Here is a 130,241-nt window from a genome sequence, read left to right on the forward strand (position 1 = left end):
AAAAGAACGGGGGTAGGACACGGAGCCCCTATAGGCAGTTCATCTGTCTCTAAAAGCATCACTCAACTTTATGTTCACCTCTGGTTCCCCGAGCCTAGCTGTGTTTCTTACATTAGTATATGCTCATAAAATCCACCGGAGTTATAAAGATGTACAACAGACAACTGCATGATAGTCATACAGCCTTACATGGTAATCAGGTGTTTCTTTGTACCTATAGGCCCTCATATAGCTAAAGCAGTAGCACAATAAAGTTTAAGGTGTAAAATACTCATAACAGGAACATAATTCATCTCGGTTTGTCAAAACATATTTATTAGCAGAGAAGCACTCACAGTTGGGCAGTACAAGAAAATCTCATCATTCATTCACAATGTGGTAATATTAACTAAGGACGTTTGTTAATATAAAAAAAAGATGTGATTTACATTTTTTTTTCTTTATACAATTCAGCAGGTAACATAAACAATACATTTTGCATGTGATTTTGGAGGCTCGCAGGATATTGTTGGTATAAGTCAATGGACCTTTGTTCAGAGACCCGAGTTGGACTCCAGCGCGAGACCCCAGCTCTGCTTTGTTGCTCCTTCTTCCCCAGGGCCACTTTTAAATAACCCCATATACTATAATAAAAGCCAAAAAACTGCTTTATATTATTTATGAATTAAATATATTCCTATGTCAGGCTGCTGGTTATTCATAAACCATTTTAAGATGTCATGTCTTCTTTGAAAAATGTTACCGCTCATGTTCAGGATTTTATTTTACAGACCAAATGATTGGTCAATTTATCACAAAAAAAGGAGACGGATTATCAATGAATGTGAAAATATGCAATTATTACCCTAGACCACAAAACTAAGAAAAAATTAAAATTAAATTAGGTTGATCCTATCAATTCTCTAGGTGTACAATATTAGTGGAACCTGTGTGTTCCACTAATATTGCTTATTTATTTTTATTTTATTTATTTATTTGCACATAAAAAAAAAAAAAATACAACCGCCAAAAATTCAGACAAACAGTATTTAGAAAAAAAAGGAAAAAAAAAAAAAAAAGAATACAATGTAACAGAAAAAATTTGCAGGAGGAACCAAAAAAACCCTTAAGGGCTTGTCGAGTGGTCCTCCTATAATGAAACAAACAATATTTACAGAGATATGTAGACAACTAAGGAGAATAAGCTAAATTACTAGAAAAACAGGAATCTGATGAGATACTATACATATATTTTCTTTAAGTCATTACTAATTAAAACAAAAACAAACTAACTATGCAATGACTAGTAGTTCAAGCAGAAAAAGTTGCTTTCAATCCCAGAAAAAGTAAATCAATTAGATGTTATAATGGGTTAAGGGTCATTTTGAGGACAGTTGTAATCAGAAATGATCCTGTTTACCCCCCGAAGAGCGACTGAGAGGGCACTGAGTGACGCAGGTGAGACCCCCCCACCCCCCGCTAGACCGCACCTCTCTTATCTGTCAGTGGAACGGAGGAGGAAGAAGTGACAAAGGCCAGAACTTGGGGCGTGATAAGGCCTGGCCGGGGCGAGCAGCGTGGCTGTTCTCTGCGAGAGGCCATCCAAGGGCCAGGTGTCGACCACGAGGACACTCTGACCGCGCACTCTCACATACACGGAAAAAACTGCCGTGCACTTACGTCCAGTAGCTTTGGGCCGCTGAATGAGAGGAAGAACGAGGTATGCAGACAGAGAAAGGGGGGGTCAAGTGGAGTTCAGGGCAGATTTTTTTTGCCAGTTGTATCAGACTGCAGGAAAGCCAAATTGCTTCCGGATCTGGGTATCCACCCCTGCATAGTTCAGCATTCTTACCCGTCCCACCTCCTTGCTGCCCTCCCTCTTTCCTGCCATTCAACCTCCCATCTTTTTCACTCCACTTCTGCTCTTATCTCACTCGTTGTCCTGTATCTGGCTCTCTGGTGAACGATCCTGCTGGGTGGCATGGCTAAGGGTGACGATATCAGTAGGGAAGCAGTCTTTAAGTAGGATGCCTCTGTCTCTCTGGCAGTCCAGCTCTCCTATGAAACCGTACCAGTAGATCACAAGGCCTGGACCAAACCTGCAGCACAAAAACAAAAAAACAAACAGTGTTTTGTTACTACATCTTTAAGAGTTTTTAAGTATCTCAAAATGAGCTACACAGATGCATCTGAATCCATATCTGCAACATGTTTCAGCGACCGGCTTTGCAAATGGTAGCTTAACCCCCCCCCCGCCAAAAAAAAAGCCGGAACAAGGATTGAAAGATGGGCCGTCAGTGAGGTGGATCTGCAGGAGATAGGAGGGTTAGGTATGTTCCTTTGATCACCGTCCAGGAAAGTTCTATGGAATCAAACAAGAACACCTGCTGGAAGATATCGATCTTTATCACGCAATCACATTACACTGGCAGTGAAATAACAATCACCTACAAAAATAAAGTGCTGCACCAAGACCCCTGCATCCTGTCATCAGAAGCCTTTGGCACATAGCGGGGCATGCAGAGGTCGACACAAAGTCTGACGCTCAAACATTCTGCATCTGGTGGTTAAGGTGCCCCAATCCGGCCGTGTCCAGCTGTTTTATTCACGCAGACTTTTAAAGTAAAAGTGGCTTCTTCTTAAGCTGATCAACACTGCAGCTTCTGAATGCTTACTTGCCGACTTGCCCAGCATTTGAGAATTCAAATTCATGTTTTTTCCTCCTCAGTTTGTTGTGACATTATCTTTTTTTCAGCTACTGCGTGTTTTGAACACCGTCGGTACTGTATACCTTAAGGTTTGCAGGGGTCTTGGATCTTTGCTGGGAATATGCAACACTATTTAACTACTTTTTCTTTACAGAGGAAATAAATCATCTGTCAAGCTATTTATTAAGCCCCAAAGAGCTACCCGTGGCCCTTCTCTGCCTCATATACATCATACGTATTCTTTGAACATTAGCTGCCATGCATAAAGACGTGTCACAGCTGAACTCTGACTGTAGAGCACCTTCACTCCCATATGCACAACCTGGTTCAGAGGGCCAAAAACTTCTACGGTCCAAGATACTCTATCTTCAGACGGTTAACAATGTTGGGAGGCCTCTGGAGAACTAGACAGGAAGCTAGCCGAAGGCCCACGGAGAGCCGCGCAAGTTAAGTTTCAAGGTAAAGTACATAAAACCTTGAAGCTGTTATTAATCATTTTGTATTAAAATTTTGACTCAAACACATTCAGATACTTTTCTGACAGTTATTTTTGAAAATGCATGTGCTTAAATGATAAGACATTGCTATTAATTCTTAGGTGGTTAATTTTTCACTTTGACAACAAATTACAATTGTTAATACGAGACTGATGTGCCATCGCCAGATATGCGTTTGATGCACAGTGTTGACTGGGCCTTGAGGCGGTGGATGTTTTACATAAAACACTTCTATAGAGACAGGCACACATGCAAAAAGAAACGTGTGCTTCTACACAGACATCCCTCCCTCCCTCCAAGAGGCCCTTGCAGCAGTACATGATTCTGTACTTCATCCCTGCATTTTACGTTTCACAGAGTGTGATTTACGGCGCTGTATCTATGAGCAAACAGGCCAAAGCTAACAGCCCTCCAGAAAGTCTGCAGATGAACGCTGTGAGTTCACCACAGTGTCACACACTGAGCTCTGCTTCTCGCTGCTGCACACAACCCCAGTCCCAAAACTCTCATTTCCATGGTCCACTGCTGCATATGGCCACCAACTCTTAATTTGGACATGTTGTGGAGACGCAACCTAAACATTTACATTAGACGACTTCGGAACAGGGTTTATGCTCTTTTTTCCTTTTTGTTCGTTTAGCCGCCATGCTGTGTGTATTTCCTGTGCTGTGGATGGGGAGGTGAGGCTAAATGGAGTAGAAAAGGGTGATGATTCTGCAGAGAGTAGGGAAGGGGCAATCCTCTGAAAAGGTTAAAACTGTACATCAACAGATAAGGCAGCAGTGCACGATACATCATGTCCCAGGTCTGTCAGGGGAGGCCAAGTACAAATTGAAACTAGCTAAATTATAAACACTGGGGAGCCATGTCACCAAGGCCTCCCCGTATCGTAAAGAAAATAAACAGACTTTGAGACTACTCAGAAGTAATACAAGTCAGAAATTCAGGGACCCTGAGGTAGAAATGAGATTGAGAATGGGAAAACAAAACAAAAAGGAAAAAAAAGGAGCAAAAACTAAAAGAGGTAGGATCAGGGGCCAAGACCAAGTCTGATGGCCGATTCGGGGAGAAGTTCTATGCAACCCCGAAACACTGCAGAAAGCTATTATATTTTTAAAGCACAATACTTAAACATTTACAGGGCATATTTTGTAACTTCAGTAGACCTATATACTGTGAATAAAAAAAAACCTTACAAAATAAAAAAGGACCCTTAAAAATGTTCACCAATAACCGTCTAGGGTTAAAATTTGAACAATTCAAGTACCTTATTGACTGCCCAATAAAAGGGATAATGTGAAAATAATTGATTAATCAGGGTGATTTTTTTTTTTTTAAATATTTAAAAAATTGCAATGATTAAATGCATTGTATGTCCTTTAAGCGAGTGCCGTCCAAGGGGCCACAGTGGATCTTTAACATGGCAGTAGAAGAGAAAACCCTGCTTTGCCCCACGAATAGAACATTTTATGCTGAAGACAGTATCTTTGGATACACACAGTTTGGGGATAATAGCAAAAGCATTGAGAAAAATATTCACAAGTTAGTATTTCTTTTAGGTTGAATTCTTATTATTTCTTGACACACCACATGTTCTAGCGCCGTCACTCCACTGGTATTTGTTTAAACGTGATCTGGAAAATTCCTATTAGCACCATAATTTCCCCACTCCAACTTGAATATAATTATACACCCATGTAAAATGGATTACATGTTTCCTTGTAATTTTGTTGTTTGCATCCAATCCAAGAGCCCTCTTTACCTGTACGTGTATTTTGTGTGAAAATGGAAGCTAATAGCAAGCAAGAGTGGCTGCCTTGAGCAGACAATAACAACCCCAAGCCAGGTAAAAAAAAAAACGGTAAAGAAAATGGTATCTCAAAGTATTTGGTTCTATATAAAGTTTCCATGATACAGATAACAATCAGAAATGCTCTCACATACTGTCTGTACGTCTGTTAACTTTCACTGTTCAATTGAACATCTGGAGCCGCAGTAGTTTCCTAAGTTGGAAATACAACTTTGATAGAGTTCTATATTTAATATTCATTCTTTATCTGGTTTTAATTCAGCAAAAAAAAAAAAAAGAATATAAACTCTAAGCACGAGCATTGTTATCAGAAAGAAAAATTGGTATTGATACATCTATATCTCTATTCCATTGACGTGGTCTCCACACAACTTTCTGCTGGAAGCAAAAAAGGATGGGGGACTGTTAAGCGAATGCATACATTTCCCACTTTAAACATAAGGTAATGACCTAATCCAGCTAATAGCAGTAGTGTATGCAATTTTCATCTCGACTCACATCAAAGCCACAACATTGGATCAGAGTACCATTTGTATTTAAATAAATTAAGGTAATCATAGTAATCACGTGGCTCCTAAAATTTCTATGAAATTGATTTTCGAGAGGAACAAAAGATGGAATTGATGACATTGTAACATACCATTTAAAACTACACCTTATGATGGTTTGTCTTAGCAAATTCTAAAATCAATTTAAGAATAAGTCTAAATATAAATGATAAAATTTAAAAGGGACACAAATGATCATTATTATGCCAAGGAAAACCTGAGAGAGATTAAGTAGTACTAGTTTCATGGATTTGCTTATCTTGCAAAATCAAATTTAAGTGAAATATTTTGAATATTTCAATTGCAAAAAAAAAAAACCCAATGTGATGAATTTAGCTAAATTAATGACAATGTAGTTAATAGGAATGATTTTAAACACTTGAGAGCCTATCTTCACTTTCTTATATGTATTCAAATTTAATTTTGTGTGTTGTAAAGTTGTAAAGGAAGCAAAAGGAGGTTGGGTTTAAATTTGTAACCAACAGTCTATTACACAGGTTGTCACATCTTAAACTGCCGTGTGCTTATTCTTCACAGCACCACTAAATCAGACTGAATCATTTCCCAACAAACACCTAACTATGTAACAAGGTAGTAAAACAGATTTTAAAACGCAGTAATTTCAGCAAGAGAGCCACTTGACAAGCCTGGGCGTGGACGGCGGCTGCCACCCATGCTTTGGTTAGTGTTAATGAGCGGCTGATGGTCACATTTTAAGCAGGTGCCAGGCGGCTTATTACAGCAGCCTAATGAGAGCAAACCACTCAGGAACAGAAACCCTTAGATGGAGACGAGGGAGCGTTACTATCCGTTAGTGTACACCAAGTGAGATGTGAACCCAAGTCTCTCACGGAGGTTTGCACTGAATTATATCTTTGTATCTTGAATGTTAAAACCATATATTTAAAAAAAAAAAAAAAAAAAAAAAAAAAAAAAAGTTCATGAAAACTTCTATTGCTGCATGAAGAGTAAACAGAAATGGGAAGCAACAATATAATTAGATTTTACAATTTTTTTCAACTGTGATGCATCACCTCTTATGTCAATAACACTAAGTGGTTAGGAATCAAGAAGACCAGTATTTTAGTTTAAAGACGGATTCTCATTTCTCATCCCCGCTGGTTTGGGAAATACGTTTGGAATAGTTTTAATAGATCAGGACTGCAGGCAGGCCAGGGTAAAAATGACCCTTACTACAGTAAAAATTATTTAGTAATTAGAGGAAAAAGTGGATTGACATTATATTTCTGAAATAACCAAGGCTATTTCTTAAAAGAAGGCAGCGTCATGATGGCTGCATGTGTGGCCTTAGAACCTACATTTTATCTTCTCACATGCAATTGTTATCCACTCTTCTGCAACAAAAACCCCTCTAAACTGGACGGTTCTCCAGCTTCACCCAGAGGTTCAGTCTTACACGATTTCTAATAAGAATTAAAAAATTGGGATTCATCAGAACACAGGTGAGTTTTTAAGTTTCTTCTTAGCTTCAAAGAAATGTTCTTTCTGGGTTCTTTGTTTCAAAATATTAACAACTGGAATTATTTTCCTTTGAAATGAATACTAAGACATTTTAAAATCACAGCATTCTATAATTTTTTTTTACTAAAAAGCATGTAAACATCTAATACAATGTAAATCCCTTTCTCATTTTCTGAGAAGTCCAAGGTTGCTGAAGGTCAGACAGCACACTCGCCAGAGAACCCTCTTTGATCTGTCGAATCCGGTGAGAAAAAGCCTTTCTATAGTGGAAATTATCAACTTCTGCCAAAATACATTAAACGACAGCATGAATTATCAATAAAATCAAGATGAATTTTTGGGCGACTGAACAACACACTTACTTCATTCTAAATACCTAACAGAGCCATTTTAAACAAAGCCTCCAGCGATGATTTAGAGACAGTGCAAGCCTCAACCTGAGGGTGAACCCTGCCTCTCCGAGGTCTCTCCATAAAGCCCTCTTTGTTTTCAGCATCCATACATCAGGTCACAAGGTAGAGCCACTAAAGCACTGCTAAACATTAGCTTTAGGCAGTCTTTTCTCTGCTCTCGATAAGTCTGGAGCCTCCTCAACTTCTCTGAAAACACACAGCGTTGACACAAACCAGGGAATAGTGTAGATGAATAAGAAAAGAAAAGTCACTGTGTTCAAGAAATGAAAACGGTGTACACAGAAATAGATGGAGAACGTGTCGGAGTGACAAATGCCTATTTGTTTTCTTTTGTCAGAACACAAGTCAGGCAATGAAAATGTATTTCCAGGGTCAGGTGACAGTTGCTGAGACCTGTTGCTTGTGCCTTTATGAGTGTTCATCGGGTCCTCAAGTTTACCCCTACAGTCCAAACACATGCACGTTAGGTTGACTGGTGATTGTAAATTGTCTGCAGGTGTGATTTTGAGCATGCATTGCTTTTTGACCCGTTTGTCTCCGTGTTGGCATGTGATGGACAGTTGGTGCAGGCTTATTCTACCTCCTGCCTGTTGACAGCAGGGTTAGGCTGCAGAACCCCCGTGACCCTGACCACGATGAGGTGGGTATAGAAAGTAGAAGATTAGATGAGAAGAATAGATGATTTGTTTGTAGACATGGCATTTTAAAGGGTGGCTGTGACCCTTGGGCTTGCAACCCCGATGATATTGTTCTGTGTTCTGCTGAAAACTGTAAATCCAGTGGCTGTGTATTTAATGTCAGCTGCAGCAGCTGTTTGTAGGAAGTCTGCCAGTGAGATGACGATGATAACACCCCTGATAAGTAAAGCTTCTGTTCACAAATCAAATATCCAAAGACCGACTCTGCCCGGAGGGGCATCCTGGAACAGGTAGGTAAATAATCCCTTTGTGCAAACTAAACAGCCTACTCACCATAAATAACAGGAATTGAAAAGAAGATTTAACCTCCCACAGACAAGTTATTAACATCTCTAGAGCCAAGAATAGACCACTTTCAGTTTTCCTCTCCACCCCTTGCTTTGTCTTTAAAACAGAGTTCACCTGAGCTCAGGTATGTAAACCACAAACAAAAGGCAATGGTAATACATAAATTAAATGTTGCCACTGCAGGAACCTATAACAAGCACCTCACTAAGTTGAAAAGAGGGCAAAGTGTTGCCAATAGTTGTCATTAGCGGCAGTGGGTAGCACTTGAAGTACTTTTGCACTTAAAGCATACAAAATGTATTATTAGTATATACTTTTAACAGTACTACTGTTATAGAATTAAGTACTAACACATGTTTGAGTAGTGTAGTACTTAACACAGAGGTCTGGGAATATCAGTGTGTTGCCAATTATGTGTTGGAGTAGGAACAAAGTTACTGCATGCTCATTAATGTGAGATACCAGAGCAGAGACATTTACCTGAAAACCACAACAACTCTGGACATAGGTTTCATGGTTTTTTTTTTTTCACACAAAAATTTTTCCTGTGAAACAGGCTTGTGTTTTTCTTGTTGTATTAGATATGGCTTTGCACCCTCAATGAAGCAATGTGTGAGCTAAGACTGCTGGTACCTTTAACAAGCCCATCAGCTCGGAGAATTAAAATGAACTATGACTGTGCATCAGTCAGCGAGTCTTTACTACAGAACATGTGGCAACACTGTCTGTTACCATGTTGTGTGAGTGATCTGGTTTGAAAGTTCAGAATGTAGTCTTTCTTCAAACCGCACTGACATTTATGAGATTTGACTTGTTTTAAACATTCACTCTTCTAAAGGCCTCTAGTCTCCATAGCCGTTAGCTTAGCCCCCCGTCAGAATCTCTCCCAATCTAAGAGTGCTGTAAACACTGTAAACTGCAGGTAAGACACCACTGTTAGTACCTCACACAACCCTTCTTGGGGGAAAAAAGAAACAAAAGAATAATTCACCTTTAATTGAATTTATGACTATTGTAAACTTATCTACAATTAAATTTCTAAACTTAAACAGATGCAGATAATATGGGTGTGCTTTTACTTTTTTCTCTTTTTCTATGGAGAACATTTCTGAACTACCCCAATAATTCTGTCAACACTACTTATAAGCATGATGCTCAAGTGAGTACATTTACAAAGGATATAGCTTTTAGCTTGGAAAACCTTCAATTTTAGAAAGCATTTTGAAATTGTGCCTTAGATCTAAATGGATGAAGACAAACTATGACTTTTCAGTGTGAAATTAACTTCTGAGGATTTAGTTGAGTTGCCTTTTTCCCAATGCTGAAACAGCAATGTGATACATAAACATAAAGAACTGAAGCTTTATGAACTTTTTATGAATATTACAATAGTATTTAAGATAATTGGCACACCACATTAGAACAAACGTTTGATCTGTTTTTTTTTTCTTTCTTCAAGTGTAAGTTGACTAAATCATCAATAATAATCATTTTACCAATGACAAAGAACTCTAAGTTTTGTTGTAGGTAATCAGGCTTAAAACAACAAGCATTAACTTTAGCATTATACAGATTTAGGATCAACAGTTAACATGTAACCCCCCTCCCAACACACACACACACACACACAGACCCCTCAGCCTCCATCTCCTGCCAATACGCCAAGCAAAGGCTTATCACCTTACACACTCACACACATCCTCCAGCAGCAGGGAGGAGCCCTAATCAGTGTTTGGAACTCGTTAAGTCTCTTAACTGAGCATGCCGCCTTACACATTAGCAACATTTATCTCAGGGGCATGTGTGCTCAGGTTCTTATGTGTGCTGGTTCCATGTCAGATCCGTAGCGTCATGGTGAAACATGCTTTGACATACTCTGGCCTCCTTTGGATGTGGAGTGAAACCAAACAACATGTGGTCTTGCTTTGACTTTGTCAAGTGTTCCAAAGGCGGCCAGAACGGTACAAACTATTACTTTTGCTATGCGATTGTAGTGATAAGAATGCTGCACTTGAATAAGGGTTAACATTTGGAGAGACTCTTTGCTCTTTTCTCGGATATCGACTCTGCACTCCCTGTAACGACCCTTTACATCATGAAAATGGCCTGATCTCTTCGGTTACGACACACTGATTGGGTATTCATTAACACTCACTGGTGATATTATTAAATTACATTACAGTGATGGCTGTAAATGCCATCTCCTCTACAAAAATGGTGAAGAACTTTACTGAAATGATCATTGGACACAACCGCAGTATTTGTGAGCTGAAATTAGTTGAAATTAAGCTGAAATTAGTAAATATATTAAAATGTTATTTCAGCAAAGGATTGAGAAGACGTTTATTATTTTCCATAAAGTAACAGTGAAAAAAGGATGACTTTAATGTATTCAGATGAGATTTAAAGCGTTATAATTTGTTATATACATTTGTTATAATCTGCTCAAATGTCCCACTGGCCTTTGATGCGTCTCCACGTCTGTGTGTTCTGAATAAAGACAGGAAGTTCCCCACGGTGGCGGGCTAGCGGGCTGGGGGGGCTGTGCAGACACAGACGAGCACATCATCAGGGGGATACATGCTCCTTTAACCTGTTATTGTGAACTCCCAGCAGCCCTGGCCGATAATTGCCACCTGTCTCTTGGGAAACGCAGTCAAAGGAAGGCAGAGGGTCAGCCATTTTGTATCTTCCGCGGCTCTGCGGCTCCTCGCCCCCGCGCAATCCTGGTCCTAATCCTGCTCTTAACCCTGGCGGCTAATGTGTTTTCAATTTAGGATGATCCCCCACTACAGGCATGGCCCTAATCAACAACAGTTTTTACTGTAACCCTATCTGGCCCTGCTGGGGCAGCGTCAGCCTGACCGGGCGCCTGCAAATCTGATGTGTCCAGCAGAGCAGAGTGCGTATATGTATACATATCATGTTTATACGTGAGGTCATGGGATGTGTGCCTTAAAATTGGCGTACATCTTCCACACGGGCTGCTTAAATACACATTTGCATACATTCAGAAGACGCATTTCTTCTCCTTTCCCAGTTAGAAGACATTAGTGAAACTGTGTAATTTAAGATAACATGTTTTTTTAAATCCTCACCGTTTAATTAATGCTTTTAAATACTCTTTGTTTATGTTTTTTTTGCCACTCTGTTCATCCTTTAATAAAACACATTCCACCGGCTCCATCGCTCAGAGGTTCAAGGAGTAAGTCTCACATTGTAAATTCTGCCATCTCAGAGAAGGCCGAATCAAAAGTCATGGAGGGGCAGGTGTGAATGTTTGTTGTGTAAGCCTCCTGACCCCGGCATCCATGAGAACGACTCTGCCCCAAAATTAGAGTCCTGTCTCTGATGTCTCCCTGAGAGAAAAAGAGGCCTGGCTTTCGTCCAAGTCAGCACCTTTGGAAGTGCAGTCGTGTTACCACCACTAAATCAACATGTCAGCACCCAGCCCGGTGAACTTCTTCACCCAGACTCCACTGCTTGCAGCTACCCCGTGCACGTAATGAAATGGTGTGAATGTCAAATCTGTCTGCTTTAACAAAAACGGGGAAAGGAGATATAAAAAGAAAGTAAAACAAAAGAAAAAGAAAAAACGTTTCTTGTTCAGCAGTTACGGAGAACCCTCTCAACTCCAACACGACGCTTAACTTCATCAGACATGGTATATTAGTCATGTTCCATGTAGAATAATGTATAACCAGTGCAGCAACTGAGCCAGAGTCAGATTAAGCTGTGCTCGCCATCAGCCCTCGGTCTCCGCGTCCAAAATGGAACTGCCTCGGTTTAGGGGGTGAATTTGGAGGCGGACAGAGGCGAAAGGTACGCAGAAATGTGCATGCTTACTCGGCAGTCTGTTTACATTCCTGAGGGTAATTTTAGCCCCCCGGGGGGGAGAACGCAAGGGGGGGGCTAACATGTCGTTGGGGCTTGTCAGTGTTCGACGAGCTAGCAGGCACAGTGGCGGCACCTGGACATCTGGGTGGTACGTAAATACACACATACAGACACACACCAACATAAACCTCCTGGGCGAAAAGAAAAAAAAAAAAAAAAAAAAAAAAAAATCCCCACTGGAACTCACGGGTGATCTGGATTTACATCACTTCGGTTTTAGGTCAGGTTTAGTATTACAAAATATAAAACATCTTTTCCAGGTAGATATTATATTGATCACTACCTTGTGAATGAAAAGGTAAATGGACAAATGCAGATAGTGGCCAAGAGAAGTAAAGACGTAGTCTAGCTAACGGACCCACCGCAGAGCGCCAGGCTCTTTGGACAACGCAGGATATCCCCAATGTTTTCACTGGCAATCTGGGGTGCAAATCTAATTTCATTGTATTTTTTTTTAAAATTTGCTAAGTAAACGAAAACAATAATCCTCGCTCAGGAAGAGCTAAGGGTTTACGTACGCGTGTTGGGATTTATCTTCTTATTACTCCCAGCCCCGGGTGTCGCTTCAAAGGGCAAGGAAGCATAATGTCCGCCGTGTTTGCAGTGTTCGTGTATGAACACACGTGGAACAGAAAAGGAGAGGGAGACGCAGACAAGAAGAGAGGAAGAACGCGACTCAGAGCTTATCGAAACTAATTAGGGGAGGGATCAGGATGAAAGTTAAATACTGGGATACATGTAATGAAAGAAGCAGGGAAGGGGACATCTAGGGGTCAGGCCCACACCAAACAGTGGTCCTCAGGCAATCTGGTATTGATTTTTACTCGTTTGTGGATGAAGGTGGATGGGAGGCAGGGAGCCACGGAGAGGCAGTCGGGTAGTCTAAGGGTCTCGAGAGTTGTCAACTTGACAGTTTAACCCCTTTTGGAGTAGAACAAACAAACAGAGGGATCTCCTGGGCTGACAGCGTTGATCTGTCACAGCGATGACACTGCAAAGCCCTGCACAATGCCCACACAGGAGAAGTGAGTGGGGAGGGGGTAAAAGCAGGGGGTTGAGCTGATACAGATATGCTCAGGCACATTCCTTAAGACTAAAATATAGGACTGTGCCCTGTTCACTTTTAAATATTCTAGAGGACTAAAAGAGGCATTCAGTTACAATTTTGGTCCGAATGTCTCTCAGCAAAATGAGACAAAATATCAATACAAAATATACCTTGAATTAGGGCTGTTCGATTAATCGATTTTAAATCGTAATCGCGATTATGTAATTAGAACGATGTTAAAATGTGAAAATCGTAAAATCGATTTTTTTTTTTTTTTTAACCTCGTCTGCACACATATTAATGATTGATGGAAATACCTCTCAATACCTGCGACAAGTGCCCCATCGGAGAGGCTCTTTAGTGTAGGAGGGGGCGTTGTAACATGCCACCGGGCATCCCTCAAGCCAGATGCGGTAGACCGGCTCGTGTTCCTTGCAAAAAACTTGCGAATGTGAATAGCAAATGTAATGACTGACATTACACACCTCTACCTCCTTCATGGGTTGCATTATTATTTGGCATGCAAAGACCCAGTTTAGTTTAATTAGAAAATGTCTTGTTTTATTTAATTGGAAATATAACTTACTGTATGTTTGCAAGTGCTGATTTGCTGATTTTTTTTTTCAGAGATAAAACTTTATATTTTATTATATTTTTGAACTTATTTTACAGAGTTTTGCACTTTATTCATTCATTTTTGGTTTAATAAGAGCAAAGTTTGCACTTAAAGCCCAATGGGGCAAATGTTCAATAAAAAAAACAGCATATTTGAAATCATTTCTTTGCCTTTTGTCAATTCACAAAATAATCGTAATCGTAATCGAAAATCGGATTTTGAGAGAAAAAAAATCGAGATTTTATTTTTGGGCAAAATCGAACAGCCCTACCTTGAATGCATAATTATAATGGTCTTATGTAAATGTAGTGATAGAACCTATATTCCTACATCCAAAATTCTGCTTACACTTTGGTCTTTCATTGGTCATGAAGTAAATGCATCAATGCTGAACAGAACTGTGATTGGCCACAAACCCACACAGACACACAGATGTCAGTACTCTTCTCTTGTCACTCAGTTTGTGAAAGCCATCACCCTGAGCACCTTCACTCTTGTGGCTATAAACACTTGAAAACCCTTTTCACTCTTCCCCTAAGACTGCCTCATCATTTTGTCACATTGCCAAGGGGTCACCATTAGCCCGGCCAGCTCTCATTTGTACTATAGAGACACACACACACAGAAACACACACACACACACACACACACAGCTGATGAAGCGTAGACTGTCCACATGAAACCAGACTAGCCCTCATCCTCCCCATCATGGTCTGGGGATGCTCCATCATGACAAATGCTACGGGGTCCCTCACTTGTCAGAAGTTGTCAGACAGATAGGTATCCTGGATACGCACAGCTGACAGGTAATCTTAATGTCTTCAATTAGCCCAATTAGGCCTGTCATAAACAATCTGATAGGTGTTCAACCAACACAAACAGATAAACACACACACACAGGCACACACCCAACACCAAGGTCTGCAGGGTATTAATGAGAAAGGTAATGGGTATATCAGCGGACGGTTGACTTGTTTTTCATACTGAGGAGGGGTGTGTCCCCATCCCTTGCTCTCAGCTGTGCACTGCTGGCTGCAACCTGGTCAGTTCAAATTGTACCATCTCCTTTCATTAGCGCATTGCTGGCTGAGAATCTGAAAGGCCATGACAAAATTCATTTGAGATGAGGGGGAGCAGATTGCCTGAAGCAGGTGCTAAAAGGGAGATAAAACAAAGAAGCACCTTTGTGAAGTTCTGAGTGTGCATGGATGCAAGCGGGTCCTATTTGTGTGTTGTTACATGAGAGATGCTTTTCTCTAGTCTTCACATTCTCGCCCTTTTGTTGCTTTGGTTAATAAGTAATGACACTAAAATGTTTTGGAAAAAAATGAAAGAAAGTGGGAAAGGAATAAGCCACGTGTATACTTGAGTATTCACTGTGGTGAAATACCAATATTATTTTCAGAGTGACTAGATAGCTCAGGACCTTTATACTTTATACAACCTTTACACTGCAAAGCAAAAGGTGGCACCTACACTACATCCTCAGCTTTTGTTCTCCAAACAGTTCTTTATAGTCATCTATTTGCATGTTGAGTTTATTAACTCCTGTGATGCAGAATACCGTTGAATTTTTTAGTTTCTCATATTATCCCAAATCTTCAGCTTGGCTGCCTCCCTCATCCAAGTTACCCAACACTGGGTTCAAGAATCCGTGCCATGGCAGGTATCAATGGTCTTGTAGCCACAGCTATGGGTGGCTGTCATGACAACGGAGGCATATATCATGGCCCATTTAGTTGACATCCATTTCTTCGTGAGAGGTGGGAGTTAAAGATTCTTCTGACTGGTTCCTCTGCCAGATTGTTTGGGCATACTGGGTCTATATGGTATCCTTCACTACCATCATATCTAACTTACCACCAGATTGTAAGTTAACTGACTGGTCTCTTAATTGTATTTCCTTCAGCACATTCTTCTTCATACAAATTTCCAAAACATGCTGCCACATATCCAATGATACAGCGATTATCAAACTGAACTGTGATGCAACATGTACTTCTGGATACCCTTATGGTCCAACAGGGTATATGCTCTGGACAAGCAAGTGACTAGTACATAATTCCAGTAAAATACCACAACACAGATTAAAAACAGAAAGGCTTTACTTTAGGTAGCACTGTTACTACCCACCTAATCACTGAAGCCCTCTGAACAATGGAGTCCCACTTACAGTAAGAGCAGCCTCAAGCGATTCAGTCAAAGGCATCCAAAAAGTAGAGTACACAAGCAGAAATGACAGAACCTGTGTCCTGACTTGAAGGTGGAGAGAGGTGAGTTTCTCATCTACTGCCTCTAGAACCTCTCTCAAGGAGATTGGTTGCAGAGCTCACACTATGTGGTGAGGCGAGTCTGACTTAATCTAGCTTGTACCTCTCATCTCTACGTATATGGTCATAATTCCATGTCTCATTGGGCCAGTTTTGGTAACCAAGAGTTGGGAAACCAAGACCCATGCTGAGGCTGCTACTTCTGCTGCTGCTTTTGTTTCTCAGCACCCCAAGCATATGGCCCGTCTTGGAGGCACTGAGCCTATAGGAGGCAAATACAAATTGTCTGTTTAAGCTGATTCCAGTACGGGTTTATGGGTGAAAGCCTGGTCATCAAGTGCTTGCTATCAAACCATCCCTACGGTTTGGCTCCAGGGAAGCGCGCAGGGGACGCACATTCAGGCAAGGGACATTGTGCTCTTTGATGATGTTTGCCCATAAAGAGTGGAATGTATGTGGAATGTGGAAATTTGAGAATAAAAAAATAGCTAAAATCAGCATAGAATCTCTGGGCCACGAGTCAAAAGGTGACAAGAAGACAAACCATCTACAATCATCATGATCTGTGATGGACCTCTAACTCTACTTCTGATCCTCACCTCAAGTGACAGCGGAAAAACCATCATGAGTAGAGAAAGAAAAAAAAAAAGACGGGAGCAAAGAGAAAAGCCGTCACAGGGAAGTTGTAATAGGAAATTGCTCCTGGCAACTATTTGTTCAAGCACCAGATTTTTTTTCGTCTTTATGCCAAGCCAGTGAGCCCCCATTGGAAAACAGGGCAGGTCCCTCTAATGAGTAATCTATTTCAAAGCAGTCGTGTCTGGGCATGACAGTTTACTGAGAGGCTTGAAGAACTGGTAATTACCAGTGTTACGGGGCAATTAATGAATATTACACTGCGGCACTCATGGCGGTGACTGTCAGCTCCCCAATAAAAATGAGCACTCTTCAGCTAAAGGGTGACATTAATTGGGCCCTTAATGACTATGCAGAGGAACCAAGCCAAATAGGAACAAAACAGGGGACTCGCTCTGACACTAGCAGAGGGCTGGAAATTGGACTAAAAATGAGATTAATTGCTGTTTAGAAAAAAAAAAAGACATGCAATGTGGTGTGGGGATGAGGGGGGAGGGGGGGAAGGGTGGAATTATAGGGTGCAGAGAGCAAGAACTGTTCATACAGACGACAATTCAATTAATTGTTTTATACTGTATTTTCTTTACCTTTTTGAAGAGTAGACAGGCATCAGGCCCATTTTGTAGCTGTCTTGATATGTAGCTCATTGCATGAACAGCTACACATATTTCCCAAAGCGCCTAGAAAAATTGTTGTATAACCCCAACATAATAAGCAAAGTCTAAAAGTTTAACTAAATGAAAGAAAAAAATACTTTAAATTAAACTTGTAGATGTTTTTACATTCATTGTTCATTATACTGATACATAATGGATGGCAAATCACTTGTGTGTATAAATAAATGTTTCAAATATTAATGCCTTGAAGTCACTCTTCCATAATAATGTAATAAAATAATGTGAATAATGAAGCATCAAACATTTCTTGATTTCCTATAAAACCATGTGCCTTTATGTTTTTCCACTTGAAATGTAAATAAACATTAAGAAATGTTTTCATTAAAATTTACCACACTGCAGGCCTTTCACCTCCAGGAATGTTTTTAGATGAAGATCAAGGATTTGCAGCTGAAGACATGAAGTTATTCTGATTAATGTAGCTGCAGCTAGTCACATATGGAGCACCACCTGAATATGCAAGCTCCAAATAGTAAAAATATCAGCATGCAAAACATGCCCTCATTTGCATACATTTTTGATTCTGGATTTCCTTGCTATTTAAATATGCAGTTAGAAATAGTCCAGCCCTGCCTATTGCGCTGTCACGCTGCACACTCACGCTGTCATTGGTCCTGATAGAACTCTTCCGCTTCAAAGGGAGCTTTGCAATGGAGAAGAGAATGAGCAAATATTTGAATTGCAAAAACACATCATTTTCTGAGGGGAGAAAATTCAAGACAACTTTTTAGAGGCAAACACTCTCTCAACCCCGAGCAAGCTAACTCCCTACATGTAGAAGAAAAAAAGAATGTCAGCATATTCATAGCCTAAGCACTCTCCTTGCTAATTTACCATATCCAAATTTGTGTAATGGGATATGACATATTTTAGAGGGGATTGCGGGGAGGGGGAAAAAAACTTTAATTTGAGGAGAGAACCATAAAATGTTTAAGCTGCTGCTGTATTGAAGTGAAATCCACCATACAAATCCAGGTTCTCAGAGAACCTGACATGGGTTTGATTATAGACTGAAGTGTAATTAGCTACTTAAGCTATCCTCTGGAAGGTTAACTTGAGCAACCCCACCAGTCCTGCTAGATATTTCAGCAACTACAAAAACCTTTATTTTCTGCAAGAGTATCTTTCTCCCCAGAATTCAGCAAAGCCAGTATCTATGCATTTACATGCAAGCACTTCAGGAGAATATTTGCCCGCTTCGAACGCTTGCAGAAGTTCAAAGTGCAGCAAAAAAATTATCATGGCAAACTGACTACATGACTCAGAGAATATCTGAAAGAATGAGGTCCCTGCTTTGATGCCAAAACAGAAAAAAACATCTAAGCGAAAACTTACCAGTCTAGCTATGAAGGCCATAAAAATCATTATCAGCACTAAATATCCATCTTCAGTCATCTGAGAAAACACCCTTGCAAAGGGAGGAAAAAACCCACCCATCTCCTGTCTGTCCAATTTCAAAATTTATTTACCAAAGGCTGAGAACCACTTTGAATTTTAAATTGGAGTTTAAACACGTACCACAAAAACAAACGGCACAGAAATGACAGTCAGCAAATGGTGGAAATTTTTGTATTTAAAAAAAAAAAAAAAAGGGCTGTACTTTTTGTTTTGTTTTGTTTTTTTTTTTTTTTGTTTTCCTTACTGGGGTATTATGTCTGTTTAGTGTGTCCTGCTGAGTTGTGTTCTCCCATTAAAATGTTCAATTTTGGGGAGGAAAAAAAAAAAAAAAAAGTGGTTCTATAAAAGTGCTGAACTGATATACTTGTAATGCTGTCAGAACCTCAATAAAGAGAAGTTTGGAGAAAAAAAACAAAAAAAAAGGGCTGTATTTAATTGGACTGCACTGAACTTGTTTACTTTTTACGTAAAGTGCAACGAGTTGTCTTTTGTTGTGAACTGTCACGATAAAAACACATTAAATTGAATTGAAACTTGACTTTTAAATTATACATACATTTTATCCTTAAATAAGAGTCAAAGCAAAATATCTTTTTTAAATGTCTTTCAACATCTACACACAGGGGGAATTACCCAGAGCTCCTTAATCCCACTACGCCTCAACCCCAATAGCTCAGCCCTCCCAGGGCCTCCCTCTGGGTTGCCAGCCTTTGTGTAGACAACCTGGAGACAGGTCTAAGCAGAAATCAAACCTGAATGATGGATAGCTTTACTACACAATGACCTCTGTCACTGGGCTCTTGCCCTAAATCAATGCTGGCGATAAGGGGCCTAAGCCAGTGCTCACCTTGGTATGTTCACCAGCAGACCTTATCTATGCCAAGAGGAAGTATGAGTAATAACTAAAGACAAGCTACAACAAAACTACCAACCCCACCTTGTCAAACATAATTTACAACGTGTATCCCTTTACTCCCTCCCCTGCTGCTGTTAAACAGTAATTATGAGAACGCAAGAGAACTGAGACTCTAAGTTTGGAAGATTAACCTGTTACATGACGGCGGGAGATCTTTGCTAATATCTGCAGTCGTAATAGAGATCATATTTCTTAAAGAATAATAAGAAGAAGATGAGGACAAAATACTGATAAGAGTCCTTTTTCATGCTTTGCTGGCATATCCACTGCATAGCAAAATTATGAATAGGATACTTAAATTTCTGTGCTGCTCAGTATGTGTGGAGCCGCCAAACTTTCAGAGATGCACACAGAGAGAGGTGAGAGGTTGGAGTTGAAACGGAGGGCTGGCAGGAAGTAAAGGCAAATACTTTATGAAGATTATGGAGGACTGAGAACTGCAGACTTTTTAGTAGTTTTTCATTTGAGTGGGGGCGTGACATGAAGAAAGATATAGAGAGTGGAGCGAGAGAGAGAAAGAGAGAGCATGCGTCTAAGCAGTCAAGACGGGGAGAGGGAGACCAAACATGACATCAAGCATTGCAATTAGCTGACCCTGTTCTCTCGGAGTCAAGCTCTGAAAAGACCTGCCTTTAAAACTCTGATTAAAATATGTTTGCTTTCTCATTCAAATATGACACTTGACAAGGTTAGTGATATTTCAACTAACTGAAAAAACATTCCTGTCGACATAATCTTTTTTTCCAGCACTTTCGAGGGGAGCAGGTAACCTCAGAGAGAGTTTCCCATGAACTCAGAGCTATGATTTGAAAACAAAATGACTGGGGAGATGGAAGAAGAAAAAAAAGAAACAGAGGGAATAGTTCAAAGTTTTACTCAAGTGTGTTTTCTTTCACCCGGGCAGTGGAAGCTAAATGTTTTCTGATCATTATTCAGAGCATTTATCCACTTTCTAATTCGAGCCACAACGGATATCTAAAACAGAGCCAGTAGTCTTTGCTCTAACCACCATCTTTAGCAGGGACTGTAGGAGGCAGAGGCTGTCATCACCTCTGAGGATGAAGTTAATCAAATTCTTAAATTCGCTCATCACCAAATTAGGAGGGTCCATCCAATGGAAAAATAATATAAAAGGTACAGCAAGAAGAAAATTAATAGTGCATGACAGCCTGAATAGATGCAATATTTCTTTTGGAAGGGTATACTGTCATCAAAACTTTGACTTGCAATCAATTTGAAGTCCAAGTCTTTGAAAGAAGAAGACGAGAAGTCAAAAAACAAAATAATGCACAGTGCGACTGAGACAGTTGTCCGTTCTGATAAAACAATCTTTAAAAAAAGAGGAAGGGAGTACAAGTGGTCAAGCCAAAACTCTGTCTGAAGTTAATATCATTTTCACATCCATTCGGGTGGCAGGAGAAGAGAATGTGAAGTGTCGGGTCGGACAATGAGCCAGGCCAGGCTTGGCTGCAGCTGCGCCCAAATAGAAGTGGCACTTTCTATCAGAGGCCTTTCACCAGACAGCTCTGTCCTGCCCATTCCCTCCTAACCCATGACACACAGACACCCGTTACAACCCCCCCCCCCCCTCCACAAAACAAATAAGAGTGGTCATTTAAAGTACAGACCCGTCACTTAAGAGACATGTTCTTAGTTTTACATGGAGGAGGGTTCCCGCGTAAATGTGCCAGCTGATGGAGATATCGCTCAAAATGAGAGATACGATTTTTCGGACATTTCTGTGGCGACCGTTCAAAGGGGCCGGGTCACAGCCCCAAAGTCTGAAGAGTTTATATTTCACTCGCTCAGAGATGTCTGCTCCTGTTATCTTGCATCAGTCCAAAGGAAAGGGATTGGGTTGCGTCCGTTTCAACTTCCCGCTTATGATGAAACATTACATCGACATCAGACAATGTTGGAATTTGGATCATACGATGAGTTTGTTAACTCCTTCGGCCCTCAAAGTTTGCTTCTCGAAACTCATTAAACTATTATGCAGAAAATGACTAAGCTGGACAAAGACGGTGTTATTTTAGGAATTCTTTATTGGACTCTACCCGCCCGGTGCATTTTTCTTCTAATGGTCTGTAGATCTGACAGAGTTCGCAGAGACAAATCTGTTGACTTAATGGAAAGTGTACATTCCCTTTAGAACCGGTGAGCAAAATCAGAAGGTCAGTACTTAGATATGGGCTCCTCATGTGTCTTTGATTACACACTTCCATTAAAGGAGAAGCAGGCAGAGATATATAAGATATCAGGCAATCAGACCACCGAGAGATGTGAAACTCATACCAGAGACGGGAGAGGTAGAGGAGTGCCTGGGAACAAAGATGGGAAAAGAAGGATGAATGAATGAAATAAACGTGTGTATATGCCAGTCTAATCTGCGTTTTCATTCACTGTGTATGTGGGTTTACATGCAGGCAAATAAAATTATAACCAGCCAGTTTATTCTGATTGAAATGACCAAACATGTAAATGCAAAACAAAAGTCTGAAAGCAACAACAACAAGCTAAAAGTCATCGAAGGGAAAAGGAAGTAAAAATGAGTCGAGTAGGAAAAGGACAAGCTAAAAAAAAAAAAAAAAAAAAGGTTATGTGAGGGACAGTGGACCTATAAAAAGAAGCCTACCGTCTAGGTTATCTGTAAGGAACCACTTATCACAAGCAACCAGCTTCACACAGTGACTGATGGGCCTCCACAGACCGCGAGTACCAGCACATTATCTGGTACACACAGAGCTGCTCTTTAAACACAAAGCCAGAAATATGAAGCATTGTTTCCTTGGTTGCCCTTGTTTAAAAATATTCTTTTTATTTTTGCTCTGTTTACTGTTTTTGTGCCTACAAACACAGATGCATTGCAGACCAACATCTAAATCAAAGCTTCCCATAAATTGTGTACAAAGATCCAATGAACTGTGGCATATAAAAATCTTCACATTTGAAATAGCTTGAACAAAAATAGAATATAATCAAGGACAAGCCAAAGTAATTAATAAATAAATGAATAAAAAAAAAGGCAACTCTCACCCCAAAAAGCTGTTAAAAACTTCCCATGCTTTCATTTCCCTATCTATGTTTAACAGAAAAGAAAGAAATGCTTTCTTTTTCCATTTTCTCGCCATTTCATTCACTTACTTTTCTCAGCAGTTTTTATTCACCTCTGACATCCCCACATCATTTTTGTCGGAAGCTTCCCTTCAGAGCACATCGGAAGTCTTGTCTTGTGATTCTTGGCTTCCTCCCTATTTGTTTATATAACTATTCATGAAAAGGAAATGCACGAGGACAGCATTTGTATATAAATGATTACAAGTCCATTATGCTGTTAAATTTCTACAGCTGTGACTATGTTCAGAAGGAGAAGTGGGCATTGCCTTTCTGTGATGCACAGCCCCGACTCCAAAATACCACTGTGCAGCTTAATGTCAGACTGAGGTTAATGTAAACCAGAATACCTTTTAGAAGTCAGAGTTTTTTTTAATTTTTAATTGACCTCAAGACGAAGACTTTCAATTCCATTCCTGGTTCTTGCCATGCGTTTGATAAATGCTGCCTACTTCTCCCTGAAATAAAACCCAGAAGGTCAATGTAGAGGAAAAAGAGGAAGAAAAGGGAGTAAGAGTGAGAAAATGAGTGGAGGTGGGGGGGGGGGGGGGTGTCTCTGCAACTCTGATGACATACATCCTGAAAGCTGACAAAAAAATGTATGCTCATCTTTAAAAAGTTCCATAGCAAAACAGGAATTCATGGAGTAGACATGCTTGCACCTCATTTTACTTGAGGCTTTCCTCTCCATCTCACAGTGTCACGGGCAGCAGAAAGACAGGAGGAGGGGTATGTATGGCGGAGGTGCCGCTGTCTGTCCCGCTCCTCGTTTATACACACACAGCGGCCACGTCAAAGCTGCTCTTACACTCAATGGTAAATGACAAATTTGGATGAGGCACGCATACAATCGGACTAATATAAATAGGAGACATGGAGGCTTAACCTGAGCTAAATCCTGAGGCTGCTGCAGACCTGAGAGTGCGGATTACACCCCAGACGCCTTAAACAATGCGCACAAATGTGCATCCTTAAAAGCATGAAATCCTTGAAGCATCAGCGCCAGCTTGTCATTTGCTATTAATATTCCAAGTTGCTCGTGCTTTGGGGGCCAGCTTTGCACTTCTGTGTGCCGCTGTGCCCTAAAACAAACACTCGCAAAACCCTAAAGGAGCCACCACTGTGCATAGCTGTTTTTCTAGCTGTGGAATATTCTATGGGAAGATGTCACAACAAAGGAAACAATAAAAAAAGAGGCCACACTCCTGTGCCGCATGGGGCATCTATTACTATATATAATAGAAGGGCGATGTCAGAGGCAGCTTCATAAGCAAAACTCAATATTATTGCTTTGGGGAAAAACTAAAACTAATAAAATTTGAATTTACATTAGGTACATAAAACTTAAAAACAAAGAAATAATGTTAACCCCCTCATCAAGATTACTAACCAACAACTACTGCTGGAAGGTGAACAGACAACTTTGGGGTTCCCTTCATTTTAGTGAGTATTCTATAAAAGAGATACACTGTTACGGACATGTATTTATTTATCTATTTTTTCCTAGTCTCTCCTTTGCATATCTTTGATAAGAACCTGAGTAATGTGTGACAGGGCACAGGTCCTAGAGGTGTTACATTGTCACCGAGAGGCGCCAGTACCTGTCCTCGGGGATGGCCCTGTAATGTCCAGCCACATTGTATCAGCGGAGGCTGCAGCCTGTGGGCACCCTCTCTCAGATGACACCCCCGATCTACTTTAGCTCTGTGATGTCCTCGCTACTAAGGCTTTTAATACTCTTACCCTGCCACCGCATGACACAGGAGCATACAAGCTGACAAATTGTAGGCACAAGATTCATGTGCAAAGATTTGTAACCCCTCTTTTAATTCGTAATTTTGTGTAAAAGCTTAATAAAAATTCAGTTTCTTTTTTTAACTGTAGTTTTTTCATTACAATGAATCCTCTTACACATGTGGGCAATGATAAAAGCACCCCCATTAATAGCTTGTAGCGTCCCGTTTATCAGCAACAACCTGAAGAAGTCGTTTCCTGTGTGACTTTATACATTTCTTATTAGAGGAATGTTGGCTTGTTCTTCTGTTTGACATTACTTCGGTCCATTGAGGTCTTGTCGTGCCAAATTGTTCTGAGTGCACTAGAATAACACTATATAAACGCAGCCCATTTTTAACCACTCCAGTTTGATGAGTAGCAACAACTGGTTCTTCAAGACAGCAGCTTAGGCATTTTCTTCTCATCATTATGTCAACATTCGCATGAACGCTCCAAACCAGCAAACTGCAGACAGTTTATAAAATCACAGTTTGCTATAAAAATCAAACTGTTAGGTTTTAGAGGTCTCCACATCTGCTGAAGATCAGTTCATGAAAAGCTCATGATTATCAGCAACTTACCCTTGTAAATTCAATAAAAGCAGTGTGTCCCTATAGCTTTTTTAAAGCTAAAGGCACAATCGGATAAATTTAAGAAGGGCCGTCTACAACACCTTATGATTAAAGTCCTCTAATTAAGCATTCTTGTCATGACTGCGTTGGAAGGTTCCACAAAAATGATGGACATATCCATTAAAAAAAAGACAGCAATGCAGAATGTCATGAATCAAAAAAAATTAACTTGATGTCAGAAAACTGATGGACTATTAGACAATTATTCTGAAATATCATAAGAACGTACAGCACGATGTTCTAGACATAATTGGAAAAGTTCACAAAGAACTGAATCTGTCTAATTGCAGTTGTGTTAACTAATACAAAACATCACACAAAATTACTTCTGTCCATCTATTGGAGTGTTTAGAGCTGATTAGTGATGATGTAGACGCAGTGTAACGAGTCTTCAAAACTTTTGGAGAGGATTCTGGTGCATTAAAAAAAAAATGTAACAAAAGGGACAGTGAAAGATTTGAATTCAGATCAATACTACTCATGCTTCTGGAGCATGAGAGTTGTCTCGCAGTAATTACAGGAGGTTATAAATTTACACAACAACAAGCAGTGCCTTTAAAATTTACAAAAAAACAAACAAGAAACATAATACACATGCTTGCGTTCAAGTCACAACAAATTTCTAAGTGGTCATGTATAATGGCAAAGCAAAAAGCCTTAACCCCCATTTCAGAGAAATGAGGCATACTGTCCCATTATTTAGCTATAAATCATGTTTTGTGCATTGGCTGACAGCTTTTTATCAGATCTAACCTTTTCAAGCCTCCATTAAGAGTGCTAACATTTTCAACTCTGACACATTTGCAGTTTATGAATTGCACAGCTGATTTACTTTGGGAGGGGTTGAGCTGGCATCCAGGCTCATTTGAACAAAAGTCTGCACGTTGCGTCTGGTTGGGGGGAGGAAAATAAGGAAATGCAACAAGGTTTCAATCCACTTGTATTACTTCAAACGTTTATTTTGATATAATAATTATAATTATGGGTGTCAAATTAGCGAGTCGATTGCGATTAATTAATTACAGGCATATTTAGCGCGTTTTTTTTTTTTTTTTTTAAATCGTTAAATCTATTTTTTAATCTCCAACTTTACTTTTTCTGTTTGCAAGTTGCCTTTATTTTGAAATCTGTGTTTATGCTTGAGTTGTTGGGGGCGGAAAGTGGACATTGATTGGCTGTTCCTGTGTGTGGGCGTGTTTAACAACGCTGGTAGGGGGAGGAACGGTGAGTAGCGAGAAGAGAGGTGAAAATGGAGAAGGATGTGAAAGTTGTCGGCCCAGTGAAAGGGGAATATACATTTTCTAAAACCCCCCGATGGCACCGTTGATAAAGGTAGAGTGATATGTCTTTGTGGAAAGGACTTTGCTGACCACCAAAGCATCTGAGGTTTAGTCACATAAACGCAAAACACCCGGTCGCGAGCGCAGCCACAGCTAACTTTAGCAGCAACGATGTTGCCACAGCAACGCTCTTCCCAAACTAGACTAGAGGGGGAGCACAGCGCATGCGCACGTCTCCGACCGAGAAACTGGCGAATGTTCTTGCCAAGTGGATGTAAATGGCTAGGATTGCATCTGTTCAAGTCTGATTCATTAATTAGAAATCTTAATTAATTAATCGATCAATTTAGTTTTTTTTTAATCGCTTGACAGGGATAGTTATATCATTATGTCATGTGAGGTTAAAAAAAACAACCAAAAACTTAATACATTTTATAGTTACCCTTTAGTTCAATAAACAATTGAACGTGTAACGTGTCCTTATGGGAATGTGTGAATGTGGTTGTGAGCCCTGTCCAAGAGGAATTTCTGTCACCATTGGGACAGAAAATAAAGTATTCTATTCTATTCTAAACAATGCCAGGTAATTTAACATTGCAAAAATCTCTTTTAAATGTGGCTTATTAATATTGGGGGGATGGCAAAGGAAAACAAAAAGTGAGACTGTGAAAAAAGCTTAGACTAAACAAAAGGAATAGAAAATGCTTTTATTAATCAAAGAGGAAGCATCACAGTTATATTTTGCTTGTGAAAGCTCAGCCACACCCAAAACCATGAATATAACCAACAGCCTGACAATGATATTTCAAAGCAAGCAATGTTTTTTTTTTTTTCCCCTTTTTTCTAATTTTGTTCCAGAGTGAAGTTTAAAGTTTTAAACAAATAACTATTGTGCATTTGGTACTTATCGAGTTCCACTCCACCACCAGTAGGAAGCATCACGATGCGGCACACACCTGGCCACACAGCCTTTTGGGCTGCAGGGATTTACATATGTAGTTATTCCTGTACTGCTACTGGTTAAGTGCACCAGTGTACGTCAGTGGCTGGCAGCGTGGTACCATTTAGTAGCATTTAACATTAACCGGTTTCACAATTTTCAAATTAAATTTATTGTACACTTACATATTACAACAGAAAGTTCAAGTAACATTCAGTTATTGGTTTAAAATCTTGTATGGACGGATTGCCACATACACTGTCTTGTAACTGCAAAAAAGTATATATACTTGTTCCGTCTCTTCTCCCTGTAAACTGCACTTCATTCAATTTAATCCTCATCCTACCCCACAGATTCAAATTCAGATTAAATAAAAAAAGAAATACTTATTCATCCCCAAAGGGAAATTAATTTAATTAATTAATTCAAATTCAGATATCACTATGGAAAACATCTCACCTCTATACAGCAGGACTAGCACTAAGAGTAATCCTGCAGAAATTGTTTCTACTTGTACCATCTTTTTTACTTTTAGTAGAATGTGATTTTTTTACATTTGCAACAACTTTGATGTCTTAAGATCTTTACAGGTCATACTGATGCCTAAAGAAACAGACCTACTTACTCACTCTTCCTTTTGGCTTTTTCAGATTTTTTAGATGCAGCACCCGTATAAACTATAAAAATCTGGACGTATACAACTGACCAATTCAACACCAAAGGCCCCAGGACAGCAGGTATTCCGATTATACCTGCTGTCCCGTTACTGACAATGAGAAAGCTGACGATGAGCTTAGCATTATGCATTCATTTTTACTTATCGGTTTGTTTGTCAGCTTTTATCACTGAAAGAATTTAATGAATGCCTATTTTCTTTGGTTAAATAATCAGGAAATCAACACGCATGTACCCCGGACTAAAAGACAGACAGAAAAGTACAGGAGGAGAACCTCATCTGCTGCCAACAGAGCTATGGAAGAAACCTTGCCAACCATAAATGATTTAAGTACACCATAATCAAGGAGGGACTGTTAAGGTTATACCACACAGGAGTCCATATTTCATTACATGCTGTGTTTAACCTTACCCACTTCTCCTAAAACACACAAGAGGCTCATTATGTGTTTAATATTCACAACCAGGTGAATAATTTTTATGCAACTCTGATAGTTGGGTGAGATGGATCACTCAATTATCTGAACATCCGTCAGAGCAGAGGGCTGGCTGGCTCTGGAACGTCACCTTCTAAGATTGATGGCTGGAAGACACCAATAGCTGCTGCCTCACAATCTCATCCAGGCACTGGGCCTGAACGTGCCGTCTGATTCTGCACAAGATTGTTTTCTCTCCATTTTTTTTCCATCCTCTCTCTTTTTTTCTTGAGAGCATTTTTAGGTGAAGCGTCATTACCCCTCACTCCACCGAAGAGGGGTTCATTATGGGGTTAGTGTGTTGGCAAGACTATTGTTTGGATGATAAATGCAGTTAGTGAGGGCTTTGGAGGGAAAATTAGTTATGTTTCTTTCTTTCCGTCTACAAAAACATGTCCTTACTCCGCAGTGCTTGAGGGCAACTGAAGAACAATTAACACAAGCAATGGGTGAAGCGGCTCAGTTAAAGCAAAGAGGGAATTCATGAAAAATAAGCAAATCACTGGAAATGTCAATCAGGGGCAATGAGGTAATTACAAAGACTCGGGTGCTATTCCAAGGGCAATCAAAGAGAAAACCGAAGAGTTTCAAGTCAAGGACTGAAATTTGACTTTGAGGAATGAAACAATGAACAAAAACACCAAAAAATTGGGCCTCCAGGGCCAGTCTCATGAACTAAAACAAACTCAAAATTGAGAAGAAAGTAATAACAACACTCCAACAATTTCTTGTCATATTTCTATTAGTTTTTCTGATACAAATGCATTGTTCATTGATTCACAATCTTTTACAAATACACACAAACATGCATATGTTATTATTATTTTAATGTATTACATGCGTTTATATCCAAAACTAAATTGAACCTACTAGAATCACATGTGTGTGCCACACTGATTGATAAACTTTTACCAATTATGAATACAACTCAGTGGAATATTAATTAATACGATTTGTAACCATTTACCAGTCTTTATTATATATCAACTATAAGATAAATAAGTTGTGGGTAGTCTAAAATACAAACAGGTGCGAACAGAGGACGCCATTAAAGCATTTAATTGTGTGTGCGTGTGTATATGTATGTACTGTTATTACAGAAACTACACAGAAACTATTCATCATAGTAAAACTCCAGCAGGAACTGAAAGATGATTATTAATTATTGGAGAAGGGGTAGGGTTAAATATGCTGTGCTTCTCCTTACTCCTTTCTGAACAGCTTGTCATTGTTATCAATATTATCTTTCTCATTATTATTATTTTTTGCTCAAAATAAAGAATGAATTCATTCACTTACAAATGTGCACAAACTTTAATTAGAGAGTAGTGCACAAGGTCTGAAAAACAGGACACTTTTAAATATTAGTATTACATTTTAAACTAACCTTTACAGGAGGTGCTGGAAAAAGCTTGGTCAGCAGTTGTTGTTTTTTTTTTTTGACATGCAGTGTTTGTCTCGTCTGACATGATGTGATCTACTTTGTCAGTTACTTGAAAGGAAATTGACAATAAATGCCCAAAAGCAAATATCTAAGGGTTTCACTAATGCCAAACATTCAATTATGTTGTAAGTAAACTAATAGGTGCAAGATGACCATTGATTATAGATCAGTTATTTTATCTTCATCCAAAACCAAAGACGACAGGGGTCAATTCTAAAATACTAGTGGAAGAATTCAACCTTCATGTACTAATTTTAACCATATGAGCATACAGTTCAGCACAAGTTGGAGGAGTTGATGAGCTCATTCTGACATCAATGATTGAATCAATAGTTTTGTAAGAAGAAAAAAAAGTTTATAATTATATATATATATATATATATATATATATATATATTTTTTTTTTTTTTTTTTTTTTTTTTTTTAAACAAAACCGAGCTTTCCAGCCGTAAGTACGCCTTTTCCAAAACTATGGCAGTCAAAGAATATAACACAAAATGTAACTTTGGTCATTTCCAAAAGGAAAATGTCTGAAATAAGTGTTTAGCAGTCTTATTTGTTACAAGCCTAGAGTGAATTTAATGTATCAGGTTTAGAGACAGCTGCACATATGAAAACACATTTAATGTAAAAAGCTTCTCTTGCACTCTTTTGGACTCAACTGATCCAGAAATGTGATCCTAGTTAATTACTGGAGCAAAAACAAATACTCAGAATATAAAAACAACTCCACTCTGCCAGGTTTCTGGACACGGCATCAAGGACTGGAACCAACTGGGGCTCTAGATCCATCTCACACCATGCCAGCTGGCCACCTCAGCCGCTGGGGATCTGGGCAGTGTTAAGGTACTGGGACCCAGTATCAAGGGAGGCAGGGACGCGGGGAACATGTGTAAGCAACCACCAACCCCCTCTCTCAATATCTGTGTGTGGTTGTGTGTGACAGCAGAGAGCTGACAGATTACCTCAGTCTGGAATGAAGCCTTCACTGAGTCTAGGATTTCTTCTTTCTCTCCATTGTGATAGATGACACTTTTCAACAGAGATTTTAGTTGGAATTTAAGCCAAATGTATCACTTTTGATCAAAAAATTCCAAATAAATGTTAACATTCACATTTTTAAAGCTGACTGTAGAAAAACAGTGGAAAAGAAACTGATCATCTTATTTTCTGCTCTTCATTCACAAACGTGTGTCAGTAAGCACACAAGCACATCGCCGTCTCACCAGAAAGGCCTGTTCCTGTCCAAAGGTTCTCATGAAGGCATAAGCAATTCATTAATCACTCCTTTTCCAGCTTCCCTTCCAACACAATGTGTGTATTTTACAAAGCTGTCAAGCTCACAGGCTTTCCATTCAGGCTCTGAAGGGCTTCAATAGCGCGAGTGAATGTGGAAGTAGTGTAATGCACAGCTGTTCCATGTGGACTTCCGCGGTTAAAGCAGCCTGTATCATGCAGGAAGTCGTAAGAGCTGGACAGAGATACGAGTTGCTTTTGTAATACTGACAAAAAGTTGATGGTGGCTTTTAGTCCACAAAAGAAAAGTTCAACTGATGAAATTAATCACTTCTGGTTCAGATAAAAGGCATTAAATCAGAAATGAAAGAGAACACTGACCTGTTCCAGTAGCTCCAGAACTGTTCATTGAGGTAAGTTCGATGGCTGTGGTCATCTCCGAAAGAGGCTTTGCTCTCTATCCAGTGCACAATGTGTCCCTCCACAGCTTTTTTATAAAACAAAAACGTTCAAAAAACTTGTATCAATCAATCTGCACAAATAAGTCCAGGAGGAGGAGAGTATGCACAAATGCACACAAAATAAATGAATCTAATTATTTTTATTTCCATGTATTTATTCAAAAACTACAGCATTATCACAGAAGCCCCCTTTTCTCCTTTTTAGTGAAAAAAAAAATAACAAAAAAAAACCCCATTTAGTTAGAAAATGTAGTACGAACCAACTGGAACTTTTTTTTTTTTAAGTTTGTTTTGTATTTGTTTTTTGTTATTACATTTATCTATTCATTTGTTGTTGTTATGTATTGGTGTTTTTTTGTTAAAATATCATATACATGCACCATGTTGTTTTTTCAGAAAAAGGAAAAAAAGAAATAAAAATTTGTTCACAAAAAAGAAAATGTCAAGTACTAACCAACTGGAACTTCTAGGATGATATCAGGCGTTTTGTCGTAGCCCATATTTCTCAGCTGGTTTTCATCTATGAGACAAAGCGCAGATTGTCAACATCTACTTGAAATACACTTTTTCTATTGACACAATTACAGACGTACAGGAAGTGCAGTAAAACAATCGACCACATCTTCCACATCCAGTATTTACTATTATAGCACGAAAACCTGCAGCAGAGGGACAGAGCTCCGTTCCAGGTTGCAGTTTTGGCAACCCTTTATAAAAATTACAGCGAGAGGACAAGGTTGGCGTTATAGCCTCCGTAAGCTTGACCCCTGCCTGTGCAGGCTGCAGCCATTGTCCTTGACTTCTGGCCATTATCCCTACAACACCTGATTTCTCCATTAAATCTCAGGCTGACCAGGTCATTCTAGTTCCAAGGGCCTGCCTCTTTGTCTCCAGCCAAGCTCAACTAATGGGGCATGGAAGGGAATTGAAGGGAGATGGAGGGTGGCGGTGTCAGTGGAGGTGAGGCGGTAACATCAGCCAAGGATGAAGAAAGAGAGCTGAGTGATGTCAGTAAGGCTGCCAGTGGCCTGTGGTACAGAGGGGCATCCTAGCTGTGGTAATGCGGGTGTAGATGTGTGTGGCAGCATGGAAACCTCTGTTCACACCCACTGGGCTGTTGACATTCTCATGTGGCTCTGATCGCCTTTTTACATCAGCTTTGATTAAAATTAATGGCCCATCCCTGCTGTTGGGTAGCTTATTTCCAATCCATTTATCAGATGGGGTGAGGCCGCTTCAGTGGCCCTCGTGCTCCTTGAACTCTGACAGTTTTAGAACAGTCCTCTGTATAGCCCTGAAGAAAGGTCAGCACTCCATGTCCAAATAAATGATATGGTCTTAACGATGGAGGGAATGACTTTTATCAGTCATCATTCATCTGACCTTGGAAAGTGATGGGGTGAGGTGACGGGAGAAAGGATGGTTTAAAAATTCCATCCCACAATTTGATACCTGGAAAACATACCTCGACTTAATTTAGTTGGAACAACAAAACCATATCAGATATCCAGATGATGTTGAGAGAACATCACAAAAATATACAGTAACTGGTTCAATTTAGATATGATAGTTTTGCAGACAGCAACCCTCAAGGAACTAATGAAGGAGCAAATAAAATATTCATGTTAATGTTCTAAACTACGCACATTACAGGCAGTGAACACTCTAACCTTGTTATTTCTATTTACAGTTTGAAATCCAAATCCTATCAATTTTAATGCTTCTAGTAAGTTCCAGGTAACACATTTGTGTGTGGAGGTGAGCAGTCATAAGAAACTCCCAGACAAACAGGCGTTTCAATAGACATTGAGAAACAAAAACGGTTAATACATAAATAAATCCTCAAGTTTTATTGACAGGCTCTTTATTAGGTACACCTGTCCAACTGCTCGTTAACGCAAATCAGCCAACCACATGGCAGCAACTCAATGCATTCAGGCATGTAGACATGATCAGGATGATCTGCTGCAGTTCAAACCAGCATCAAAACGGGGAAGAAAGGGGATTTAAGTGACTTTGAACGTGGCATTGTTGTTGGTGCCAGACGGGCTGGTCTGAGTATTTCAGAAACTGCTAATCTACTGGGATTTTCACCCACAACCATCTCTAGGGTTTACAGAGAACAGTCTGAAATAGAGAAAATATCCAGTGAGCAGCAGTTCTGTAGGTGCAAATGCCTCGTTGATGCCAGAGGTCAGAGGAGACTGGACGGACTGGTTTGAGCTGACAGAAAGACAACAGAAAACTCAAATAACCACTTGTTACAACCGAGGTGTGCAGAAAATCATCTTTGAACGCACAACAGATCCAACTTTGAGGCGGATGGGCTACAGCAGGCTCACCAAAACTGGACAACAGAAGAAGGAAAAACGTTGCCTGGTCTGATGAGTCTCCATTTCTGCTGCGACATTCGGATGGTCGGGTCAGAATTTGGTGTCAACAACATGAAAGCATGGATCCATCCTGCCTTGTATCAACGGTTCAGGTTGGTGGTGGTGGTGTAATGGTGGAGGGGGTATTTTCCTGGCACACTTTGGGCCCATTAGTACCAAGTGAGCATCACCACAGCCCACCTGAGTATTGTTGCTGACCATGTCCATCCCTTTATGACCACAGTGTACCATCTTCTGATGACTACTTCCAGCAGGATAACGTGCCATGTCATTAAGCGCAAATCCTCAGACAGGTTTCTTGAACATGAAAATGAGTTCACTGTGCTCAAACGGCCTCCACAGTCACCAGATCTCAATCCAATAGAGGATGTGGTGGAACGGGAGATTCGCATCATGGATGTGCAGCCGACAAATCTGCAGCAACTGTGTGATGCAATCATGTTAATATGGACCAAAGTTTCTGAAGAATGTTTCCAGAACCTTGTTGAATATATGGCAAAGGATTAAGGCAGTTCTGAAGGCAAAGAAGGTCAACTGTCCATGAGTCAGCTTGGTTTGAAGGTAGAACATTTTTTCTGAAAGCACATTCTGAAAGCACAGAGCCATTTGCTGAAAGGTGTTTTTTGTTAAGTGGCACAAGCCTCTTTTTACTTGGTGCATAATCTTTTTACAAGACAATTCTCCTCTACAAGAATTATCCCAACTCTAAGGCTACAACTCCAGTTCAAATTTGGGTTACTGAAAATAAGTGCATCTAAATTTGTCACTGAATATTTTTCAATATCGTATTTAAATGTTAATTTAGTTGCCTAGTGGCTTCCATGCTAATAGGAAAACGATACACATTTCTCACATTTCTCTTTTGTTCAAAATGTTTTCGAATCCGAAGTTCTGAATGTCGGACAGACTTATAGAACTGCATTTGTTCAACAAAATGAATAGAAAAGGATTACACTTAAATAATCACAGTGTAGAAAGAGACCTCTAGAAATTTGATATTCAAACAGAGAAGGCCATAAAATTAAGTGATTAATAAAAATTAAGTGATTAATAATTAAGACAGCCTAGGTTCTGAGGTTCTACATTTTATGGAATGAATGAAAGATGATCTTTAATAAATCAATGTTTTGGCAAGTGCTCACTAAACTTTATCAAAAGACAACATTTTCATGATATTATGGTGAGAAAATGAAGAGACAGCTTACCCAGAAAGGAAAGGTTCCTCTCCTTTAGTTTATCACAAAGGAGTACCTCGTGCTCTTGGCCAATCGCGCTGGTTAAAGAAGTCAAGGATTTCAACGTGCAGCTACAGAAACTATTAATGTCTCCTGAAACGCTGGAGTTTCATTAGAAGGCTATAGCACACAAATGTGAAAAACAATCAAAGCTGCATTTCACAAGAAAACTAAGACACGTTCCCAGGGTGTGGAAGAGAAAACAATGCCAGTTTGACAAAATATAGTGTATTTACTTATGCAGCTTTTTCATCAACTCCTTTAAAAATGCTTCTTGATCAATGGTGCAGACGACTTTGCACTTAAAGACGGATCTAATTCTTGCCATTCTAGAGTCATCAAGATTTGAAGTGGATCAAAACTTTCCATCAAAGTTGTCCTCAGACGAGGATGGATGTTGTTCAAATATGTAAACATGTCATGGGTCCACTTCGCATGTTGACTACTCTAGTTTTTGGCCAATGAAACCAAAACATTCTCATGGCATTACATTGATAGATAGATCTGATAGATGCATCCACACTATTAGTAGTATATGGAAAAAAAACTACTCTTCTCATGTGTGGATGCACTTCTTTAAAAGCGAAACGCGGTGGGGCGGCAATAATGAACTCTCTGGTGGAGTAGCTGGCTTTCTGTTGACACAAAGAGCTGCAACAAAATAGTGTGGCTGGGGGGGTTAAAGAAGGAGGGCAGAGTGAGACAGGGCTGACTGGCTATGAACAGAAAACACAGAATCAACACACTCAAGAAAGCCTGGACAGGCATACACATTTAAAATCAATTAAATTAGTCTCCTCCCCCAGGAAGTAGTTGGTGTTCTACTCAGCTGGTTGTCCCTAAATAGCTCAGACTCCCATTTGGCCCCTGCAGTTAGACCCTAACCACCGGCCATTTTTGCAGTGACGGGGCAGAAGCTTTACAATAGTCCTTTCATCAAATTATGAAGAACTTGTTCTAAAAGTTGAGTTGGAGTGATCTACCCAGAAGTCTGTGGTGCTGAACAGCATAAAATTATTGAGAAGTCAACACAATTAAATGTATAAGGTTTCAATAAAATGGAAATGAGAATATTTGGCATCTTTCTTCCACAAGGATTTTAAACAATTATTTTTTGTATCATAGAAGATTGGGTTTGATCCACTGAATGTGCACTGATGCATTTATATCAGCCTATCCTCTCCTCCTGCTTTTCCCTCCACCGCCTTCGAGCCTCTGCATCAGTATTAGTGGGACAGGATGAAACACTTCCTCTGTGAAGCAGAACTTTTATGTCAGGTGAAGCCAGACACATCTCATCCCCTTCAATGGCTCCTCGTCAATTTCAGGCTTAAAATTTTATGGGATAGGATACTGTTTGATGCAGTCTACCAGTGGTCCATAACAGCAGTCATTTATTGTGCACTGAAAAAGAGGAGAAAGAAATATTATAGCGCAACAAAAAAAAAAGGGAGGTAGGTGTAAAGGAGGTGAGGGAATACCATGTAGTTCTGGGAAGGAACAAGGGAGATCCTGATGCATGTCAGCCAGGTGTCACATGACCAACATCAGCAAATATAAGCAACTAATACTGTATTAGTTGGACGGGTGATTAATTTACTAATATAATACAAAACCTAAAATCCTTACTTGGTAGATGTTATTGGCCAAAACTTGGTCCGGGATTAATGATGGTTCCTTCAGCATACTGTTGAGAACAGTTTTGGAGGCTAACAAGAAGATAAAAAAAAAAGGTGTAGTCATTAATCCCAGAAAAACAAATCAAAAACAAAGATATTACCAAACGAAAGACGTTAAAACTCATCAAACTTACAATATGAAGGAATCAGCAATTTATTACAGAGCAAACGGAGACAAAAAGCAGCCTGGACATTCTGCAGCTCACTGTGCCACAGCTCGTGCCATATTTCATTAAAGAGTCTATACAGGTTTTCTATAGATAAATGTTTCAGTCCAGAGCACAGGTGCTTCGTGCAGTTTATCTACGTTATGAATGCTGACTATTGTGCATTTCTCATCCCTATGCTTGCTGTACTAACGTTATAAATCAGGAGGGAAATCTAGCTGAATTGACTTGCTATTAATGCAAAAAAAAAAAAATGTAAATCACTCCCTAAAAAGATTAAATGGATCATGATATATAAGCATGTATATGTCCTATACATAGATTTACAGGCATGAATGACACCCGAATACCAATAGTAGAGAGATCATCTACTAATGACAGGACTTATTTTTTAGATTTATGAAAACTGATTTAAGGGGGGGAAAAAAAAATCCCCAAATGGCACAGATCAATTAATTGCTGGTTTCTTTGACTTTTCTTCCATTTGCCAAAGCATTCCCCCATTTATCCCCAACATACTCCTTTTATTGGCATTACTTGTTGAAAAAACTACCACAGAGAGGAGGAACAGTGCTGTGATCTTTCATCTGCCTTGTGATGAAGTAAAAAGAAGGTTGAAGAACAAAGCCCGTTCAGCACGCCTATCTCTCTCCCATATTTTTGTCTCCATCTTTCTTTGCCTCGATCTTTTTTTTTTTTTGCTACCTGCTTTCCGTTTCCATGTCTCCCAGCCCACCACGTAACCCCACACTCCCTCCTAGAGCTGCGAGGCACAAGGCTGTGCTTTATTTCACTGCTCATTTTTCTCAAAGATTGGTACCTTCACACTCAGATCCATACCATGCTCCTGTGCAGTTGCAGACGCTGGTGAAGAAAGAGGGTTATATTTTCCCCTTGAGTTAGGACACCTCATGACAAATGATAATGGATAATCAATAAAGTGGGAAATATGAGGCAGCAAACTTTATGAAGCCAAGAGACATATTACTCCCCAACAACACCGGTTTCCCTTAACAAAGTCACTACTCGACTGTGCCTAATAATCTGAAGGAAAATCAAAGGACCCACAACCACATCAGCAATATTGGCAACTTATTCCACTTTAATGGCATTTTGATTGATTTTTTCCCCTCTTCCTAATGGTCGTTTTATAGATTTGACGCTGCTTCTGCAAAACAGTGGTGTGTAATAAACCTCCCCGAAGGCAAACGTTAACCATTAAAGCTCTTGTCTTACTAGAGCTCATAATTGGAGGTTGACCACCACCACATTTTGGTCTCTCAAGTAACACAGACTTTAAAGATCTAGACTTTCATCTCACCTGCCTCTAAAGCCCTTTGATATTTTTGGTTGATAGCCATAATAAGTGATACAGTGCCATTCTCCTAATCCCTTTGAGCAATGGGGTTAAAAATAGCCATAAAGAGGTGACCTTGGAGCTGACATTGTGGAATTTCAGCCAAGCATTGACCTGATGAAAATGGAAGGCCGGGCTGCTAATAAATCAGGATGCTTTTAAAATGAGTTTACCCTAATGCTCATTCATCATGGTCTGTAATGCCATTTGTAGGCCCGGGATTCGCTGCCGTGCACAAACACAGCAGTAAATAACAACAGGTCCCTCGCATCCTTCGCATTGTCGCAGCCTCCAACATCACCATGCATTTATTAAAGACGCCCCCGCTTTGCACAGCAGCACACCTCTACGACACCCTGAGCTCCTTTCTGCCACAATACACACACACACAAACCTCCCCCTTTAAATACACATACTCAAGGCAGACACAGATGCACACATAAAACATGTGCGGGAAAACAAAAAGCACAATCTGAAGAAAACCAGACACGGAGAACAAAGCCCTGCAGCACAACTTTGCACCTTGTAAACATTCGCCAAATTTACTGTAATTGTGCCATGTTGGTATAAATTCCTACTAAGGCACCGTATCACACCGTCAACATCTGAACACAAGGAACAGAGAAGTGGAGAATAATAGATGTGAAACGTTACGCCTCCGTTGGGATTTGCTAAAGAAAACAACCAGTGTAAACAAATCACAAGCCTGTTTTCATATGCAACTCCAAAACAAGATAAGCTACATACGGCTAGGTAACAACAACAACACAGCCCGGGCTCCGGTTTCCATTGCTTACTTGTGTCATTTGTAACCACTTTTCTTTCCTCTGAAAAAGTCATTATCTCAAATGCAAAAAATATATAGAAACCTCATTAAGCAGCAACATTCGTTGAGGGAGGACTGTAATATAGAATAACGGATGACAATTGTTATTGTCCCTGACACTGATGAGCTCCTCTGCAAGTTTGTTTATTAATTAAAAAAACCCACTTCTTTCCACGGGTGTGGTTGGGGGTGGGGGGCAGTCACCCATTTCCTCTGCCCCCCCCCCCCCCCTCTCCCCATGCACAAGCCATTGAGCTGTGGAGGGGCACTCGTTCATCAAACTTCATGGAGCAAGGGAGAGACAGGTCCTGATAATGTGCGCCGCTAAAGCTGATTTTCCATGATGAATCTCGGAGCATATAAATTGGCTAATATCTGAAAACATTTACAGATACTAGAGGAATTGACTACTTGTGGGACATGATGGATGAGACTCTCCAACACTGGCCGACAGCTCTGCAAATCTCTGCGGCTGCCTAAAGCCCTCATTTGATTTTCCAATTTACTCCTTTTAAATTTATCCTCCTGCATTGGGAAAGAACAGAAGATGGGAGAGGGGGAGAGAAAAGGAGACAAGATGGAGGAAATAAAAATAGTGTGTTTTTTTTTTTTTTTTTTCCTTTTTAAAACTATCTGGGGTTGTGTGTCTGTGCTGGCTGATAATATAAGGTAGTATCTCCTGTGCAAAAGGAGCCCGGTCCCTGAAGAGGTTACTGGGGCAGAACTGATCTGCTTCCTCCTGATTCTTCCTGATAGTGGTGAGATGAGACTCTACATTTCAGTGTGTGTGTGTGTGTGTGTAGCTGTAGTAATAGTAGACCTGGAGAGCTATGGAGAGAGGCTTCTCAGGTCAGGCCATTAGACTGTGGCAGAGGCTGACTAGAGCTCCTTTGCTGAAAAGGAGTAATTAGTATACTTGTCAAGTGAAGTGCCACGGTGCTACTTACCTCCCCTGCACCCACCCATCGCATACATAGATACAAACATGCTCACAGACACACACACACACTCTCTCTTACACATACACACACAGCAACATTGCTTTCTTAGCCTGCTAAAGCCCACCCTTCTCACTAATGAAGAGCCCTCGGTCTCGTTATTTGAAAAAAAGGCTGCATGTTATATAAAAAAAAAAAAAGAAAAAAAAAGCCCAGCTCCACATAGTGGAGAGGTGCACGAGAAAAGTCAGGAGCACTTGAAGACAAAAGACCAGGAACAATGACAGCCATAATGGATACCAAGATAATTTACTGGATAGAGCATAATACAATATTCAGTTATCAGCACGTTTCATCTGCAAAACGTTGAAGTTATTATGAATTCTGTCAAGGAACCAGAAGATCCTAGTAAACGCTAACATTCTCACAGTGTTAAAATCAAACTTGGGGCATTTATAACCTTGCGTACAAGGCTTCTGTAAAGGAATGTGACAATAAATCTTAAAAGGCGGTCGAATCACATAGTTACAAAACATGGAGAAGCAATCTAATCTGGAGCTGGGCCTTGGGAAAATGGAAAAGGTCAAATAGCTAGCAAAATTGCCTCCTCAAAAAAGTATGTCTAAATCTAGAGGCACATCAACTCCTGTCAAAGGAGGAATAGAAAGAAAGATGAAGAGATAGTAGGAGGGCGGGGGGCATGGGTTCCCTCAGTGCATCTCCCGGTGACTTTAAAAGGTATCTACAGACACAACTGGAACGACAATAGTAGGATTAGTAATAGCAGTTCACTGTGTATTTATGTACTTGTATGTCCTACAGTAAATCTGCAGAGCCAGTTTTAATCACAACTGTCCCTATTAGACACAATTCTGCTCAATTTGATGTTTTTCCAGAGCCCAAAAATTACAAGCTTACTTGCACGAACTTTGGTGAATTTAGATAACAAATCACTTTTCCTAATGAAATACAAATCTAATGTTGTAAATATATTTAAAGGGGACCTATTATGGAATCTAATACCTATTTTCTTCCCAGTCTCTAACCTCATTATCTATGCAGGATTCTGAGTGGGTGGGGCTATGATAATGAGGCACTGTGCTGATTGGCTGCCTGAATGACGCGTAGCAGGGGAGTGCACAAAGCATTGCTTCTGTTGGTTTTTACAACCAACAACAGAGCAATTTGCATGTGTAGCTCAAACAGACGCCATCACGATACACCGCTACGAAAAAATGGCAGAAGCTCCGGCCGGCGGAGTTGTTACGCAACGACAGGAGCAGAATCTTATTGGCTCGTAGATCCACATCAAACTGGACGGCTCATCCGGGCGGCTGTACAGTCACTGCAGAATTTGGTTGCTTTCCTCCTTCTCTGAGTTGGCAGGCTGAGGGGCGACCACTTTATATATGTTAAAGCAAGAGAAAACCTGTTTTTCATAATAGGTCCCCTTTAAAAATGACAAATATTTGCATACATTTTAACCAATCTGAATGTCTTTTTTTTATGACACACACACACACACACACACACACACACACACACACACACACACACACACACACACACACACACACACACACACACACACACACACACACACACACACACACACACACACACACACACACACACACACACACACACACACACACACACACACACACACACACACACACACACACACACACACACACACAGTGATTACAAAAATTAAAGTACATATACAAAAAGTATAAAAAAAGGGGGGGTGAAAATCTTTAAAATGCAAAAATTGTATCATGAAGAGAAAAAACATTTATAATTATAATTTTGATGATTTAATTCCAGAAATATGAGATGAGTAAAATACACAACATTTGATCAAATTAAGTATTTTAGAAATGACTCCTAAAGGATCTATGAAACTTAGACAAATTGCAGACCACCATTTAGAAATTGGCTGCTATAGTGGACAAATAATAACACCCTGAGAGGAATTTAAGCACTTTCATTGAGGCATTCTCAACTAGGTGCACTTGTGACCTTTCCTCCTCGACTGCCCAGTCCGTTTTCATCAAGCAAGGAGCATTATGGATGTTGATTTCATATTCAATATGCGATAAAACTGCTTTGAATGTATTGATTCATTCACAAGCGCCACCAGATAGTCTTTGAGTCTCCTTGACTGATGTTCTCTCCAATACTTGAGCTGCGAGGAGAGGGGGAGGCAGCTTGCTGACGGTGTAGTCATGTTGAGGTGTGGTGGCACAGCATAGGGAGGGGGAGTAACGAAAAGCAAAGGAAAACAAAACAAGGAAGGTAAGAAAACAATTTAAAACTTGGTATTGATCCGGCACAGATGATTGTACATGTATTCCATGGTCCCAGAGGCCACATTCCTGTGTCTCTTAAATGCAGGGGAATAGAGTAGTTGAATAAAAAAAACAAAAACAAAAGGAAAAAAATAAATAAATAATGGTATAGGTAAAGGCAAGGCGCTCACACAGTTGGAGGTAATGTCCCTTATATAGAGGACTATTGATCTTTGCAGTGCACCTGCCTGCCCTTCCTCTGGTGTTCGACTAAAACACAATAAACACGTTCACGGGGACGCAGTGGGCCGCTGGAGGAAGGCATGACAGATACGCCTGCCAATAGCACCGAACCAACCTGTTAGCTAATCCCCCAGCAAAGACAATTATCCTTCCACTGTTTCAAGGTAGAAAGCCATTACTGATGTCTAATATATACAAAGGGAGATTTGACAATTTGACCGCAGCCCACATGGGAAGCAATTTATGTGTAAAGGCCCAGCAGGTCATGGGGAGATTGAAGTGAAGGTCTGCCAAAACACAAGCCACGGCCCCCGACTTCACAGCCCGCAGCGGGGGAGAGGTACGACATAAAGTCATCAACGGTTGAAATATTTCACAGTCATACCGGTGGCACAATCACACTAGTTCACCTCATATATCATTGAATGACTATTCATTTGATGTATATCAAAGTGTGTTTGTTGCTGCGTGCAGCACATGATCTTTGGATTCAAGTTCATCCTATGAAGCCATCAATTACCTGTGACATTGTCTCTTACCATGACAAAAATCACATTGAGATGCTTACAATCATACTAAAATAAATTAAACACAGATCATCCAAGGTTTCATCTGCTTTAATCTATTCGGAGCAATAATAAAGCCTTTTTTTCCCAGCATATAGACATAGACGGATGCAGTGTGCTATTATGTGAGGCAGAGTACCTCTCCTAGACGAACGCCCCGTTCTACAAGCTGCTCGGACGAAAATTTTGACAGGCAGTGGATAACGGTGAGTCCAAAGCAATCAGATCTCTGACTTTGACAAATGGCTTTGCTGTGGTGAAGTTGAAAATAGCACACATCCACTTCAATCTCTTTCTTGATTAAATTGAAAGCACATCTTTTTGACATCATGTGATTCCCTCTCAAAGTACTCACTACTCCACAGACGTAGACTGGACTTGCGGTCTAACAAAGAAAGTGTATCCTTCAGTTCTAAGCTTTACATATCAGATAATTAGAAAACCTTCACAAATGCTTTCAATTTTCCTGGTGGTGAACATCCCAGCCAGTTCGTCACAAATACAGACCATGCAATGCTGGAATAATGATTTTTCTTCCTTAAAAAAAAAACAAACACATTTTTGAAAAGTTGCATCTTAGCAAGTTTTCTGGAACAATGTCCTTTAAATAGATTGGATCACTGTGGAGAACATAATAAGGCCATGATAATTACATCAAAAAGTACTTTTAAAATATATAAGAGGCAAGTTACAGCTTATAGAAAGCAATTATCTCAAGTTATTGCCGCTAAAGGTGATTCGACAAGCTACTAAACCGTGAGGAGTGCTTTCTTTTCTTTGTCACAATTTATTATGCATTTTGGCTCAGATTTTGTTAAATACATAATAATATAAATATTATGACATGAGATAATAGCTAACCCCAAGCATAAAACCTGTTAAATACCAGGTGACTTTTTTTGTGTTGATGTTTAAAAGTTAAAAATTGAAAGAATATGTACATTTTTTTTTCACGATCATAGCTGTTATGATGGAACCATTCAAATGAAAATGAAATTATGTTTCTATGTGATGGCAGGAATCCTGGACTAAAAAGAATAACTAGAGAAAGGGTTTTTGCAACAACAGACACATTTAAACAAATGTAAGTAGGAAAGCTAGTATTTTAACCTGAAAAAAAGTGTAGATGTTCTGACATCTAAAAAAGAAAAAAGAAAAAAAAAACTCCAGCAAGGAGACAGACATTAAACAGAGACTGCATGGTCAATATTTCACGAAATTTCTGGAAAATCTCTTTGACACATCCAGCAAAAATATTTGCATCTGGAATTCTGTTCTCCCACAGTTCATCCATCAGCACTACCTAGGAATGGTTTGCTTTTTCTAACACAGTTTTCCTCAACATGATTTCCTATGTGGACCCAACTAGATACAGAGAAACAGAAGTGTTTGAGGGAAGAAAAGTAGGTAAGGAATAGATGGAGGCACTGGGCAAGAAAGGAAGGTGAGCGAAAAAAATCTGGGGCGTTATAAATAACACTGATGAGGCAGGCTGAAGCAAAGGCGATTGATGCGAACTGCAGTTGAGAGGTGGGTGGTCTTCCTAGGACTTAATTGCCAATCATGTGCCCTGGGATCCCGCCATTAGTACATTTTGTCTGTTTCTCATTAGAGTTGTAGAGGCTGGGAATAAAACACCTAGACTGAAATAGAGAGGGTCTCAAAGAAAGAGATACAAGTCCTAATTGTAGGACTGACGTGGGAGTTTGACGCAAAGAGTGATGAAGTAACAAACACTAAGGTGTTACTCACGTGTTTCACCGCCCATGTCCTGGAGAAACCTGTCAAGGATGACACGCGCCAACAGGGCAGGAGACAGGTCCACCTTTACACAGATAAGGGAAAAAAAAATGAGGAAAAAACAAAAACGTAAAAATATGGGCCTGAAATAAAACAAGGCATCAATGCGGAGTTACTACTACTTCAAATCCCAGCATGGTGGAACTACTATTCCTCTGTGGAAAACTCCCCCATCAAAAAGCCTTCAGAATAATTCTCATATCCAGCTGGAAGTGTAGCGAATTACAAAGAGCCTGAGAATTTCAGCACTGAAATTACACTGCCAATTGACGTTTAGCTGCTGTCACATAGATAATAATGATCCTAATGGCTCTAAATTATATTATTACATTTTCAAACCTTGACCCAGCCTTTGACAATCCCTGCGCAAATAAGTCTTTGAAAAGCCTTGCTTTGCAATAACCTTTCTCACAGGAACAAGAGTTCCTCTATTACACAGTCAAGGCACCTCGCTCAATTGCCTTAGCTTCTGTCAAACAGGGCATCTCCAGTCTCTCATCTTTTAAGAAAAGGCGGCACATACTACACCCAGGCAAGAGACAACGGAGCGCTTTAATCATAGAATGATCACCAAGGCAAAACAGCAGCAACCAAAAGGACAGGCCTGAGGAACAGAGGGAATGTGCTTCCTAATAGGATGGATAGAACCTATGGCTTCACCGCTTTGAACAAAAAGACACCTGAGTAGGTGAAGGATGTTTTCAGTTTGAATGAAAAAAGAAAGCCGTGACAACTCAGAGAGAACTCATGATTGATGATGGCGGTGTCTACTTTACCACATTCTTATCAGCACACTACAGTCCCTCAAATTTTAAAATAAACCCGACTGTTATTATGATACAAAAAAAATACAATTGACTAAATATGTATAGAAGTGAAATAACGGTCTATGCCGACATGACGATGCATTAACTTATTCACAACAACCCTTTTCAGAGAATTAAAACATCGCTTGAAGACCTTGACATTTTCAGCCAGCTTGTTATGAAACAGCATTCTTACAGCCCACGATCATTTTTCCTCTTGTTAGCATAATTGGGGACCAAAAGGGAATATTCTTTCTGCTTGCAGCAAGAATGAAGTGTTTCATCTTCCCTCTGATGCCTCCTGATAACGCTGGGAGCAGACACATTTCTCTCTAAACAATGTCTTTTTGCCCAGAGTTGTATTTATTAACGTCTCCATAACACTACACTAAGAGGGCAGCTTGTAAAAGAAAAGAAAAAGCCCCAACATGTCCATAATAATTAAGGGGTGAGTCAGTGCTTTTATTAAGACCTCTGGTAACATTACAGACTTAGAATGTGTCACCCTCAGCTAGAGTAGCTTTCTTTCATCTCTTTAATTCTACCAATTTTCTATCCCCTTCTTTCCCCCTCACTATCTTTTCTCCTTGTGCTCATTGGCCTGCTCTCCCTTCACACCTAAGGATAAGAAGAGAGCATTAGATTCTTGGTAACCTGCATCGAACTGACACATGAAAAATGACAACATTACCAAAGCAGACTCAGCCTGAATAAGCAGCACCTGATTAGTTCAGGTACTTGCATCTCCTTAATGTTCATATTAATCATGAGTCCATCTCCATTCTCAAGTCAGACCACAGCACTTCACAAGCATGTGACTAAAATTCACAGAGCCTTGAATTACTCATGAAAATAATTATTGTTTAATCAAACTTGCCAAAACAGCTAATGAGTATCACATACAGTGCAGCGTGAGTGTATGTGTTCTAAAGTGTATCATTTTTAGCAACCTTTTCATAAAGCTTCCCCAAAGAAGCAAGAAAAAAAAATAAGAGTTTAAAATCCCCTTTCATTGACTTTTTCTTGGGGCAAAAAACATCTATCAACAGTTTTCATCACTGTTAATCATTTTCCTTGGTTGGAGATTTAGTGTCTCATAAAGATATGGAAACTACATCAATTAGCGGTCTGAGAGATCATAAGTGCTTGGTTTAAATGTTAAGTAGCATATTAAAATGACAGTTAAATTGTTCATAGGCAGTTATCTCTGTGCCAAATTTAATCCGTTCAAGAAAGGGGAAAAAAAAAACCATTTGTCAATTAAATGGAGAATGAATAATGGCAGTTAGCCTTGAGGTTACCACCGATTCATGTGAACTACTCTGATTTTAAACAAAGACAACCTTCTAGAGTAAGCACCATAAATTATAAATTTCATATTGTGTGTGTGTGTGTATATACATGCACGCGCACACACATATATATATATATATATATATATATATATACATATACATATACATACACACATGCATACACACACACACACATACATAAACTAAACTGTTAAATTGCCAATATGTGTTACTTCAAACTTCAATCATCCAATCCATCAAACACCAAACAAGAGTCAAAGTTGTTTGGCAGTGGCAGAGAAGATTTGGCAAAACCCACAGACTCAGCTCTGCTGCTCATCCCACAACTGCATGTTCCTAACAACTGTGTTACCATTTAAAAAAGTGAAATAAAGAGGCTTTCAAGCGATATAAGATTTACTGCCAAGAACCATTGTTACAACAAAGAAATAATCTACTGAACAAATGTCCTTACTTGTTGTACTAAGTTACATATATATGATCATTTAGATGCTAAAAATTGCAAGCCATTCAGTAGCAATCATACAAATATATACCACATGGTATTTTATTTTTGTACAGCTATCACATAGATCTAACTTGCATGTAAAGAAATGTCACTAAATAATCCAGAGTACGAATCCTATTCTGACCTCCTAAAGTAAATAAGTGATGAAGTGATGAAGGGAGGAATTATCCAATGACCCCATCCTCACCTGTCCACACTTTGTGGCAACTCTCCCTGAACTGCAATTTGGAAAATTACATGATAAAACAGAAAAAGTATTTACACATCTGCTTAATGGAGCCTGGAGCTAATTACATTAAATAATTGGTAATAGAGTGAACCATTTTACCAATTTTGATAATGATTAACAGACAAGAAGGAAAAGTGAAAAAGAAAAAGAACTGAGGCAAACTACTCTTTATCCATTTGTAGAAAAGATGTGTAAATTGAGATTGTTTTGAAAAGGTTAGAAAAAAAACGAGAGCAAAAATAAAGGCAGAGCTGTTACCTCATTGGCCAGCTCCAGCAGGACAGGAGATGTGGGACGTGCCTTGGCTTCACCCAGATACCTTCATTACAACAAAGGACAACAGCATGAAAAAAAACAAACAAAAAAAACAAAAAACACAGCCCACAAAAGGCAGACAGAAGGGTGAAGGGGGCCAGACCAGGCTAGCCAAGACATGCTAATGTCCCAGATGACTTTGCCCTGGGTGGCATATGGCAAGCTCAGCGCGGTTAAAGCAGCACTGCTTGGAGGGCTTCAAATTTCCTCAAATCCAGACAAGCGTATGATAGTTAGTTAATCCGTGGTGCCCAAACAGTATTATCATTTTTACTCACCAGGTAACTGCAACTGCTTTTAAATCTTTGCCAGATCATCTCTGAGGTTTGCTGCTCTAAGTGGATTAGAAGTGCATTATCCAGCCTTATTTTCCCCAGAAACAACAACCTAATAAGCTAGACAAAGGCTAATTGCAATTTGCAAAGAGGCTTTTCCCCTTACAGCCTTCCTTTCTTCCATCCCTTTCCTTTAAATTGGCCACGTTCATTGAATTATGTATAAAAATTCCATCATAGCAATGTATAAAGCAAATGTAGAATGATTGGTTATTTATTCATTTTTCTGCTCCTGGCATGGAAAACTGAGATAAGCTAGTGATTTGTTTGGATGTGTTGTAACCATCACAGTGCCCACCCCCTCATGTAACTCTGGCAAGTCTCTTTCTCAGCTAAAGAATATTAGTTAGAGACAGATTAATAAAAGGAGGAAAAATATTTAGGGTTAAGATAAGAAGGTAAAGAGACAGCTATAGTTCAGAGGGATGAGCAAAAGATTATGTGACGTAAAGTAATACAGTACCTCTGGTAGTAGCCTTCAATAACTTCTGGTAAATGGTGTCTTGAAATGGTCCTTTTGGTTCGTTTCTGATGCAAAGAAAACAATCGAATTAGCAGTAAAATTCACAACAACACCTCCTTGCTAATAAATAAATACAATAATTCCCATAAAACAGTATTTACAGGAGGGCAGTGCTAGTCCATCTGACTAAAGTGCGCTCACATTTCTGCCCCCGTTCCCTCCTCCATCCACTATTATATATGAACATGCCAGAGCTTTTGGGGTCACTGTAATTTCATTTTAATACGTTTGCTCAGGGTCAAAGTGTACAAAGGCAACATTGTTCAAATCAACCACATCCCTTTACCTCCTTCAGTCAAATCTTGCATTCATTTCCTCTTTTTTTTCCATCAAACAGTGAATTTTTTCTACCACACCCTGATATGTCCATGCAATTCAATTGCCATTCTTGCGTAGAGGCAGAAGGGCAGAGGATGAAAGAGGAAGAGCACTGCTTAAAAACAACTTATTTAAAACCTACTACACACATAAAATGTAATTCCACGGAGACGGGCAGTGTGACTGACACCTGTCAGTGGGATGATAAATGACTCCACTTTCTGCCTGTGCTGCCTTCTGCCACTGGCGGCAGCGGCCATTTATCATCATCCGCTGTCAGCCGTGGAAAGCAGCAGTGACAGTGCGAGTCAGCAAACATTTAGCACACGCAGCCGCACTACACGGGGAAATTATTATTGTCAGAATAATAATGGTTTAGCATAATTTATTACAGGTCCACCAAATAAGCAGGGGCTAGATGTTATTAGACAGATGGATGGGAAGGCTTGGCAGACATCCACTGAGGCTCAGGCAAGCAGAGGACCTCACCGTGAACGTGAGGAGGAGGAAAGGATGGAGGTGGTGGGGGTGAAATAAACGGGGGTATGGTTGTGGGGGGGGGGGGGGCATCCTCCAAACCAATCAGAAAGCTGGCAGTTCAATTACAAAGAAATAAAGGGACATTCATCATTCAATTAGGCACCTGTCATGGCTCACAAAGGAAGAAAACTTCTAACCTGGTACTCCAGGGAGAAGATGCTCAGAAGAGTGGACTGCGAGTGACTGGAACAAATAAAAGAAGGACAAAGTTAATTACCAGAGTGCATTGCACAGAGACAAAGGGAGAGGGGAGCTTCAAAGCTGGGGCCAGCTGCCCTGTAATCTAAAAGAACATGAAAACAAGTGTGGCAAAGTTGTTCCAGATGAACACCTCTGACAAAGCATTCCTGCCAAGATGGCGTAGGGGTAGAAAGAGGGGGGAGGTTGTATGCCATATGAGAGATGAGAAATATATAGCTTGTTTTTTTTCCCCCCTTTTCTTTTCATAGCATCTGTATTGGTTGTGTTCTTAAAGAAAGCACAGTTTCTGCTTTCAGAATTTTTACAAATTCACTCAGCCACTTGAAATATGACAAAACTGGGCAGGAATTAATTGCAATTCACGCAAATAATTGACAGGCTTCAAATCCACTTGCTGAGGGCAATCACGCTCCTGGGTTCAGCCTCTTAGCAAAGTAAATGACCGCAGTGAGCGTTTTGTATTTGTTTGTGTGACTGCTGTAGCATAGGAGTAAGTTTTCCTTTCTGAGTGTCGGTGCTGGCATATGGGCTTTTCGGGAGCCCTCCCACTGCAGCTGATGGGCTTTGAAAATGGAAACTTTCACTGCATGAACCTGGGACTCCCGGGAGTCGGTCAATTCCATGGGTTGCCATAAGCTACATTCATCTCCAGCTCCAGTCAATGTCAAACACCTGGCAGACAGGCAAACCTGGAAAACAGGCCGCTCCGACAGGAACTCCCAGTCCCTTCGATTTTGCTCCCCAACCCCCAGTGCATCCTTTGAGCTGACGATATTTAACTTGTAAAATATATTATTCCATTTGGCTGGTGCAACACTCCATTATGCAAAGAAAACGAAAATGCCAAGATTTACACAGACTCTGCAATGATCTCCATAAACTCTGTGCACTTTTGTAAAATTGACTTTTTTTTGCATGCTCTTTTAGAACGATCCAGAAATTATTCCAATCTGCATTACAAAGCAGAATGTAATCTAAATGAATCACTTTCCAATCCAGTAACAATGAGACAGATGGACAAACCCAAAAGTAAAAAAAGACAGACTTCTATTGTGAATATGAATCTGCAGTTATTTAACAGTTAAGTCGTTTATAATGTCTTACCCTACAAGACATTACATTGAAATCTCCAGAAGCCATTGTTAAAACAGTGTGACTGCTCTGTGTCGACTACTCAAGCCCTCTGGGACTGGGTGCATCGTGCAGCTATGTTTTACCAGACAAGCTTCATATTAAAAAAGTAAAAGGAAATCACATGTTTAAGATAAAAGGAGAAGATGGAAGACATATTCACAAAAAGATCCAGCCATATTTGCCTTGAAGATAGGGGAAATAGAGACCACTGCAATTAAGTGGGTCATTAAATGGTCACCTGACAACATGGACACTTAAGGGAGAGGGGGGGGGGGGGGGGGTCTCTCACACCTCAACCTTGCACCTGAACATTTTAACCACATTACTGCCTTATTGTTGGCGTGGGACCATCATGATTCCCCTGTCAGAATAGACATCTGTTACGTTTTAAATGGATTACTCACTATAATGAGTATGATTACTGCTTAATTGCTAAATCTACCCAGTTAACTTTAAAGGGACTTAAACTGCTCTTAATATCTATGAAAACATATCTGTTCCAAAAACTCTAAGAACTTTGGAGACTTTTGTTTTCCCTTCTTACCTCTATCCAGTTTTGCTGACATTTGCGCTTGGGGGGGAAAAGGGAAAAAGAAAGAAAGAAAAAGTTCCCCACCACTGCTCAATTAAAACCTAAAGTACCAACTAAATGACTAGGCATCGATGGAATTCTTTAAAAATCGAAAAACAACAAAAATCTACAGCAGGTAGCTGAAGTAAAACCACCATTAGCCAGCAATTTATAGTTTTTCCAGATTAAAATGCCCTGTTTTTACATTTAACAGACATTAGCAGCACGTTAGTCCACATTTCACATAAATGTGTATCGCGGCTTCCGCTCTGATGGAGTGCAGTTTACCCGCTTCATGCTAAAGATATGTAGTCACCTGTAGTCATGCACTGAGGATGTCATTTACTTGCTAAACAGGAGCATTTCTGACCAAAAAGCTGAAAATAAAAGGAGGAGTTGCACAGTTCAGGAGAACATGTCAAGATAAAAAAAAAAAAAAAAAAAAGTAACTTGTCATTTTATAAAATGTGCTTCCCCAGCAACAATTAAAAATATAAATACAAAAATATTACATAGCACTACAGCGCATCCTCACCTTGACCTTATATTAGAGGAGGAAAATAAAACATTTTCACCCCTCGGATATAATTTCGAACAGACTGGAAACATAAGGTTGGGAGACAGAAGAGCGGTTAGGGAATCATTCACTCTCTACCTAATTACCCGTCCTTACAACATAAGACGCAGCATTAATATGCACTGGAACCCAAAATAGTGAAGCAGCAGATTAAATTAAAAACAATTAGGGATTTTCACTTTGTCACTGAGTTGGTATGGCTGTCTGGTCAGTGCTTCAGGCTCTATTAAGCCACGATATCCACTGGTGAATTTGACAAATTCAAGTCTGAGAGCTGAACTGCAGTGCTGTATATTATTGTGGATGTATATTGTAATGTCTCAAGGAAAAAGGAAAAAAAGGGCAGAAAAAAAAAACAACAAAAAAAAACTAGCAATGAAAAGCCTTGAAAATCCCATCAACCTAATTAATAGACGATGAGAGAAATTCAAGCCATCAATTAAATTCAGAATCTTCCTATTTACAAATAATTAATTATAAACAATAGCTATAATTTAGGTAATGAAAGCCACCTGGCTAATGACATTGGTATCATATGCTGTGACAGTACTTAGCATTTGGTGAATCTGCATGCAGAGAGGGTTGTATGGTGAGACTCTTCAGGGCATGGAACTGCCTAATTGAGGCATTGCACATATTTTTCTAACGGCAGTGAAAGAATTTTCAGAAGGGAATGACATGGATGAATTGGTCCACTTTTTCCAAAAGTGCTTCAAGAATACAGCCAACACTGAATCTCAACTCTCATTTACGCTTGCATTGCAACTAAAAGGAGCTTTTGTAAAGCAAAGTTAGATAACATCTAACAAACTCATTCAAATACGAGTACTACAACAGTGTTACAAGCATGTACTTTTCAATGGATTCACCTTTTATAAAAGTGAAAAACAGCTGAATACGAACTAAAACAAAAGGGTGGAGGGGTATGCAAATGCTGCTAATTGCACATGCTGACAGGCAAAATGCTGGCATCTGTTTCTCAGCTAAGCCTACCGTCATCAGAAGCAAAATAAATATGCATGGAAAAAAATCTTTAAGCGTTAATGTATAAATGTGATACATTTTGATAAGAACAAACACAAATCTCATGGAGTCATGGAGCTTCAAACAAATACTTGCACAATGATCTCACATGTTTACACTTCAAATCACTTCTTCTTTTTTTGTTCTTCCAACTACTGCAAAGCCTTGTCACAGTAAAAAGTCATACATGTATTTATAAAAGTACATATCAGGGTGTGGTACAAGTATAAAAGTCGTTTATAGCATTATACTATGCATTTCTTTTTTTTCCCATGAGTGAGTAAAGATTCTCCAAAGACATGACTCAGACTACATTCCAGTGTATTTACAGACACCCCCCCACACCTATCATCTTTCTGCAGAAGGCCATTCAAACCTACAGGCCCGTAGGGGACTATGGACAGAAATGGCTTTAACAGAAGCACAACAGGGCATCTGCCTGCCTACTTCTAATAGATAAAAAATATTACCCTCACGCAGTCCCCTTCACTTTATTACAATCTTTAAAATTTCTGTCTGCCAAGATGCCAGAGGTTTTATATAATGGTGGTAAAAAGAGCAAGAAAAGCCCCCGCTATCACCGCCTTAATTGTGATTCCACATGAAAGCTGAAGATCTTCTCAACTCTCATCGAGGGCAAAACATGCTATAACCATTATGCGTTTCAATTGTCATGATGTAATTACTGTCACTGCTGCGCTGCCCACAAACTTTCAAAGAAAAACTGAAAACAAGGTCCACGTTATCCGTCAAGAGGCGAGCGTCCACTGGTCTGGGAAAGAAACGCATTACACTGACCAATCGCCTACTCCTCCAAGCATGGCTGGGGAACTTGCACCATTCTGGGCAATTTGTTTCATTCTTCTTCAGAAATTGATCCCAGTATGCAAAGGGGACCTCAGGCAAGAGGCTGTGTTGTCCAGCTAAGCACAGGTACTGTAGGTTTCTCCTTGGAGAATTTATGGCTTTGGGGACTTTGAATGCAAAGCAAAAATTAAACTCTTACAGCAAGTGGATAAATGGTTGTCTAGTTAATAGCCCGTATTACTGTCTTAACGATTTAGTTTTCATTTGTAACAAACAATTAACCGTATTTTCTGATGTCCAAGATACCATCTTGTACCCACATCCTCCAGGGCAACAATCCACTTGCTAAACTGATTTTAGCCCAATGAGCCAAAAGAAAGCTTTACAATCTATAGATTGTGCTTCAACAAAATCTCTTTGATATGAGAAGGAAGTAGTCATTCCTGGGCTTCCTAAACAAGTAATTGATTGCATCTATTATTCATGAACTCCTTAGCCTGACATGAAGTTGTAAACTCAGCACAGCTTCTCTTCTTTCTACAGCTCTCCTCTCTGCTTACACTTCATTCATCCCTTCACCCTTCCAATGCTCATCTAACCACATAAAGCTGTGGAATTAGTTTGCTAGCTTCTCAGTCTTCAAGGGTTGTACCCCTAAGCCCCAACTGCCACTTTGTGTTTTGTTCAATACGGGCAGCCAGAAGTGTGAGGCCGTGCACTGGAAGCCGCTGCGGCTGCCCCCGCAGGCTCTGCACTTGATCAGTCTCTGGCTAATGTCATTGCCACTTCCAGCCTACAAAATAGCGGCGGAATAGTGCCTTCACGGGGACTACAAAGGAGCAACTCGGGGGATTCCTCAGAGACAGTGGTGGAAATCACGATTCAATTGAGAAACAGTCCCAGATTTTGAAAATGATTTTTCTTTTTTTGTATGGAGTGGGATGTATACAGTAAAGATGAGACGGCACACAGAAAGCAAAGATTATGAAAAGCTGTCCAGTCTTCTACTGAGCACTTGAGTTTTAATGTTAAAATAAATACATGGATCGTTTGCCAGTTTAACACATCGTGCCGGTTACCAAATCCTTAAGCCTAATCAGCATGTAAACAAAGAGGTAAACACTACAGCCACTATAAATAATCAATGAGCAACTCCCTAAGCTTCCTTCTGAGGACATATTACCATCAAAAACAGTGTCTGTAGCCAAGAAATCACCATATCAATGGCACATGCCACAACAGCCGTGCCCTATGCTTTCCTTCCAAAGATCATGCCAGATAAACCCCAAATAACAGAGAAATTAACAAATGCTTGACATTTGCTCAACATCCATTATTCTGACACTTCTTCAGAATTTCAAAAGGCTGAACGCATGCTTAATCAACATTCATATTCCCCGAGCGAGCTCCGGCACCATATTGCAGCCCGCCTCAGTGCTGATGAAAACGGCACATTAGGGCCCGATTCGAAAAACGTTCAGGGACTCCTCACCAGGGAGTGGTGTGTGTGTGAGTGTGTGTGTGTGTGTGTGTGTGTGTGTGTGTGTGTGTGTGTGTGTGTAAGCCACTGGCTGTGTTTAGTGGAAACGGATGCTTCACACTTTACTGTTTAAGCATTTTCCACAACAGAAACATCTGCCTTTTTATTCTTTTTTTCATTTTTTTTTAAACTTAACGTCTTTCCTGAAGAAGTTACATGGGAAAGGAACCAAGCTGCAGTCTAGAGTGGAATGAGGGGTTAATCATTACATCCAAATTCATTCATAAAATACCACAGAAAGGCAAATGACTCTCAGATTCCCGCCCTCTTTGTCGTACCCTCCTTGCACCTCCTCTCTCTCGGGACAAACGGAAGGAGGACTGAGGTCCCCTCTAGACCCTAGGGATGTCAGGGGAGGCCTTGGAGAGCAGCCCATCATTTCCAATTCTAATATGTGGCAAGAGAAGGACCTGATGGGACTGATGTCACTTTTCTCCCTGCACCGGCCTGCAATGAGCCCTCCCATCACCAGCCTACACCCCCCCACCCACCTCCCCTTGCAGCCTAGCCACAGTCCAGTTACTAGACTGTGTACCAGCGCTGACTAAGAGGAGGGCAAGGAAGATAGGGCAAGAATGGGAGGGGGGGATATTTGCATGTCCCTCCATTGTGAGTGGGGGTAAAAAGTGACAGCACCGTGTCCAATTCTTATCCCCCAGAGCAGCTCGGCCCCAGCAAGAGAGGCCAGGCTGACAGATGACTCCCAACATCTGTGTTATGCAGTCGTTACAGATGAGGGACTCCACATTGCAATCGCTCTTTTTCTGTCTGTCTATAGGACACTCCTTCTCTCCTCCCACTAGCCCTTTTTCATGGTACAACCAAAAGACTGACAGACCGTCCGTGGAAATTACCTTGAAATGGTCTATGACAATCATCTTGTTCAAAGTTTAGATTTTCTTCCCTCTGAGTCCCCAATCAAAACCAATGACTGTGAAATGATGTTGAACCCAATAAAGCATTCAGAGACTTGAACATAATGGCAGTTCCCATTCATCTAAACCAAAAATTCTCTTTTACAAATATTCATTTCTTTAAATACAATAAATGCAACTGTGTTTTACATATATTTGATAATACTCCCATGTCAATTTATTTTTATAATTCAGCGTCACGAACCCAAATGCATTCAAAATGACAAGCTTCAACAAAAAACCCAGTGAAATAGACAAAAATAAATTCACTTTCAGAATGAACAGCTGATAAATCCCTCACACTCTTAAAGAGTCAAAAACTATACCATAAAGTTATTATCAATGCATATCAGAAATTATTAAGTTAAATATGAGGGAAAAATGTAATCTTTAATTGTATTTAACATGAGACATTTTCGCTGCTTTCTGAATCAAAAGACAATTTTCTCATTGTTAATCATTTAGTTAAAGCCGAATTAGTAAAATCTATATTTTATAACCTCAGCTAAAGTCAGTAATAGATAATAATTATATTCAGCGATGACTTCAACTAAACACGATCAGCATTCACTATTAATGGACACGAAAATTAAAACTTCAGAAATTCCAAATTAATCTTTTATTGACATAATAGTGATAATGCTTGGATCTCTAAAACAACAAAGTGATTTGCAGTGAGCGCAGCATTACCTGTATGATTTGTAAATCAGCTGGTGTGGTGCAAAATGATTTAATACCAGATACCTGTCTGTTCTAGCTCCATGGCTATTATAACCAAACAATTCTTTTGCCCATTATTTCAGAGCAGGCTTGTCCACAACAAACCGCCAATTCCCCCCATCCCTCCAACCCCTCCCTGCCAGCCCCAGCCTGGCCAATATTTACGCAGTGGCAGGGCTCCCACACGGTCCGAAGGGACAGGAGGGGTGTGGGGCGGGGGTGGCTGACTGCTGTGCCTGAGCGCATGCTAAGAGATGATGGATGGCCTAGTCGATATGTTATGTCTTAAGAGCCTGATTTCCTGCCAGTCCAATCACTAACCCTCCAGAGCCCAGCTCAGCTGATTGGACAACCAGAATAATTTTGCAGGCTGTGAAAACACTGCTGCCGTGCCTGTCTGTCTGTCAGGCCCGGTGACGAGGCTCCGGGATTTTAAAGAGCAAGGGCCTCCCCGAGATGGGCTATGGTGAACAAAATAATAACAATAACCAGTAAGACTAAACAAAAGAGCAGGGCGCATTGGGAAAAAGAGAGCTTGTGAAGAATTATGGGAATGAAAACAGTCCAATGTTTTCCTTTAATTATTACAACCACAAGTACCACTTAATATAAAAAAATGCCATTTGGACTGTTTATCAAAGATCTTTCGGATTAGGAAATCAAAAGAAAAAAGGAAATGCAAAATAAACACGAGAAGAAACCTCCTAGTGTTAGTGGCTAAACATAAAGGATATTGGATGCACTTTATACGCATGACTTATTCTGTAAAATGCTGACAGTGAGAACAAAGGCAGACTGAAGCTGCACTGCATTCCCTTTGGGGACTTGATACTTTCTTCTAGATTGGTGATTAGGGCACAATGGAAGTAGGAAGCTCCAAATACATGCGACTTTGTAAGTGACCTCGACAGGATCAGCCGTGGTGTCCTTGTGGCCTTGGGGGATTACACGTGTAACATTCAATAAAGTGAAGGCCTTCAGTGTCAAGGAGAAAGGCAAACACAACCATTAACCCCTCTCTTCGATTTCTGGATGCACAGGCGCTGCATGGCAAAACACCGTCTAATGCTGTGGTGGACACCGATACGGAAACCTGTGCAGAATTCATTAGTGATCATAAAGAGTGAATTATAAATGTTTAACTCTAATAGATTTAAGTAACACATATAAATAAATCATGAGGACCTGAAGCTTGATGAATGTCTGAATCTACCTTGACACCAGAGGTGTCAAGTAACGAAGTACAAATACTTCGTTACCTTACTTAAGTAGAAATTTTGGTTATCTATACTTCACTGGAGTAATTATTTTTCAGACGACTTTTTACTTTTACTCCTTACATTTTCACCCAATTATCTGTACTTTTTACTCCTTACATTTTAAAAACAGCCTTGTTACTCTATTTCATTTCGGCCTTTAAAAAAAAACTATCCAGTTAAATTGCTCCATCCGGATTGAGTGAATTTGGTTGTGGTTGTGGCACAGATGTTCTTGTCCTGTTTTGTTCTTACATCAGATTCCTGCAACTAAACTTGGATGTGCATTCCAATAAACAGGATAAATGATAACATGCCCCTGAAGTTTGACTTTTTGCACCATTACAATACTTATAGGCAACTAGTCATCATATCTCCTGCTCTCTGAAACACATGTTAATGCTCAATAGTACACATATATGGTTCTTTAATATATTTGCATTATACTAAGATGCATTCATTTTCAATGGCTTTTGTCCTTAATGGCTTTTCCCCCCCTTACATTACCTTTACTTTTATACTTTAAGTAGTTTTGAAACCAGTACTTTTATACTTTTACTTGAGTAAAAAACTTGAGTTGATACTTCAACTTCTACAGGAGTATTTTTAAACTCTAGTATCTATACTTCTACCTGAGTAATGAATGTGAATACTTTTGACAGCTCTGACCTAGAGTCATTTATACACTTATAAACAACCAATGCAAACGTGAACCAAGAAAAGAAAAGCAAAGCAGTAGTGTGGATCTACTCACTTAGGAAACCTGTCCTTCAGCATCTTCATACATTGCCGTGTAGGTCTCAGGTGTTCTGTCGACCTCACTATCTCTTTATATTCAGCTCGACACAGTCTCATCTTTGGCCTTCTGCTTATCCTGCAGCACAAATAAGCAGTGAAGGTTTAATGAACGGGTATGTGTGGTGTATTAGTGTGATTTTGCGAGGTGCCTGACAGCTGTCACAAACAGCTGCGCTGCTAACCGGACTTAGCTTTATGATACGGTGGATACGACACGCTCGTACGCATACAGTATCTAAAAAATGTCTCATTTCCGTTGCCTGCTTTATACAAAACGTTTGAATAACACCGAGCATGGATAGGTAACAAGTAAAAGACGTGTTTACCTTTGGATCCTGCTGCTGGATGACAGCTACCGACGGCTGCTTCCCGCTAGGAAGTTGAACAGGAGACCCTTGAGTGAGGAGCCCGCTGATTGGTCGAGAGATCAACGGGGCTCAGTATCACGGCACGTGATTGGATAACTCCCGATGTAGGCAGTCCCTGCCGAGCTAAAGCGTGCTGCTGTCAGTCTTGGCTCAGGAAATCATCCTGTCTGTGATGTGTAAGTCACATGGCACTTCTGCACCAGTCCAGAAGTGCAGAAAAACATCACAAATATATGAACGGTCAGAGGAGAAAGACTGCAACATAGAAGTAGATGCAGAGTGAGAGGAAAAGGGAGGCACTTTTTAAATCTGGATCCCTGTAGTTTATAATAGAATAGAATAGAATAGAATACTTTATTGTCAATGTACCTGGGTACAGTGAGATTGAAAGCATCATCACCTCTCCAGTGCAAGACAAATAAGAACAATAGTGCAAACAATAAGAAATATAAGAATATAAGAAATATAAATAATATAAAAAAAATATAAAAAAGGTTAAGGTGCATTTGAATAGTGAAGACCTGAGATTCTATTTACAAATGATAGTATATCAATCAATCATCAATCAAACTTTAGCGTCACATCATATTACTCAGTAACATGGGTAAAAAAACTTGTTTGGGCAGGCTCATCATCATTATTTGCAGTTAAAAGATAGACATACAAACAAAGTGCATAGTGCATGAATAAAAGCATAAAAACAGTATGTGGAATAAGAGGATAGAAAAACAAATAAATAGTCTTGGGCTTCTATGTATGATATAAAAATCTTCAGTTTATATATATATATATATATATAGTTACACATGTAGTGGAATATTGCACAGATAGTCCGGGAGAAGTATTGCACGGTAAAAAAACGTAACGAAGACATTCACGTTTTATTCAGGGCGGTTATGGCTTTGGGGAAAAAGCTGTTTTTAAGTCTGTTAGTTTTTGACCTGATGACTCTGTAGCGTCTTCCTGAAGGCAGCAGGTCAAACAGGTTTAAGTTGCACTTAAAGCAGGGGTTCTACAGTCACAGTGATATCGTTTTTTGTACGTTGTTATATATTCTCACTAAGCTTGACAAAATAAAAAAAAAGACAATCTAAGTAGCAGCATATACTCACGGCTTTACATTCCATCATTAAAACACAGAATTATTAAGTACTTATTTGTTTAATACACCTGATGAGGTCAATATAATTGTGTCAGTACTAAATCTCAGTTTAAAGTTCATATTTTTACTGCCAATTTCAATCCTTAATATAGTATTACACTTTTTTATTCAGCCTATTTTAAATGTATATTCTATATTTTATCTTACAACAAGAAAATAACACAATTGGTCCCAATGCGTCTTAAATCATGTCTTAAACAAACTCAACTTGGCATATGATGACATCAAATAATTCTATGGTTCAGTCAAATGTTCTGCCTGTGCCTTTCATTGTGGGTGGACAATGCATCGGTGAGCGGAAAGCCCCAATCTGACCTGTGTTGGATCGGAAAATAGAGCTTATTGTTGTTGGGCAGTGTAGTATGATGTCTGAGATGAGCTGAGGTCTCAGGCTATGTGTTCGCCAGCACAGTCCACAGGTCTGAAAGGGCTCCGCGCTCCGTGCTCACTACAAAAGAAAGCTGTGTAGTGGGATTGGTATGGCGAGATAAGATCAGGGCCTCTAAGGAAGTCTGATCTGATTGCTACAAAGGGCTGAGGTCAGGGGCAGGAGGAGCAGTTTATTCATCTAGGTATCAGAAGATCAGGGGCTTTGGTGGGGTGCCACATCTTTAATAGGTATAAAAGGATCAGTGTTAAGCGATGGCATTGAAAAAAAAAAATATTAAAATTTAAAAAGAAAAAGAAGAGCAGAGCTGTGTACTATAATGGGCATCAGATGGTACGTTGACTTCTTCTACTCCTATGTTTTCATGTACTCCTATGTGTGTGCTGTGTGTGCTCACTCTTTTATGTTGAATAAGTTTAAGTCTGCGTGCACCTTTGATTGCTACGAGGGGCACATTATGCAGCAATGATAGTTGATGGAGAGAACCAAAGTGAAGCGACAGAGGGGATACAGAAAAAAGGATGCAAGGGGAAAGATGAGTGGTTCGGAGGCTGAATGTAAACAGACCAGTGGTACACCCAGTGTCGCTAACCAGCTGTGAAGCCTGCTCACAGTAGGAGATGGATTTACAAAGGATGTCTCCCTCTGATTTCCAGGAGATGCTGCACTGATCTTTGCTCCACTGCTCTCGGCACACCATTGTTGTGCTAAGCACTGAGCCACTAATGGTACTTATATACCTTAATGCCTGGAAAACATTTACATTTAACTTGTAACAGAGGCAATTTGTGTGGTTGTTGAAACTGGTTGTGTGTATGTCAGGCTTTTTTTTTTTTTTTTATCAGCAGTATCCTGATATGAATGTGAATGAATTTAAAATTTGCAAGGGTGTGTCATCTCCTTTACTTATCACACAGCTTAAGGAAATTGCAAGTGCTCTCATGTCTTACAATATAGTTTCTCCATATTCGGTGTTATTACTCACCATACAAAGAGAGCATTATGTCAAAATAAAACTCTAAATCGTCAGCCTCTGTGTTTTTTCTTTCTCTCTCCCTCTCCCTCTCTCTCTCTCTCTCTCTCTCTCTCTCTCTCTCTCTCTCTCTCTCTCTCTCTCTCTCTCTCTCTCTCTCTCTCTCTCCAATCTTCAGGGAGTCTGGGATCTCCACTTTAAAAATCACAGTTTAAACATGAGGCAAACCATGGCCAGGAAATGCCTGTAGTATTAGCAAGGTATCAGATTCATGCATTCCCCCCAGTACAGCATGACTCCCCTTAAAATCCCACATCCAATATTTTACATCACAGTAGACAAGACACATGTGTTTCACCCTAGTCTTCAAAGCTGTTCCTTCCATTTATTTTATTATCCTTTAATGAATTTAATTAGAGGACATGTAATTAGATGTGATTGTGCTCACTCTTAACACATGTATGTGTTAAACACGTGCAGAACATTTTGGTTGTAAAATTAAAAAAAAAAAAAAATAAACATTTGCAACATGAGCAGATTTCTTGCATTAACAGAGAATTGATAATAGTTTGAGATGATGCTTCAGTCCAAACGGCTTCATGCGGAAACAAAGGCTGTAGCCCAGGCTCATTAATCATAGTCAAGGGGTTGCCCCGGTGCAATTTGCATGACCGAGGTGGCTGCACATGCTGTCGTACGGCCTTCGTTGCTGGATCTCCCTCAATTTGGCCAGGCTGTTAACGCTGCGTCAATCAAGGATAACACAATAACAGTATGACAGAGGAAGAGGGGAAAAAATATATTTTCTTCTCATTATCCAATTCTCCTTCCCCCCTCTCTCTCTCTCGTCTGCCCAATTTGTTTCTTTTCTTTGTGCATTTATTATGTTGAGAAAATAAACTACACTTTTACATTTATGATATAAAATATTGTTGTGTCTTTATAATTTTTCATTTTTAAAAAGTTTAATATTTTGGATATTTAATTCTTCAGCGTGCAGTATTAGTGTAACACTGTTAGTAGCACTGTTATTAATGTGTTATGACAGCTGGTGTCCAGCCATCTTAACATTAATTTAAAAGTATACATATATTTCTGACAGTGAGGAAGAGTCTGAGATTTTAGGTTTTTCAGAGAGCGAGTAATAACTTTTAATTGCAGAGGAAACTTTTTTTTGATGATTTGTATTTTCATCCGGCGCACCAAAGCATTTTAACTACTGATAATTAGGTCGAGCCGTGATGTGAGCAACTTCAAAATGAGCCACAGTTTTGCAAAGCTGCATCTGTGCCCTGAATCATAATGATCCCATCATTAACTTTAAAATAAGATAGTTTTTATTATCATTATTACTTTTAAAGGTATGTGTGTATTTGTGGGCTTCATGCATGGATGTGCACAAGCACCCCTGACAGAAGTTGATGTGCGTGCATGTCAGGCACACACACACACACACACACACACACACACACAGAGCACACGCAGACACCCACCATCGCCACACACAGACATGTGAACGCGGCTTGTGTCTGGTCTGGCTTCTCTGCCTACCTCTTCTGCCGGGCCTCACGCTGAGCCCCCCCACCCCACACCCCCTATCCCCTAATATCCTGGAGGCATTTTTCTCATTATCAAATATTGTTTGATGTCTTTGTTTCTTGATGATTAACCATGGTCACCAAACACTGGTCTGGATTGTTTAAAATTTAATTTTGGGGCTCTGAAGTACCTGCAGAGGGGCCGACTGCTGGGGACACCCGTATTTTATCCGTGCTATTTTTTTTTCACGCTGAAATGCAAGAGGACACACGTTGAAAAACACAATAAATCCTGGAGGAGAATCATTAGTGGAGTACTAGTCCTTTTTATGACCATTGTTATTCAATGCTGTATTGAGATGCAATAAATTATTCTGTTTATTATGGATTTTATGGATTCAGTCCAGTTTTCAGAATAATTATGTTGTTCCTTGTTCTGCATAGATAAAAAAAAAAAAAAAATAATACACTCCACAAACATATTTGCTTAAATTTAAAAATGAATGCCACACATATATTCAGACAATTTCTCTTTTCCGTGTTTTTTTTTTCTTTTTTTCTTTAAGCATCTTTGATATAACATTTTTGGTGTACTTTACTGACCATGTATTTTTTTTTGTGTGTGTGTGTTATTTGAGCTTCATAAAGACAAACATGTTGCTTCAGGAATCTAAGATTTATGATGGAATCAACATTGTGAGCAAACAAATATGGAAACAACTCTCTCCCCTAATGCCAGCATGTCAAAACTATATTGAATACTTGAAATATCTCTGTATATAAGGCTGAATAGCAACCATTGTATCAGTCTAATGATATTATCCTCTGAAATTCGGAGTGAAAGAAAAATGGCAGAAATGAGCAGCACCATTGTCTGCCCCGTTTTATTTTAACAAATTGCAGGAGCAGAGAGACACAGACTGAGGGAAAGAATGAACAAGGAAGACAGAGAGACAAAGAGAGAGAAAGTGCTCTGTGAATGAAAGGTTATGCGTCGTCCCATGTGTTTGTATTGTCAATAACTCGAGAAGGCTGTCAAGAAAGTGGGGAGATAAAGGTCAATAACTCTGGCAAATGTGTTCCTATTTGTACACTCCTGCTGATAGCATAGCAAACGTCAGGGCCTGTGTCTGACACCGCACAACAATAACACAAATATTGGGGCTAGCACTAGAATAGTCATTATTATTTTTGCAGCTGGAAATGAGAGGGAACCTCAGCACATGGCTGTGACAGCCGGCGTCGTGTCACTCAAACATCACACCATAATGAAACACGGCAAAGATCAGAACAGGCGAGGACAGAGTGTAAACACACACGGCTTATTCTAGCAGATTATTTGGATATTTGCCTCATGTAAATGTGATCGTAAACATGAGGTATTTGAAAAATCCAAGATAAATGTATTTATGACAGTAATTAGCTCTGTTAGATTTTAAATGTATTTTATTTTCTTTATATCCAAATAAGTTACAGTGTCTAATGATTTAATTTTCTACAAATTTAAACACTTTTATGTTTACTGGTGCAAAATGTAGTAGTTGTTGGTTCATTATTTTCATATTTAAAAAAATAATTTTCCAATAAATGACAAAAAAATAAGACTTTAATTAACCGCATAGGACTCATTTTTTTAACAATACCATATTTAGCAGTAATGCAAGATCTTCATTTAATTTCCATTATTCATATGCATGTTTAAGTCTTTTTTTGTTGTAATTCTGGAGCTGTTTATTGCATCTCTGTGGCCTTGAGTGCAATAAATGTGCAATTAACAGACATAACTAATTCATGAGGAATATGTGAAACTAACGGAGGACATAACCACTGTACAGACACCACTGTCATTGGTGAATATCGTTATTGTTCTGCTTTTAATTGCCACAGGAGGAGGAGGAGGAGGAGGAGGAAAAGGAGGAGGAGAAGGTGGAGAAGGCAGCATGTTTTGAATATACGTTTTTGGTTACCATAGCAAAAAAAAACAGAAATACAAGCTCCCTCCTGACACTTCAGTCTAACGTCAGAGGGTACTCGGACGTGTTAACTTATCTACTTTAAACCAGGCAACAAATTGTCCTTTTTAACATACAAAGGGAGCAGATATTAAGTAATAATGCCTCAAGTAACAGCGTGAAATTCTCTGGTCATTCATCTTGATCTGTGGTCAAAGAAAAGGGTCCCAGTATTTTTGTGTGCCACTAACACACAAACTTCCACTTTGAAGATGTATTTTTTTTCCTTCCTGTTTTAACTTTGTCACAGTAAAATCAGCATTAAATTGTTCACTACTTTCATTTGGGAAACCACAGTAATTAAAGCTATAAATCTTGTTCGGTAAATAGCCCCAAAAAACTGCTGCTTAAAAAATCCATGCCTCTCACTTTGGGCTCCCTTTGTAAATTTGAGAAGCTTATTTCCTCTTGTCACGAGTCCACAAAATTTGCAAACGTTGTTCTATTGTTGTGAGCAGATGAAGCCAAATGTACTTTTAGTAAGTATATAAAGTCCATAGGGGAAAGCGGATCCCTCGCTCTCTGTCACCTCTTCCCCAGTCAGCTTGTTTGTTGGCTGCGGAGCCTCGTAGTGGTTTACATTACATATGATTATGCAAATCCAGAGCTGTTCCTCTGCACTATGGGCCAACACATTGTGAAGATCTTTTCTAAAGCAGTCAAGTTGCTATTTCTGAATTCTTTTATTATTTGAGAGTGCAACAAAGAAAGTCTTTTGTTCACTGTTTGCCACGCACACACACTTGCATGCATGCACAAACACACACGCACAGAGCTTGCTCATCCTTGCCGTCCATGACTTACTACTGTCCCCTAGTGGTGCTCTACTCCGCAGCATCTTAACGCTCCTTTTGCATCAACTTTTCTACACTTCAATTCACCTGACTTCCTCCTGTCTTTGTTGTACTCCCTCTGTGTGTGGCTTCTCCCTGCCTTATCATACTCAAACATTTAAAGGGCCGATTGGTTGTATTGTATGACAGAGCGCTCCAATTATGCATCGCTGTGTCCACAGTGACTTTGCTTTCAATGGAGAGCTCAAACAGTGTCAACAAAAACAGGAACCCTGATGTTTTGTGGCTATTGTGAGGCCAGAGCTCTTGTCAATAAAGCCCTGTTTAGTCAGAGTGCCACACCGAAACTGCAGTGAGAATGTTATCAGACCTGTGAAAATCGGGTGTGTGTAATAGTGCTAAAATGCAAGTATGATTGTTTGGACAAGCCTTGCACAAATGGACACAGGGAAAAAAGACTTTGGACCTCATTGTGCCTCTAGACGGCTTTAAAAAAAAAAACAAGCTAAATTATTATAATGGAGAAAAAGTCCACTTATCTTTTTTAAAACTGCTTCTGGATTCATTGTTTTATCAGAGTTTAGGTTTTACATTTTCTTTTTATTATCGAGCCAATCCTCAGCCAAAACTATGCTCTTCTTTAAAACCTGCTTATTTAGTATTTTGTTTTCCTTTCCTGATCGCTGTTATTCCGGCTCTAATTGGCCTGATAACCTGGAACGACGGTAATAAACAGTAGGCTAAAAGGGTCAACTTCCACTGGCAGAGCACGGACACACACATTCAAGTCACTCATGTCAAAAGACCAATTATACAGGTTATAGAGGATGGCACCTCTGTCTCTAGTGCCCCGTCCCTCCTGGGATAGCTTTCCAATGAGAGGGCTATCACTCAAACCCAAACCACATTCATTCATTAGTCTGTTAAGACGGGCATCAATTATTCATTGAGAAGGTGGCCAGTGGATTATTTCTGTCAGCAGTGGGCTTATTGTATCAAAGGTTGATTATGGCTTGCTTGATTAAGCATGAACTACAGTTTGTGCGAAACCATTTAAGAAAATACAATGACGTTTCTAAACACTCAGACTGATCCTTTTTCCACGATTGGTTTAAAGGTATGTTTAAAAAGAAAACAAAAAAAACAAAAAAACTTACTACATTGATTTGATTTGGGGCATCACTTTCTTGTTGTTCAGGATGATTGAGCCAAACATCCCTCAGTGCATGATACTTTCTTGATTTATGAGTAAAATATGCTCGGCACTTTTCTTTTTATTCGCCCTGTTCCTCACTAACAATCTTGTGCTCACTTCTTTTTTAGTCTTTTTTTCTCTTTTACCACAGCATCATCTCCCAAATTCACACTCACACCTCTCTGTAAAGGGGATTTATTAGAATGTTAAAAAGTCCTGTGGGATGTTTTTTCTGTTTTTCTTCTTCTCCTTCTTCTTTTTCTCGTGAAACCCTTCACAAAGGGAACTAATAAAAATAGATGTGCTAAACGAGACGATAGTCAACTTTGGCTGAGGGCTGCAGGTGGGAACAATGTATTGTTTCCAATTTGTAAATTACATTATAAAGTCTTAATAATATTGAACGTACAGTAATTCATACATTATCAACGGTATTTAGGATATTTAATGAGTTAATACTTGATCATTAAGGAACCATTTAATCTGATAACACTAAAACATTTAAATCATTTTAAATTATAACAATATTAAAAGGTATTTCTATCCTAATTTTCACAGGACTCATATATAAAAGGTCCAGTATATTTGTACTTTTTCTCCCTCATCATAAAGAATTTACCAAATATGGCCTTTTTGAATACGGAGTACCATTATTTTATTATCCCATGAAATGCTCAAGCATGCATTATTTTCTATCTTTTGACCCAGAGAATGCCTGTTGAAGACTCGCCTGAGTCAAGTGCCATTTAAGCAAACAGGTTGTGAGTGAGGCAATGTTTTAGTAAATACAGATGGAGTGTTGTGGAGATTAGCATCCTGTTACAACACATCGCAGCGCCCTTCGGCTTCATGTTTGCGGGGCTTTTCAGCGACAAACTTGACCTCTGACTTCAGAAAAGCTGTCCAAAGCAGCAGATAGCATTCTCCGTTGCAGATACGGTATGTAAATAGACGCCATGCAAACAGGCTCTCCTGCTTTGCTTATACTTGACATTTTTAATGTATTACAGATGATGTAATAATGTCTGTGATGTGTATTTCCTTAGTTTTTGATTTTATACGCACAATTTAACTCATAATTATCAAGGGAAAAAAAACTCCTTAAGAGAATTGTACATAGTCTTAAAGAGGTTGAACATGCATATGGAGAAAGCTTCATATGATCGGCATGCTTGATTTCAACTAATCATCAACTTTTGCAAGTGTTAAAATTATGGCTAGGTGTCATGTGTTCCACAATGCCCCCATGTAACAAATTAGAAAAAATCATTAAAGAAAAAAACAAAGCAAAAGCTTGGTTTCCCAGAGTTCTACTGAAGAATAAACACAGCAGCGAGGTGAGAGAGTGCAGACCTTGGACTTGGCGCTTAGCTTTGAGCCACAGCAGACACTTCCACATGATCCAGTGACAACTCTTCAAGATGGTGGGGAAATTAGTTCTCTCTCAGGGTAAAGAAACCCCTCAAAATAATTTAGCTTGAGCAAACGCTAACAATTTTTTTCGCAAAGGATCAAGGTGGCCATCTGGCTTAATTCACGTATAGGCTATACCTGATGCATGCAGCGCTTTGGTCTCTGTGGATTAAGTTCATGTTGTGCCTTCCTTTTCTCTCTCAGGTCTGTGCAGCCCCCTCAGAGCGAGGCTCTCTTAAGAAAGCGTCTAATTTAGCAGCTAAGAGGCGGATTTATACCTGAGCTACTTACAGAGAAGGCTGCTCCCTGGAGAAGCCCGACGACTGTTTACGGGCAGCCTGACAGTGCCTCAGCAGATGATGAAGCACCTGCCAGAGCCCCCCCCCCAATGTCTGTTCCATCCCTCACTGTCTGTCCGCTCAGCCTCTGTTCCTTCTGCCTTCTCTCCTCTTTTATTCTTCCTTCCTCCTTTCTTTCTTAGCCTTCCTGTCTCCCGTCCTTTCCCCCGTCTTTGTTTCTTTTCCTCGGCAGAGCCCCATCTACTTCAGTTACTTGTGCATTTTTACAGCGATTCCCAGCGCTCTCCCTCGAGTGAGCCCATCCACTCATTCTGTCTAGCCTCTGAGAATAAGAGGGTTTTCGTCTCCATTTCCCTGTGCAATTCTTCTTGTCTTCCACCTCCATGCGTGTGCCGGACAGACAAATCGACGGCAACGCGCACATCAACAGAACTGTGGTCAGGTTTTGTTTATGACAGGGAAAGGCAATATCGAGATTGTTTCAGAGTAGTGTCATCACGTGAAATGTATCACTGTCAGAAGTATGTTTTATGTGTCTGAGCTCTCGGCTGAAGCCATTTTAGGAAACAGAAAATATAATATCATATGACCTCCTCTGGTATAAAAGTAAACTATCAGCTGTAAATCCGATACACAACTACAGTTGCGTATGTGAGGAGGAAAAGGAAGTAAGACTGCTTAAAGAAATGGCTGTCTTGCTGTAAATGATGATGAAAGTGATGGAAATTAACTTAAATGAGATGTTTTTATTTTTACTTCGGTGAAGATGAAGTTATTATAAATTTTTCTGAGGTGATATTACGGAATAATAGTAATGATATAACTTCCTAAGCAAAAATCTTACATTTTTTCATTTTTTTTCCCTCAGTTTATGAAGGATACAAGAAGAAAAACGAAAAAAACTAAATGCAAATGCAAATGCCTCATATACCTGTTTGTAAACCTTATAAAAACCTTCCAAATTCCTGTTCTGTTCTATTTTTAAGTATTTCAAAAATCTCAATTAGGTTTCAACTACATTCATCAATTATCAGCAAATTTGTGGTCATACTGCTAATTTCAATTTCATCTTTGCCTTAAAAACACAGGCTGCCTTAAAGTCAGTGGGCTGTAACTCTTTAATCTGGTGTGCGGCATGATTTTCCACCTGTAATTAAGTGTCACTTTATGTAATACATAAACATTAATAACACCCAGAGCTTTTCTAGGTGAGCCCAGTGGTAGCAATAGCCCATCCATCAATGTCCCTAATGAGGCTCCGTACAGACAAGCCAGTGAAAGCTTCCTGGGCCACTCAGTCAGTATTTCCCATACTGTGATATATACTTTATGATAATAGCCACCGAAACCTCCTGTGAGTTATGAGTGGAGATAGTGAAGATGTTGATCAGTGTGCTTGTCTGTGGTACAGTGTTTGTGTGCAAGTCCCTATGTGTGTGCATTTATTAAAATTCCTTCAAAAGTTTTCTCGTCATTTCAGTTAAATTCCTGAATTAAACCAGCTTTAGGTCTATTATGAGATGATAAAGGGCGTAAACTTTTCTCAGGGACCAAAGCCGCGAATCAAAGCAGTTTTGAGTGAGAACAAATGTGTATTTGAAACAAAATAGCAATAATGTTGGCACTTGGGAGTATTGACTTACATAAAAATAAATAACTATTATAAGCCTCTGACAAGACTTGAAAAGGTCATTTCTCTTAGGTGACAAACTGAATAGGTTTTTACTTTATAAGTGTATTAAAAATGTGTAAAAAGGACTTTCTATACAGTTTATGTTACTTGACCAGGGCTGGTCCTAGGATTGTGGTGGCCCTAAACAAGATTGTGGCCTCAAAAAAAGTCAATGCCGCCAAAAACCAAATCACACACACTGCTTACAACTGAATGAACAGATAAATATGATAGAGAAGGACAAAAGAATTATCAACAAATCTCTTGCTTTATTTGGAAATAAAAAATATATATGTAATCTAGATTGCATGTCCATTAAGGAAAGGGTTTTGTGGAATCGGCGTATCCCAGTTGGGACCCTTTTGATCATGTGCCCCACTAGCTACTGTCAAAAGATGCAAAAGGAGTAGATTTTCATGCTCTCTCCTTCCACAGAATTGGATCAGTACTTCGATATTCATAACAAAATTGGAACGTCAAATTGGAAAAAAATGTAAAGGATCCCCATACATCATCGCTAACTGCATTACAAAAAGCTCAGGAAGTAGTTGCATGACATTCATTGTCACATTACACATTAGTTAAATTGCCTCAAGTGCCAATATTAATTTCCATTTAGCTAAAAGCACATATTTTATTCTCACTCAAAACTCCTTCCATTCAAGCTGCGTTTTTCCCCCACAAAAGTTTGCACTTCTACATTTAATAATTGGCCTAGGGTTGTTTTAACCCCTGAATGGTCCTTTAAAGTGATGCAATTTAAAAAGAAAAAAAGTCCAAAACCCTTCAGAGCACAAAAACAAAGACCTTGCACTGATGCAGCGTGCTACTGAAAGAAAAGAGCATTTAGAGTGTTAACAGAAACATATGACATCAGGACAAGCTGACACCAGAGTAAGGACGTCCCTCTCTTCTTTTTGATGACTTCTTGTTTATTTTTGTTTTCCACAAAACCACACATTCTCCCCTGAAGTTCTTCAACAGGCTGTGATTGATAATCGTTCTCCTGTATATTTGTATAGCGTTTGCTTTTCTCTCTATTTGGATGCTGTGGCAAATTATACAGAATGTGGTTGCCGTGTTTACCCAACGGATCTCTCTTGTGCTGTGAGACCGATTTCACAGCTTCAGAAAGGAGAAAAGGTTCGGACTAGGCCATGGCATCCTAAAGTAAATCCTTCTCGAAGCAACCTTTCTGCACGCAAACATATAAATATATATAGTCGCAGAAATCCGATGTTTCAGGTGCAGCCCAGCTGATTATACGTCAGGTTATGTTGCTTTTGGAAGTCAGAGCTCAGGACTCAGATCAACATCAAGTCCTTTCAAAAGTGGTAAAACTAAGATGGATAAATTCAATTTGTCACAGCATGACAAAGGAAAAAAAACAACCAAAATATGACACAAAGAAGACAAGAGGACAACAAACAAACCATTAAAATACAGATTTTAACAACAGTACAGTATAGTCTAGACCAGGGGTCGGCAACCCAAAATGTTGAAAGAGCCACATTGGACCAAAAACACAAAAAACAAATGTGTCTGGAGCCACAAAAAATGAAAAGTTATGAAAAGTTATGAAAAGTTTTTGTATAAGCCTTAGAATGAAGGCAAATGGCGAAAGGTGAAATGTCAAGAAAAAAGTCAAAATGTTGAGAAAAAAGTTGAAATGTTGAGAAAAAAAGTCGAAATGTCGAAATGTTGAGAAAAAAGTCAAAATCTCAAGAAAAACATTTGAAATCTCGAGATTAATGTTGAAGTACAATCTTGAGAAAAAAGTCGAAATGTCGAGAAAAAAGTCAAAATTTCTAGAAAAAAAGTCAAAATGTTGAGAACAAAGTCGAAATGTCGAGATTAAAAAGGAAAGGAAAAAGGAAGAAAAAAAGAAGAAAAAAGGAAAAAAAAGAGGAAAAAAAAGGAAAAATTTTTTTTTTTGAAAAATCTCCAGGAGCCACTAGGGCAGCGCTAAAGAGCCGCATGCGGCTCTGGAGCCGCGCGTTGCCGACCCCTGGTCTAGACGGCTGTGTTGAACTTGATGACTTTTGAGTTTTTCCATGTTAACAAGTGTGAAGTCCGAAATCAGGGAGAGTTCTATTTGTAACTTCTGGCTTTGTAACTTACAAACTGCTCAGAAAACAAGTTCTAGGAGCAAATTGACTGCAGCATAAATGCCACTACTGATGTGGATGTCAGTCCATTAATGTGACCCCCGCAGTCCGGACTTGTGCCATGCTGAAAGTGGTAGGTGTATTTTACTGGCTCCTACCTGGTCAGACTGTCATTATAAAATGTTACAGGGAAAAAAACAAACAAAAAAACAATAAGGTGCTTGTATTAAAGAGTCTTTATTCTATACCATAAAACACATTTGTTTTGTAATTGTATTCTTAATGTAAAACAAAATTTTAAAATGGGATCACATATAGCATGCATTTAGAGATAATAACAAAGTGACTGACCCCTAGTCTCTTCTGGCTTACCATTACAAGTACAGCTTTCTTTCAAGTGAGGGATGGAACAGCTTTCTTTCAATTCACAAAGTGGTTTGTGTTATTTCACCTCTCTTTATATATATGTATATATATTACATATTTATATTTATATTTTACTTACCTTACTCTGCACTTTATCACTATAAGGACGAGCACCTGCGATAAAGGACCTGTAATTTCGTTGTGTATGAACAATGACAATAAAGAATCTTGATTATATATATATAATTTTCACACCCACCCTGATTGGTGTGTATTATTGTAACAATAAAGAGAGTCAACTCATAACTACTTTAAAACTTCTTGATATTCTCCCCGTGTGTCAGCATGAAAGCAGCAGCAGTCACCGTGTCAGCGGCTAATCATAGAGGAAGTGACGTTTGACAACTATAGCCTGCCACTTCTCCTGGCTCTTTAAGAGCAAAAGGAGGTGGCCGCCTCTCAAAGCTAATGGAAGAGGAGAAAAAGGGCTGTGTCACTCCTGTCAGCATATTATGCTTTAAAACTAGACAGTTGTTGTGGCTCTTTCAGGCCCATAATTTTATGCCATTAAAAGTGCCAAATGGGGAAGAGTGAGGAAAGAGGGAATGCAGGAGGTGGGCTGTGAAAAGTAGCGGTGCAGATTTTCTACGTCTTGCTCCCTTTATGCCTGATTCTCCACTTCTGTTCCGCTGGAAACTTTTGGCATTTCTTGAAAGCCTAAAGACCAGTTGGTACTCTCAAGCGATCATAAAGCCAATCACGCTGGCTTGAATTACCCGGCAATCTCTGTCAGTGCGGCCTCTCACCCTCCAAACTGTGAGATGTGTGTGGGAGAGCTCCGTATGTGCATGCATGTGTGATAGTCTCTTTACGTTATCATGCATACTGTAAATGTCAAGCAGAATTGCTGAGTAATTTATTTAGTCTATTCAGAGAAGAATTTAAGGTTAGAAGATTTAAATAATCTCTGGGACCAGGTTCTAAAGCTCTGCAGGTCAGAGAAACTCTGGCGCTCTATGAATTGTGAGTGACCAAAAATGTTGGCAGGAATTACTGTCACTTGTCCTGATTTGTATGCGTGGCAACCTTTTTCATCTCAAAGAATACTAAACCCGTGAGGTCTTTAAATTATGGGCAAACATTTGCAATTATGATGAACTCCACCAGCTTATCTCAAAAGGAACAGGTTCTTACTGATGGATAAGAAGACACTGAAGACATTTTAATGAAATAAACTGCTTTGAGATGATGAAATAAAGATTGCTCCACTTCAGGGCACACTCAAATTAAATTATCAAGATGACTGCATATGTCTATGGAGCACCGCAGGGGACTGTACTCTCACCATTTTTATTCACTCGGTGCAACTCAGACTCCAAGAAAACCTCACTAAGTCTTGCCACCTCTTGAAATATCTAGGTATCCGCTATTGTCAAGTGTCAATGATGGACAGGAAGCTGATACAGGGAACTACAAAGCTGCTTTGTGGTATGCTGTGGGAACACTCGCCACATTTTGAATGTGAACAATGCAAAAGAGGTGATTGTGGATATTCATAAGATAATGAAAAACTAAAAAAGGTACAAACTGTATTTTTTTGAGGAAGTACAGTCTGGGTCCTTCACTGTTGCAAGATATTGCATGTCTTTGTTAAGTCTGTGCTGGAAAGAGAGCAATTTTCCTTTTTTTATCCTCCCCTCCAAAAGGGATAAAGGGATCCTCTTGTACTTCATCCAGAAGGATGAGCTAATGTCAAAACCATGTGTTGTCTCTAGAGGCATAGCGAGTAGACATTGCGATGCATACAATTTTATGCGTAGAGATAAAAATGGGCCTGATGGCTTGTCAGACGCCCCTGGAAGGAGCCCAGAGTCCTCTGCTTTAAAACAATGTTGGTGTTGGGGGCAAGACACTGTGAATGGCAATGGGAAACACCTGTGCTGGGGTTAGCAGCCGGGCAGTGTGGTGTGAGGGGGTTGCAGGGGGTTTACCAGCGAGAAGAGGAAGGGAAGGCAAGAGGGAGATATAAAGCCAGTTCCTAAGGCCAGTACATCCTCAACATTTGCTGCTGTGCTGAGAAGTGGAAGTCTAAGGAAATTAGTTACAGTAATGCTCTTGATACTTAAATTTGAACACGGATAGAATGGCAGGAGCGTTTAAGACAACATGAAAGACCACACATGCATGGGATTATGCAGTCATATGAAAAAGGAAGTGCAGTCTTGTTTATTTGTAAGGTTTGAAATGTCTAGACATAATCATTTAATTTAGAAAATGATTTAATTGTTGACTAATAGAAAAACACTTTCTCTTTTCTTCTTTTGTTCAAGGATTCCTAGTTAGGGCCCGAGCACTTACAGTGCGAAGGCCCTATTGTATCTGTAGGAATTTTTCTCGTTTTTGTTTTTGTTTTTCTTGTTTTTCTTCGGACGAAATGAGGGCCTTTTTGCCCCCCTAAACGTGCCCCAAAAGTCACCAAATTTTGCATGCAAGCCAGGCCTGGCAAAAAATGTGATATTTAATGGTTTGCATTAATGGGCGTGGCCTAATGGCTCAACAGCGCCCCCTAGAAAACTTTGTGCCTCAAGCCCCACAATACGGTTTGACGTACATGCACGAAAATCGGTACACACCTGTATCATGTCGCAACTTAAAGAAAAGTTTCTTGGCGCCATGGCCGAAACCGAACAGAAAGTCGGCCATTTTGAATTAATTGTGTAATTTTGGCAAAATTTATGCCATTCCTTCGGCAGTTAATGCAACCCAAACCGTAACGTGCACCCAGGTGTGTTATAGATCAAAATGTGAATCTCTATCCTGCGACAACGCGCATTACTTTTCTCAGTCAAAAGCGTTACCGTGGTGACGATAGACGCCAAAAAGCACGACCCCTCTTCATCTGATTGGTCCATATTTGATAGTTCCTATTTTCTGCCATAACTTTTGAATGGTTTGACATAAAGACTCGTGGGTGGTGTCATCGGACTCGGTTTTGAGTCCTTGACCATAATTGGTGCAAATTAGCCCCGCCCCTTCTTCTGATTGATCGATATTTGATAGTCCCTATTCTCTACATAACTTTTGAATGGTTTGATATAGAGAGTCGTGGGTGGTGTCATCCGCTAAATGTCCAGGCCTGAAGAATCTACATGCAAGTCATACAAGCGCTTCCACTGCAGCCTGAACGTGCACAAGGGTGCGAGGGCCCGTTCATCGCTCCTTGCAGCTTTAATTTCATGTTGCATTTAATTTCACATTACTGTAATAGTATCCTTGAAACAATCTTGTGAAAAAAGTACATCTACTTTGAATTTTAGGTTTTCACGATCGATTTTTTCGAGAATCTTCTGGTGAGTTAGGTAAATGACACCTCAGAGGATCCACTGAACATTACATACTACGTTGTGCTATTATCCTCTGCACCCAGTTTCCTCCAAGTTTCAGCTGTCACACAGACAACCTCACATTTTACTCTACGATACTTTGGTATACGGAGGAGTTGATGGTCAACTCACAGAATGCACGGTGCCAAAATCCTGTCCAAATCATCAATCCTTCACCACTATACTTAAACAGTAGGTCAAAGAGTTTTCTGTCTTTATGGTTGGCAATAATGAACAGGATAAAGGGCAATGTTTGCATTATAGCTGAATATCTCCAACTTGGTCTCATTTTTCCAGTAGACATGGTCCAAGAAGTCTCTTTTTTTTCTCAAGTACAACATTACAAACATAAACAGTTTACTATCAAGTTGATTTCAGAGAGATTTTTTGGCAACTCTCCCAAACAAGTCATAATTTAGCAATTCCTTTGCACATTTCAGATTCTGATCTTGGGGTGTCCACTTCTGGAAAGATTAGCAACTGTCTTGATTTTATTCCACTTGTAAAAACATCTTTCCTGCTGTGTTATGATAGAATCCAAATTGTTTATATATGGCTTTAAAATCCTTCCCAGATAGATTGGCAGCACCAATTGCTTCTCAAAGGTTATTGCTGATGGCATTGTGCTGATGTTAATCTTGTAGTTCATCTGAAGTTGTATTTATCTAATTTCAAGATTGAAAGGAGAAGATTTATTTTGTCCACATATGTTAAACATTCAAATGGGATGAAGATATACAACTTTTCACGTAAATATTACAAAAAATTAATGAAAAAAAGAAAGAAAGAATGAACGAACGAAACAAAGAAAGCAAATACACCCAGATAAACCACTCCTATGACTAATACAGATTCTCTGGTAAAAGAAAACCCCTGCCTCTTGCCTATAATGAGCTGGGATAGGCTCCAGCAGACCCCCGTGACCCTGCAAAGGATAAAACGGGTATAGAAAATGGATGGATGGATGGATGGTAAAAGAAAGAGACCAACAAGAGCATGAATACGATCTCGGTTCACATAGATCTGCTTTTACCAAGAGATAGTGATTTATGAACTATTTTATGGGCCCGGCTTTCATTTTTGGTTTTCCCCTGAGCTGTTCTCCTGTAACATCTAAAGGTTTTCAAAGCTCGTACATTACAGCTTTAAAACTCTTCTCTTAAACCCAAGAATGGAAAATTGTGATTAAAATTGTGTCTGCAGTGGGAATCATAATTGGCACTATTTCATGTTTGTACCTGAAAAAAGTGAGAAGAATGATGGAACTCAGGGTTTTATCAGTATGTGTGTCAGACCCAGGTCTTTATGTTTTGTGAGATGTTACATCAAATTAGTGATACGGAAAGTTCATCAGAAAATTGCATTAGATTAATTAATTACAGATCTTAATTAATTAATCGCTAAATTATTTTAATCGCTTGACAACACTAATATATATATATATATATATATATATATATATATATATATATATATATATATATATATATATATATATATATATATCCAGGGTTTAAATACTTTCCTCTTTTCCAATGTTCCAAACTTATTTCAATATCTCATATCTCCCAGGATACTGCTGTGTTTAAGAAACAGGAAGTGGCACTGACTTGTCAGAACATGAGCTCTGTCCAATCATAAAGAAAAACTGTTGTTCCTAAAGGCCCTGCCACACCTTTCACTGCATTTAGCATTTAGGGGAATTATCCGGGATCCGGCAAGGCTGACACGAGAACACGTACTAGTTGTCCTCCAACATCAGCATGACCTGACAGGAGAATAAGAGGTGAATGGAGGGTAGGCGACTGCAGTCCGGCATGTTTGACCAGCTTATGGTAGAACTCCGTTGGCTGAGAGGAGGTGGAAACCACGGATGCAGCCACTGATGCCATTGATGATCCTCGAGAGGCCTTGGAACCTGCATTATCTCCATCAGAGGGTGACTGTTAAGGTGTGGTTAATGGATACTCCCTGCATCCACCCACACGCCCACGGCCAGGAGACTTCTTGAAAGTTTTGGCATGACGGTGATGACTGTGATTTTTGTGATGCTGACAGGTAATCGTGTTGATACACTGCCACTAGCTATGTGTGATGTAGACCAGCATTGGGCATCATTTGTGAATGCATATATATATTCTATATAAGTTACTTGTATGTTGTGTATACGCTACAGTATGTATACATGCAACTTGTTACGAATATGCTATGAAAATGCCCAAAATTGAAAAAAAAAAAGATGTGGTAAGCCTAGGATATTGTTAAGTGTGTTTTCACATTTTATGTTAACAGCTTGTTATTGTTGTTATCACAATTATTGTTATCATTGTAATATATGCAATATGAGGCATCCTTGTTAGGTTAACTGGTCAACTATTGAATTCAAATGGATCATATTTATGATAACTATAGACGGTTGTGTGTCTTTGCGTCCCCCTGTGATGGACTGGTGACATATCCAGGCTGCAAGCCCCTTCACACTCTACGACAGGCCCCGGCCCCCCTGAGCAGGATACAGAAGCGTAAAAAATGGGCTGATGTATGGTTTGCAACACTGAGGATCATTTATTAAAAAGGTTTTGTTAGCAAGTTGTCATTAAAGCAGTATGTCTTTCATTAGTACACTTCACTTTAGAAGGGAGACATAAAGTATTCAGGCAATTGATGTGGGCACATCAGTTGTATTGGGTTTCTTGAATGATAGCAAAGCTGAGGCTCAAAAAGTGCATATGATATAAGGATGAAAATCCCATACTGAAACAAAGAACCTCACAGCACAGCAACATTTTTACAACCAAACATCTTACCCTGCTGTATATCCATCAGCCTCTCCTCAGTGCTTCCCAGCGCTCCACCCTGAAGTCAGGTTGATCATTCCATCTCATGCTTCTCTGTCCTGAGGTGCCTCCTGTCAGATTATCAGCCTCTTCCTTTTAATTTCATGCGTTCCACTGTGTAAGCATCCATCTCCGCTGTCTGCAGCAGCGTTCGAGGGTTCAGAGCACGGTGGTGTGTGGAAACGGGCTGATGCATAGCCTACAACTGACAGGGAGAAGCAAGATACAGAGGAGTAATCATCTTTTGACAAAAGACATTACACTGTGCACTCATTGTAAATTTTCTTTTAAGGGGTTTCTTCTGTTGATGATGAATATACTCTTGCGCAGTCGTCTATTATTTAGTTCAATTTAACTCATTTTATTTGTATAGCACCAATTCACAACAAAGGTAATCTCAAGTCACTTTACATAACATACAAATATTGTATTTATGCAATATATCTTTCTGGAAAGTTACAACAAAAACTGGTTTTCTTTTATTGTTTGAGTACAATCTAAAAGTTACATTTTTGAGGGAATGTCATTTTTATACTATCCTCTGTGGCATCATCTGTTTAATCTTAAATAGATATGAGCTACTTACAACATTCTTGCAAAAGGAAAAAAAATGAAATCACATCTAAGAGAGCATGATACTTTAGCGGATATTACACTATCGACATTCTACATTTGCATTTATCAGTGCTTGAATCTGGCAGCCATGCAGCATTATTATATAATGCCTTCATGATGATAAATGAAAATTTAGCTCTATTTCAGGACTCAAGTGCAAATTCAGTAGATTATTATCATGTTAAACTCCATTGGCTTCAATGCTCTTCATTTGATTTGCTGCATCCAAGATTTAAAAATAGTTTTTTCTACTGGATGTGACAGATAGAATATAATTAATCTAATCTTAATTTTGGACTCCCACACCTTTTCTCCATAACCATCCCCTCATCGTCTCATCTTTCTTCCTCTCTCTCGCTTGTTCTCTCTCTATCTCTCTCTCTCTACCCCTAACAAAATTAATTACTGTATGTTTTATTTTATGAAAGTGTCAGGATGAAATGATGAATGGCTTGTAATATCAACAGATTAAAGACACGACGTGATGAAGGACGCGTCTGCTTACACTGTGATAGTGCTTACATGCAGACACATGTACACGGACACATACATACACACACACACACACGCCCTACACACACACACATGGCGTCCCCACACAGTCTCTGGGGCCATTGATATTTGGTTTCATATTTGATATTAACTACATGGGAGAGCGATTATGACCACAATGTCATTACCAGTGGTAGAGGGGCATAATGGAAGTGAACTTTTCAAAAGGGTCCTTATAATTGCTGCCAGGGTCTTTCTTGCTAAAATACAATATTGATATGTACACCGGTCCCCTCATTATGACCACAGATGAAAAAGAGCATTTCAGCATTCTTTAATGAGCACTGTACCAGTGAAGGTCATCCTAATGGGGTTCAACTTGCTTTTGGGAGCCAGAGGTAATATTCTAATGAGAAAGAGAGCCTCTGCACCATTTTGGTAATTCCAGTTGCATCCATGGATGCCACTTTATTGTTTCCTGTGCAGCATTACTGAAACCCTCTATTGTCATTTAAAGCATTTGCTTGTCCTTTTCGGTCTGGTCCGGTGGTCCGGCCGAATCGTAATGTGCACATTCAGATGCACACGCTTTCATTACCATATTTCACTTCCACTCCACTCATATGGAGTGTTTATTGGAAACTACAGTTTATTCATTGCTTATATATGGATGGAGGGGCGCATGAACCACCTTGTAAACAGAATGAACATTAAATCCCAGTGCACAGTAGCACAAGAGTAAAGACTTAGGCCTGTGCGCATACTTGTGTGCTCGCATTTGGTTATAGATGCGAATGACTGCGAGTTTGCATGAGTGTGTGTTTAATGAACGGTGTTGCAGCTCCCTTGAAGCTCAGGCGACCCTTTCAAATACCAGACTGCATGTTGAAGTTGTACTTTTTGATTTTTCTCGGTAGGGCTGGGCGATATATCGAGATTTTAATATATATCGATATATTTTCAAACACGATATGGTACGAGACAATATCGTTTATATCGATTTAAAAAAAAAATATATATATATATTTTTTTAATTTTTTTTTTTAATGATTTTGATATAGCTTATTTTGTGACAAATTGACTTTAATGTTTTATTTGAGATTTGCACAAATGTTTTGTTATTTGCACATCTGTCAACCTCAGTGGAAAAGTCTGCCTGTTACAGTCTACATTGTATTAATTGCACAGTGTATTTTAATTTAATTGTTATGCAGGAAAGGGATATTTGTTTTATTTTATTCAAGAAGCATTTTTATTCTGTATATGCAGGCAGTTTATTTTTATTTAATTTGTTTTATACATTTTGATATTGTGCAGACCTCTGTTAATAAAGGTACCTGTGTGACATTTGGCACATGGCTTTGTATTAAAACGGACTGTTTTTTTAAGGGTTTGCCTCAGAAAAAATGAAGCTAACATAGATGCTATGCTATAATGCTTTGGGGGAAACCCCAATTAAGGCACAGAAAAAATATCGAGAAATATATCGAGTATCGCCATTCAGCTAGAAAATATCAAGATATGACTTTTGGTCCATATCGCCCAGCCCTATTTCTCGGTGTTGTCTTAGTAATTTCATACTTGTTTCTGTCTTAAATGAAGAGCAATTTAAGATTCAGTACCTTAAAAGGGCACTCCTCTGATTATGTACAGCTCTTTGAACGCCGCCTTCATCCCGAAGTGACAGTGATTCTAGTGACTCGAGTGGCTTTAGGCAAATTCTTGAGAGTTCACTCAAAATCCATTTGAACTCCACACGACGTTCTCTCACATGCAGCAGCGCTCCTGCAGGCTCCGCAAACAAACTTGATGTGGAAAATCGGTGGAGTTCCCCTTTAAGCAAACAAACTTTAATCACACGGGCACAGAGGAGACTTGGACATTCAGTATGTCTGATCTTGAATGTAATTTCCTCCGCCGAAGTGTTTCCCGTGAGTCCAGTTTCTGAAAAATCAACCGACGGCATCATGCTGACAAGACAAATGGACGGACGAGCGACACGTGGAAACCATGTGTTGTTGCTTGGGTTTTCCTTTTTCTCCGTGACGACCAGCACATTACCCGAGTAGTTGGACAAGAAACAGAGCAATGTGTACTCAACGTCTCGCACTGTCCGTGTTTAGACACACAGTAGCTTTAGGTCCAGTGGGACACTTGGAAAGTTCTTGAAAGACTCGTTCAAATTACTTCATTAAGTTAATCTTGCATCGCACAGCGGATAGTTTTAATGTGGATGATTTTAAAGCCACCTGGTACATTGTAAGCTTGCAGCTCCAATTATGGTTACTCTTTCATACAAAAATAAAAATGTGAATATATATATATAAACAAAATCAGCCTTTGAGATTTTTTTCTTCCTGCTCCCTCTTTCCACTATTATTCCCCCTTTGTAGGTCATGTCAGTTTAAACAGGATCCTCAAATATTTTCATGACTCGTATGCACATGGGAGATGAACTAGAGGTTAAAAGTCGTGCAGCTTTTTCCTTTTTTGGACACAGAAATAATTTTCAAAGTCACGAATCATCAACATTCAACTTCCCATCTGAAGCAGCCTCAGTTCAAGACAATGATGAAAAAAGATTTAACACAAACGTGCAGCGCTAAAGCTTAGGGGCATGTGCTCTTCGGGGAATCAAAATGAGTAATTTGTCAAATTTCATTCAGAGCAACAAAGTGTTTAAAAGTGTAGGAAAATTTCAATATGTTTCCCCCCGCCTTTGACTGACTGAAACGGTGGAGTGCAGAGGAGTGAACCTACACTCCATATTACTCAGGCAGCTGTGTGAAAGCATGAGGGAGTTTCAGAGGTGATAAAAAAAGGAAAGGCAGTGAATATCATCTTGTAGATAAGACAGTCACCCCACTTTCCACAGGCTACATCCATTTTATTGCATCTGGCAGCGAATTAAGGCACGTGCAGAAGAAGGGGAGGGAGTGAGGACGATTGAAAATGAAACCTGCGGCAAAGAGCGTATTCAGCCTGACCCCCCCTTACCTCCACCGACACTGATATTAGACTCTGATTCTCACATGAGATCCTCTGATGATGATGATCAACCATAAAAAATGATATAGCTCAATAAAAGCACAAAAAGGCGCGAGTTCATAAAAAGGACCTGGGGGCCATGTTAGGTTTGGTCCGTGCCAATGCATTTTCTTCTCCCTCCGCTGACTTTTAGAGATGATTACCTTGGGTATTTATAGATGAAACATTTTTTTGATTTGAGGGAGTTAGTGTGTCTGGATGCCCGTGCGCTCTGGGTCCTGATAGGTTGATATAGGGCAGGGGTCGGCAACCCAAAATGTTAAAAGAGCCATATTGGACCAAAAATACAAAAAAAACAAATACGTCTGGAGCTGCAAAAAATGAAAAGTCTTGTATAACACATACACACACATGCTGCATGTAGCTATTAGTTATAGTTAGTTAGCTATAGTATTATATTAGTTATAACTGGGGGAAGATTTTTTTTCTTCATTATGCACTTCGAGAAAAAAGTCAAAATGTCGAGAAAAAAGTCAAAATTTCAAGAAAAAAGTTGAAATGTCAAAATTAATGTTGAAGTACAATCTTGAGAAAAAAGTCGAAATGTCGAGAAAAAAGTCGAAATGTTGAGAACAAAGTCGAAATGTCGGGATTAATAATGAAGTACAATCTCGAGAAAGAAGTCGAAATGTTGAGAACAAAGTCGAAATGTCGGGATTAATAATGAAGTACAATCTCGAGAAAGAAGTCGAAATGTTGAGAAAAAAAAGTTGAAATGTTGAGAAAAAAGTCGAAATGTTGAGAAAAAAGTCGAAATGTCGAGAAAAAAGTAAAAATGTCGAGATTAAAAAGGAAAGAAATAAGGAAGAAAAAAAGGAAAAAAAGAAGAAAGAAGAAAAAGAAAAAAAGGAAGAAAAAAAGAAGAAAAAAGGAAAAAAAATGTCAAACATTTTTGAAAAATCTCCAGGAGCCACTAGGGCGGCCCCCTGACAAAACTCTCCCCAAGTGCATTTGGGCTCTGGAGCCGCGGGTTGCCGACTCCTGATATAGGGGCATGACTTTTTGCCTCTACTGGAGATATATTGAGCTATTATCTGTTACAAACCGGGTTAATATAACATTGTTGTCATTACCGTCGTCATAAAGAGCGCAGGGGAAAAAAAACAATTGCTAAGTGGAGTTGGTCACAGAAATGGGAAATTGACTGATATTGACAAAGATTAAGAGGGCAAGTAAGAGTTTTCTCGGTGACCTTGAAAGTCTTCTTTGGAATCAGTCAAAGTCCAAAATACAGATGTGATTCTATATATCACAATGAGACTATGCCAATATATTGAGCTCTGTTTGTGCAATTCCACTTGCTAAGGATGGAGCACGAGCACATCTGTCCCCTTCTCTTCTCTCCACATTGATCCTTTCATCTTCTCTCCACCATCAAAAGCGTGCAGGCTGGAGAACGCAGTCACCAGTGAGCACCGGCTCCTTCCTCTTTCAAGCGGTGTGATGCGACTTGAGCCGTGTGATCTCCATGAGAGAAAACCCTGATGCGTACAGGAAATAATCAGGGCAACACAGGCAGGGTTCAGAGGAATGCAAATATTTTCAGAGTGCTTAAAAAACAATAACACACACACACACACACTTCCAAATACAGACCACCTCCACCCCACTCCCCACCCTCACCCTCACACACACACACACACACACACACAGCATCATGAACACACTTGAAACCACAATACATACCCACACATACAAAACAGAACATAAAAAGAAAACAACCAGCCCCCTGACAAAACTCTCCCCAAGTGCATTTGCATAAAACATTAAGCTTAACAAAATGATTACACCTGACAAGTTGAGTTGGAGGAAGAACATCGCCACTGGCAGCCGGTTACTTGCAGATCCTGCAATCATTCTCTCGTCAAGCAACTGTTTCACGGCCGCCTTTGTAGGCACTGTCATGCTGGTGCATCGTGATTAATCCTTCCCTTTTGTTTTTCTTTTCTCCCTTTCCACCCTTCTCAGTCCCTCCCACAAATCCAATAAGTTGCCCTTAAATCAGGTTACCCTGCACCTTGCAGATAGGAGCATTGTGATGGATATACCAAAATGCATGCCAGGCAGCATGTTTTTGTGTGGAAGCGCTGTGAAATTGTACTGCTGTGATTTTGCATTATGGCGCAAAGTGTTTTCCTTGTAATGCAATTAAACGTGCATGTAAGCCACCCCCATACTCCCCAAACTATTGTGCGTGCTATTTAATAATTTTATACACGCTCTTTTGTGACGTTGCCATTTAACCTGAGGTAAAATAGAATAATTTAGAGGAGTATTAAAAGAATAACTTTAGCGTGTTTGCCAAGGAGAACACACGCCGGATCATTTTGGGGAAGAAAAAAAAAAGAGATGACAATCAAAACATTAATATCCTTCTCACTCTTATAAGCCTGCTGAAAATTCTTAGCTCAGAATACTTTGCTGAAGGATAGCTTGCAGATAAAGACAGAGAGAGATTATTGCCTCCTTTCATTTCTGCCCCCCTGGCAGCGGTAGGTATGGTAATGCGCTTTTTGAATATTTGCAAGCATAAACTTAAGAAATGAGTGCTGATAAGGAGTGACAGCAACAGAGGCAGAAGAGATCTTCAGCATGACAGGCGATGTCAAAAACCCTGGTGACGCTGTCACTGTGACAAACTTTTCAAAAGAACAATGCACACACGCGCGCGCGCACGCACACACACACACCGTTATTGAAGCGAGCTGCTGCGAGCCCCTCTGACAGCGTTGTCCCAGCAGTTAAAAAATGGAAACGTCACCTAATTATGCACGCCATTTCCCTCTCTGAACACTTGAGCCAACAAACTTTCAACGTATGTCAATATGCTTACAGGCACGTTGGCAGAGGGAGAGACTTATCCCGTATTATAATAAAGTAGTCCATTTGGAAAAGAAAGTTAAACACGACCTTTCTGAGGCAGTGTGCGCCGCCTGCGCCCTAAAAACTGACGTTAACACCCCTCCCAGGCAGGTGTTTATCTGATGTGTGTTTTATTGAGCTTTGCTCGTCTTTAAATCTCAACTGTACTTTTATTGGAGCCGCCACAGACCCCCGTGACGTCTGTGAGAAGTCGTGAGGATCGTTACTTTCCAACAGGACCAGCTGGCCCTTTGTTTAGGCTCTGCCAGCTGTGTCTATTTTCATAACCTATTTTCCTTTTGTCCCGCTACACCTCCTTATAAAAGTACAGAGACAGGAAGACAGAGTTGTATTTCACCATTTTTGTGAACTCTTACCCTTTCGACAGCCTAACGCTCAACGCTCGGGCCGCCGGCGTGTGCGCCTGCGTGCATGTGTAAAGTCCGTATACGTGCAGACTACCGGTGTGCGCAGTCTAAGTGACTGCTGGGGAGGAAGGCGAGGTTTGTAATCACCTAATCCAAACATGCGTTCAGGGAATCTCATTACTGGACCTAACAGTTCCATTTGAACCTTATCTGGTTTCAATCAGCCACTTCTCATTTAGAGAAAAAGCGCAGGAACTTGATTCCTTTTGTCTGGAAGTCTCTGCTATCAGGCGGAGCCTGCTTGTCTTGACCATCACTGTCTTTTAAAACCAACAGCGTATTAATTCCTACATCAGATGTAAGCTAGGCGATTAAAGTTGCAGAGAAGAGCTGCATCTAGACAAACCCGCTTGCAAGCCGAGGTGTGTGACATCACCAGTCTTGTACGTGCAGAATGGACGGCTGCCACAGGTTACTCCTGCTAACCCTGCACCCTTCCACACTAACCCCACTTTTTCCCCAGCTACCCCCCCCCCCAACCCCCCATCCACATGCAAACGGACATTAAAACGAAACCTGACCCCGGCCCTGGAATCTGTAAGGTGCTGCCCCCCCCCTCTTTACTTTCTTTTCCTCCCGAACAGGGAATCCTGCAGCTTGTGCTTATGCGTGTGTACGCGAGCGTGCACGCGCTGAGGTAGTCGAGAGGGGAGGTCACTGAGAGGGGAACTTGAAGTGATTTCAGAGACTGCAAGTGAACTGTCACAGGAATCCCCAAGATTAAAAAACTCCAAAAGGTTGAGAGTCGGAGATAATCACAGGATCTGGAATTCACAATAACAAACTGGCCATATATCTACCTGTCTCCGGCCTTCCTCCCCGAGACGGCCACAGGGTCAAACAAATGGCTGCGTTCCATCAACAGCTTTTTTTTCTTTTTTTCTCTCCTCCTGCTGGGCTCCCGATGAAGTGTCTGGAGGGATCAAATATGGCCCGTGCAACAAAAACATTGAACCCTTCTCTCGGTTTTGTGGATTGGTCGTGTCCTTTTCAGAGGTGTCAAAAGTATTCACATTCATTACTCAGGTAGAAGTATAGATACTAGAGTTTAGAAATACTCCTGTAGAAGTTGAAGTATCAACTCAAGGTTTTTACTCAAGTAAAAGTATAAAAGTACTGGTTTCAAAACTACTTAAAGTATAAAAGTAAAAGTAATGTAAAGGGGAAAAAAGCCATTAAGGACAAAAGCCATTGAAAATGAATGCATCTTAGTACAATGCAAATATATTAAAGAACCATATATGTGTACTATTGAGCATTAACATGTGTTTCAGAGAGCAGGAGATATGATGACTAGTTGCCTATAAGTATTGTAATGGTGCAAAAAGTCAAACTTCAGAGGCATGTTATCATTTATCCTAACCTTTATTGCAATGTACATCCAAGTTTAGTTGCAGGAATCTGAGGGAACGGATGTAAGAACAAAACTGGACAAGAACATCTGAAACAACCACAACCAAATTCACTCTATCCGGATGGAGCAATTTAACTGGATAGTTTTTTTTTTAAAGGCCGAAATGAAATAGAGTAACGAGGCTGTTTTTAAAATGTAAGGAGTAAAAAGTACAGATAATTGTGTGAAAATGTAAGGAGTAAAAGTAAAAAGTCATCTGAAAAATAATTACTCCAGTGAAGTATAGATAACCAAAATTTCTACTTAAGTAAGGTAACGAAGTATTTGTACTTTGTTACTTGACACCTCTGGTCCTTTTGAGCACAGAGAGTTGAATCCAATAAGACAGCATCAGTTTTATCAAATCGTTCCTTGCATTATAAAAGACAAAATGGGTTTTCAAACGTACAGTCTTTATGCTGTGAGTGGTTTAGCCGAGACCCTGACCCTGCGGCCTCGCGACTGCGACCGTGTAGGAGCTGAGGTTAGAGGTCCGGGGGTTTGTGGCTTGGGCTAAAGCGCTTCCTCTGAGACTGAGGTCGGAGCAATCGGCTCAGCGGCGTAGTGATTTCTGGGTTGAATTAACAGTTGAGCAAGGGAGCTGTAACTCGTGTCTGGAGGGGGCTTTTGGGGTCCACTGGAGGGTCTGATACTGCAGGTATGATTTACATAGCTGTGAGACTCCTGGATCTAACTCTGCCCAGACCCTGTCCTCGGGGGAACCGTGTTCAACAGAGCTGCTGCATTGTGATACTTGTGTGATTTATGTTCTCCACATACTCTTCCTTTTCATTGCCTGACAACTTTATTTTGTTATTTCTGCATGTTGTGGTTATTTGCTTTCTTGCAGTAACAAATACTGTGTGCTGTGTAGCTATTCTGTAAACGTTGGCTTGCAATCCTGAGATTTAATCGCGTGCATGTTTTTTCTGAAGACATGCTCTCTGTTGAGGTCTGTCTTTGTTGTTGCCCATGTACCCCTTCTAAACACTGAGGATAATTTGTCTCTTTTCTTCCTACTGTGGTTACTGCTTTCTCAGAGAGGGAAATGGCCTCACAAAGAGGGCAAGAGTTGGAGACTGAAAGTAAGATACAACCCCAACTCAGAAAAAGTTTGGGAAGTTACGGAGAATGCAAAAAAGAAAAAAAAAGAATGCTGCAACAGCTAAATATAGTTTGACTATTATTTCTTTGTGTTATTTTGTCCCTTCCTGCAATCTCATCTGCAGATCTGAAACAGCTACATACCATCACAGACTCTGGCTGCGGACTTGCTGCGGATAACAGTCTGGATGGGGCTTTCTGTCTTCAGGCTGGAGCACAACATTCCTATTTTAGACCTCAGTTTTGAAAAAGTGATCATAAATCTCAAGTCTTTCTCCTCGTTCAAATAAATGAATGAATAAATGGATCACAAATGTACTGTATATAACTGTTTGATGGTCCATCACAGATGCCTCCGAGCCCAGAGATCATATTGCAAAATTAGATGAATTTGATGACAAAAACATGTATGTTTTGCAAAGAAATCAAAGTTTTTCACAAACGTGCTATTTTTTATATATTTTTTTAACCCCAACCTGTCAAGGCAAATGTTCACCCTTCCTGAGTCTGGTTCTGCCAGAGGTTCCTTCCTGTGAAAGTGGAGCTTTTCCTTCCCAGAGTCGACTGGTGCTTGCTTAGGATGAGGGATTTGACCAAATAAAAGATTTGATGCAATCTCTTATTTAAATTTTGTTAGTTCATATTTATTGGATTACTTTTGGAACAAGTTGAATTGTGTTGTTAAAGTCACATGAGATGACATTTGTAATGATTTGGCACTGTATAAACAAAGCTTAATTGAATTGACTGGATTTATTATTTGGATTTCTCACAAGATCCTCTCTGTTAATGATATGGGTTTGTATGTCATCAGTATAAAGTGTATAAAGAGTATATGGTCAGTGTTAGGAATAAAAAATATACATATATATACAAAGAATACATAAATGGAAAATGCATCCAAAGACACAATCGAAACATTTGAACCTTTTGAAATATTGCTTATTGTGTTGCATTAATTCAGAGGATTTTACCACAGGACGGTCATATTATATTCATATCCCTCATATTTTAAGCATTGTATACTAATATTTCTTGAGCATGTTGAATGGGCGTTAGAACTGCGGGCCATATCTAAATTCAGCTATTGATTAATGTTGGAGCAGTGGAAAACAAAAACCCTGTAAAGGCATCATCGTCAGCAGATACACAGCAGACTGTTTAATTCCCCCCTTACTGCTGCATTCAAATTATTTGCTTTCGCAGTCAAAAATCGAAAAGGTTGTAAAAATTGACTTCCTTTACAGGCAGAGAGAATTACATTTCAGGGGTATTGACAGGAGCCAAACAGAAAAGCTATTGCCCAGCATTTAATTATTGAAGACATTGATCAGCAAAGTGATTTGTTTGCTGTAGTTCAGTTAAAAAGCCTAATTGAGTCACGGTGTTCTGTAAAGGGCTTTTATTTGTTCATTTGGCCGGGGTTTAGATTGCATGATGACCTTCAGTATGAAAACATGAACCCCTATCTGATTTAGATGAAAATATTCTATCGGGTTCTTTGTAAGACGAACATCATCGAGGTGAAAAAAAAAAAAGTCAAACTTACTAGCTCGTAACAGATAATAATTGTAGAAAAATGAGAGTTTGAATTATGGCAGCATTAAGGCACTTTCTTATTGCGAACACGGTTTTGTGCCATTCATAAAAAAAAAATCAGTCTCATTTGTCTCTAAATGTTGGAGTTCATTTGCACAGTACATGGGGACATCTAGGTCTCCTGCTATTGAGCTGCAGTTCTCCACCTCCCCCCGTGATCATTTGCTCTTTCCACGGTCTCATCAATAAGCAGGGAGTCTGATCTATCCGACACTTCTGCTGCACCGTGTCACCTTTGCTTGCCCTGTGTAGCCAGGTATTGAAGGATTGTATGATCAGTGTGTGTGGTTATATTTAACGTATCATTCCACAAATGTTTAAAACGTTTTGCATGTAGTCAGGTACAGAATAAATGAAATTGTCTTTAAATACCAAGATTTCATGTAAAAAAAAAACATCATAAAACATAATTTGGCCTTTTTTAGACCTAAGATTACCCTAAGACATATTTATTTAAGCAAAACTAAGCAAAATTTAAGACTAAATGTCTGTAAAATAGGTACACGTAAACTAATTCCATAGGAATTTAAAGGATACATGTCATGCAGGTGGTGCTAATCAAACCCACTCAATTCCACCTTTATAAAAGCAGTTGTTTTGAAATTTGGCTGGTTTGGAACATTTTAATATGTGTTAACACAATGCCAAGGAGGCATATAAATATCAGCAAAGGTTTTAAAGTATTTCACAGTACTGTTTATTAGGAAAACGCCATCTTCATCTAGACCTTTCCATCTATCCTGATCTACAGAGCAACACTGGCAGCACTAAAATTGTGGTGAAGGTTATGGCAGGCAGCAAAATGTCATCAGAAGATACAGTAGGCCTTAACTTTACAACCAGTGGGCAATCTAATCATCTAACCTGTTGGGATCAATAGCATTTCAGGAAAAAAAAAAAGCTCCAGTTTGCTTTCCACAGCACGAGTCTGGAGGGAAGATTCAGATGCTGCGACTGGAAGAAATTATGTGATAAAACGCAAAGAGAGTTTATGAAAAAAAGGGAGAGACCTGAAAGACAAAAAGAAGTGAGTAGGGGATGTCAGCGAGGGGAAAGAAAAAATAAAGGAAGTGGAGGGGGTCTTCATTTTTAGATAGATAGTTTCAATGAAATGGAACCATGTGTCACAATGAGGGCAGCTGTGCTTTTGGCAAGGACTGTGTCCCTGCACACACACGTACACGAGCACAGACATCTCTGCATGCACAGTGTTCATGCACGCAGGCACGTGCGCTGCACACATGGAGGTGGGAGGTTTCATGGACAGGTGAGGGTTAGCTTTACTATCAGGCTGCACTTCAGGCCTGGATGAGCTCAGCCACTGCTTTCTGCTTTCATTGTTAGGGATTTAGCCAAGGGAGCAGTTTTTAGCAGGCCCCCGAGGCACAGAGCCATCTAAGCAGCACGGTCCCGGAGCTGCTGCAGATTAGTGGCAGTTTTCTTTGCCAGGCGGGGCTGTGTGTCTGAGCCTTGTGCACAGCTGTGCGTAGGTTCACTGCAAGTTTTGCAACAATTTATATTATTATCAGATAACTGGATATAATCATTACTCATTGTGTGTTTAGGGTTTCCACTACTTCTGTTGCTATTTATACTGAAAATCAATATTTGAACTAGAATTCTTTCAGCCAAATTTTTGTAAATATTTCATTTTAAATGCCTCATTTAAAAATAACCTACATAGCTATATATATATATATATATATATATATATATATATATATATATATATATATATATATATATATATATATATATATATATATATATATTCAAATTATGTAAATATTTCATTTTTAATGCCACATTTAAAAATAACCTACATACCTATATATATATATATATATATATATATATATATATATATATATATATATATATATATGTATATATATATATATATATATATATATATATATATATATATATATATATATATAATATATGTATATATATTATATATATTCTTCAAATTCATTCAAATTCATAAATTCAGTGGTTGAATTCCTGTTCAATGATGCAGCAAGCCAGGCAAAATATTCATTACCATTACGAGAATAAACTGTTATCCTTGGAAGTGTCTTTATTGTACTTTCTCACACACACATGTATCATGAGCTTATAAATCTTTGTGAGTGAAGGATGTTAATGACTCACAGAGACAGAGTTGGAAGTGCTCTGTCTCCTTCGTTAGATGGACTGTGATTCTAGCTGCAAAGACAGAGCCGTGGCTGGGATAGTACTTTACCTGGCCCAAGACTCCCCTGGGCTCACTATAACGAACGCTCGGCAGAATGGGGGCCAGACCTCATGCTGGGCCTGTCTGCATCCAGCAGTTTATGGAGATGCTGCTTATAGACTGACACTGACAGTGCCGTGTCTGCTAGTTGCCTCTTACCTTCCCGTGTGATTGATATCTCCGTTTTAATTTTGCCTTCCTCGGTTCCTGTGCCCACCTACATTTTCTTTCTGTCACAGTTTACATCGATCTGTGTCATGTTGTGTAAATATAGACCCTAAAGTTTGTTATGAGCACGCGCTGCTCACAGCGTGTTTTTTCCTGGATTTTCAGCTTTTCAGCCAGAAAATTCATAGCTTGGCAGAAACATCAATGTGTGCTGGAGTTGTTTAATATTTCCTTTCCTCTGTAGATATAGACATGGGGGAAATATCAATCTCCTGGGATCCTGACCCCATAGGAACTATCCGTATTCCAGACGGAACTCCAACAATAACGCCTGGACGGGTGCTATTTGTAGTGACGGGTCACTTCCAAGGCATCAGCCTCAACCTCTCAGTCCCTCAGACTTTAGTCCATTTTTAGTCGTGAGTGCAGTGAAAATAAGCATCACCAGCAGTTTGTCTTTTTTTTCAAGCTTACATCATTTCCTGCCTCCCCCTTGACTTTGATCACACTTTCCCATTTTGCACGAACACACATTCATACACAGACTTGCACCATCCTCTGACTCCTCCTTTTTTTTTTTTCCTGTCCTACAAGCTCTAATGAGTCTTTCAGCTGAGAGATAACAGACCTGTATTTATTCTCCAGGCCTGAAAATGCTGGGGAGCCTATCTGTGCTCTCAAAGCCGGGGGCCCGCTGCCAGGGGACAGATCAGCCCCGGCTGCAGGCAGCGAGAGGAATGGGTTTTCCACCTTCACCTTGCCCAAATTTTCTTTAAATATACACACTGCAGATAAGTATAACTTCATTCTCCCGTATGCATTGTCACAACTTCATTTTTTCTAAGATAATTACCCTCAATGTACAGTTTTGCATATCCTCAAAATGTGCACAGGACACGTATGCACATGCACAACTAATCCTGTTTGCTCATAACACGCTGACAATGGACGAACTCCAAGCAGAAGCCCCAGGGTACCACTTACCTCCTGGCTTAGTAAACAAGGAAAAAACTGACAAAAAGACATCAAATAAGCATTTCCGCTCTGCAGAAATCAGGTTGGAAGGGGTCTAGCCGTTGTGCTCGGGAGAGGATGGTAAATGTTGGTCTGAGACCCGTGCCTAGAGAGACAAGGCAGCGCTGCCAGACGTTGTACGGTAATCTGACGCACATTGTGTGAGCTCATTTATTCAACTTCAACTTTTTCAATCCATGTAGAAGAGATCGGGAGGTGCCTATCCAAACACTGTCCCTCCGCAGGACTGTGCGCACTCTGAAGTGATTCTATTTACTGCAGTCCTGTGTTTGGACTTGCGCCACGTAACACTCTGACCCAGATAGAGGAGATTGTTGGGACTTGTATCCATGAACGAAAACAGTGAGCTTTTGTGAGGCTTGAAGCAGCAGGGTTTAGGTCTTTTTTTCCCTTTTCATTTTGGGGTTTTATCAGTTTCTCAGATTACTGACGTGTGGTTGGTTGTCTCTCCAAATTAGGATCTCTGTATGGCTTCTTTACATAATATATTATAAAATCATACACATCATATATCCATGAGGAAGATGGTGGAACTTAGCTGCTAAAGCATAAAGATGCAGTATTTTTTCAGCTGCTACACAACCCCAAAAAAATATTTTACTGCATGAAGTAAGAGGCGAAATACTTTTTCAGAAAGCTTTCCCAGTGCAGCATACCTCGGCCCTGTTTCTGCTCACACACACATACTTTTCCCTCACGATTTCAGATTCCCCCATAACTTCCAAACATCCAGTTGGTGTTGACAACAGATCCCATGGGGCAGATGGTTTTTGGGGAGGGGCAGCACGGTTTCCTATACGCCTGAATTTGTGCTGGAGCACGCAGGACGAATCAGAGCACCTGTGTTCATTTGGACATAGCTCTGTACTCCATGTGATCTGTCTGATGGAAGCCGGGCCTTTGCAGATATCAAGAGCTCATCCCGGCTGATCACGGCACCTTCATCTCTGAGTGACCCAGTGTCAAGTCAGCGGAGGACTTGCCCGTTTCTGTCTAGATTTTACGACTTAAACCACTGCATTTGATGGTTTTAGCAGGATTTCTACACTGCAGTGGTGTTCAATTACGTTTAATGTCAAGTATATTATATGAAATGCAAACTGTTACTTAAGGAAGTATTTAAACAACTCTGGATGAACCTATTTCATGATTTTTGCATCCACATCGATACATTTTTTCATATAATTATTCTATAACTGCGCAACACAGTTATCTTCATAGCGATTTCAAACATCTGAGAGGAAAAGCATAAACTCACAGGGATACCAAAAGACTTAGCTTATGTTTACATCTGGGAGATATTACTTTGAGGTGTGGACTTGTGTATACTTCAGTGTTGTTTCATACTGCGCAGCATAATGTGGAACAGAAGAGCAGCATAGTACTGGTCTCCAGGACATTAACCCCAATCAGCTCGTGGATGATGGTATCCTGGAACAAGAAAGAAATGAGGGGAAGAGGAGGAAAGGGGAACACTTTTCAGTCACTGTTTTTCATTCGGATTACAGATGGACAAACAAGAAAACTTTCTGGCTGCCTTTTCTCTCCAAGACAACTTTTGCTGCATTTTCTGACCTTCATTTGAATCATTCCTGCGCTTTTGGCTGCTAGGGCGCTATTCTCATTCAGGGGAAACATCAAATTATACATTTTTTATTCATTAAATCCACTTAACCACTCAAAGCCTTCAAATTTGTCTTGTAAATATGCAACATGTAATTGTCCTTTATCTTGTCCATCGCTACTGTCAGAGTTGATGACAGGTAAATGACCTCTGAAAGTGCAAGTCCTGTCACTGCGCTGTCATAAATGCCCCTGTGCCACACAAAGGAGCATGCATATTTATGATGTTGCATAAACACTGCCCTTACGTCACACCAGCAGGCAAATGTGAAGCTCGCCATGCCACTCATCTCCCACCCTTCGGAGCCCCGATGGCTCGGAGCTGCAAATGAAGAGACGTCAAAGAGCGTGCCAGCCTTTGTCAAAGTCTGTGCTGTGACTTCCATCAAGGCAGAAAAGACAAAAAAAAAAGTATTCTTTAATCTGCCTACAGGGAGGAATTATTTCACAAACATGCAATACTATAAGAGTGTGGACATTTTATCCTGTTTTGATTTGGCAAGGCAGTGAGGTGCGTGTTTAGGCACCGCTGCAGAGAGATCAGTCATCCCGACCTGTCAGATGAGGGATTTTTATAAACCGATGATTAGTGGATGGTGAGCCCAGACATGTCGGTGACTGACAGCTTCTCCTTCGTCCCTTAAAGCCTTTACTCAGGAGGAACGATGGGGGGCGTGGCCAACCCATTCATCATTCATCTCAATTAATTAATTCTAACACAACTACTTTTCTTTTTCGTTCTTTCCTTTTACAAAAATGTAAGCGTAGACATTTATAACCCTCTTTGTGTCGTGCATGACTATAGTATTGCTTTCTTATGTTTATACTATGTCAGTGAGGTGGAGTTGTTAATAACCAGGGACAAATTCGGGGGTTAGGCCTAAACAATTGGCCACAAGTGGTGTGAAATCCTTTTTGGTCTCTTGTGAGGTGACCTGACCGCTCTGCCACACCTCTGCCCATCTTTCCTCTCAGCGGGGGTGCCCTCGTGACATTTCTAGCTTCCCCTGGTAAAGCAGCCAGACTTCCTGTATTTCTCAGCCATGAGATATACAGGATAAAATATATGCAGTTGTTGGCAGACAAAAGGCACTGTCAGAAATTCTGCAATAAATTCAAATGGTTACTCAGCTGTTAAGTGGTTTATGCCAGTTTAGTTTTCCTCTCTGCTACTGTGGTCAGTGAGTTTTCCTTTTCACAAGTGGGAATGTAGCTTGAATACTAACTTGAAGCCTGTTTTTTTTTTTATTTTTTTTTTTTAACAAAAGCAAATCCTTTCAAATCTAGTCCACGGCCTTCCCAAACGCTGCTATCCTACCTTGAACGTGAGGTGAGACTCATTCAACAGCTTCCCACGGGTCAGCCAATAGCGGAGACACTTGTGAAAGATGCTTCCTAAAAATTAATGTATTGAAAAATGTGTTTCCTCTCTGCTTCACTTTTCACATAACCTCTGCTGGTAATGGCACTCTCACAGTGGCCAAGCAGAGCGGACTTTTGTGGGGATCCACCTGAACCGGTGGTAACAAATGGGATGTCTGGTCAGTAAGTCATGTGATCTGGAGACGTGTTCACATCCTCTGCAGCTGCCTGCACCTTCTTGTCCAGGGGTCGGCAACCCGCTGCTCTAGAGCCGCATGCGGCTCTTTAGCGCCGCCCTAGTGGCTCCCTGGAGCTTTTTCAAAAATATTTGACCTTTTTTTTCTTTTTTTTCTTCTTTTTTTCCTTTTTTCCTCTCTTTTTTCCTTTTTTTTCTTTTTTCTTCCTTTTTCCTTTCCTTTTTAATCTCGACATTTTGACTTCTCAAAATTTTGACTCTTTTCTCGACATTTCGACTTTTTTCTCAACATTTCGACTTGTTTCACGAAATTCTGACTATTTCCTCGACATTTCGACTTTTTTCTCAACATTTCGACTTTTTTCTCAAAATTTTGACTTTTTTCTCGACATTTCGACCTTTTTCTCGAAGTGCATAATGAAAAAAAAATCTTCCCGCAGTTATAACTAATATAGATACATGCAGCATGTGTTGCCTTCGTTCTAAGTCTTAAGGCTGATTTATGGTTCTGCGTTACACCAACGCAGAGCCTACGGCGTACCCTACGGCGTAGGCTCGGCGTTGATTTAACGCAGACCATAATTCAGGCTTTATACAAGACTTTTCATTTTTGGGGCTCCAGACATATTTTTTTGTGTGTTTTTGGTCCAATATGGCTCTTTCAACATTTTGGGTTGCAGACCCCTGTTCTTGTCTTTCTTGATGTGTGTAAATGTCAACTGTATTCCTCCAACTCACTCCCCTGTTGATAACTGTGTGGTCAGTTTGAAAAGTAATGTTGACGTTTGCACATCCCAATGTCTTCTCTGAATTGCACAGCCTTCAATATATTTAAAAGCACATCGCTGATGTGACTAAAACAAGCTGCAGTGAGTGCTCTCATTGTAACATGTCTCTCAAAGCATCATCCCTGCAGATGGATATTTATCCTTGTAGGTGTGAATTGACTGACAGGTGCTTTGGAATGTTGCGTGAAGCTGCTTCACAGTTCAGCGTCAAGGTTATGGTGCATCACACAAATCCGCGCTAATCGTAGCCCCTAGTAAGCTTCACCTGACAGCGAGAAGCTCATACTGACGAGGAATTGTTGACATGTTTTCCGAAACCAGCATGCCCAACACATTATTTCCCCTTAAGCCTGTTCACAGTAATGGGGAGTGCTGAAAGGATTTTGATTGTCTGCAAAAGTATTTAATGCACAGCAAATATTTTAGACGCTGCTCATGGTGCGGAAACAATACATACAGTTTCCAGCATTCTTGGTTAATCAAGCAGAACAAAACAAACCCAGCCAGTGGGAAGAAAGGATGGGAACAAAAATACTGGCCTTTTGTTATGTCAATGACCCGATTGTGAAGAAAATGCTGCCATAATATTACTTTCTGCAAGTTTTTCTGTGCAGAGGAACACTTTTACACATTTGTGCATTCACCTCATTTTGTAATTCTTGCCAAAAATGAATGATAAAATCACAACGCCAGTTTTCGTCAGCGGTATTTAACAGTATTACTGTGAAATGAAGTGTATGCTTCTGCCCCTGCGGTGTTTAAAAGGATTACTGGAAAAATACAATATCTTCTTTGTCAGCACTTAAGGTCTATATAACCGTGCCTCAGGATATCCCTTTCCCGAAAGGAAGGATTGCCCCATTTTTTTTTTCTACCCTCATGCTGCTCATCACATTAACACATCAGCTTGTTTCCAAAGCAGAGACTCCCTCTCTTAATGGGATTAGTCAGAGCAAAGTTACTTCGTTCTAATGGGCTACAACCTTTGCGTTCCTTTAAAACACGATCAAAATTGAGTTTTTGTCATTTTGGATAATGCGTCGTGACACTAAAAGAGTGTGGAAAAAAAAAAGTCCAGTACAGATTTTGAATATTTATCCTCCAGATATTCTTCTACTTTTCTGTCAGTCGTAGATTTCAAAGGGATTATCTGAAGCTCCATCCTCCTGTATCATCTATCATATCTGAGGCCCTTCGTGCACCCTTTCTCCTTGTCCCCTTCCAGATGTTCTCTCTTGGCTTCCTCTCCATCTGCCATTCTCTCTTTCTCTGACAAAATCAATAGTAAGTCCATTTGCCATATCATACTGTAGCGTCTCTCCAAACTCCGGATGGTAATGATGCGATGATAACCCTGGGGTGATGTACGGAGAGGGCTGGGATTTTACTGTGATCAATACAGCTGGTTTACAATGTGACAAGGTTTTTCTAATGATGTCCTCCACTTTAGCTATTTAAAGCCTAACTCAGTGAAATGTGAATGTTTTAGTAACAGCTGGATAATTGTCATACAGGCATTTCCTGCTGTTGGAAGTGTCTAATACAAGACTTCCCTTGACTGACTTTTGTACAACAGCACTTGATGGGACTTGAATTTTCTCTCTGTCCCAGGACGGTGGCAGTCATATGAGCCACCATGACATCACTCCATTAACGTGCTCCTCGGCCAAGGAGAGCCGGAGTGCGGCCCGTCCTTTGGGGAGATTTCAGCAAGGGTCTTTTGTGTTATGAGTTGCCCCAGCAAAAACCTGCTCAAAGCGCAGCCTCCTGCTTCCTAAACATGGATTTAATACCCTCATTAATGATATATGACAAGGGAGATCAATGCAGCCTGCAAGTTAGAGCCCTGGGTTATGTTCATCTTTTCTTTTTTTTGGGGAGTCTGGAGCTCTTCATGCGCTGCCTTTAATGGGTACATGCTGTTGAACATCAGATAGACTGGACTGCCTCTGGTTACCGTCTACGTCATGGAGAGGCCGGGCGGCTGGGTTGGATGCTTGCAGAAGTCATAGCAGGTAGGTAAACAATTACACACAGAGGAGATATTGTAGTTTAAAGCAAAATAAGTGCAATCATTTTCCTAATGAGTATTCATTTTCTGAAAATAAACTTTTGCAGTTGAAGTTCAATCATTTGTGGGCTGAGTATTTTTTATTTTTATTTTTTTCTGTGGAATATCTGTTTATAGCAATAATATAATACAGTTTGTAAGTTTTGTTGGAGTAGTTTTGTCTCCATGTCCACCACATGTGTCATTCTTGTTTCTGTATGGAATATAAAGTCCACTGCAGGTTCACTGCATAAACATCCAAACAATCTGCAACAATATTGGATTAAAATCCTGTATACAAAGCATCAAGATTAAAGACACACTATGTAATCTTGACACTCCTGACCAAATGGAAGAAACATATCACAGACAAATCTCTGTTTCACACAATACATTGAAGACTGCACATTATCCAGTCATTTACGCAATGTGAAGAAAAAAAGCAGTGAACATGAATTAGTGCACGTGGGCCTCGGATTGTCGTGCTAAAGAGAGCAGAGAGTTACTTAGAAATTGTTTGCACTAAAAAAGTAGTTACCTACGCATTGTGTTTCAGTGAACTTTACAGTGTCCTCTCTTGTCCACAGGATTTCCCCTCGGTATGGTGACATAAGTGCATTTCTTGCTTTTTCATAGTTTATATCTCAAATGGATATTCCCCAAATGTCTACAGATATCTGGAATGCTCTCTGTTAGGTGCTGGGGATGTCCAGAGCGTCTTTGAGTTGTTCACACATAATGATTGAGCACTGGGGTGGGCGAGCTCTGACTCCTTATCAATTTGCCACCTCACCAATTTCCAAGCTCTGCCTAAATGATTGCTACTTTTAACATGATTGACATGCAGGTAGAACATCCCCCAGTCCAGGCACAGGCATCTGCCATTTTTGATGTGTAGTTGATAAATCTCTCTTCTGAAGGATAATTTTTTTAAACAATTTTTCAAAAGCAAATTTACTTGGAATTTTACTTGCATGAAAAATTGGTTTTGATAACTGTTTAGGAGTTTTAGTCGTGCGTGTGTACGCCCCCACCTCTTACCCGTCCTTGTCTGTCCCACATCACCTACATGATGAAGAGCCATCACCCAGCAGACCTGTGCTCACACATCTCCCTGGCGACAGGTGACAATACTGCATCATTCACCAGTAATTCAACATGGAATAACAAACTTTATTAACACTTGTGCATCTGAACCTGGGAAAAAAAGGAGATTGGTAACGCAGGATGGTAAAATATGAGCTTTGAGGAGGACAGGAAGTTGGTCTGAGTTTGTTAAGCCAAATAAAGTCATAGGTGATTTTCATAAAACCTAAAACTCTGTGTGATACAGTATTTTTGTCTTGTGAAGCACAATGGTGTTACTAGGCTTGCAGGACCATACTCACTCCTCAGCACATTATTTCATTTAATTTCATTTATTCCATTCATGGTATATATTCTTAATAATATTCTCCTTCTTCTTTTTTGTAGGCACTTATCTTTTCTTTTTTAAACATTTTCTTAAGCTGATACAAACTTGTGCAACTTTTCAGCTCCTTGCTTTGCTTATTTCCGGGGTCTCTGTGTTTTTCCAAGCATCCAAACTGTTTTTTTTTTTTTAAATATTCTCTGATTCATGTCAGAGGTTGTTTTTTATAATCTTAAAACCTTTAAACCAATATTTGAAAGGTTAAAAGTGAAATACCATCTATTTGACCCACCAATACTATCTAAAAGGATCCATATCTGATGTGATAGCATGTAATAAAGCCCCAAGATCAAAGTTTGGATTTGATTTCCAGCCAGCATGGTCTGGTGAACAGGGCCCAACAAGCTCCTCCAACAGCCGTGGCAACCAGTCAGCGCTTTATTTTCTTATTAGATTGCTCTCCCAGAATTCCATTTTTATCCACATAGATCTGGGCAGTGAATCACCATTAAAGGGCCCATCAAGCTGTCAGGCCATCCGGAGTGCAGGTGCGGCGGGCCCGCTGCACTGTAAACAAGCAGCACAGGCCCCTGAATAATGGAAGCTCAGACTGTTTTATGTTGTTCAAGGGGACTTAAAGAGATTCATCTCCTGCTGCTTTTCACCAAGTTATCTTCACAACTTCTGGCTGAGCTTTACAGGAAGGAGGGAGGGCGGTGGGAGAAGAAAGGTTGTGTATGAGAAAAGGTGTAGGAGGGTGGGGGGGGGTTGGTGGAGTTCGTTGCCATCTCAGACAATCACTACCTGTGAATTTGTGCCAGAGAGCTTTGTTTCAGGAAAAGGGCCCTAAATGGTGCATTTTATGCGCGGCTGAGCACTGACACTAAAAAGCTGAGCCTTCTTCATATCTGACAGATTTTCTTTGATTATCGTCTCTTTGTAATTTCTGCAGTAGTTAAAGGGGCAGTCGCTCTTTGCAGTGCAGTCGAATGTCTGACTTAAGTATTTGAGACACCAGACAATTGCCCGTCGGTCCTCGTTCCCTCAAGGTCAGAGCAAGAATGGAAGTGCCCAAGAAAAATAAATGCAGGCCATAGTGTAGTTGTCACACGCTCCACTAACACATGTGAAGGCTGGATAGTCTTTTATACCCAAATAAATTGCCCTGAAGAAGTGTTCACACATAAATGTGTCCCACTTAAGCTGGAGAAAGAGGTGAAGTTTCATGATTTGCGAAAATGCTCTTCAGAGTTTATCTTATGTCATTGAGTTTGAGTGACACGGACCTTCTTTTGAATTATGACATCATTAGAAAATGGTGTAGGATGTGGTACACGTTTTTACTGACGTGATACACTGAAAGTAAACTATTACCCGTCTAAAACCTATCGGACAACTTCCAATTTTCCAGGATGTTCCACTCAGAGTGAAAAATGCGAGCAAATAAATGTGTTTTGAGACATGGCCCTGCACAGTAGTTAACACCTCAGTGCCCTGTCTTTGAGGGTATCTGGTTGTCGTTAGAGCTGATGGGCAGGAGTCCAAGCAGGTGGGGATCAGGGGCTTTAGGGTTTGATGACAGCTTTGCAAAACTGTAAAAGAAATTATCCGAGAGGAATGAAAACAGCATTCAGCAAGTCTGTCAGGGAAGACAGACGTCCTAAAACAGATGATGCACGTCCCAGTGACTTCCCCGTCTTTTAGTGCCCCCACAACAAACGCTGTTAAAAGCCCCAGGTCGCCACATCTGGCCGGGCTTTACCTCAAGGCTGAAGACTGGACTCAGAGTAAAGACTAATGTAATCTAGCTCGGTAAACTGAGCAAACAACATTTTCTGTTCCCCCTTTTGTTTTGTCCTTCTCAGATTTTATAAAATGACACCTTAGAAGGAGGTGGAAAGCTTTTGTTTTGCTGTGGAAAACATGTAGTGAGCTTCTCTCTTTACAGTAGAAGAGGGCTGGGATGTGTTGCTGCGTCTAAGTTACCCAAAAGGGTGTGTGCAATATGCACCAATTTTGCAGTAAATGGTGATGTAATATTTTGAAACAGTAACTTTTCTTCTCAGAGGCTCATTTGAAAACATGTCAGAGTAAATATTGCCTGCCTTTTCTGAAACGGGGCTGAAAACCAGCTTATAAAATAAGAAAAACGCACAGAATGTTTTGAATTTCTGTTTGCTCTCATTTCCTTGAAGATGGCAGTTGTGCAGCGTCTTACACATCGCTCGCTGACATATTGCAATCAGTGGGTTTGTCAAAAGTCTGTGTTTCTATGTCTAAAAGGCTGCTGGATTCTCCTTTTTTCCTCCTGTTGAGGTCTAGACTCGTGGCCTCTGGCGTTGAGGGCTCCAGAGGAGAAGAGGCCCACGCCCGAGAGCGCGCGGGGCAACATCGGGTGACTGAAGGACGCAGTGTGGGGTCACGCTAGGGCTCTTCCTGCTCTGCATGTTGCATGCCCCAGTGCTCTGGAGGCCAGAGCCTGATTACTGCGCTGGGATCCAGCCGCAGAGCGTTTTCATTAGGGAGAGGGCCAAGATCATCCAGGAAGGTTCCGGCCCATTAATACATTTGAAACGGCGAATGAAAGGAGGGGGTTGTTGCGAGGGTTTTAGAGAGGGGCCGTGCAGTTATTTTGAAAGGGGAGAACTCTGTGGAACCACCACGAGAGCCTTGGTGAATAAATGCTCTGTGGATCATCTTAACCTCGTTCCACTCTTCTCTTTTTTTTTTTTTCCTTTTTCCTCTCCGTAAGATCTGCAGCCAATTTTCCTGTAATTTGGGATAAATTGTTTGTGAAATCCATGTCGATCCTTCCACTGGGACTCCATTCACATAAAGGTGGAGCGGGAGGAGGACTTGGCCTGATGGGTAACTACAGTGAAAATGGGAGCAAAACGTATGGAGAATCTGGTTAATGACATCATCTGCTTCCTCTTTCACGTGCCATAGAAATGTTTTTTTCATTCACACTTGAAGTAGCTTGGGGTGATCAAAGTAACTGCATTCAGGCGAAACCATAAGATGACACTGACAGATGTTTGCACAAAGCCACAAAGCCAGAATTCTGATATACGTTTTGAAGTCTGGGGTCAATAGAAGCGTACGGATGCAGGAACTGATATTCCCAGGGTTTGCATTACTGAACGCTCAAGCATTTTCTTGTGCCTGTACTCGGCTGATATAACATGCAAGAAAGCAGGTGTATTTAATTATAGTGAAGGTTAGCTGTTCATCTTCCCTCTCTTTGGTAAATATGATATGTCCCCAGTTAGTAGTCGCACCACTGTCGGTGTTTATTACTGCTGACCACATGAAGCCTTGAGTGTTGAGGAAAAAAAAAATCCGCAGGTCAGTTTACAAAGTAGTTAATATTTTATTCTGCATATGACAACTATTGATCTTTTATCATTGTTTATTAATGGAGTCTGGTGCCGCGGCAAAATTATAATTACATATTACACCTTCCATTTTCTTTATGTTAACTCCTCGAATTTCATCAAGGAAAAGTAGCCTATATCTCCTTTCTGAAAAACTGAACAGTGGTATTTTGAATTTGATGTGATGACATCTCCCATTTGAAACCGAGTCATCCAGCGCAACGTGTAATAGCCTCCTCACACTGGTCCGGAGAGAAAACTGCAGCAGTTTCACAATGAAATGCTGTAAAACTACACTTTAGCGACACACCCACTTTTGCATGGTGTTAAAGTTTTATTCATGATCCTGAATTGTAAAGTTACAGTACATGTTGAAGCCTTTAAAACAGTTAATGGCTATGTTTTTTTCCAAGGACATTTTAGCGTTCATGATTTTGGAAACCTATAACTCCTTCAAAAATTCTCACATGGAGGAGAAGTTTGATGGCAGTGCGAGAAACCAATTTCAAGCCCAATCTGACTTTGCCATTTTTTTTTTCTCTACAAGTCATTGTAAGATACGACGGAGTATTAGGGCCAAACTAAGAAAAAAAATAAAAAATAAAAAGTCATAATAATATTAGAATAAAGTCATAATATTACGAGAATAAAGTCGTAACATTACGAGAATAAAGTCATAATGTTGCGAGAATAAAGTCGTAATAGAATAAAGTCGTAACATTACGAGAATAAAGTCGTAACATTACGAGAATAAAGTCGTAATATTACGAGAATAAAGTCGTAATATTATGAGAATAAAGTCGTAATATTACGAGAATAAAGTCGTAATATTATGAGAATAAAGTCGTAATATTACGAGAATAAAGTCGTAATAGAATAAAGTCGTAATAGAATAAAGTCGTAATAGAATAAAGTCGTAACATTACGAGAATAAAGTCGTAACATTACGAGAATAAAGTCGTAATATTATGAGAATAAAGTCGTAATATTATGAGAATAAAGTCGTAATATTACGAGAATAAAGTCGTAATATTACGAGAATAAAGTCGTAATATTACGAGAATAAATCGTAATATTACGAGAATAAAGTCGTAATTTAACGAGAATAAAATCGTAATATTATGAGAATAAAATCGTAATATTATGAGAATAAAGTTGTAATATTATCATCTATTATCATCTTGTGAAGTTCTATTTATATGTTTATAATATATTTAATATTACCACTTTATTCTCGTAATATTACGACTTTATTCACAAAATATTACGACTTTATTCTCGTAATATTATGACTTTATTCTCATATTCTTAATTTTTTATTTTTTGTCTTAGTTTGGCCCTAATACTCTAAGTTTAGGCATCTTAATTAAAATGCTTTGGGATTCAAACATAGTGAGGTTTTTAATATAAATGAATACAGATCAACTGATCATCATCACCTGAATGCTGATACAGTTTTTTTTGTTTTTTATGAAACGCACCTAGTCTTAGTTTCCATCAGTTCTCACCAGGCCGGTGAAATCACAATGTAAGAATTTTTTTCTCATATATGAAGGTGAATATCAAATATGACCTTGTATGCTCCAGTGACCTGGCGCTCACCACAGACGGCGAGTATGCCAACAACACAAAAGCCAGACTGGGCCCACCAAGCCAGCACAAAGTGAGCTGTTTAAGCCTGACGTGCGTTTTGTCATTGAAGCACGACAGGGAAGAAGCTGACGGTGAGCACTGGGCAGGGCGCAGGGAGCAGTGGGTGTTTGAAAAAAAAAATAAAACCAAGCTTCTGCGACTTGGCAGCAAGTATGACAGTGTGTGCCAGCACAGCTGTCCGGCAGGCGTCTCATTCAAAGCTGCTCCCAACATGAAACCGGCGACCAATCTATCACTAAAGCAGCCGGGAACCCAAGGACAGAAAGGTGTGAACCCAGCATGCAAAACTGTCAGAGTGCAAGAGCTTTACACATCATAATCTTACCTCGTAGGCACGGATGAAATGATTTACGTGGCTTGCCTATCTAGCCGGGAAGCAAGAAATAATTTAGCCCCGGCACAGTTTTTCAGAAGGACATTAATTGCATCTTTACTGAGAGCATTTAAGGACATTTGCACAAGCTTCCTGTCTACACACAATAGACTTAAACTCAAATCATCTGAAGTTCTGAGGTATGTAATTCAGTCATCCGTTAATAACTTGCAAGACGCCAGGCCTTTGCAGTCACAATGGTGATAGAGTCGATTTTATTAGCAGGCGCTTCTCTCTCACGCGCAAGGTTTTTGTTTACACTTTCATTACATCTCTACTATATTATCTGATGCCTACATCCTGAGTCCAATCTCGCGGTTAGCTTTTAATCTCCTGACGCACTCAGCTCACTCACCCCGTTGTCCCATGCCACACAAGGGAATCAGAGAGGGGTTATATTACAGCACATGAATCAAAGCAAAATGAAATGCACTCCAGACGCTTTCAGATGGTTTTAATTTATGGCAGAGGCCTGCGGATACAAAAAAAATGCATTAAATGTAATCTGATCACTTTATTCGATGCTGAATTTATGAGCAATCCCACTCTATCTGGCTGAGTGACTGATTTTAAAAATAGACACCGTGATGGATTACAGATCTTTGATGCTAAGTTATGCTGATAACAATATTAAGATTCACAATTTCTGTCAATAAGTAGTGTCTAATAGAAAAGGTAAAGTAAGTAACAATAGTTAGATATGCTTAAGAGGAAACTGAGCCAGTCACAGTTGAAAATAAAAGCTGTTTTTAAGTTGTTAAGCAAATTTAGAAAATTAGAAAATTAGTATAAAAGCATTTTGTGCTAATAAAAAGCCACACCAGTATTTATTCCAGTGCTAGGTCAGTAAGGATTAACTCTTTAGTTGTGGTCTAGGTTCTATTGATGTCTCGGCCGTGAAGATCATCTCTCATTCTGCATCCTGAGAGATCAAATCAATTTATGAAAGCTGGATATCTGTCATTGGACCAAATCCGTTACGGTCAATCCAACCCAGCAGGGCACTTGGCTTGTACATTAAGCGGTCCACAGGCATTTGAAGAGAAGCGAGGAGACGCATCAAGTTTTAATGCTCAAAGCCACAGAAACCAGTGAGGGATTAGTCTGACTCATTACTTGGCATTAATGCCTCGTGGCATTACACGGGAAGTGCAAAATGCTGTCAAACAAATATTTTTTCTGTCTTTAAAACCAAGTGATCTGAAGCTGTTTTTAATCTTTTTTGTTGAGCAAATGACGCATGGCCACAAGTGGGGACATTAGCATACAGTCGTAGCATTTGTCCCTGCATGTGTGTGGATGCAAAGACCTCGGAAGTGCATCCATCAGCAGTTTCTGCAACATGGTAAAAGACAAATATGGCCTCTTCCTTCCTTCAACTTTGGCCTCTTCTTTCAACTAGTAACACCTGCTTGGTGAGGATGTTCAAACCAGAGCCAAAGGACATGTCTCCTTCAAATGTACTCACACACACACAAAAAACAATTTAAAAAATCTGGGCAGTATGAGTCTTTCTTAAGAAACAATATTGCTGATCTCATGAAAATAGCAGGAGCATTTTTCTCATTTTTCCCCGACCAAATCAGAGTTAACTTTAAATTCAGTTCTCGTTTCCATTCGTCTGTTTGTTTATTCCCACTTTACAGACAATCGATTCTTCTTTCTGACATTACAAGAGGGGTCAGCCCGTTGGTGGTGGTAGGTTAAATAACTTAAAGTAACCAAAGATAAAGGAAAAAGGAAGATAAAAAGTTACACAAAAGTTACCAGGAATATTTGCCTTCAAGGTGAAAATAAATTGAAAAAAAAAAAAAAAAAAAAAAAACAATTTGCAGACAGGACACTTTTAAATGTCCACTAAAATGAATCCTCATTAACAAATTAATTAAGAATTTGATCACCATTTTCCGCTCTATTTGGAAACTAACATGAAGCATTTGAGACAAGGATCCCTGCTGAGGATGTCCACTAATGTCTGATTTATGGTTTGCAGTTATTCTTAGCTTTAGCTCACTTTAGGCAAGACAAATATAGATGCAAGAAATAAAGGTCATGGCACATTGTGGAAGTAAAAAGGTTTTCAACCTTGACTTATAGCAACTAAGGTATAAACATGTTTTATCTTTCCTTCCTTGTGTGATTGTCTCTTGATGTTTAACGATGTTCCTTATTCATACCAAGTATCTGAAACTAACGGTTTCGGCAAAGCAAACGCATCATTTAAAAAAGCAAAAAAAGGTTCTGTTTTGTAGTTGAAACCAGATTTGAAAAAAAAAAAATATTTTTCCCAAGAGGAAAAGTACATCCCAAAAATGATGCAATAACGCTAAGGAAAGCGTAGGAGAGATCTTTTGATTCCGCTGCGTCCCCAGCTGCAGAGTACCTATCCCATAGTAATTGCTACAATTCTACTTACAAATGACAATTATAAAAGGCCCGTCTGAATGTAAACACAATCTTTAGCAAACACCCACGCAGCAGCGGAGCGAAGCGTACGCAGCCATGTTTTGACAAGTACATGATGAGTGTCCACACACTTGTGTGCTCATTTACAATTAGATAAGCTAACTCCTACCCAGAATCTCTTTCAAAGTCTGCTGCCCTGACTTTCTATCTGCCTGACTGCTCCCATACGATGTTCTTTTAATGTCAAGTTCTTAGTACAGTTTTGCAAACTTTCTTCAGTTAAACAAAGAGAGACTACTACTGTATTCCATCTCTTTGCTTTCTCCGTTGGAAGTGTTGAAATAGTTACAAGGACTTGGCAGCTGGTTCTGTAAAGATAGTATGAAAAAAAAAAAGAGATACTTTTGGATCTTGAAGAAATTATTCACAGCCGTAGTTCAGAGGAACGCTCATATCATGGGCTGTGACAAGTGTGCCGCTCTAAGCACGTCCCTGCCAGCCTGGAACTCGGTGCCGCACGCCTTCCACAGACACCATTAAGGCTCAGAACTGGGAGAACGGCACGTCATCAAACTCACAGAAGAACAGAGAAACCCGAGCAACATTTCTGAGATTTGGTGGCAGCCAAGTTTGTTTTGAAGGCTCGCCAAAGTAATCTAAAAATTTGAGTTTTGCTACTTCCATGGAGGAATATCAAGATATTCCATATCAAGATCTTTCAGAAATATATTCTCCCATTTGTCGCTAAGTGAGCAAATAACCACTTTTGATGTCTATTGCTTGTTTTGCATCATTCTTTTTTTTTTTTTGTATAACATTCACCTTTGAGACAAATGGTTTTTCATTTGGACTAAAGTTAAATATCCAAGTATTACATAAATCAAAGCAGTTGTTCTATGGATATATTCAAAGTTATTTCTAAGAGTTTTATAAAAAAAATCCCCCCAAAAAAAGAATAGAAATTTCTTTTAAAAAAACACCACAGCCTTTTGTGTATAATTGCCCCGTCCTCTGTTTTGAGGTCCAGACAAGAAAGGTTTATGCATTCAGAGACGATAACAAAGGAGCTTTGCTTTAGGCCGAGTGTGAGGACAATGACATGTCACCCTCGTACACACACATCAGAGAAAGTGATGGGACTGGGGCCATCTCAGACATCCATAACGACCCACAACTTCCCTCTCATGCATGCATTAGGATGTGTGTGTCTTTGTACCTTTAGTCTATTATCCATCGCTGACGAGGCCCCCAGCTATCCAGAGCCAAACTTCTGCCCGGCGCAGACCTACTGTCGTCTGATGGGGAGAAAGGGGGTTCAAACAGACCGAGGCTGTGAATTATGGAGCAAAGCTTGCTCACAGCATTGTCTAAATTACCCTGGTTACATATGCAGAGTCCTCATCATGCCTAGAGGTCGTGCACCAACGTAAAGACAACGGTGGCACCACTCACACAAAAGAATTAACAGAACTGTATCCCGTTTTTTTATTTTAGTGAAAAACTAAAAAAAAAAACGCTATTGCCGACTTTCTGCTCTTGCACTCTGCTATCTATATTCTTTACCGCAAGCTCGCCTTTATTACTAAAGGAGAGGGAATTGCTGCCGCATCCTGACAGGTTAGTATTGATCCTTTCCAATCTGCTGTCAAAGCTATATCTGGCAAATTGTGGGGTTGGTCTTTGCATGTTGTCTATCCATCCAGGCGCGGGATGGCAGGTCACCAGCTGACCAGTCAAACATCTGTCTTAAAGAGCAATTCAATTTGACAGTGACGGCATCGGCATCAGCAGAGAGCAGCTGGGGTCAAAAGCAAACAAGTTTGTCTGTCGGGAATGTAATCGAATGCTGGACTGATTTCTCCCTCAAAAATCCAGAGGTGTCAGTTTTTTAATGGCAAATATTTTAAGTTTGAATAGATACATTATTTAGGTCGTTGTGATTTATGAGCGGAATCATAACAATGCACACTTATTAAAAGAATACTTTTACATTTTTGAGAAGTGTCATGATGAAAATTACAGAAGATAAAGAACAGTTTTATGTTTGTAGACCAAATTCAATTATTTATTACTCTAAAGGAAAAAAGTTGGAAATGAGTTATTTGAAATGGATGAATTCATGAATGAATAACAGTCACGGTGATGGTGCCTTACATTTCCCCACAGTGGTTTAAAATTGGTTCAAATGTATTGATTAAATACTCTCTTAAAAGGAAACATGTGTACTAATGTATTCTACACTAATGTATTCTACAGTCAGGCACAAGGACACGAGTAATTTTGGCCCATGTCAGACATACACTTTAAATAAGTCTGATAGTTTCTTTGCTCCTCCCACTTCTACATGAAACTTTGAGGGTTAAATATTTAAATTCCACTTCTAAAGCAAACCCTATCTTTGGGACAATGAGATGATATACAAAGCTTAATAAACTGTTTTTTTTGTTTTTTAGGTAATGCTATATGTTGGAATTCATGCACATTACCAGCTGTGATTTATTTTTCGTTGAGCTTAAACCACCCATCATCCTGTAATAACACTGTTATAACCTTGATGCACCAAACTTTTCATTCAGCTGTCACTCAGACTTCTGTCTGGCTGTATATCTCATATGTCAGACTGAATGTAAAGTGACTGAAGTTAAGAAATAAGAAGCAAATCACTACATGAAAAGCAACTCAGAAGCTCCAGCTTCAATTTCTAAAATAAAGTTTTGCCTTAGTCTAACTTAAAACCAGCACAATCCACTTCCACTTCCCTGATAATGACTTCCTCACAGCTTGATAAGGCTGTCTGATAAGTATGTCTTATCTCTGCCTTAAAGAAAGTGAAATAAAAACTTTTTACTCTGCTAAATGGGTTTTTCCTCCACTCACTTTCACTTTCACTTTTGGCTTACGACTCTAAATTCTCCATTTTGTTAATTCCTCTGTGTGACTGCAAAACAGGCAGCCGTTCAGATGTCATATAGGATGTGTAGTTTCTAGTGATCCATCACACAGTATTTTTCAACAACAAAAAGAAAGGAGAAAAATATATTGGCCATTTACTTAATCTCTTTTCTTTTAAGACAACCCATTTTTCGATTTGTTTTTTACATCTCGCAATCACCATTTGTTAATGATGCGGCAAGTTCCTGATTAATAGATATCAGCGGACTATTTCTGCAAGAGAGGCCATACAGAAGTAGCGAAACATCCCTCCGGTGAAACCAACATTACTTTAACAGACAATAAAGTAGATGTAGAAAGTGTGTTGCAAATCCATTGAACAGTAAATAACCTTAAATTGGGTTATACAAATCCTCTTCAAGTGTTACATGTTTTCACTGCCATGCATGCATGTCTGACCTCTTGTTTATGAGACGCACTCATCAGAGAGCAGATTCCAGACAAGCTGCCCAAGCAGAACCTGATGAACCTGTGAAGCTAGAAACCTTGAAATGCAGATCTGAGGCCTGCTGAAGAGCGATGACAGCTGTCATAGCTCTGTGATAAAGTCAAACAAAAGACAGAGAGGGAGAGAGAGCGAGCAGAGAGAAGAAAAAGAAAAGAATAAGCAACCTCAACACTTTTGTGCAGGATTTTTTGTTCTTTTTTTTTATTTTAGGTTTGGGGGTGGAGAAGTGCACTGAATTCTACTACTCAGCATTATACGTGTTTGATTGAGAAATAAATAAAAGCAAGAGACTGACCACGTGAAACACTTCTCCCCTGCAGGGGATTCTACTTCTTTTGTTTAGATGCTAATATGCTGCTGTGATAGCAATATAGAACGAAGGGGTCCTTCTCTGCCTTTGATACATATTATCCCTCTGCATCTTTTTTACTAGCCTGGCACACCAAGAATAGTATCCCTTGGAGAGTAAATGAGGCCCTTTTGCCGGCTGACCTGCAGGCACCGAGCAGCCATTAACATAAACATATGGGTAATATCTAACATTGTTTCTTTCTTCTTTTGTGTATAAGAAATAATGATGCCTTAATAATATGGCTTTGCTTTATGTACAGTATCGTGCGCTTCTCAGGGGTATAACAACGGTGCCTCAGATGAGCACTGAATGTTACCAGTGCTTTCAGTGGCTCAGTATATTCATTTTTAATGTAATACTGAGATTATTTGCAGAGAAGTATCTGCTGCACAGGTTTAGGCTGTCTCATAAGTGACCTGGTCGTGTCCCTCTGTGTAAAACGAGCCTGCTTGCCACACACGGGGTCTTTGCATTGAATCACTTTGCAAGTTGCGCTATGTTGAGAGTGTGTGGCCGAAGCTAAGTGGGACCCCAAGCAGGAAATGGACAGGAGGGGATCAGAATGAGTGATGGAGAGGCAGACTCTGACCGAGAAAAAAAAAAGAAAACACCAAACTAAGAGCGAGGACCATCTCAGGTTTCATTTTAATAGCACAGGGCCGTTTTTTTTCCCTATACGCTAAGAACACGCCTGGCCATTAGGGCCTCTCGGTAGAATGTGTAAACCTCCTGCTATTAAAACCACAATTTGCACTGTCAGCTCCTATGAGCCAAATCTATGACCACACTGCAACCCTTCCCCCCTTCTGCACAACTCCGACCCCTTTTTCCCCTTTTGTAACAACTTTCAGGCCACAATAACCATCATCAGTTAAAGGCGGCGGGTCCATTACACTTCCCATGTTCACACAGCCTGCATTAAGCTAATATTATCTATTCCCAGAGTGGCCCAGCCCTTCACACACCTCATCAATTATTAATCTCCCGGCTTGCAGCTAATGTTTGGTTTGAATTATTTAAACCTATCTTCATTTATCAATAAACATAAATGTTAAACAAAGAATGCTGATGAGAACAGTAAAAAAGTTTATGAGATTATTTCGATGGGATGTGATTTATGGACGTCATATTCGATAGTAATGTTTAAAGGAAACGAAAGAGGGTTTTAAAGGCGGGCAGAGAGGGAAAGTACAACGAGGCGGGTCATTTTGTTTACAGTCAATACTGTCAGCACTTTAGCAGTCAAAATGGAAACGGCTCGTTCAAAAGTGTACTTTAGTGTACATCTTATTCTATTTTTTATGAATAGATGCTTTCATGAAATGAGCAAGTCCAAAATCTGAGTCCCAGACATTTTGCTCTTGTTGAAAGCTCTTACATATTAGCCCAGCCCTCCCAGGGGTCCCATTATAGTTCAATACCCCTGCAGTGAGAACAAAATGAACCCGTCTCTGGGATGTCCAACCTGTTAAAAGGCGATAGGCACAGATCCACCACTATGTTGGTTTTGTTGCTCTGAAAAGGAGGCCTATCCAGCTGCAGCCTTTTTGACTAATGAGGGAAAACAGGCGAACGTCACAGTTTCTCCTTAAGCAAACACATTTGGATATTATGGACGACCTACAGGGAAGGAGGAATAACACAGAACCTGAAAGGTGTGAAAGAGCTCGGCTTGGGGCTGGCTTCTTGGCAGACAGATATCACAAAGAAGTACATGGCACATTTGCTGTGGAATCCTGGGAATTGTGGGCCATTGTGCCCTGGAGCAGACAGGATGGCACGGAAGCTAGAATTAATGCTCCACAAAAGACAGCCGGGGTGTATATTTGCTCTTGGAGGATGTTGGTGGAGTGGGTGGGATTGGTTAACCTCCAAAAAGCAGGGGAGTTTCATATTCAATCCACCTGTTATTATTCAAACTGTTTGAATCAACGTATTACGTTTCCCAGATGCACAAAGAACGACAGTCTGCAATCACAGAGATAAGAGAAAGAGCGTTTATTGTGACCCCCCGCTCCCCAGGGGGTATATCTCTTTACATGTGGTTTTAGTTCATGACATTTTCCTCCACGATCACAGTCAAAATTTGATGCATCTTATGCGGTACTTCCACCACGGCACTGCACCTACATTTCCAACCCTTCCCACCTCCACACACCTCTGTCTGCCGTGTAGGGTAAACAAGGCGGAACCCTCGTCAGCGTGGTTAAGCTGGTGGCTCATGACAGAATGCTGAATGAGTGATTTAAGGTTTCAAGTGAGCAGCTTTCACAGTTAATTAACCTGCTGATGGCTGTGCATGTGTGGAGAGGAGCGAGGGATTCATGGGAGAAAGCCCTCTTCATAAGCACCGCCATTTCAACTTAAGACAGCCACGCACATTACTGTGACACCGGGACTAAAGTCTTCCAGCGGAGAGCAATCACTCATTTGGGCCTGAGGTAGCTGCTTTTTTCCTGCAGCTTTAGCCGCTACTTCTCTCCTCACCTTGAGTCTTTCAACAACAAGCTTACCAGGTTTAGACAAGAGAAGTAAAATGTATCAAGTGTGTAGTATGTGGGTTTTTTTTAGACTGCTGCAAATGTGGAGGGCTCTGTTGATGGACACCTTGCCCGAATATGAATTCCATTTCAATTCAAAGCATATGTCGATGATGCATTAAACTGGATACGATCTTGTTCAATGTGACCAAAACGCCGAGGTGGACAGAGTACTCGACCCCACTACTGGTCAAAATTTACTCCGTTACAAGTAAAAGTAGCTCAGTCAAAATATTACTCGAGTAAGAGTAGAAAAGTACTTGCTTTTAAAGGTACTTAAGTATCCAAAAGTAAATGCTTTTAAATGTACTTTAAGTAAAAGTAAGAGTAAGAGTAAATTTCTTATATTCCACATCAGTAAATTACTATATTTTTTTCTAAATTAATATTAATATAATTAATATTAATTAACTCTTTGAAACCAGCTGCTTTTAGAACCACAATGTTATATAAAACCTGCAGAAACACCAAAAACAAATCAAATGAATGGGATCATAAGAGGACAGCAGATGATGCAGAGTTTATTAACAATCATGAACTGAAACCAAATGAACCTGCACCATCCAACCAAGTCTGGATCCCCCTCAAAGACCACTGCTTTACAAAAAACTACATCTCTGCTTTCAATAACTCAATGTTGAAGTCATTTAACTTTACAGGAAGGACATGTACCAGTACAATATAGCAATATAGAGCATAACAAACTGTCTCCCAATTTCTGTCTGAGAGCGTGCACTGTGATAGGTCTCCTCCTTTGACAAAAACAGCTTGTGTCCAATAGGATTTTAGGGAAGAAGAAAAAAGAGCAGACCTGAAAGTAACGAGTACTTTTCAGCCTTCCTAGAAATTTACTCGAGTAAAAGTAAAAATATTTGTCTTGGAAATGTATTCAAGTAAGAGTAATAAGTACCAAAGAAATCTAATACTCAAGTAAAGTACAAATCCTCTGGATATGTACTTAAGTACATTACTCAAGTAAATTTACTCCGTTACTGTCCACCACTGCCAAAACGCTGAGAAAAGTTTAAAATCCACAATAATGGAAAGACCTCGCCACTCACTCACTCAGAAAGACATGCTACTTCTGGGATTCCAGTTACCAGCGACTGCTTCGCTGCCGTGACTTGTTCAGGAAGTTGGCCGTTAAGCTGCATTTAAACACGAGCTAATCAACCCCACTGTTCATTCCCAAAACACTTGCCACTCACCCGGGGCGGCCGCAGACTCTGGGTATAGATGTGCGCCCTTTTACAGCTTAAGAGAAACACTCATCCTTTGAACACGGAACATTTAAAGTCATCAGTGCTTTCACACTCTTACCGGGTTTCTTCAGAAACTCGATCCCTGGTGTACTGAAAGCCAGGTCATCACTTGTTAGCAGATCACCCACTGCTCTTTGGGGTCACTGCATATTTTTCTCTGGTTTACCACCCAGGCAGCGAAGCATTTCAGCTGGAGGATAGTGTGCGATTCCTTTACTCATACTCCATACCTGCTTTATCCTGTAGTATGGTTCTGTGCGAGCATCTGCCATTCATGTCTTGATAATCAAAGTTTAATGCTAAAAGTTTACTAAGACAGATTCTACCGGGATTTGTGTACCTTTATATATTTTCTTTTCATGAGTCCTTGAAAATGACGGAGTTATTTTATGCGTTTTATGAAACAATACTTGTACACGTTGCCTGTATTTCCATCACTGACTCATTTAAAAGATAAAAATAACCAATTAATCTAAGTCTGAATGGATGGTTTGCAGACAATCTACATAAATTGAATAATTGTCCTTAGATCAAGCTTTCACATTTTCATCTGTGGCTGTGATGTAGAGACGTGACTAATTTACATCATCCTTGAGGCACAGCAGCAAAATCATTTCCAATTGAGGGTAAAAACATTGACAAAGCCGAATAAGAGGATGTGAGTCATTATTGACTCTTAGCCTTTTTTAACTACTCTCCAATGAACACTATAATTGTCTATTTGTGTATCTAGCTCCAGGTTGTTACAAATCACTCTTTGATGAGTTTGGATATGTAAACTGTACAGTCAGAGGTTCCTTTGATATGGATTGTAGGGTAATTGGCAGAGCGTATAATAACAATTCTTTTGTTTTAGGTCAAATGTTGTGGTGTGGTGGGGCGGAATTATAATACATGAATGTCTCAAATGAGACATGTGGCATTATGGGGTCAGAAGTATATTTTTTCTGATTTTTCTCACTGTATAAAATACTATACCCAGACTGCTCAAATACGTGAATAGTAAAGGGAACTGTAAAAGGGAATGTGTCTTTTCTTGACAATGATCTATCACGTTCAGTGATGCAGGCCTCTTCCAAAACACTCTGGGATGCATTTAAGACATGCATGGAAAAAACAATGCTGAGTGTATTACCAGAAAAGATAAATCTGTCTCATTAATGCCTTATTCTCCCAGGCTGGGAGGCACATTTAAGGGAACATGCAGAAGCAGTACTGTACGCTTGGATCTTTCATGCAGATGGGCAGAAAGAAAGAATGAAAGGGGGGAGGGGCCCAAGTGTCAATCTGTGCATCATTAGACAGAGCAGAGAGCGCAGGCAAGAAGAAGAGAGGGATTACAGAGACGCGGCTTTCACAAGAAAATGATCAATGATGTCTTGTCATTGAAAAGATCCTACATTCCTCTTTTTTTGAAGCAACAATTAACTTGCTTCAACACATGGGAATGTAAGAATGTACAGACTCGGAAACAATGGTATACTGTATATATATGCATTTCAATATTCTGTTTTACCCATACATTGCTGTGTGTTCAAATTACCACCAGTAAATTCAATTGATTTCGGTCAAAAATGACATTGATTTTTACCCATCTGAAACGGCCAGGGAGTCCATAAAACAGATAAAGAGGTCATAACCATTTTACCAGCCTGTAGAATTCCACAGGAAGATTTAATGGGTCATGAAAGCCTGATGGTTAAAAATGAAGCCCGCAAAAGGCCAACAAAATGAACCTGGAATGCTGAATTACAAAAAGCTCCATCTATAAATCAGTTTAAAGGGGACAGCTTTGAAAGCAGCTGTACCGAGAATTTAGTATTTTCTTGTAGGTGTTGAGTATATATCAATTAAGACTCTGGCTCTTAAGTGTTATTTTAAGATACATTTGGACATGATGTGCATGGACATGACTTCCCAGAAAATATGATTAAATTGAAAGAAGGTTGGAAAGACATGGATTATATGATATATATATATATAGCCTATATATATATATATATATATATATATATATATATATATATATATATATATATATAAAACAGAAAGTGGGAACTGAAAACTAGACTAAATGAGGGACACAAATGCGAACAATGTTGTTTTCCAGCAAAGCTTTCCAACAGTTTGTTTTCTATTGTCTTTTTTCATTTAAATTTAAATAGTTTTTTATTCTTCAAAATAGAAATTAGAATTTTTTAATCCTCCTTTTAATTTTCTTTTGTTTATTTTGAAAGAAAAACAATAATTAAATGAGCAGTCCTGGGTTGATGTATTGTTTGCAAAGATCCAGTGTATGTGTATTTAGTTGTCATGGAAACTTTTGGGCATCTTTTAGAGGTTAGATATGAGACTTTTTTCTTTATTTATATATATTTTTTTAATCAGTCAATCTATATTTCTCGAGATGACAATGATTTTTATGCCGTCAAAGACAGCATTTTGACAAAATTGCTGAAATCAGCACGAGGAATGCCTTGGACATGCTGTATGGTTTTTCTTTGTGTCAAATTAGTGTTGTTGGGTAGTGATGCGGTTAAAGTTGTATTTGCACATATAAAGGTTGCACCTGGGAACTTCACCAGTGTCCAATGAGAAAGTAACAAATGGTATTGATTCTTTCTCTTCCAACTTTTTCGAGCACATTGCTAACTTCAAGAGTGAAGGAGAAGGTTGGAAGAACAACGGCTCAACAAGCGGGAGTGCCTGTGATGTTGACAGATAAAGAAGTATTTACTAATTTATTTCTCACTTTTCCCAAGTCTGGATTCGGAGCCGAGGAGGCCGTATCCGGCAGGCCGAGCTGGATTTCACTCCTGTCAACGTTTCACTTCACCTGTCAGAATGCTAACCGACTTACAAGTGCTTCTTGGCCTCTTCGTCATCTTCAGCCACATTGGCTGTGGCAGGCCGTGTGGAGGAAATGGAAAGAGTGAAGGTCTCATTCCCCTGACACTCACACACAAACACACCTGCATGACATAGTTATGCTGAATGTGAGATTGTGGGATTTGAGGAATCGAGCAGCTTTTCCTTGTTTCCCTCCTCCTGAGGCATCATTTACCCCTATAAAGAAGAGGAGGATTGAAAATGTGATGGGTGGATGTGGAGGTCTTGAGTGGGCATTAAAACACATGCCTATCTCAAAAATATATATATTTTGAATATATAAATAAATAAATAAATAAATAAATAAATATATAAATAAATAAATAAATAAATAAATAAACATATATATATATATATATATATACACATATATATATATATATATATATATATATATATATATATATATATATATATATATATATATATATATATATACAGTCATGCAAGTTCAATGCTATTAAAGAACACGTTTTTTCATATAAAATAAACACATTTTTATGCAGTTTAGAAGTTTTGGGGCTTTTTTTTGGCTCCTGCGCTGCTGAAATCGGGGCGTCCTTTATTTCTATTTCTGAAAGTTGGCAACCCTAGGTGCAAAATATGGCATGAGCATCCCAATCTGGCCGATAAAAACTGTAACTTTTATACTGACTCTATAGACTAACACGCACCATAATTTGTTAATTCATCTTTATAAGTGAATAAATATCGTTTCGCCTATAACTTATTCCTGCATCCCTCTTTTATTGATCCGGCGAGACGGGTCACCGCGTTTTTGGAGGCCCAAGTCACATATCCAGGGGCTCCTCTGAGCATATATATGCATATTGCCCTCACTCTATCAGTGAATGAAAGCTTGAAGCCTGGAGAGAATATAGAGTGATTTTTGTCATGACGGAGATCTTTTTATTATAAAGTCATAAATTGTATAGTCTCTGAAAATGTATAAAATGTAATCGTCTAACAAATGTGTTCATGCAAGACTGGAACTGAAACTTTTGATCACCATGTAAACATTACAGATGGTCTTTGATTTATGCGACTTTAAGAAAAACGTGAAGACCGCCAACTTTCTTCTGCTCTGATTTCAAAACTACAACCCGTCCTCTCCGATGTAGATGTTCACTTCAGCCAAATCCACATAATGACTTTGCATTATAGCTTTGGATACCATGTAAAATCAATATGTCTTTCTGCAACCTTGGTTTTGAGGTCTGTCAGGCTGGAAGGCCCCTACATTTTGGACATGGATGAAAGGTTTTGTCTTTTTTTTTTCCTACTGATTTAGGTGGAAGTAGTGAGACTTTCTCTGTGTAAACCGCTGACTAAAGTTGATAGATGATGGAATGAGTCAGATGATAGATTTCTAGAAAATGGAGAAGACAGCTCAACTGTAGCCATGTGGTGAGTTATGAGACTAGGTTCTAATTTTAAGTTAAATGGGCATCAGCATCACATTATCCGCTTTGAATGAAGACCTTTTGCATGAATCTGATTTGGCACGGAATCAAACTTCGATCAATGGTGAATGCTCATGGTTCAATGTCACCTGATGGTTTTTTTAGCAAAGTTTATTTGGAGTACATTTGGACTGAAAAGAACTGTATTTCATTGAACTTCGATGAACTTGAGATGACTGTTGAATTGAGGTGAGTGTTGCAGTATACTGACTCCTCACAGATAAACTGAATTGAAATTGACCTGCATACACTGGTGGAGAGTGGGTAGTCTAGTGAACCAAATCTATTTTGGTGTTTTGCTCAATGCTTTTTTATGTACTTTTATCACACAGCATTTCAGAAGAAAGTGTTTGCACTTTCAAGTGCACTTTTAATTGCTCCATTGCTCCTATTAGTACCAAAGTGACAAATTCAAGTTTCAAAATTATACCAAAAATTACAACAGAGAAAATGTACATGTTTTTGACATGATGCCTTTGCCACTTTTGAGAAAACAATCTTTTACCTGGCCTCGTGAATATCTTCTATCACAAGCATGCAGCCTTTAGACCTGATTTTAAATACCCAAAGTATGTGAAATCTACAGATGAATCATATAACAGGCATTCATTTGTTGCCTGTGATGTGTCCACTGATAGAAATGAGCAGTGCCTGAGGGGTGGAGTCCACATCTCTCCCTCTCTGTCAGACGGTGAAAAACCTTGCACAGGGGAACTTTAGAATGAGCCTTTGTTTTGGTCGATTCTCCTCCTCTAGCTATCCTGTCATCCTTTGATCATGTCAAGTTCTTGCTCTCCTCCTCACTCGGTGTCTAGCCTCGTGGAGTTGACGGGAGAGGAGACGCATTCAGGACTGAGCAAGAAAAGAGACAAAAGTATCCAAGTCATATCGTCCGTTTTCCGCCCGCAGGGCCATTCCTAACCCCATCACCGTTTCCCTTCCTCCTCAAGATCCCCAATCAGGTGACAGCAGGTAAGGAAATACGTCTGGGGTCCCCGCATTCAAGATGAAACTTCTCCAAGTCAGTGGAATGCTTCTAAGTAATACCGGGGTCAACACCTGTGGATGTAGCTGGATGGAGAGGGATGTCAAAATGTGCCAATCTTCTATGTGGACACTCATCAGAGGAATTTAAAAAGATTCCTTTTGCCACTGAAAGCAGAGTCACCCCGATACATGCATTGTCTTTGTTAGATTACCTCATTTACTCAACAAGAGACTGAAATATGAAAGCTAAAATACTTTTTAATTTTAACTACATCAAGGCTGCTTGTGAAGTTGCACATCAAAGTAAACAACTGGCTTATGCTCCTTCTCTTTTGTCTTCTTCTTCTTCTTTTTGGCACTATATTGATTTCGGCATTTACCCCGGTCGTATCCATACATCTCTCCCGCTCTTGTCTTCTCCCCCTCTCGCCGTAAAGCCTTTGCTCTAAACACACGAAGCGTCAGCGCTCTGCTATGTATTTGGTGCCACTGCCCAGCTTTAAATGCCCCCAGACTCTGTCAATAATATCGATGTACTCCACAGGCATTTTTGAGGGATCCCGCTGTCGCAAGACATAATGACAGGCAGCGGAATCCTGATTGGATCTGCACTACAGCGTGGTTGGCTAGCACACGGCCGAGCATTGATAAAGTGTCACAGACTTCAGTGCTTTGATTAGCCTTTCGACTAATGCCATGCTAAGCAGAAACATTACTCTGCCCCCGCGAGCTACACAGCCAGAGGAGGGCAGGGCTGACTGAGGAAAAGGAAGAAAATATACTCTACAGGGAAATTAACCAATGTGGATGAAATGGTGTACCAAGGAAATTCTTGGATAAATTAACAACGCAATTACATTACATGACACAGTGCAAGATGGATGAGGAAAACTTGGCTGGTATTATGTTCTGTTTTCCAAATTGCAATTTATTTGAGGGCTCTAATGGATGCCGTATTAAAACATCTCAGGCTGCGGTCAGATTTCATTGTGTGTCACCACGATGTGATTGATGACCCTCTCTTCCACGCCCCCTCGACCCCCACACCCACCCACGTCCTCTCCTGCAGCCTTTTACCTCTCCGCTCTCCCGTGCCTTGCTGCATTCTCTGCACATTTGCAGGGAATTTTAAACATTAGCAATGGATCCAGAGTATGCAATTGATTTTCTTATCGCCTAATTTCCTTGCTTGCTCCTGCAACAAGGCGATAAATTCTGTGCTGCTTGCATACGGAGAGCTGCAGTCCATCTCCTTTCTTATGCTTTCGCTCCTCTCATCACAGTTAAATCCTACCAAACGCTCATTCCTGGAATCCCAACATCTCATCATGTCCCTCTGATCTTCCTTTGCCTTTTCATGTGCTTTTGTTCCAGTTGCAATGATAGCTCCAGCTATTCTTGAAATGAAAATATAATCAAAAGTATTTTTATTGCTGTAGCAAATGCATTAGTGCATAAAGGACATCTGGAAATCATCCGCAGCGGGCTTGCTCAGTTATGGCAATATCATAGTGACTTTATTTTACCATTCACAATTACTTAAAGGACAGTAAAAAACCACATGTTATCTGCTTTGAACTTTGGAAAAAGGGTTTGCCTAGATTGACCTGAACAAACACGAAGCGATCCTTGATGCTCGTTTCTTCTTTCAATCATGCAAAATCCCCCCCCCCCACTGGAGGTGAGTGGAGCCATCCTGTGAGGGACAGGTTAACAACATTCAGAATTAATCAGCATGCAAGCATATCCCCTAGATGACATCACTGAGTACAGCTTTGTTTTTTGTTTTTTTCTCCCATCGTTTTTTTTTTTTTTCCAGGTTTGTTTCACATGTGAGCAAATGAATAAATAATAAATGAGCCGCACTGACGGGACACATATTTCACTTAGCGGAAATGGCTTTAATGCAGTCAGCCTGTATTACACTCCCAATCACCGAAAGAGAAGAAAGCTGCAATGGGGGGAAAAGATTTTCAAACTAAGTTCAAAGAATGTTGAACTCAAGATGTCTCCAATGCAAATGACCTAGTTTTCCACAAAGACTCCTGAACGAGCTATTTGCCTGCTGCGGCCTATAGAAGAATGTGATTGATAAACCAATGCCACATTTATAAAACTGGTGGAAATTATTCAATTCAAGGGATTGAGTGTTTCCTTGCCAGACAGTATAACTGAGATATAAGACATGGTTAAACTTCTCCTGATTTGTGAGAATCCACAATATAAAACATACATTTAAACTTTATGGGCTTAAAATTGTGGTATGAAAGACATTTGAAACATTTTTACTCTAAAACACTATTTATTTACTATTTCCAACTTCTTGTGGCTTTGAGGGAAATTTAGCATGACTTTCTCTTTTACCAGGTCTCAATGGTTAAAAACAAAAGTGAGCCTGAAGTTTCTTTTGGCCTTCGCAAAGCTTTTAGAGGATTTGTCCAAACAAAGTTTGGGGTTTGTAAATAGCAACGCTTATCTTGCCATCGAGGCCTCCAGATGGTGGCTGAGCCAGACCACCTGCTATGGAAATGCCTTCGCTGGGAATTGCTGGAATTATCCAGACCTCAGTTCACTTTCCCAACCTTTTAGTCTCTTTTCCGTGCACACATGTGCATCCTTATGGCCAACATGGCTGGAGCATGAATAAGAAGCAGTCCTTCTTCCAGGGGGCCCCCCATCTGCATCCCCCTACATCACGCTCTCTAGGCTTTTATTCCTGAACAAATCGCTGGACGGGGACGGCTTTCCTGCAGGTCCAGATCTATCATGTAAAGAGATGATGCATCTTTTGAAGAAACGGGGCAAAAGGGAAAAGAAGCCTTGGTTTTTACGGGGAAAAAAAACATAAACAGCCATGCTTTCATATGATGGTCGCCGGTGGCACACTATGAAAAGTAGAAAAGGGCAAAAGAAGAAGAAAAAACTGCTTACAATGCTAACTCTTTGAATGACAGCCTTCATCTTTCATGAAGCATGAAAGATGAACCTTGTTTTTAGAGCCGGAATGCAAACGAATGCTTTTTGTGTTGTCTTACAGTCTGTGTCAAGATCCATGCGAATGCGTTTTCATTCTTTCATTCTTTTATCTGTTGGTTTCAGCCCTTTATATAACACGACTTTGTTCCACCGCTCTTCAATAGATAAATAGAAAATATTCATATAGATCTGGATGTGTGAAACCAAAGCCAAAAAAATCTTTCAACCTCTTCTTCACATTTTTTCTTAAAGAAAATTCCTCCAATGCCATATCTCCCAATTGTCTGCCTTGACGCTTGACTTTGATCGATAGTCTTGGTATCGCGCTTAAACATGCACCCTCTTCGCCGCAACCCTTTAAGAGGCCGTAAACGGCACCAGTGTACATCAAAACAACCAACACACTCCCCGCCACATAATCTGACATGACACGTGAGACAACACTGACCACAACAATGGTTCATCCTCTTTGATGGTGAAACGCCGGAGCTTTTATTTACACCGTGCAGCCTCCTCGCCTGTCTGTCAGTTGTTGTGCGGCCCTCTGGGGTCTTTGATGTCACGAGGGGAGCGACGGTAGACCCTCCCGCCGAAGGGAGTGTGAAGAGAGTCGGCCATATTGGCAGGCCCTTGTTTTTGGAGACTCAATCAGGCACAGCGTTTGATCGGAGAGAGGATGAGCGCTGCAGCTGGACTGCTGCTTTTTCACTGGCCTGATGCAAAGTGTGGCACGGACATATTTTCGATCAGAAGCGCCGCTTAGCTGTCAGAAAGATGTGAGCAAAGCTGCGGTCTTGCTGAGTTTATCCGTGATAGTAAGCAGTGATTGAAATGTGCTGTAAATATGGAAATGTTGTCCCCATATGTGAGCTTATTTACAGGAATTTTCTCATAAAAATGTCATACAAATACAGAATGGACAGACTTTTTTCATTGGTAACACTGCTCTTGTCATGCTATTGTGCATTCATACCCCCCCACCACCCACACACACACCCCATTCGACATTGTTAATTAAACCTGAAAGGTTGTGAAAGGTGGGAACCAATAACAAGGCCACATATAACATTTAAGTTGCCTCTTTTTCTTACACCTACTTAATAATTCATGCCTTCACGATGTCTACAAGGAAGTGAGGCTTCTCTTCCCCCCGGAAGCCTCGGACAAGTATCGTTTGTCCTGTGGAGTCGTGCAAAGCAACAATACATGTCAGGCTGGACTCAGCCTCATAAATAAATGTGGTGTTTGTTAATGGGGTTTAAAATTACTCATCCTCTGCTACCCAGCCCAACGCTAGTGCGACCACTCTGGCATAAAAGCACACGGACGCTACATGGCCCTCCAGATAGAATATCTGGCACCACTGATACCACAAAATGGCCACAATGCCTCCACTTCCACTTCGTCCTTGTCTTCTTTCTTATCTCCAGACACATTCTTCAGCGTTTCTCTTGTGTTTCAAGGTGGATGTATTCTCAACCTTTTTTTCTCTGGTTTCCAGGTGGCCGTTTCTTCATCAGAAGATTTTTTTTTCGTACTCTAGTGCACGTCAAGATCTGCTTTTCCTCTTCTCTTCTAAAAATGCTTTTACTGATTTTTATCAGTGGTTGAATTTTAAACTACTATTTTACCTTAAAGGCCATCAATCTCAAGGTCTTTTTATTCATCTTTTTTTAATGTTCCCTTTGAATTGATTTCTTTCCGCACTTATGCATCTAGCAGACTCATAGTTTTGCTGGACTCATGTAAGGAAATACTGTTAAGGCATGTAAAAAAAAAAAAAAATATATATATATATATATATATATATATATATATATATATATATATATATATATATATAAAAGTACACTGCATGGTGACGATATACTTTTTTAAAGATGTCCACGCATATTGAGTTACGAGATATAAAGCATTTTATAATTGAAATGTAATACATATTTACCATTTCCACACACTTTTCTTTTAATATTGAAAGAGTGCCAAACATGCTCTTAAGCAATAATGTAAACTGCCTGTGGTCCATGTTTATATATGCACTAACATGAACTCTGGCAGCATCTGGTCTTGAGGACAGTATTTATTTTTATATAGATATTATATAAGAGAAATGGTTTATGTCCTGTAGCTTTCTTGGTTATGTCACAATAATGTAGAATTAGTTCTTATATAGCAAAAAGTTATGGATTACACTGTGAAAACCTTTGGCAAAAGGAATGTGAAAATGGCACATTTTGAATTTCTATAATTCATTTTTATTATTATTGCATATTTCCAAGGATATGGATGTGTATTGTTCCTTTTACTAAGTAGTATGGCCATGTCTGCTCTTTTCCTCCACCATGGTGTGGTGTAGTGTTTCTTGTTTGAGCTCTGACTGCATGCCTGTATCTCCCCCTCCAGGACAACTTGGATTATTGGTCCCAATCTCCCCTGATGCTGAGGTTTCTCAAAGGCGGCAGTTCGAGGGGCCACATCTTCATGTTCATCCTCACATTCTTAAAAATCTATCATTCAAATCACTGGAGTGGGGGTGAAGTAGAAGAAAAAAAAAAGAAAAGATCTCAACTAAATTGTCCCCAGCCAGATCGTGCTCTGTTCAGTGACAAAACGGCTCCGAGAAACACCCGTGCACTTTGCCTGAATTCTGTTATTCCCAGCCCCATTCTCATCAGCCCTCTCTTCTCCCCAGCGCCAGCCTGAGCTGATAACAAGTGAGAGCACTCCCTAGAATGATGGATGGGCCTTAGCCATGGGTTTGTCAGGAGAGGGTGCAGGGCCATATGGAAGTGGCATATGGAAGCTCATAGTAGAAGATGGGGCAAAAGGAGGGAAATGACAGAGATATACATTAAAGACACTGCTTTGCTCTTAAAAATGCAAGGTTCATCAGTTTGCTGGGTAATATCAGTCAGGGGCGCTTCCTTCCGCGGGACTGGAGGCAGACAAACACACACAGATGCAGGAGGTTTTCTTTCTAGCAAGTTGTTCTTTTGATTTCTTTTTACATAATCACCAGAGTAATTGCATGAAGTTTTTCATCAGAAACTTTCACAACCCAAGTGGAAGGATATAGTCTGTTTTATTTGAGTATTTCACTTTATTCTATTTTCCCTTTTGCTGTGTTGTTATCAGTCACATTTAATTTCCAGTTTAATTCAGAGGAATGCCTGCACACAAGTTTGCCCATGTTTCCCCGTGAACAAGCATTAATTATGTCTTCAGAGCAAGTCATGATCAGTCTATTTTTACCTTCCCGTCTTTGTGAATGTGAACGCGTGCGCGTCGGCGTGCGCGTTGTACTATCATCCATGAAAACACGCGTGTGTGTCTCTGTCTGTCTGTCTTTTCTCAGTGCCCTGTGGAGAGTCTGCGGGCCCTGAGGATCTCTGTTTGATTGTTTAAAGCCCTTCTTAATTGGCGCTTTGTCTGCGCGCTCCTAAATGAGGCGGGACACCCACGGTGGGGGTTCCTGTGGAGACTGTGGGCCGTTTGACAGCCCCCACGGTGGGGCCTGTCCCACAACCCCTCAAACTGCCAGCCGCATGACAGCGGCCCGTGCTGCACCACCCTCGCCAATTAAAACTCAGCTGTCAGGACCAGATACTACACCAACACCGGGTGACTGACTGTGACTGCGAGACAGTATAGAGACTGAGGACATGTGTGTGTTGTGTTTTGACGGTGTGTTCTCATGCTTTTCGCGGTTACTATGTGATTAAAACACCTCTCTCTCCTCAGGCCCTTGCGTGGTCTTTGGCTATATGTGCATTTCAGGGTCACAAGGTGTATATGTAG

At 39.9% G+C, this 130,241-nt stretch overlaps 1 protein-coding gene across 1 annotated transcript; it reads right to left on the reverse strand.

Moving 5' to 3' along the window:
• Nucleotides 1–294: 294 nt before the first annotated feature.
• Nucleotides 295–60,225, reverse strand: cdin1 (CDAN1 interacting nuclease 1). Its single transcript, XM_061743235.1, has 12 exons — nt 60,171–60,225; nt 59,801–59,920; nt 50,441–50,486; nt 49,386–49,450; nt 48,531–48,591; nt 45,366–45,438; nt 37,173–37,252; nt 36,898–36,947; nt 35,514–35,581; nt 32,370–32,435; nt 31,836–31,941; nt 295–2,078 (listed from the first exon to the last, which is right to left on the reverse strand). Exons 2-12 carry the CDS (start codon nt 59,899–59,901, stop codon nt 1,910–1,912), a joined length of 885 nt encoding a protein of 294 aa, XP_061599219.1. The 5' UTR covers nt 59,902–59,920; nt 60,171–60,225; the 3' UTR covers nt 295–1,909.
• Between the last annotated feature and the right edge of the window lie 70,016 nt (nt 60,226–130,241).

Source organism: Cololabis saira, chromosome 16 (genome assembly GCF_033807715.1).
Source record: "Cololabis saira isolate AMF1-May2022 chromosome 16, fColSai1.1, whole genome shotgun sequence".
Taxonomy (NCBI): domain Eukaryota; kingdom Metazoa; phylum Chordata; class Actinopteri; order Beloniformes; family Belonidae; genus Cololabis; species Cololabis saira.

What these genes read in the sequence shown, in the direction of transcription:
- cdin1 (XM_061743235.1), bottom strand. Translation starts at nt 59,901, where the DNA reads ATGAGACTGTGTCGAGCTGAATATAAAGAGATAGTGAGGTCGACAGAA. An exon ending in TCTTCTCCCTGGAGTACCAG is followed by an intron (nt 49,451 to 50,440) that starts GTTAGAAGTTTT and finishes TCTTTGCATCAG; the next exon opens with AAACGAACCAAAAGGACCAT. An exon ending in GGACATGGGCGGTGAAACAC is followed by an intron (nt 37,253 to 45,365) that starts GTGAGTAACACC and finishes TCTTCTTGTTAG; the next exon opens with CCTCCAAAACTGTTCTCAAC.